The 134,858-nt window shown below is 45.7% G+C and overlaps 2 protein-coding genes, 1 long non-coding RNA gene and 1 pseudogene across 5 annotated transcripts; 1 reads left to right on the plus strand and 3 right to left on the minus strand.

The window, feature by feature from the left end:
• Positions 1 to 13,620: 13,620 nt before the first annotated feature.
• On the minus strand, positions 13,621 to 39,604 carry TKT (transketolase). Of its 3 annotated transcripts, XM_060631291.3 has the most exons (15): positions 31,219 to 31,621; positions 30,642 to 30,687; positions 29,164 to 29,281; positions 28,191 to 28,304; positions 27,337 to 27,434; positions 23,330 to 23,521; positions 21,226 to 21,344; positions 19,573 to 19,766; positions 18,627 to 18,791; positions 17,383 to 17,539; positions 17,122 to 17,252; positions 16,144 to 16,227; positions 15,943 to 16,036; positions 14,617 to 14,739; positions 13,621 to 13,897 (listed from the first exon to the last, which is right to left on the minus strand). In XM_060631291.3, the coding sequence occupies exons 1-15, from the start codon at positions 31,298 to 31,300 to the stop codon at positions 13,722 to 13,724; spliced, it is 1,893 nt and encodes a 630-aa protein (XP_060487274.1). In that variant the 5' UTR covers positions 31,301 to 31,621; the 3' UTR covers positions 13,621 to 13,721. The 3 variants fall into 3 exon arrangements, with proteins under 3 accessions (XP_060487274.1, XP_060487272.1, XP_078299077.1); XM_060631289.3 differs by lacking the exons at positions 30,642 to 30,687; positions 31,219 to 31,621 and adding an exon at positions 39,384 to 39,604; XM_078442951.2 differs by lacking the exon at positions 31,219 to 31,621 and having other exon boundaries at positions 30,642 to 30,664.
• A 20,262-nt stretch (positions 39,605 to 59,866) lies between these two features.
• On the plus strand, positions 59,867 to 78,823 carry LOC132678654 (uncharacterized). The gene is made up of 2 exons (XR_009609697.1): positions 59,867 to 60,134; positions 78,695 to 78,823. It is a non-coding gene; the product is annotated as an uncharacterized LOC132678654 (long non-coding RNA).
• On the minus strand, positions 61,369 to 117,888 carry DCP1A (decapping mRNA 1A). Its single transcript, XM_060631309.3, has 10 exons — positions 117,669 to 117,888; positions 115,596 to 115,636; positions 113,255 to 113,382; positions 89,341 to 89,407; positions 83,844 to 83,982; positions 78,678 to 78,791; positions 69,268 to 70,017; positions 67,266 to 67,331; positions 65,650 to 65,868; positions 61,369 to 65,339 (listed from the first exon to the last, which is right to left on the minus strand). Exons 1-10 carry the CDS (start codon positions 117,861 to 117,863, stop codon positions 65,259 to 65,261), a joined length of 1,800 nt encoding a protein of 599 aa, XP_060487292.2. The 5' UTR covers positions 117,864 to 117,888; the 3' UTR covers positions 61,369 to 65,258.
• On the minus strand, positions 89,416 to 91,535 carry LOC132673503 (large ribosomal subunit protein uL16-like; annotated as a pseudogene).
• Positions 117,889 to 134,858: the final 16,970 nt, after the last annotated feature.

Below are 134,858 nucleotides of genomic sequence, written 5' to 3' on the forward strand. Positions count from 1 at the left end.
GCCTAATGTGTGCCAGAAGGTGGCAGTGCTTATGGCCAACCCATAGGATGCAGGTGTGGAGCCAGATAGAGGTCTACACCTGCCTGACCCATCCCCAGCTGTTACTCGGCCTCTCTGAGCCTCAGTTTCCTCACCTGTAGCTTGTTGATAACAGCACCTTCTTTTTTTTCTTTTTTAAAATGTTTTTATTTATTTTTGAGACAGAGAGCATGAGCAGTGGAGGAGCAGAGAGAGGCGGAGACACAGAATCCGAAGCAGGCTCCAGGCTCTGAGCTGTCAGCACAGAGCCCGACACGGGGCTCGAAGCCACAGACCGTGAGATCATGACCTGGGCTGAAGTCGGACGCTTAACCGACGGAGCCACGCAGGCACCCCGACAGCACCTTCTTTATAAGGTTGTGAAGCTACTGCATGGAAGCCTTCTTGCAGCTTGGCACCCGGTAAGCACTCAGGGAATCTGAGACTATTGTTCTTATGAACTCCGTGAATGTTTTACTTCATGCATGCTTGCCTCATAACAAGGCTGTCAGTACAAGCCCAGACTAGTAGCATCCGGGAAACCTGTAGAAAGGGAAAGGACGTAGTTTCCCTGGGTCGGGAGTGAAGAGCAGTGGATTGTGAGTCGGGAGCGGATTCCAGACCTGGCAGCAACGTCCTTCACTGCTGCCCTCGCTGGGGGCTCGGGACATGAGCCAGCACGACAGCAGGAAAATGAGGGACTAAGGCTGATATGAACGGTGAGTGGGTCTCATGTGGATTTAAGTTATGAAAAAGAAAAATTGAATGTCAAATACCCCCACTCTTGGCACAAATTAAAACCAAGTGATATGAAAGGCAGTAATTACCACTGTCATGAAATTCTATTGAAAGTTATGGCTGCGGCAGAAAGAACCCCTGCCCCCTCCTGTGTGGGTCTTACACCCCACGCTGAAATCTCTCCTCAAGCCTCATGAGCCTCCCCAGCATGTTGCAGAGGCAGAGCTGGAGAACCCCCCTGCCCCCCACACCGAGGCCCCGAAATGCATCTCCTGCTGGTAGCATCTGGGCTGCGGGGATAGGCAGGTTGCACTGATGTTTCTTGAGTAGCTATGAAGGTCAGATCCTGCACGGGTGGCTTTTCTAGTACATTTCTGGTCATGACTCCCAGATGAAAGCCGATTCATTCTGTGAGCATTTAGTATGCACTGACTGTTTGTCAGGGCCTCTGCAGGATGGGAGGAAACCGGTGCAAACAAGGAACAGGCCTCATGGTCTCCTGGGGGAGGCAGGTGTGTGAGCAGACAATTGCAGGAGGATGGGGTGAGGTGCCTGGTGGACTGTGGGTACGGAGAGGGTGTGCTGGCTTTTCCTGGGAGAGCAGCGGGGACTGAGAAAAGCCTTCTGGAAGAGGAGACATCTAATCTGGAGATCTAAAGCATGAGTAGGTCCTTGCAACCCCTACCATCTGCTAATTGCTGACGTTCGAAGCAGTGGGTCCCTGTTAGCAAGGGTGGGCTGTAAATTGGCCCCCTTCTCCTGGAAGGCAATTGGTACTCTTTGGGGAGGCTGAGGACCCAGAGTTTGCACTGCTGGAGAAAGTCTTGGTGGGGACATTGAGAGCCACAGGTGCAGGAATGTTTGTTGCCTCGTTGTTTGTAAAATACAAAGTTGGAAACAACTGAATGTCCTCAACAGGAGACTAGATCCAGAACTGCAGGTGGATTCCTGCGGCAGAATCCTGGTTCCTCTGCTTTCTCTGTGGGAGAAAGCTGCCGGCTTCAGGGCTTCGACGCTGATAAAATCTCAAATCCACAGTTGAGGGCAGATCACATTGCGGAAGGGTAAGTGCAAAGTGATGAAATAGTACTGCGTGGAGCTCAGACTGCAGTTCAGTGTGAAGTTCAAATTCACAGATCAGGGGTGGGAATGTGGGGCCAGGACACTGGCCACCTCTTGGGGGTGAGGGAGATGCATGGGGTCTGGAGGGTACCTGAAGGGCTCAACCTCCATCTGTAATGTTTTGCCTCTTAAGACAGATCTGAAGCATGTAAGGAAAACCTTTAGAGGCTCATGGAACTCCATGGAGGGTCTGTAGCTGCTGTTTTAATCTCTGTGCCTATCTTTACGTTCAGAATGTATGGTGAGTTTTAAAGGTGTTTTTTAAAGAACTGCCAGGCATTCTGTCTCTTGACCTGACTGCTGGTTACACAGGTATCTCTTTTTTTAACGACTTGTTACACTGTGTATCTGTTCTATGTGCTTTTCTTTATGGAGGTGACATTTCAGTTTTTAAAAGTTAGGGGCGCCTGGGTGACTCAGTCGGTTGGGCGGCCGACTACAGCTTAGGTCATGATCTCACAGTCTGTGAATTCGAGCCCCGCGTCAGGCTCTGTCCTGAGAGCTCAGAGCCTGGAGCCTGCTTCGGATTCTGTGTCTCCCTCTCTCTCTGCCCCTTCCCTGCTTGCTCTCAGTCTGTCTGTCTCTCTCTCTCTCTCTCAAAAGTAATAAACAATAAAAAAAAATTTTTTTTTAAGTTAAAAAGAATGAGCAGGAGCGCCTGGGTGGCTCAGTCGGTTGAGCGTCCGACTTCGGCTCAGGTCACGATCTCGCGGTCCGTGAGTTCGAGCCCCGCGTTGGGCTCTGTGCTGACAGCTCAGAGCCTGGAGCCTGTTTCGGATTCTGTGTCTCCCTCTCTCTGACCCTCCCCCGTTCGTGCTCTGTCTCTCTCTGTCTCAAAAATAAATAAACGTTAAAAAAAAATTTTTTTTAAAGAATGAGCAGGTGAGAGGCTGGGGGCAGAGAAGCAGCCTCAGGCAGGGGTGAGTGCAGAGGCCTGGGAGCTGGGCAGAGCCCTTTATATACAGGTCCCCCAGGGATAAGTGGTCCCCTGAGTGGCAGTCCTGCTCCCAGCCCTGCCTATCTGTGGTTGGGCCCCCCTCTCCCCACCTGGCACCTAAGGGCTAGGCCTGATTCAGCCCCGAGCCTGCATGAGGCTGGCTAGAAATGGAGCTCTCAGGGAGGGACACCAGCTGGAGGTGAGAGGAGGGCTTCAGTGAAGTCTTTCAACCAGTACCTGCTGGGCATGCGGCCTGAAGGTGGGGGTTACTAGGAGCTTGGCATTTCTTGGAGGCGGTGGGGGGTGGTGGCAGGAGAGGGCAGAGCCCTGGGGGGAGGTACAGAGGAGCACCTCACGTGGTTCCACTGGCAGCTGTCTTTAGGAGCTGGGAGGCTTTTTCCTGGGCTTTCAGAAGGTTGGGAAACACACGGCATGTGCAAGGGTGATGGCAAAGCTGCATTACTCTGGGGGAGAGACAATAAGCTTCAAGTAGAAAAGGTTGGGTTCTTAAACTCTCTGGTGCTCTCTCTGCACCTGCATGAGATGGGAAGTCAGACCCAGGCAAGGGGCTTGGACTACACGAGGAAGCAGGGTGCCTGACTTGGGTGGGAGTGCAGAGTGATTGGTCCTACAAGTGATCCTATTAAGAAAACTCTCAGGGGTGCTCAATTGGTTGAACTTCCAACTCCGACTTCGGCTCAGGTCATGATCTCATGGTTCGTGGGTTTGAGCTGTGTCGGGCTCTGGGCTGACAGCTCAGAGCCTGGAGCCTGCTTCAAATTCTGTGTCCCTCTCTCTCTGTCCCTCCCCTGCTTGTACTCGGTCTCTCTGTCTCTGTCTCTCAAAAATAAACATTATTATTATTATTTTTTTTTTTTCAACGTTTTTTATTTATTTTTGGGACAGAGAGAGACAGAGCATGAACGGGGGAGGGGCAGAGAGAGAGGGAGACACAGAATCGGAAACAGGCTCCAGGCTCCGAGCCATCGGCCCAGAGCCTGACGCGGGGCTCGAACTCACGGACCGCGAGATCGTGACCTGGCTGAAGTTGGACGCTTAACCGACTGCGCCACCCAGGCGCCCCTATTATTATTTTTTTTAAAACTCTAAGGCATATAGGAAAGGATAGAGAAGGATTTTGCCCCAGACTAAGAAATAAAACATTGGAGGTAAAACTGCCCCCTTTGTACCTCCCTCCCCAGCACACACCCCTGTCATTTTCTCTATTCTTCCAGAGGGGCCAGAAGCCACTTTTAGTATGTGGAGCATTTCTCTGCACCACAGGCCTATAGGCGTCCCTGAACATAGTCTAGGGAGTTGTTTTGCCTGTGTTTAAGCTTCATACAAACAGTATCTGTGTCCTGAGGACCCTGCTGCCCCTGGATATCCCCCGGGCATGCTTTCAAAATTGATTTTTGCTAAGTGTTGCAGCTCACGTGACATTCTTTTCTGTTTGTGAGAACTTTGAAATTCTCATGCCATACAATTCACCCATTTAAAGCACAAAGTTCAGTGGCTTTCAGTGTGTTCGTGGAGTTGTGGAACTATGGCCACCATCAATGTGAGGACAGCTTCATCACCTAGAAAGGAACCCCACACCCTTTAGCCGCCACCCCCCAGTTCTCCCCTATCCAACCCTAGACAACCACTAATTGACTTTCTGACTATAGACTTGCCTTTCAGGACATTTCATATAAATAGAATCATGCAATATGTAGTCTTCTGTGACTGGTTAAAGCATTGCTTTCCATGCATGGATATTCCATCACACAATTTATTTATCTAAATAAAGCATGTAGAATCCTGCTTTCAGCCAAGATGGAGTAAAAGGGACTGTATTTACCTTCCTGACTCAAAAAAAACTAAAAAAAAAAAAAAAATCAATGAAACAACAGTTCTCAAGATGCTGGACATCAGGCAATGAAGGGCAGTGCTTCTTGAGAGATGGGGACAAAGGAGGTGAGCCCTCCGATTGCCTTGGCTTTACTGCCTGGAGACGGTCTCCAGGCCGAGGACAGGGAGGGAAACACAGGTGGTGCCCAGTGGGCTCCTCAAGTCGAGGAGAAGCAGCTAGAAGTTCAGGGAAGCCAAGGTGGCTAGAATTCAGTGTAGCCTACTGGAGATGAGAGAGAGAGAAAGCAGGCTGGAGAGATGCCCAGGATCCTCTCTGAGCACTCAGCTGAGTGCCCATTGGTACGAATGTGCAAGGAAAAGACCCAAGGCTGGGGAAAGAGCCCTCTGTGTGGATCAGAGGGAACAATCCTCAGAACCCACATAGGGGTGGGAACAGGATCTGTTCCCAGAAGCCAGACTGCAGAAGCTCATGATTTAGGGGTTACTGTATAAAATACCAAGAAAGTACATCCTAGAAAAAAGCCTGATAATTTTTATGAGAATTCAGAAAATATCCAGTTCTCAGTAAGGTAAAATTCACAATGTCTGATACCCAATCAGAAATAACCAGACATGAAAAGAAATAGTAGAAATATCAATCAATTAAAACTGACCCAAAGCCGGGGTGCCTCAGTGGCTTAGTTAAGCGTCTGACTCCTGATTTCAGCTCAGGTCATGATCTCACAGTTTGTGAGTTCGAGCCCCATGTCAGGCTTTGCACTGATGATGTGGACCTTATTTATGATTCTTTTTCTCCCTCTCTCTGCACCCCATCCCTGCTTGCACGATCTCTCTCAAAGTAAGTAAATAAACTTAAAGGACCCAGGGGCGCCTGGGCGGGTCAGTTGGTCAAGCGTCTGACTTCAGCTCAGGTCATGATCTCACAATTTGTGGGTTTGAGCCCCACATTGGGCTCTGTACTGACAGCTCAGAGCCTAGAGCCTGCTTCGGATTTCTGTGTCTGCCTCTCTCCCTGTTCCCCACTCACACTCTATCTCTCAAAAATAAACATTAAAAAAAAAAAACTGACCCAGAACCAACACAATGTTAGAATAATCAGACAAAGACATTAAAGTTATTATAACTGTATTCCATGTATTTAAAAAGTTATGTAGAGGATGACTAGGCAGGAGCACATAGGGTTTTTAGGACAGTGATATTATTCTGTGTGTTACTATCACGGTGGACACATGCCATTATATGTTTGTGCAAAACCCACAGAAAATATAACCTGAAGAGTGAACCCTAATGTAAACTGTGGATTTGGGGTGATAATGATGTGTCAGTGTAAGTTCATCAACTGTATCAAATGCACCACTCTGGTGGGGATGTTGATAGGGAGGGAGGCTGCGCATATGTGGAGATGGGGGGGGGGTATATGGGAAATCTCTGCACCTCCCACTCAGGTTTGCTAGAAGATTATAGCCCATTAAACAAAAACAAAAATAAAAAAACCCTCAGAGATATGGAGGATAGAAAAACCCAAATCCTACTTCTAGAGACGAAAAACCTGCTGGTTGGGATTAACAGCAGATTAGACATTGCAGATAAAGCAGTTAGTAAACTTGAAGACACAGGACTAGAAAGTATCCAAAAATGAAGCCCAGAGGAAAAAAATAATTAAAAAAAAAAAAAAAACAGAGCACCACTGAGTTGTGGTACAATTTTAAGCAATCTAATCTACACATAAGGGAAATCTCAGGAGGAGGAGGGGATAATGGTGCAAAAGAAAAAAATACTGGAAGAAATGATGGCAGAAAATTTCCAAATTTGATGAAAACTATAAACCCACAGAGCCAAGAAGTTCAATGGACCCCAAACACACTAGGCAGAAGGAAAACTACACCAAAACACGTCACAATGAATTACATAAATAATTGATAAAAACCAAAAACCAGTGGTAAAAAGATCTTTGAAGTAGCCAGAGAAAAACATCATGTTACAGAGGAACCAAAAAACACAAGGATTCTCTTTGGAAACCATGTGAGTGAGGTGACAATGAGGACAAATCTTTAAAATATCAAAGGCGGGGGGGAAACCGTGTCAACCTGAAATTCTATGGCCTGCAAGGGTGTCATAAAGAGTCTTCAGGGGTACCTGGTCGGCTCACTCAGAGCATGTGACTCTTGATCCGGGGGTTGTGAGTTCAAGCCCCACATTGGGGAGCAGAGTTTACTTAAAAAAAAAAAAAGTTTTTCAGATAGCCAAAGCCAAAGTAATTAATCTCCAACATGTATAGAAAATGTTAAAGGAAGACTTTCAAGCAGAAGAAAAAGTATTCCAGATGGAAATATAGATCCACACTGAGGAACAAAGAACACCAGCGACAGTGACTGTGTGGGTGGCTGGCATAGTAATGAAGCTTCGGCGAACTGTCATCTGGAGGTGCAAAGGCAGGCAAAGCCATCCCAGAGGTCACATGATTTAACATTCCTTTATAAAAGTAAAAGTCATTCCCGCTATAGGAGTGGACGCGCTCCTGTGTTTCTATGGTGACGAAATGCAGGAAAACTTCGGCAATGTGTCTGCACATGGAACTCTTCCAACCACCATCACAAAGTTTTCTCAGGCTGATGCACTATTTTGCTACTCTTAATTACCCACTTTGTTGGACAGCCATTCATGTGACATCTGTCCTGTGCAAAAGCAGTGTCCCTGGCTATGTAGAGAAAATAAAGATGAACCAAGAAATTACCCAGGTTTTAAGGATTTCACAACTCAGAACACATTGCCTTGATAGAAGGTAATAAATCGAATTCCCTTATGAAAGGAAGAAATACAGAGAAGAGAGGAAGAGATTTCTCCTAGCCAGAGATCTCAGGAAGGCCATTTTCTAGGTTACCCTCTAAAGCATGAGAATTTAGAAATATTTAGTTCAGAAAGCCTGCAACTTATTATTTGTCATTGGTTGACAACTTATTAAAATATTAAATTTCTGGGGCACCTGCGTGGCTCAGTCGGTTAAACATTTGACTTCAGCTCAGGTCATGATCTCACGGTTTGTGAGTTCAAGCCCCGCGTTGGGCTCTGTGCTGGCAGCTCAGAGCCTGGAGCCTGCTTTGGATTCTGTGTGTCTCTCTCTCTGCCCCTCTCCCCTGTTTCTCTCTCTCTGTCTCAAAAATAAATATTAAAAAAAAAAAAAACAAGAAAGAAAGTGGATTCTGACTGTACTTAAGAGTCCAGACATGGAAACCAAGTTGACAATAATTTCATATTAAAAAAAAAAAGGAAGAAAATACAGACCTTGCTAAAGCCAAAAACAAAACAAAACAAAACCAAAACAGAGTCCAGGCAAATCAAGGGTACTTGGTGGCTCAGTTGGTTAAGCATCTGACTTTTGGTTTGGCTCAGGTCATGATCTAATGGTTCGTGAGTTTGAGACCCATGTTGAGCTGTCAGCACAGAGCCTGGAGCCTGCTTCAGGTTCTGTGTCTCCCTCTTTCTCTGCCCCTCCTCTGTTCACACTCAGGCTCTCTGTCAGTCTCAAAAATAAATATTAAAAAAAATTTTTAAATATTAAATTTTGGGTTAAAATATTAAAGTTTCTCCTTCTGCTTCATCCTGCCCTCCCCCACCTTCTGTTATCCTACTGTGTTTGAGTTGGGAGGAGAGAGAGAGGACGGACGTGAGCACAGACAGTGAGGCAGTGGAGTGGGGAAGATAGTTTTTGCCCCCACGATGTCTAGATTAACTATCTCCAGAGGCTGGTGAGAGGGTGAGTGGCCTTGGAGATCACCACCGCACTTCCGGCTTGTGCACAGACTTCCCAAGCGTGTGGGCGATATGAACAGAGAGTCCGATGATATTTTGGTTTGGGAAGTTTAGGAACCTCTGGAAAGTCTGACTAGTTTGAATTTGATTTAATTTCAGACTTCAAGTACTCTCTGCGTTTATTTTCTCTTGGTTTAGCAAACCCCTTTTTGAGCCTTGTAGTCTGCATTCTTTGCTAAGGAAAGCCACAGGAAGGCATTGCCTGGGGCCTAGGACCTGGTACTTGCGGAAGGAAATCTCCTATCTCTTCATTAACCAGCTTTGGGAAGTCACAGGCCTGGAGGCCGTGGACTGGGGCTGGCTCACCTTTGGATTCCTCTTTGCACAGAACCTGGGCAATGGAAAGCATTCAGTAAAACACTGGAGAAGGAAAGAAAGAAGTTCCTCTTCCTGCAAAAGTAAAATCAGAAGTATTCAAGGCCATATCATTCCACCCCTTCCGCGAGGCCTCCAGTCAAGCTAGATGTTTGCTGTTGCCCAGATAGCCCGTGCCTTCCTCCTGGAAGGCCCTCGCCCACCCCCGATGCACACACAGCCCACTCTGTCAGAATCCAGTCTGTTTCCTGGATGCCACCTCCTCCCAGAAGCCTCTTCTGATTGTACCCTCCACCCCCACCAATCTCTCGCTTCTTCCTGTTTGGTCCCTGTTCTCTTCCTGGGCCAGACTGACTTGTGTTTTCCCCAGCCCTAAGTGTTTAGGCACCAGCCCAGACTGGGGAGGGGTAGGAGGCAGAAGAGGAAGTGGGAGAGAACCGAGAGAAGCTGGAACTGGGCCTGCACTGGGGCCTGGACAGTGAGGGGGAGACAGTTTGAGGGGAAGCCGAGTGGGGGCAGAAGGCCACTCAGGGCCTCGGCCAGTGTCTGGGCTTCATCTGGTGGGAGTCATGGGAAGGGGGCTGTTGAACAGGAGAGTATTTGTACCAGGTTCTAGAAGGTTCCTTGGGCTGCCACACTGAGAATGAGCTGAGGGGATGGAAAGAGGTCAAGAGGTGGCTGGAGGCCATTGATTGTCACCTGAGCAGGGAGAGGTGATGGAGGTCTGGACTAGGATGAATGGGGCAGGAAGTGGCACACTGGGGGTCGTGTAGGCAGTAAAATCAATAGGACCTGGGGCGTTAGTGGGGAAGAGCCCTGTGCAGTCTCGTGGGAGCTGCCTGAAAGCTTCCTCTTTGTGCCAGCATGAATCTTGCAGTTTCGGTGCTGTTTGACTGCCAGGAGGCACTGCGGCAGCCCGGGGTCTCTGGTCCATGAGTCCGTTCCTCATGGTGGCGGTCCAGTCTCCTCTTTCCAGGATATGCAACCCTGGCCTCTGCTGACGGCCAGACTGGCTAGCGGCTGAAACTGTGTCCCTGAGATCAGCTAACGTGCGATTCCCCCCCACTTCTACCCTGGTGGACCCCAGCTTGGCTCCAAATACTCTCTTGTAGAGAGAAAGCTTCTCATCCGGTTCTGAATTGGGTAGTGGTTCCTTGTCTTTTGAGCATGGAGGAGGAGAGGTGGAAACCCCCTGAATTCAGGGTGTGGCACATGGACAGGAAGTTTCTGTTAAAACCCTGGTCAGCTGCCCTCTACCCACCCCTCCGAGAACATATGTGACAAGCGTTATTTACTGAATGCTCAGATCTGAAGTCACCAACAGGAGCATCAAGACGGGCCGTGTGTAAGTTGTGTACCAGTAAACTCCCCTTTGGTGAGTGATGGAGACTCAGGCAGAAGCAGGAGGCAAGCTGTGAACTTGGTGGATTTGGAGGCTCTTACATACTGAACTATGTCCCCCCTAACTTCATAGGTTGAAGCCCTAACCCCAATGTGACTGCATCTGGGGATGGAGCCTCTAAGGAGGCACCTAAAGGTTAAATGAGGTCATGAGCAGGGGGGCCCTGACCCAGTGGGACTGGTGCCCTTATGAGAAGAGACCCCAGATCGCACGCTGTGTCCACACGTCTGTGGAGGGCAGGCCACGTCTACCAGCCAGGACATGGGCTCTCACCAGAAGCTGGCTGGTACCTCAATCTGGGACCTCCCAGCCTCCAGAACAGTGACAACTTAGTTTCTGTTGTTGAAGCCACCTCGCCTGTGGGATTTTATTATGGTGGCTTGAGCCGACTAACATAGAGGCTTCCGCAGCTCCTGGGCCCCTCCCTGCCCCTCACATTGTCCTTCCCAGTTCCCAAAGGGGCTGGGAGCAGGATAGTCCCAGTGTCAGGCCCAGGTCATAGGGGCAGCAGCAGGACCCCCAACCCTGAGGACAGCCCTGGAAAGTTCCCAGCCTTTTCCCGCCTTGCCAGCTGGACCAAAGGCTCGTTCTTCCCACAGGTGTACCTGGCCTCAAGTACGTCAGCACCAAACAGGCAGAACACAGACCCTGTGTTCCCAACCTGGGCCTCTTTGTGGCATCCACTTCAGGGGAAACTTTCTTCCTCTTGCACTAGGGGCCATGTCTGGGTGACCCCCTTTCTCTGGAGTGGACAGTGGGAGCAGTATCCCTGCTGGGGGGGCCCCACTGAGCTGCCACTTGGGGCAGGGGAAGGAGCCCTATGGTTGTCCCCTCCTCTTCCCACTTTCTGCACTTACGTACTGTCTGTGATCCATACTTCAAATCCACATATCCCTAACACCCAGATCCCTGAGGGTCAGTGATTTCTGGAACCCTGCCCAGGGCATTTGCCTGGTGTCCCCTTGATGTCTTGTTACCTCTTCCCCTTCCCAGAGGGGGACAGAGAGAGCATAGGGAAGGCCCAGGTGGGCCATATTCGGGGGGGGGGGGGGGCGGTGACTGGAACGTGCCTCCAAAATGCTTTAGTTGTAAAAGTAATATCCTCCCAAGCCCCGGATCCTGGAGCCCGGGAAGCAGGGATAGACTGTTTGAGGTGGTGGCTTTCCTTGTGAGGGGGACCCAGGTCCCTACCTCCAACACACCATCTGGGAGGAAATCTTTGATGGGATTGGGCAGCACAGTTATGACCCCAGCTCTGCAGCAAGAGGCATCTGTGTGGCTCTCAGCCCCTCGGAAGCAGAGGAACTTCACTGAGGGAAGGATCATTTGGCCCCCCCACCCCCTAACTGCAGGTGACGTATCTCACAGTCCTGCCTCCCCATCCTCCTCACAGAAAAAAAAAAAAAGGGGAAAACCCTTAGGTCCTATGAATGAGAAAGACATGAACACTGGTAAAATCTGAGTAAGTCTGTGGTCACTTGAGACATTGTGAAAGTGTCCATTATCTGGTTTGGTAATGTGCTAATACGTAAGATGCCATCATTGGGAGGAAGCTGGGCGACGGGTCAAGAGACCGCTATGCTTTTCTTTGTAACTTCTTGTGAATCTATAATTCAAAAGAAAAAGGATTTTTAAAATGACAGACCCACAGAATAGGGTAAAATATTTGCAGATCATAAATCTAATAAGGGACTTGTATCCTGAATATATACAGACAACTCAAGTATCCATTAACTGATGAGTGGATACATAAAATATGGTATATCCATACAGTGCCACGAAAAACTAACAGGTGTTGGAAACCAGCCTGGGCTGCAGCAGGTGGAACGCTGTGTGTCCTGAATACGCGTCTGTGGTCACACACAACCCAGTGCCCACTCTACCGGTAGAGCTGATGCCCTTGCCTGGGACTCGCTCTGAATTGCAGCTGTCTTCAGCTCCCTGGCACAGCTAATGGTACTCCTGCATCCCTTACTGCGTCCTCACAGCAGCCTTATTAGGAGGTGCTGCCGTTATTCCCATTTCACAGATGAGGAAACTGAGGCTTGGGGAGATGATCCCCCAGTGGCAGAGTGGAGAGTGGCGCAGGTGGGAACAGAATGCAGGTCTCTTACACCAGAGGGTTTTGGTCTGCGGAGATTTCTGAGGCTGCCGCCTCCCTGCCTGCCCCTTTGTCAGGCTCGCAAGTTGCAGCCTCCTTTGAGCAGCTTGGGGACTGTAAATGACCCCATACACCCCCCGTAGCCATGTCACGTGCATGACTGTGTGGTGTGAAGAAATGTGATCTCCAGCTTCCCCTCTTTGCCAGCTGGGCCGGGAGGGCCTTTCATTGGTACCAGGCAGGAGTCTGTCCTGGCATGGCCAGGTAGTACCAGGCATGGCCACGAGATGGCACACCCACCTCCAGCTCTGTCTGGATTTCCTCGTGCTTCTAAGGCATCGCGGTACCAGGCATGGCCACCAGGTGGCACACCTACCGCACCTCTCAGTCTCGGGGCTGCTGCCTGCAGACCTTGGTTTTTGTTCTATGGTTTTGCTGTTTTTATCTTGGATTATACAAAAAGGGGCAATCACACTTGTGTCAGGACCCAGTGCTGTGGCTGACAGTTATCCTCCCCCCACCTCCCTTTCCCATGCAGTAAGAGAGGTCTAGACTGCTTCCCAGGGCCCCCACATGTGGGCCTTCTGTAGTGCCTGCTCCCTCCTCGCCCCCCAGCTGAGCTCAGGCTGGTAGGGGGAGAATTAATCCTCTGGTCACAGGATGAGAGAACCAGCAGTGGGGCAGGCCTGGCACACAGGTCTGCGGAGCCCATTAAGCGTGAAAACAGAAGCTCCTGGACCCGCTGTCACATGGAATCCCAGGCTCCAGAGGCAAGGCCTGGGAACCTGCATCTTCATAAACTCTGCACACGGGATTGAGAACTTCTGGTCTGTGGTGCCGGGTCGCAGCTGGGCCTCCTCGTTTGCCTCACCACCTGCTGCTCTGATGCCAACCTGAGGGGGTCACCTTCCCCAGGAGAGGGGCTGCCCTGTTTCTCTCTGCTTCTCTGAGGCTACTCGTTAAGAGGACCTGAGGAGCTGGGACAATAAACAAATGCGCCTCCCTACCCAGGGAGACCTCTGACCACAGGGCTGTGAGGAAGGTGAGGCGGCCCTGAGGGGCCCTCCAGACTAGGAGGAGGCTCCCTCACCTCCACGGGGCCCGCTGGCTGAGGGTGAGGTGAGATTGCGTTGTGGCCTCTGGGCTGGAAGGCAGGCTGCAGTTTAATATTGTCTGGCAGTGTCTGGGGGCAGGAGCAGTTCTGGCGGTTGAGGGCAGATGCTGGGCCCAGGGGAGGTGACTGACCAAGACCCAGATGCCTTCCCTCGCCCTCTACCAGCACTGGCTGCATTCACGTCAAATAAACACTTCAGGGATAATTCATTTTTTCTCAAAACATAAATTTATTATCCTCTCACTACATCTTTGAGCACCTTTGCCAGAATCTCGGGAATGTGTAGAACCCTTTGCACACTTTACCCTTACTAGGCCTTGGCGACAAGGTCCCTCACAGCTTGTGCAATGGCATCCCTGTCGATGCCAAACATCTTCAGCAGCTCAGCTGGCTTCCCACTTCTTGGTACCTCGCCAACGGCGAGGCGGGAGACAGTGATGCCAGGCTCACCCACTAAGGCGGAGGACACTGCCTCACCTATGCCACCTGGGTAAAGGAAAGGAGGTGAGTCAGGTGATGTGGGCCTCAGGGTGAGCAGTGGGCACCTCCTCCCCGGCCCTCTGCTAATCTGAGTTTATTCCTTTACCCAAGGATGACAGAGACCGCACACATACACCTTCCTCCGGGCCTGCGGCCAGAGCAGACATCACCAATCACTCACGATACTTATGTTTTGTCATAGGCCCAAATGCAGCCTCTGTATCGTTTTTAACACCATCCTCTGGGCAGCGGTTATAAACGAATGAGCATCTGGACTTGACCCCAGAGACTAGGCCCATCTCTTCCCCTGGCGTGAAGCCTGTCCTGGAGGACACATGGAGTGTGCTAGTGAGGGGCTGCTGTGCACAGGACCGTACAAGACAGAGATTCTGTGTTGCTTTCCCAGTGCGATCCTGTACAACAGCCTTAACGCCCAACTATGTCAGGGACACAGGCCACCTTTTCTACTCTTAGAGGCAAGGTCAAGATCCTCACGGGCTCCCTGGGAGGCAGGGGCTCCAAGGAGCCACACCAGCAGCTGCGTTTGCTGGGTCCCTGGCCAAGCCTGGGGCCCGTTAAGAGGTCAAGTACTAGCTGCTCCGCAGGACGGCTCTGGGTTTCCTGGGGCGGGGGATGGAGAGACGTCCAGCCCTCTGACTGTGGTCCTGTGGCCCTGGCCCTCCCCTGACTCGTCTGCCCCTGCCTCTCTAGCTCGGGCTCGTCACCTTCGTAGTAATGGTCCTCCACGGTGAGGATCCTCCCCTTGGTAGCTCGGGCGCTGCTGAGAATGAGATTCCTGTCCAGGGGCTTGATGGTGAAGGGGTCCAACACACGAATGTTGATCTTCTCTGTGAGGGGAGAAAACACAAGGGCGCGGTTTGAGCAAATGTGCTGGATGCTGTGGGTGTGTCCTCTGATAGGTGGGGGCAGGCGGAGGTGTCTGAAGAGTCGCTGCACAGTTACAGGCCTGCATCCTCCGTCCCTCTGTTCCCTCCACCTGGCTAGTGTTTGCCAACCCTCAGTGGCTTGCCCTCTATCTCTGCTGATCTGTGATGCCCACATCCTCTGGCATCCCGCACTCCCTGGTTTAGGAGCATCTGGTCTCGGGGAACAGAAGCGCCCCTCTCTTCCCTCGTATCCTGGGTCAGGAGATCTCAGCCTTTGCACCACCAAAGAGTGTGGAGTGGCACAGCAGGGACCTGCACAGTTTTGCTTCATCCTCCCAGGTGCCTTTGAAGATACAGGGAAAGCCAGAGGACAGCTCCAGGTGTCTGACGCGAGACAGGGCCAGGGCTCACGGGGTGCAGTGGCTGCAGGCCCAGGTGCCAGGTCAGGCGGGGACCCAGCAGAATGGCCTCAGAAGGACAAGTCTGACTGTCCCGTGCCTGCTTCAAGTCTTCCCCCTGGGTCTCCATCCCTGACAGGGCTGGGCTGCCCCTGGCTTCTCTCCAGCAACTTGGAGCTCTGTACACACTGTTCCTTCTGCCTGGGCCTCTCTGCTTATCAGTTCCTACCCACATCTGAGGTCATTTTCCTAAGGACACCCATGTCTGCCTTCTCCTTCCTGCTCAGCACAGCTACGACGAGGCGTCTGTTGCGATTCTGCGGTGTGGGTGGGGGCTAATTCCCCTACTGTATCAGTAGCTAACATCTGTGAGCCTGCAGTGATAACAATGCTAGGTCACATTTATTAAATCCTCAGGATAGCCCCACCGGGAAGGAAACAGTATCTCTATTTTATGGGTGGGGAAACTGAGGCATGGTGATGCTTAATAACCAGTGCCCCCACTAAGTGGCAATTCAGGCCTATTGGCAGGCTCTAGACCTCTGCTCTGACCACCGTGCTGAGGCACCTCAAGTCCTGCCCCGTGGCCCTGGGCCTATGGCCACTGCAGCCCCAGCGTTTATCATCATGCTGGCCACATAGTCACAAGTGCTCAAAAGGTGGCTTTTATCACTACCATTTAATTCGAGGAGACTCATTCTCACCCCCAAGACCTAGTACACCATCAGCACCTGATCTGGGACCTGCTGGGTCCCTCCCTGCTCACCTTTCTTCAGTAGGTCGGCAGCAGCCAAGGCCTCGTGCAGGGTCACCCCGGCCCCAATCACAGTCACCTGGTCATCCTTGCTCTTCAGGACCACCTGGGGAGGACATGGATGCCAATGAGGCTCAGGGATTGGTGGCCTGGGATGAGCCCTGGCTTCGGGCATGCTTTGGGGATCTCACCAGGGCCATGTATGGCACTGACCTTGGCTTGTTTGATTTGGAAATCCTCATTGCTGTTATAGATGATGGCATTTTCTGGGCGACTGGTCCGGATGAAGCAGATACCCTGGAACAGAGCAGAATGACAAAGGATTATAGGATGCGGCGCGGCCAACCTCAGGGAGTGGATTCCTTCTAGAAAGGCCAGCCTTCCTCATTTGCAAATCTCCACCATGCTGTCCCCCCATGGGTGTGTGACAAGCCACCTCATGCTGGCTGCCCCTCCAGTAGGAAAAGGGACTGTCATTCCTCAACAGGGTGGACCTCTCCAGACACTCCTCCTGAGCGAGAGCAGCCCAGCAGCTTGGCCAGCCCCAGGCCCCAGACAGAAAATGGCTGTTCTTTCAGGTAGGCTGGTCTCTAAGTCGGGCTTTCCCCCAGAAGGCATCTGGCAGAGGAAGGGGACCCATGGGGGCACCCCAGTCTACGGCACTGTGGCTCTTGGTCCAAACCATATTACTCAGCCCATTCTTTCGGTGTTGGAGAGCCCAGCTTGGCGGAGCAGACAGGCGTCAACGGCCCGATGGTGCAGGAGCTGCAGATTCTCAGTGGGGAGAGTATAGGGATGGGTTAGCAATGTCTGCTATGCGGCAGGAAGGGGCATGTGTATTGTGTTTTTCCTGATCTAACCTCTACAAACTACAAACACCAGTGGCAAGCTCAGGAGACACCACTGTGGGGCAGTCAATGACCAGACCAGCTCTTGGCTGGCATGCTGACACCAACCCGCCCATACTGGTCAAGAATAGCCACGTGACCGACCAGGCCCTGTGGGTGGCTCAGTCGGTTAAGTGTCTGACTTTGGCTCAGGTCGTGATCTCGTGGTTCGGTTTGTGGGTTTAAGCCCTGCATCAGGCTCTCTGCTGTCAGCATGGAGCCCGCTTCAGATCCTCTGTCCCACTTGCTCTCAAAAATAAACAAACATTTAAAAAAAAAAAAAAAGAATAGCCATGTGACCAACCTTTGTATTGGCTGCTAATTCCACTGCCTTTTCCGTAGACACACCATCACTTGGGTAAAAGACGGTTGCAGTGGGGATTGACCGAAACATGGCCAGATCTTCCAGAGCCATCTGAGAGGGCCCGTCTTCCCCTGGGGTGTGGGAAAGGATACAACTGAAATAAGCCCCCCACCCATGGAATGGAATCCTGTATCCCCAACCTCCTGATCTGAAAGTCTGGGGAAGTTACAGGTGCAAGCGTCCTGGCCCCGTTCAACTCACCGATGGACACACCACAGTGGGAGCCACAGAAATTGATGTTGCTCTCCGAGATGGCCGCCATGCGAATCTGGTCGAAGGCCCGTGTGAAGAAGGCCCCGAAAGCGCTGCAGAAGGGCACTGTCCGGTTGCGTGTGGCACAGCCCACGGCGACACTCACCTGGGAAGCAGGTAGGGGGGTGGTCAGTGTCGGCCCCAAAGAGGGGGGAGAGGGTGGCCGGAGAGCCCAGAACGTCTCACCCCTCTTGAGGGTCGGAGGATTCAGTCATCCTAGTAAGTGAATTCCCTTCTCCCCATGCAAGAGATCCCTGGGTACCCACGGATTCCACAGTCTGTCTCTGAACATCAAACTCCTTTGACTTGGAATAGCCATGTCAAAAATTCTCTTAAAATTACTTTCCTGGGGATTTTTTTTCTAGCAAATAAGCAAGACCTTGCAGAGGGTAGGCTAATAAACTTAGACACAGATGTTCTTTCCTGGGGTTCTGCAAAACCCCAGGCCCCATCTTCCTGGCCAACCCCCAGCCCTCTACAGACACCAGTCCTCCCCAACCCTCTTTATGCCTGAGGAAGTTCCAGACCCAAATCCCTGCTTAGAAGCACCGAATGCAGGCAGTGGTTCCAAACTGGCTGCCTCCTGATGTGAGTCCTCCTTCCCCAGCCCCTGGGCCCACGCCAGCCCACACACCCTGCCAGTTTAGTCTGGACCCTCCAGCTGCCCAGACTAGAAGCCTCAGAGACAGAACTTCAGCGGGAGAAAGAATTTTGGATAGGGTAGGGACAGACGGCCTTCAGACAGAGGAAGCTCCCAGTCGCTGGGGGCTTGTAGGCCAGGCTGGGCAGTTTGGCCAGAGGACCAGGGCTGTTGGACCCATTATGTTCCAGCCTGTGACTGTGCCTGTCCTACCACCTGGAAGGCCCTTTACCCCAAGAGACAGGCCTCGCACACCTTTCACCAGCACGCGTGGCCTCAACACCGCATTTCCTGCGCGCGATCTCAGCCTCACTCAGCTCCTGTCTGTACCCTCATCCGGGATATGTGCACCCGACGATCACGGGCACATCCCTCTCCCTTGCCACTATAGTACTCGAGGTCAATGCCGGGTCCTGGCGGTTCCTGTGGTCTCCCTGGGATGGCCTCCAGCAGGCACCTAACACTGCCAACATAGCTGCCCCAGGGGAACAGGAGGACCTCAGCCCCAAGGCTGTGGCTGGCCCTGTGCCCGCCTGCCTACCCCAGCACCCACCATGTTCTGCTCAGCAATGTAGCACTCAATGAATCGGTCTGGGTGCTCCTTTTTGAAGATCTCTGAGAAGGTGGAATTCTTGGTATCCCCATCCAGGGCGATGATGCGGTCGTTGACGCGGCCCAGCTTCGCCAGGGCCTGTCCATAGGCCTTGCGGGTAGCTATCTGTGGGGGATAGAGCATGAGGGCTCTGAGCACCGGGATGGCCTGAAGCCTGGCTTGGCCTCAGCGGAGGGGCTGCAGCTTTTAGGGAGGAAAAGGAGAACAATAGGGGCAGAAAAAGGAGGCCCGGCAACACCCAGTCCCATGGAAATTTAAGTTCTGTAAGGTTGCCAATGAGAACTTCTACAGGTCTTGGAAGTGCCTGCAGCCTCTTGTCCTGAGCCCAGCTGTGAGCCCTCCAAGCTGCAGATGTTCTAACAGATCCCCCCACTCCTGTGACAGAGGTCCATGAATCTACCCCACTCCACACAGGAATACACAGAGGGCCTGGGAGTCATAAAGCCTGGTAATGGTTCACACAGGGGAGGGCCCTGGAGCAGGATAGGCCTGCTGAGGCTCTGCTAGGCCACACACCAGAGGGTGGGGGGTGGGGGTGGGGGGGGGGGGAAGAGTCCTGAGCTCAGACCTAGGGACTCAGGGTGAAGGGCCAGGGATGGAGAGACACTCAGGTGCTGTGGGCTTTGATCCCAGCACTGCCAGTAGGTTGCTGTGTGACTGGGCAAGTCTCTTGTCCTCTCTGAGCCTGTGCAGGTAAATAGTTCCAGAGCTGGCAGTCCCCACGGAGGAGATGGCAGGACCAACACCTCAGGGTTCCTCCTCACCAGCAAATCCCTCTTCTCTCCCTTTCTGAGCCTCCCAGAGACACATCTCAGCCCCAGGCTCTGGAAACCAGAGAACAACGACCACGCCAGCCAGGCCAGAAAAGCAAGGCCCAACTCTGTACCTTGTCGCCAACTTTGTAGCTGGGTGGGCTGGGCATGCGGATGTTGGTGATGTCCACTAAGGGGGCATCCTCTTGTGGGGGAGTCACAAGGATCTTCTTCGTGCTCTGGATCTGGCTGCAGATTTCCTGGACAATCTGATCGGCCATGTTTTTGGGGAGGGGCTTCCCGTGCCAAGCCTCCTTGTCCTCTATGCCTGTGGGTGCAACAGAGGAGGGCAGAGGGCCCAGTAAGACAGTAGTTCCCGTGGGCCAGGAAACTGCTCCACCAGTTGAGGGCAGGCCAGAAGGCCTCCCTGGAGGGGAAAATACAGGGCAGGAAGGATGCTGCCCCAGTGAGGCAGAGCCCTGTACTGGGAGCTACGGGGGTCAGGAAAAGAGGGTCGTGGTGACCAGGAGTCCACATGCCTGGTGCCCACCAAGTAGCCGGCAGTTCTCCAGGAGCCCACAGCCAATGGGGGAGGGGAGCATGCATGGGCTGCTGTACTGCCTCCCTACCTGCAGGGAGGGATCTGTTGTAGAAACCTACTCAGTTTGTTGAATGGGTTGGTCAGGAGGAATGCTGCCCATGAGAGAGGCAAAGCTGAGGCCCAGAGCAGAGGGAGCACGGTCAAGGTCACCCAACACACTGGTGTGCAGCAGAATGGCACCCAGGCGCGTTCCTCACCATGCTGCCTTGCTGTGTGAGGACCAGCAAGGCTTAAGAGCCCCCTCCTCTGAGGTCACTGCGGCCCAGGCAGAGCCAAGGACTGACCCTCCCACATAGCATGCAGCACCCCCACAGACCACCGCTGCCCCAGAAGCTTTGCGGTTTCCAGATCCCACTTGATGGTAACACCTGAGGCATCAGTGCCAGGCAGCAGGACTGGGGTGGGGAGGATACCCAGGGGTCTTCTCCTTGATGTCCACCCTCTACCAGAAGGCTCCAGACCCACGCACCTTCTCCCACACAGCAGTACTTGTCCTCATTTCCTGAGTCCACGTGGGCAGGTGGGCTGCCACAGTGCGTGGCACAGGGAAGCTGGCCCGAGGTCTACAGTTAGGCCCCATGTCCCTGGGCAAGTTCCCTGACCACTTCTAGCCATGTTTTCCCATGTCTACCATGGGCCAGGGCTGCCTCAGCCTGAGGGGTCTGGAGCCCCAGGAGCCTGAGTGCTGGGGAGGAGGCTTACACCTGCATCATGCTCTCAGGCCCAGCCAGGAACATCTTCCAGACCCTTCTAGGCCCTCTGCTCATACAGGACTCTGGACGCACTTTACCCGGTCTTCCCAGGTTCTCTGGGCCCTCTGTGCCAGCCCTTCCACTCAGGGCAGACGGCGAGAGCTGCCAAGGATGCCGTGCAAATGACAACCAGGAAAGGTGTGGGGGACTGTGTCACTCGTGAGTCCTCCTGCAGGCCCTCCTCTCCTCCTGCCCAACCTGGGCTTCAATCCTGGCTCAGCCACGCTGACCACTGAGTCACTTCTCAGAGCACAGCATCGCCTGCCTCCCCTTCCCCAGACAGGTGCATGCGGTGTAAGGTGGCAAAGGGTCAGTACTACCCCAGACACAGGACCTCAGAGACCACCCCCACCTGTGGAAAGCCCTACTGCCTCCGCTGGCCACAGGGCCTGGTCCCAGGGGTGGGGTGAGCGAGGCAGGGTGTGCAGACAGACCTGAGATCCCCCGGCCCTTGAAGGTCTTAGCGATGATGGCCGTCGGCTGGTGCTTGGCCTGGCCAAAGGCCTTGCACAGCTCCTCCACGCTGTGTCCATCCACGATGACGGTGTGCCAGCTGGGGACAGAGGAAGGAGAGTGAGCAGTGAGGGACGGGGCCCACCCCCCGAGGGGCTGCCCTCACTCTGCTGCACAGCCATAGGCTGGGAAACACTGAAGAGTGTCAGGGGCGCCTGGGTGGCTCAGTCGATTGGGTATCCAACCCTTGATTTCAGCTCAGGTCATGACCTCGTGGTTAGGGAGTTCGAGCTCCACATCAGGCTCTGCACCAACCTCCAGGGGCCTGCTACCGATTGTCTCCTTTTCTCTCTCTGCCCCTCCTCCACTTGCTCTTTCTCAAAAATAAACATTAAAAAAAGAAAAAAAAAAGACTTTGGACTTTCTTTCCCACTTTTGGTTTCATTTTCTCTTTTTCTTTCTCCTTTGTACACATTCTTTTACTTCCTCTTATTTGCCTCTGAATAGATTTTCTTTCTCTTTCCTAAGTATTGCAAAGCTTGGTCCATTTATTTTCTCTTTTATTTCTGATCTACTGGTTTCCCTGAAATCTACTCATTTCCTGAAAGCTGCATTGGGGACAATGCACTGGGTCTGGAATGTGTCTGCTGTTGGCCTTTTATTCAGGGAACACATCTCATCACTCCATAAATGCTGGATGTGGTGCTGGAAACACAAAGTGAGCCAGGCTGACAAAGATAGAAGGGAAGGAGCCTGGACAGGCCGAACTTTCTCTCTTAGGCCCTCCTTTCTGGGACTCCAGTAGCAATCAACAGCAATAAAATTAGTAGCAATAAGATAGCAGCTAACGTGTCCTGAGTGTGCACTCTGTGGGCACTCACCGAGCACCGCACATATGAACCCCCTGCAGCCTCACCACAATCCCGTGGGCTGGGTACTGTTGTTTCCCCCATTTTTTTTTTTTAATGTAAAGATGTTTTTTTTTAGTGTTTATTATTTCTGAGAGATGGGGCAGGGGGGAGGCAGAGAGAGGTGGGGACACAGAATCTGAAACCGCTCCAGGCTCTGAGCTGTCAGCACAGAGCCCGACGCACGGCTCCAACTCACAGATCACGAGATCATGACCTGAGCTGAAGTCAGACACTTAACCGACTGAGCCACCCAGGTACTCTGTTTCCTCCATTTTATAGACACATGAACTGAGGCACCGAGGATGGAACAAGCCTGCCTGCCCAAGTTCACAATGCAAGTTGTTGACACAACCAGGACTTGTGGACACAGGTTATGGACACAGACCCAGGGACACTGCCAGGGTTATGCTGCAAGTCCCCAGCCAACACAGCCTGGGGAGGCTCTAGAGACACCGGTGGCCCAGTGTCCTCCTCTGTCAGGTCAGTCACCAGAGAGAACAACCTGTGGCTGCTATGTAACCACAGACTGCAATCCCACCTTTGACCTCTGCCAGGTAGACTCCTCTACAAGAGCGGCCCTGAAGGCCCTTGGCCCCTGGAACCGTGCACAGCCCCAGCCCAGGGCCTCCTCAGCAGAGGATGAGTGCGGGGGCCTGGGTTCCCTAGAGCCTCAACCAAGCACAGCTTTTATTTGGGTCAGGGGAGGGACACTGAGGTGAGAGCCCCCCCTTGGCTAACACCCACCCAGATGATCTCCCTGCTTGGGAGTACGTGACCCCAAATTCCCAACCATTCATGGCCCCTTGAGGAAATCTGAAAACCCCGTGTTTCCCACTTCACCAGGAGAGGGGGCCTGCTTCTGCCCTTCAGGCTGGCTAGGGCCACGCACAGGTAGTAGCCACCGGACGGATGCTCAAACCCCTCGAGAACTATCATGTCCCACAGCCTCGCCAATAAAGGAACTCACTCACACTGGGCCTCAGCCCACAACTCCAGCTGGAGGCCTGGGTTGCTAGTTTAAGTCTGAAATTTTGAGTCGAACGCTGAAAAACAGACACCTTCTTTAGATGGGGCTTGGCTCGCAGCTGACTCAGCCCCTGAACCTGAAAAGCTTCCAGCTGGGATGGCTCCTTTGCCGTGAGCGTGCTCAGGCCACAGCCCTCCCTGTACTTACCCAAAGGCCTCGCAACGCTTCTGGTAGACGTCCACCTGGTGCTGCAGCGGGGTGGGGTCGCTCTGGCCCAGGCGGTTGATGTCAAGAATGGCAATCAGGTTGTCCAGCTTGTAGATGCTGGCGAAGGCCATGGCCTCCCACACAGAGCCCTCCGACAGCTCCCCGTCTCCCATCATGCAATAGACGCGGTAGCTGCAGAAAGGAAGTGGGTCAGAGGCTAACCCCTCATCCGGGGCCCCGTGCTCCCAGCCCATCCCTCCTGGAGAGCTGTCCCCAGAGAAGGGCACAGCAGCCGCACAAGACATCCGACAGTGCCATCCGTCAGGTCCCTGCTGCCCAGCTGGGGCCACACCCAGGGCTCTGCTGAGTAAATGAACAGTTGGTGGGGTTACTCTCACTGGGGACACGGGACTTGAGACACCTGCATGGGGTGGGTCTACTTCTCTCCACCTGCCCAGGAACTAGTAATGTTGGGGAGCCCTGGGGACTCGATCCCAGGGGCAGGATGGGGAGGCCGAGACATGGCACCAGGAGCATCCCAGGGCAATTTGTCAGGTGAGAGAAGGGTCACTAACAGGGGCATCTGAGGACCGGGATCACGGTGGGAACAGTGCTCCTAGGATGGGCTCTCCCTGAGGCTCCAAGGCTGCTTCTCACCCCAAGACTCACGCTAGGCCCAGCCCTTTCTCTGTCCTGGGGGCCTTGTCCTGAGTCCACAAGGCAACCATGATGGCTTCAAAGGCAGTGCTACCTGATAAAAAGAGCACTGAACTTGGGGGCAAGTTACCTAGTGAACAGAGCCTTCCTTAGATCCCAGGGAGGGTGGAGCCAAGGGGATGAGGCTAGAGGAAGGGACACCAGTTCAGAGACTCTGAGATGTGGGGGGATGGAGGTGGCTGAGGGACAGCGGCCACAGGCGTTAGATCCAATGACCTCATCATCCACGGGCCTGTGTGTGGCACCTAGAGGTTCCCTGTACTGAGTAGCCCTGTCCTTGAGGTAAGCGTACTTGCTGTTCCCAAATCACACGGACAAGAAAACAGGCTCAAAAATCGAGGGTCTTGTCTAAAGATCACGCAGCTGGGGACCTTAGCCCACACTTCATTCCTTGCTGTCTAGGAACACACACAGAGGAAGCAGTGACAGGACATGGAGATCCTTCCCTTTCCTGGCCTGGGGTCCAGCTGTGTGGCCCCAGGGAGTGAGGCTCAGAGGGGACACAGCTGCCTGCTGCTGCAGCAGGCAAGCCCTGGAGTGGGCCGCAGTTGAACTGTTCTAGCTTCAGGGCCTCCGACTTCCAGGCCAAGGCAGGGGAGCTGGAAAAGAGGCGGGGACAGCCGGGGTGTGCTGTCAGCATGACTCAGCACTTCTGCAGGCCGCCAGGTCAGGGAGGGCTCCAGCATCCTCCCTCTGCCTGTGCCTTCCCTTCTGTGGCCTCCAGCAGGCCAGGCCGCTGGGTCCTGGGCCAAGAGCAGGAGTTTCAGGGCCCACACTCGAAGAGGCCTGTCTGAAGCTGTGTTCTGTCCCCACGCTGGTCTCCTGTCCCCTCTGCAGGCTGCAAGGGGGCCCAGAGATGCTGCAGGGGTTGCATCTGGTACAGAAGCTCCAGAAAGTGAGGAGCCTGATGGAGACTGGTAGGGAACCTGACTTCCCCAGGAGACTGCACGGAAGCACACTGGCTGCCTTCCCAAGGCCAAGCCCACTTCTAGGGAAGTCACACTGGGGCCAAGGGTGGAGCGTAGCCTCAGGCTCAGATCAGGAGGGCGTGCTAAGGTCCTGAGGAGACACTTGGCAGCCCATGAGCAGGAAAGGGGCCCCACAGAAGCTGGGGCTAACCCTGAGGCTCTGTACTGAAGTTGTTAGATTTGGAGAGGGGGCTGCAAATGCCCACGGTCATGAACTACCCTGAAGAGAAGGAACCCTAAAGAGAGGCCTACCTTTGCTGCAGAAGTTATCTGAAGAGCACCTCAAATGTCCAACAGGACTGCCTAACAGGTTTATATCCATAAAAGAGAACACTACGCAATCATTAAAACTAGCTCTCAGGGCGCCTGGGTGGTTCAGTTGTTGGTTAAGCATCCGACTTCGGCTCAGGTCATGATCTCATGGCTTGTGGGTTCGAGCCCCGCGTCAGGCTCTGCGCTGACAGCTCAGAGCCTGGAGCCCACTTTGGATTCTGTGTCTCCTTTCCCTCTGCCTCTTCCCCGCTTGTGTTCTGTCTCTCTGTCTCTCAAAAATAATATAAACATTAAAAAAAAAAGCAAAAAACTAGCTCTTGACAGTTAAGGGAGAAATATTCACGATGCTTAGATTTTTCTAAAAAGCAGAATGTAAAATTGTATACATACTAAGATTACAAATTTCTAAGTTTCTTCTCTCAATAACATGGAGGAAATATGGTACATTAAATGAGATTCAAATGGGAGGTAGCTGAGACTAGGAAAATGGTTCATTTCTTTTTAATGCTGTTCCATATTTTTCACATGAGCTGTAACTGTACTCGACAACTCAAACAAAATTATTTAAAAGAGAAATGAAAGTGAGCCAACTTGACGTATGTTTCTTGGTTGAATGACAGGAGAGACGTGACCCGAGGCCAGATCTATTCGATCAGGCCGCTACCTCCCGGAGCCGGGTAATTCCCTTGACATCCCCGCCCGCTCCCGACAAGGTACAGTCTAAGGGCCTGAGCCTTAGCCAGCCCTGGCTGCTGAGAACCCAGCTAAACCCCTTCTCCCTACACTGGCTTGTTCCATTATGTTAGGGTCAGGAAATGACCCTTCACAGGGAATTATTTCAAGCATCTGTAGGGAATAATTAACTCACATCTCTGGTTCTGGGCCAAATAAAATACTCTTAAACATACATCCCATTCTTTGTGCCTTTCACCTCATGGTGAATCACTTCTGGTGGAGCTGAGCTTGGCCCCAAGAGGGTCTGAAAGCCCCCAGCCTCAGCTCACCTCCTGGAGAGTGGTCTCAGGAGCCCCTTCCCCTGCACATAGTGTCACATCCTATGAGGCTCTCTGTAGCCCTTCTCTTCACTGGATCCACAGTGACCACCATACCCTCTTGACTGCCCTGGCTGTGGTCCTTGTCCTGCCAGTGGACTGCAGGGCACTGGGGAAGGGACTCCTCCAGGAATCCTACTCACGGGCTCCCAGAATCTGCTTCCCTCGGGCTCCTCAGAGCAGCCTGGGGCCTCTTAATACACTCTGGATGCTGGTCCTGGGTGCAAATCCTGCCGCCACCACTAGGAAAGTATTTTACCTCAGTTTTCCCATCTGTGAGAGGGGTAAGTGTAGTCATGTCACCACCCAGCCCACAGGGGGCTTATCAAGGTGAAACCCTAGAAAGCACTGCACAGGGTCCCAGTCAATAAAGGAATGAAGGAACCATCTGATGCAGCCAACACTTCTCCCCTCCTACCAATAAAGACACCGGTCTGCAGGCCCAATCTGGCCACACTACATAGCCTTGTGACTGAGATCTGGCGCAAGGGGGTTCTCCTCCACACGTCCCTGGGCTGAAGGGGCAAACCTCTCTGCCCACCCTCTGCAGGTCAATCTCCCCAGTGTTTGTTTCTTCTTTGGCTGACAGGTGGGGCTCAGGGATGCCCAGAACCCTGCAGAACACATAATCTCCTTCCCCACGATGAAGGCATGTGGCTCGAGCCTGGGCATGTGGCCAGACACCGGAGGGGTGGGGCCTTCTGAGACTTCAGGGTCCAGATGCTGGTCTTGGGGAATGCCACAGGAATTCACCAGCCCAATGACTCTCGGTGCACTCCTGGCCCTGCCGTCACTAGGAAGGGACACTGAGCATGTCTCTGCTCCTATGAGCCTATTTCCTCATCTAGAAATGGGGCCGGTCATGGTCCCACATGCATGGTTACTCAGCTTCTATTCCCCACCCCAAGAGGAGGTACCTGGGTGCAACGGTAAGGCGGGCCACTGAGGACCCCTCCCAAAACTACTGAGGGTAGCATTTGGGGAGTGCGAGTGTTACCTGGCTTTGTCGAAGTATTTGCCCGTGTAGGCCATCCCACAAGCGGCCCCAAGGCCCTGGCCCAGGGAGCCAGTGGCCACATCGGTGAAAGCTTGTTTCTGTCATAGCAGAGAGCCACAGTTACTCACAGGGGAAACAGCAGGCAATAGCATTTCCCAACTACCCTCCCAGAACCCGGTTTTGGGCCCGCCCTCCCCCACCGCTGATCCAGGTGCAGGGCAGGCAGCCTCCACCCAGGGTGTGACCTCTCACTCTCCTGTAACGGTAACTGTGCCAGCCCTGCCCACAAGGTTGCTGTGTGACCTCAGGCTCCCACATCACCCACCTTACTACACAGTGTCCGGGAGGAGTCTATGACAAGACTGATGAAACATTTGACCCTTGTGGGTGCCCGGCTCGGTGGGAGGGGCAGGGGTGAGTTTTCATGGTGACCCACGAATTCCGAACATTCGCAGGAGCCAGCACCTCAAGGAGTAAGCTGGGACCCTTCCCTGGGGTGTCACCAGCATCCTGCTGTGACACCCTCACTGACTTCCCGGTGGACCTGTCTGCACAGCCAGGGAAGCCCAGCGGGGCAAGGAGGCTGGATGTGTGGTGCCTGAGGAGAGGTCGTCTCTGCAGCTGATCCCTGGGCTGGGGCCTCAAAACGCCTTGCTTGTCTTTAAGGACCAGCTTGGGGTGAAGACTGTGCCCTGGAAACCCCCACTACATCCTTCCGTCTTCACCTCAACGCCCTCTTCCCCCTTTCCACACCATTGGTTTCTCGGTGAGCACCCTGCCCCCTTTTCCCACAGCCCTTGAAAAATAGGAAGTGGAGACAGAGGCCTGTGCTGCTCGAGGTGGGGGCTGCTTACCGGAACAGGGTGCCCGTCCAAGTCAGAGGTGATCTTCCTCAGGTTCAGCAGCTCCTCCTCAGGCAGGAAGCCGGCCTCAGCCCATACAGCATACAGGATGGGAGCCGCGTGGCCCTGCCAGGGGATCAACGGTGGAGGGGGCATCAGCTGGGGAGCTGAGACTTGGGGGCTGTTCCTGCCACACACTGAAAGCGGGGCCTGGCCGATCCCGCTGGCCCTTCCAGGGCAGTAGCAAGTGAAGGCCACATTCCCCCTTCATCCCACTCCAGCTCAAAGCTCCCACAGCCAAGGCCGAGTGGGCTCCGGGACAGGTGCAGGGGGAGCACAGCTGTGGGGCCGGTCGATGCCAAATCCCCAGCAGACAGCCGGCAGCCCTAATCCCTGGTTTCTGGCATGTGAGCAGACTTGGACAGCCTTCTAAGCTCTCATGCCTACCCTGGGAGCCCAGAGGCCACAGGGCCAGAGCTGGGTACAGGTGGATTTCAGGGGTCTGTGGAATAGTTTGTGGCTGTGATTCTCATGAGTGAGTGGCAGGACAGGGCGGCTCATCCCAAACCCTGCTGTGGTGCGCCACTCCTCAGGGAGCACACAGTGGCCCTGGAGTGCTGGCCCAGCACAGAAAGATGTGTGCACAAAGCCACAAAGCTGTACCCCAGACATAGACTTGAGTCCTACCTGTTGACACGAAACAGGGGAGAACACCTGGCAGATCATTCTCACGGTCCCCTATCAACAGCTGTTTATTTCTTAACATGGATTTAGTGTGCCAGCTGGGTCAGCACAGACAAAGACACCAAGAGACAGGCTGGGCCGAGCCGGTGGACAAGGAGCGTGGGTGGAGAGGGTGGGCCAGGGCCAGGCTTACACTAGGGGGTAGGTCCCCTTGGAGATCACTCGCTGCTGGCACCTTCTCACCATTCCAGGGCCCGTGAGACACCTGGCCCAGGAGAAGGCTGGCAGGCTGGGCTCCTACCTTGGAGAGTATAAAGCGGTCGTTGTGAGGGTTCCGGGGGTCCAGGGGCTTGTAGCGCATGGTGTGGAAAAAGAGGACAGCCATGATCTCCGCGGCACTGCAGCATGACGTGGGGTGGCTGTGGGCCAGGAGAGAGACAGACGCATGCATCATGGCCCTGGGCCTCTGACCTACAGCACTCACCTCAGGCCCACATATGGGGTCCTGGGGGGTGCATGTGCTAAGGAGTCACAGGCCTGGCTAATCAGAGCCACGTGCTCCTATTCCTGGGAGGGCTGCACGGGGTCTCAAGGATGCTGTATTGGTGGCACGGGGTCTCACCCTCCTGGGGCCCAAGAGTCCAGATCCCCAGAGACACAGCAACTGAATATTTCTGGGGCCAGACTAGAATAAGAAAGAAGGGGCCCTGGAGACTGGGCCCAGAATAGACCCGGTGCAAGGCAGTGTCGAGGCTGGAAACTAGAGCCTAGTTCTTACCTCACGGCTCCTAACAGCAGTTGGGAGAGCTCAGCAACCGGGAAGCAGTGACCCCTTTATGTCCGACCCGTGAGCTATATCCCGGAGGCACTGCTCAGGACGGTGCCCACTTGTGAGGGATACCCTGCCCTTCCAGGCTGCCAAGCGTGCTGGCTCTCTCAGGCCATGGGCAGGGGGGTGAGGTAGTAAGGCTCATAGAATGAATACAAATCTCCCAGCAGCCTCAGTCCATGGGGTCAGCAGTCGGAAAAGTGGGGCTTCGGGCTCTCCGAGACATCACTGGTTACCTGGAAGCTTTTCAACGGGCATTTTAAAAGCTGGTATAGCCATTAAAAGCCAAGCCTTTGTGCAGAATTTAAAAGCAAAACATATAATCTCATCTTCCACAAAGGCTAAGATCATGAAAAAATGAAAACCCTTTCTATGACAAGGGTTGCAGGGGGTGCTGACACAAGAGACTGCCCTTCCGGCCCTGGAGTGGTGGGGTCAAGGGGTCTCCCCTTTCTTTAGCCTCTTGCTCTATGAAATACAGTTACTTGAGAGAGCAAATAACAACCTGTGTTAACAACAGAAAGTGCAAAGGTTCTACCTTAGCTGAGAGTTGTTCAGGTCTCTTTGGGCCCCACACAATTAGCCCAGCACTGGGGCTAGAGACTGGGGGACATGCTGTAATTCCTGGCTGGTCCTGAAGAAGCCTCCCTTGTCCACAGTTTTGTCAATATGTTAGCCTCAGAGCCCAGTGCCTCCCAGCCACCCACTCCATGCAGCTTAGCATAGCCCTCTGATGCTGCTCGGAGGTCCACGTGGAAACATGCCCAATGCCAAACCCAAGGGGGCATGCAACATCTGGAGTTCACGCGCACCTCCCTCCTCCCCTGCCAGTCTGCTCCCCCCACTGGGTTAGGGGGTGAGTCACTCCCAGCGCAGACACATTAGTAGAGAAACCCAGAACTGCCCATGCTGGTTTAGTACCACATTCCCGGCACACAATCATCTTATACTTAGCCATCTCTATGAACTCCTGGTCATGGGGAAAAGACACTAGGCCTGAAAGAGGGAGGTGAGGAGATGTAAATAGGAAACCTTGCTCTGCCGGCAGGAACCCCGCTCCCTCATTCCTGTGCTGACCTTCAGCTGGAGGATATCCCCATCAACACCAGTTAGGCTGATGTCAGGCCTCCCGAGCCTCCCAGGGTGGCCCAGTCTCTGAGGACCCCATGTTTCGGAAGTTATGACCCCATGATGAGAAGTTGGGGAAGGAGGCGGGTGGAGAGTGGGCCAACCTCTCAGAGAAGAAGGAAGGAAGGCAGGTGCAACAGCTCAACCCGCCCCGCCCACCATGTGAACCCAGGTGACATTCCCCACAGGGGCTTCATGCCCAGGCCTGGGCAGAGGAGACGCGGAGGGAGGCAGAAGGTCAGCTGTGAAGACACACCAGAAGCTGAAGAGTGTTGATTTTAACCCTTCCTTGCTAGGTCCATGGTGAGTGAGCCTACAGTGTTATTCCCTCCAAAGCCTGCATCCAAGCCTCACTGCTGGCCTGGTACCCACAGAGTAAAGAAAGAACAAGTGCTTCACCTCCCCAAGGCTCAGGTCCTTCACTTGTGAATGGGGATGCTGTGGTGGGAGGCGGGGTGGGTGCCGGGAGGCCTGGTAACATAATGCATCTGTCACCACTGGCCACACCATCTGCTGGAGGACCTGATGCCAAACCTCTCAGTGCTACTCCAACTCTTCACGTGCTGGCTGGGACCATGACGCCTTGCTGACCATGCGGCAGGCAGGAGGAAAGAAACAAGCCAAAGATTGAGATGTGGCTGTAAACTGTAGAGTGCTGAGCACACAGGAGATGGTTACTTGTAAGCTCAACCTACTACAGGGACTTCAGGGACCAAAGTGTATGGAGTCTGTGGCTTCAGAGCCTGAGTTTTCCCAGCAACCCCCGCCTGCCTGGGGGCAGACTTCTGGGGGTGGAGGCCCCACCCCTGGTGTTGTGACACACGCATGGATACAAACTGGCTAGAGACGGGTGGGGGGCGGGACTGGCTAGAGACGGGTGGGGGGCTGTAGGGTACTCTACATCCTACTCCCTGTGACGCATGGGGACTACAAGTTTGTCCAAAGTAAACGGTCCACTCTCAGTCTCGATTTGTTCAACCTATGAAGGGGGCACTGGCTGCTTAGAGTAAGGCTTGATAAGTGTCTCAATGGTCCCACTTAGCAGAAGACACATTCTTCCAGGTGTTCCCCCTCTTCCCTTTAGCATGCACTCCATATCTTCACCAGTTTCTCTGCAGGAAAAGTGCAGAGAAGGTCCCTCACCCCTCTGACTAGGCTACTCTCCATTATCAATATGGCTTCGAGTCTCCATAAAAATGACGCTTCTCCACCCATACTCAAGCTGGGCCAAATCACAAGGAGTCACAAGGCTTCTCAGCAAAAGAACAAACCAGGGATGCCAAACAGCCTCACCAAGGGAGACCCCAACGTGTAAAAGTACAAAGGAAGTCATCTACTGTGAGGAGGAAGTAAGTACCCAATGAAGAAAGTAAAAATCACAAGTGTTGAAAACCCATAGTCAAGAAACAACTTAGAAGGTTAGAAAAATGGAGTGAGCTCAGACAGTAGAAAGATAATAAAAAATAGAAATTCATGAAACAGGAAGCAAATATACAATAAGAAAAAAAAAAAATCAAAGCCAAGAGATAGCTCTTAACAAAAGAGTACAAATTTAGAAAACTTCTTATAAGGCAAGATCCAGAAAAAGAGAAGGCCAGTGTCAGAAGCGGAAGGACAGGCATACCAGATGATACAATACTCTAAACAACATGATGCAAATAAGTTTCAAAACAGGAAAATGTTTAAGAAAAAAATAACTTATCAAAACTGACTCAAGAAGAAATAGAAAACCCAAGTAATCTTTGAATTGTTACAAAGAAACCAATTAGCAGCTGCAGATGCACATTCACTAAGGCCCAGCAACTCCACTAGTAGGAACGTTCCCCCAGCAAAATGTGTCCTCTAGGAAACACAGGAGTTGTCCCTGCATCGTTTACAATGGCCACTCCTGGAGGCCACCCATGTGTGCATCAACAAAATAGACTCATCATATTATGCTCAGGTAAGGGAATACATTGCAGCACAGGGACAATGAGCAAATGACACAGACCCAACACCCACATGTGAGCAAAGTGCACTACAGAAGGATCTGCAGACCAGAGAAGACCATCCTACTTACAGAGATATACAAATATTTTAAAACAATAAGGAAAATAATGGGCTGAAAATGCAAAATTCAGGGTGTAGCTCTTTCTGGAGGAGGAGGGACACCCAGGAATGTTAAAGCACTGTAATGTCCTAGGTTCTTAAGCCTGGTGGTAGGCGCATACAGTGTATTATTTATAACATGTGCATTATTTATATATCTTTAAAAAAAAGTTTATTTATTTGGGGGAGGGGAGGAGCAGAGAGAGAGGAGATAGAATCCCAATGTGGGGTTCCAGGTCATGAACTTTGAGATCATGACCTGAGCTGAAATCAAGAGTCAGACACCCAACTGACTGAGCCACCCAAGTGCCCCAGCATTATTTATATTCTTGTTTAGGCATATATTTATTTAAACAAAAATACTCAGGAGGGAATCCCAGGGTGCAAGGTGGAAGTGAACCTTGAAAGCAGTCCTAACCTCTTTCTGTTCCCAGACGGTCCTAGGTGGCTCCTGCCTGGAAAGACTGCCTCCAGACTTTCCCAGCTTTATCCCATGCCACCTCCTCTGAGAAGCCCTACCTGACCACATTATCTAAAAATACCTCTTCTGGCCGGCTGAGTGGCTCAGTCTGTTAAGCGTCCAACTCTTGATTTTCGGCTCATGATCTCATGGTCAAGAGATCAAGCCCTGTGTTGGGCTCCGTGCTGAGCATGGAGCCTGCTTAAGATTCTTTCTTTCTCTCTCTTTCTCTCTAAATAAATAAATAAACAAATAAATAAATTAAATAAAAAGACCTCTTCTTCCCCGCATTGACACTTGCCACCACCTGACATCACATGCCTATTTTCTGCCTGTCTATCCTACTGCAACACAAGCTCCGGGCAGGCAGGGACTTTGAGCCTTTTCACTGTCGTATCCTCAGGCCTGAACAGCTACTGGCATACAATGCACAAATGAATAAATGATGTATCCTGGCCCTCAGCCTCTAAGGATGTGACCTCTCTGAGCCTCGGTAAACATGGAGATAGTAACAGAACCTCACGGAATGAGGTAGTGTATGTGTAAAGAGCTGGGCACAGTGCACAGAAAAATGGCAGTTGTTCGATATTTGCACTTAACATATCAGAGATGAAGTTAACCTCTTCCTCATTTTGAGTATGGAACCACTAAGGCTCACAGAAGGGAAGTGCCTTGCCCAAGGTCACAGAGTCTACCAACAGAAGAGCTAGGACAAAAGCAAATGCTATGAGAAAATCAGGGCGCCTGGGTGGCTCAGCTGGTTAAACATCCGATGTCAGCTCAGGTCGTAATTTTGTGGTTTGTGGGTTCAAGCCCCGTATCAGGCTCTGCGCCGACAGCTCAGAGCCTGGAGCCTGCTTCGGATTCTGTGTCTCCCTCTCTCTCTGCTCCTCCCTGACTCATGCTCTGTCTCTCTCTCAATAATAAATAAATGTTAAAAAAAAAAATTAAATACTAAGAGAAACTGCTAAACAGATAAAATGTGGTATATCCCTGCACAATGGAACATTCAGCAACAAAAATAACTAAGTGCTGCAGCCACATGCTACAATATGCAGGACCTTCCAGACATTATGCTAAGTGAAAAAAACCAGACCCTAAAGATCTCATTATGTATGATTCCACGGATATGAAATGCCCAGAAGAATTAAATTTACAGAAACTAGATTAGTGGTCGCCTGGGAGCTGGGAGTGTGTGCAAATGAGCAAGAGGGGCATTTTAGGAATGATGAAGTGTCCTAAAACTTATGATCAATCACGGTTAATTTACTAAGTTTACTAAAAGCCACGACCTGTACACTTAAAATGTTATGATTTGCATATAATACCCAATAGAGCTGTTGCAGATTGTTTTTAAGTTTATTTATTTATTTTGAGAGAGACAGTGAACAGGGGAGGGGCAGAGAGGCGGTGGGGGTGGGGGCAGAGAGAGTACCAAGCAGGCTCCTCACTGTCAGCGCAGAGCCTGCTGTGGGGCTCGAACTCACCAACCGTGAGACCGTGACCAGAATGGAAGTCGGACACTTAACCAACTGAGCCACCCAGGTGCCCCCAGATTTGTTTTTCAAAGGAGGAAAAGGGGTGGGGAGCCCGCAGTGGAGGAAGTTCTCGAATGTCCGCGTTTTCCTGTCCCGTCGTACAGCCCTCAGAGATCCATTCAGGCCACAAGTGCAACTTCTGAACAAGAAGCCCAAACCGTGCAGGCCCAGCCAGCCGGGCCCACCTGCCGCTGGAGTCATTCACCTAGACCCCCACAAACAGCCTGAGCAGACTCTGCCTTACTGGTCAGTGCAAGAGCACAGAGACCTCCGGGCAGGCCCCCACCCTCAGGGCACTCCAGGCATCCGGGGCAAACAGCTGTGGAAGTTCCAGATGCTGTGACCCAGGCTCTAGTGACCACAGAGCTGCCTAAGGAAGTAAAGCCCAGGGACCAGGGCTGTGACAGGGGCCACAATGCGTTCAGAGCTGACGGGAAACCATGGAACATCTCAGTCAGACCTTAAGCTGGTTCTTGGTTTCAAGAAACACTGACCACCAGCACTGCTGAGTTCCAAGGTCACTTAGGCGAAGAACTGAGTCACTCTAGGCTGGTGTTTTCACACTGTGTTGGGAAATGCTGCTGCTGGGGAAATCTCAACGGGCTGTGTGTGCTCTTGCCTCAGTCAGCATCAGGATAGGGTGGAAATCAGCCCCAAGGAAAAGGAGGCCCAGGCAGCAGCTTTCTGCCCAGAGAGACAGGGCATACATGGGGCCAGAGACTCAAAAGGGCCTAGGCCATGAAGGGGCCCTCTGAGCACTCAGCCAAAGCATCCTCGAATGCCAAAGCTGGGTATGTCCTTCCTGTCACTTCAAAGTTACAGGGACTACCAGAAAGTGGAGCTCATAACAGCAGATGGCAGGACCCCAGAGCTTGCTCAGTCCGTTCCCCCAGGCTACTCGTGAGGGATCCAGTTTGAAAACCACCTAAGGACTTCTCCTTTCAAGATGGGGAAACTTCCCTGGGATGGGAAGGGCCTTTCTTTCTTTTTTTTCTTTTTTTTTACATTTTTATTTATTTTTGAGAGACAGAGAGAGACGGAGCACAAGTGGCAGAGGGGCAGAGAGAGACTGAAACACAGAATCTGAAGCAGGCTCCAGGCTCTGAGCCGGACATGGGACTCGAACTCACAAACTGGGAGATCATGACCTGAGCTGAAGTCGGACGCTGCAGATGCTCAGAACAGGGCCTGGGTTAGGTTCCTGTCATCTTCTGCTCACCAGCCAGGTCTGGCCAGACATTATATTCCCAGGTATCCCTTCCAACACTGTGGGTCAGAACCCAAGGGACTCGCTACAGGCACAAATCATGCCCCCTCTCCCCCCACCCCACACTTCAGGCCTAATTCTAAAGGTGTCCTCCAACAGCACTCAGCACTATTTGGATAATGCCACAGCCCAGAGCCCCGGTCAATGAGAGCTACAAAATCTTCATCACCAGCCTCAGCAGCCAGGCCACTTCTGACAAGGCCACCGGGTTTCACTTTTTTAAGGCCTAGATGAGCTGGCTCCCTGCCACAGTTCCCTCAGCATGTGCAGGGATAGGACCCCGGAGAAGCCTGGCCATTGTTGAAGCTGCCTCCACAAAGAGCCCTCTGTGAGGCTCTGTCCCTCAGCGCCTCTGACACAGAGGCCAGTGTCCTTACTCCCTGGGGCCTGGGGAGCTGACATGGGGTCAGCGATGGCAGAGGAATGGGAAAGCTCCTGAGAATCCAGAACCCTCCTGAACCCAGAACGTGTGAGCGCAGCCCCTGTGGGGGGCCATGAAAAGACCTGGCCCAAGCACTGTTTCTCCCCCAGGGCGTAAGCTCCCCAGAAAAGGGGTGTCCCGAAGGGATGGTCACTTTGGCTGTGGCTGCTGCCCAGACTGGGCCAGGGCCTCACTCCCTGTGGGGAGTGGGTAGGGCCTCAAGGTGAACATCCAGAGTCCTCTGTTGCCATCTTTTGTGCACACACAGAGCTCAGCACACACCCTCGAACACCCCTCGTGACAGGGGTTGTGTAGCAGTGTTACTTCCTTCTGAAAAAGAAGTTTTCTCTAAGTCTCTCCTGCGTCTTTACACACTCACAAACAACACAGGAATCATGTCTTCTATGCTCTTTTTTTCCTTTTGGCAACTGGACACTTTTTGAGATCAGTGAGTTTCTCCAAAAGGCATTACAATGTAAACTTGAGTGTCTCTCAGGGCCACACACTGTATCTTCTTCCTGTAGGTTTTTAACCACGTAACAGAGACCCAGGAGAGCCACTGATCCCACCCCCAACAGCTGTAATGTTATCTTATTTCTCTCAAAATGCTTTCAGACTGAGTGACATCTGCCATCACTGCACCCGGTCTTCCCTTTTCCAAGTTCCCCCTGGGAGGCCCCTTCCATTATAATGTTACTTCATTTCTCCAAGTGCCTTCAGACTGACTTGACTGATACCTGCCATTACTGCATCTGGCCTTCTCCTTTCCCCAACTTCCGTTCTCTAGCCTGGCACTCCCTGCCAGCCCCGTGAGTCTTCCTATCAACCCTAGCCCCTCACTGGGAGCACAGAATAGCTAGCCACCAATGAGCAGCTTGGGCAGCTCACTTAACACCCTAAACTCAGTTTCCTCATCTGTAAAGTGTGCAGGTAACAGCATCTATCTCATACGGTTATTCTCAAAACGCATGAGACAACATTAGCAATAAAGGATGCTTTGTGTCATGCCAGGGATACCCATTTGGGGGCAGGACCCTGCAATTGTCTGCAGGTCATATCTAGCCTTGCAAGATGCTCAGATATGTAACACCACTTAGTCGGGTAACTGCTGTCTCTGCAGCTAGATCCCCAAGAGCCTGGCTAGACAGGTCCTAGCACACAGTAGGGATCAATAAGGCCCTGCAGGGTGAATGACCCCACTGAAATGGTCAAGGGAAGGAGATCTAGTAGTACCCAGCAAGCAACACAAGGTGTGCAGACCTACTGTGTGTCAGGCAGGGGAGGGGCACTGCAAGGTGTCTGGCAGGGGAGAGGCACTGCGAGTAAGGCAAATCCTTGCCTAGGCAAGGGACGTCACACAGAATGGGCAAGTCTGACATAAACCCGATAGAAATAACAGTTCTAAAGCATGCATGGGGGGGGGGGGGGGCAGGAGAAGCTGCCCGCCAGGGGAGGTCTAATCCCTTCTGAGAACTGGAGGTCTTGAAGGCATAAAAAGTGAGTGAGTACCCATCCTGAAAGTCAGAAGAGATTTACTTATTAATGTACCCTGTATGACACTGGCCAGAAGCCAGAATTTTGGGGTTGTTCTAAACACACAGCTTGACTGGAGAGATTCCTGGAAAATCACCCCTACCCAACCCTCAAGATCACTTCATCAATCCAGCACAGGGCAGTCTCTGCAGCCTCATGCCAGGCCCCAAGAGAGGTGCTGGAATCCCTGAAACCACCCAGTTTCAGTGGGAGCTACCACTGTTCCCATTTTACAGAGTGAGAAAGCCTGTGGAGTAACTAACTCACTGGCCCACCCTCTCAACGGACCTCACCGACTGCCTCCAGCAGCACAGCGCCCTGTCATTATGTCCCTGCTACCTTCGGAGGTGGCTCCCTGGGATCAGCAGCAGCTTTCAGCACCTTCTCAGCCAGAAAGCCTGGCGGGAAAGGATGTTGGGGGATGGGCCTCCCGCCCCTGCCCCTGGCGGCTGGCCATGCCCTGGGACCTTGTCCTCTATCCTCGGTTCTCTCAGCCTTCCAAATCCCCGCTCCCATTCCTCCCGCCTCCGGCCCGCAGGTCACGTCTTAGACCTCCCTTGCACGCCGCGTGCCGAGGTTCTGCATCCACACGGCCACTTCCTCCCCACTCTGCATCTCAGCAGACCCCTGCTCCAGAATCAGACCCAAAAGCAAGGGTGGCAGGAACGTGAAGAGGCGAAGGGGAGAGGTCGTGAGGCAGAGAGAGGGCCCAGCCCCACTCAACCTGCAAAATGAAGGGTTAAAACAGACGCTCTCGCGTAGGGCAGCTTGCATTTCAATTGCAGCCCTCGCCGTGTGTCACCTTGAGCAACTGACTCAAACTCGGAGCCTCGGTTTCCCCATCCGCAAGGTGGAACGTTGGCGGTGGCGCCCACAGAGGGCCGCGCGTGCAGAGCGCATGGCACAGGGCCGGGCTCTCGGCCACAGTGCAACAATAGTGGCCCTCTCGGCTCCGGATTCCCAAGCGCAGTCCGCGCGCCGCGGAGCAGCAAGGGAGCCGGCGCCCGGCGAGGGGCAGGGCGGGCCCGAGACGCAGCGGGAGCCGCGGCCCACCGGATGGAAGCAGGCCAGAGAGCGCGCGCCGCGGCGGGAGGCGCCTCCGGCCCGGGCCCTGCAAGGCGCGCGCCTCTGCTACCTGACCGCGACCCGGCCGCCTCCCTCGAGGAGGCTTAGTGCAGAGCGACACGGAGCTGGCGCGCCCCCAGTTACCGTGGCCTTCGGAACGGCGCCCTCCCCCGCCACGCGTCTGGCACTCACCCCGAGCCGGCCGCCGTGGTGGCCTGGATGGAGCTTATGCGCAGACGGTTGGCCGTGTCCTTCAGGGCCTGCAGCTTCTGCTGATCAGGTTTATGGTAGCCCTCCATGGCGCGGCCGGGCGGGCAAGCGGATGGGGAGGACGAGGACGCGGTCGCGGAGACGCACGGGTTGCACTACCGCTCCGGCGATGACTGGCAGGGCCTAGGCCTGGCGCCGCGAGGGGCGAGTTAAGACTCCCCGGACCCGCCCACGAGGGCGGGGCGCCGGCATCACCCCAGGCCGCTGCGCCGCGGAGCCCTCCTCGTCCCGCCCCCGCCCCGCCCCCTGGCCGCAAGAGCGGCCAGTGGCCTAGCCTTCCCGCGCGGTTCCGGGAAACCTAGGACCATGTCGTCCTGGGCGCCTAGGGACCCAGCCCCAGTCTATCCACCTGCCTAACCTCCCTCTCCCCCTGTTCGGACCCAGACATTTGCTGGGCAGCTTGGGGCTGCCAGGCTCCTGAAACAGAACTGCCCTGCCAGAATTAACTATACAGACAAGTAACAATAACTCCAGGTTCTAGGCTTAGCTCAGTTTGCCTGACTCACATCTTCACTGCAGAATGTTCTGTCTCCTTCCTCCACACAGCTCTGGGTGGAATTGAGAGGGGAGGTTTCATTGGTAACCTGACTTTAACTGAGAAATTACAAGTGGCAGGCCTTTCACAAATTATTAGGGCCTAAGGGCTGCAAGATCAAAGGGAGGTATCACCAGGGTATATCATGGTCAGAGGCCTGGCAGGGTCTGAATAAAGAGGACATGACTTTTGGGGTGCCTGGGTGGCTGAGTCAGTTAAGCATCTGACTTTGGCTCAGGTCATTGTCTCGAGTTTCATGAGTTGGAGCCCCGGGTCAGGCTCTGTGCTGACAGCTTAGAGCCTAGAACCTGCTTTGGATTCTCTGTCTCTGTCTCTGTCTTTCTCTGCCCCTCCCCCCACTTGCACTATGTTTCAAAATATATCAATAAACATTAACCATTTTTTTAAAAAGAGGACATGGCTTTGAAACCATTTGAGAGCTCTGTGTCTTCCAACTCTATTTCCTTTAGAGCAGTGGTTTCCTATTCCAAACCTCAATTTCCCCATCTGCCCGGTGGGACTAATCCTTGCCACTCTGCACCCACCCTGGTCTCTGATGATGGCAGGAGACTCAACCAGGCTCTGGAGACCCAGTAGTGATGGAGCCCCCCTCCCCACCATGGGGCTCTAGGGTCCCCTGGGGGCAGCTTCTCATCCTGGGTCCAGGTGAATGAGATCTGTTTCATCCTGGCTTCAATCGTATTTCAGGGGCTCCTGGCTTTCTTTCCCCAGGGTCCACTTCGGGACCAGAATCCTGAGTTGACTGGAGGTGTTTGTCCAAGTGGATACTCCTGTCCCCAGGTCCTGAGTCATTATTCAGCCACATGCACCTCATAAATCACATGGCAATCGGGAGGGAGACGTTGGGTCCTGCTGGTCATGGCTTTATGCCTGGTGTCAAGCTGCCATTTTGCTCCTCTACTCCCTTCCCATCACCCCCATCCTCTTTCAGCCTCCTGGTTATGCTCCCTGGGGCTGCTAGAGAGAACTTCTGCTGCCTCCCAGCTAAGCTTCCCTTGCTCTCCCTCCACCCGTAGAACACATTTCCTTGTGGTGTGCATGCTCTGCTACTCCCACCTCTCTCCCTTGTCCTCTGATGGTGCCCCACACCCACACCATTCCAGCCACACTACCCTTTTTGCTTTCCTTAAAAAACACTAAGCCCACTCCACCTAGAGGTTTTTGCATGTGTTATTCCCCAAGTCAGTAATGCCATTCCTGAACGCTTCGCGTGGCCTGGATCCAGAGCAGCCCTCCTTCCCATCTGTGGTGTCCCCTGCCACCTCCTGGAGAGCTTTATCCCAGGGACTACGACTGTGTCTCATATACAGTAGGTGCTCAGTAAATGCCTTGGGAATGAAAGTATAACGTTGCATGATTTGTCCAAGGTCACACAGCCAGCAACTGCTAGAGCTGCACCCAGGGACAGAGTGTCCCTGGGAGACATCAGGGCGGGCAGGGAATCTGGCTTTTTAGGAGTTGGGACACAAAGGGACACTGCTGGAGGATAGGAGGTGGCACAGCTGTCCTGCTGCCAGCATCAGGTGTCAGCAAAAGGCCACAACGACCTGAAAGCAGAGTCATGCATAGGAGGCTGAGCCATCCCCAGGACCCACACAGCACTTGGGGAGAAGGGCACACTTAGGGCAACCTGGGCAATGCAAGTCCCCATGTAAGTTTCCACAGCCGGCTTCCCAGGGACCTCCAGGATCACTGGAAGGGGCTTGAGAGGGAAACTGGGGTGCTGAGGGGTAACATACAGCCTAACACTGTTATTGGGGGTAGATTTTGGTCACCACGACAGTGCTGATGGATTGTAATGGCTGCCTGGAGCTGAATGTTGACCACAGAATTCTGAGCTACATTTCAGAAGGAAATGCCAGGACCCATCAGCAATGCTGAGCAGAGGCGACTGGTATGGGAGACTGGGAGTGGGAGGCATGCTTTTCCCACTTCTGCTGGGTACTGCGGGGAGCCGGGCCGGGCGAGCGGGAGCAGAGATGGCTGGAACCATGGGACTGCCACATGGTCACACACACACACACATTCACACACACACACGTACACTCACTCATGCCATTTCCCTCTCTTGTCTGCCCTGGAGAGTGCAGGCGGCATCACCACAGCACCTTCGTAGCCCCCTGTAAAGCCTGTGTGCTTTAACTAAGGCACAGGGCAGAGCCAAGGCCCAGCTTCTTCTGCTGCTTGGCCCATGGCATCCAGCCAGCCCTTCCAGCACAAAGGCTCCCACAATGCTCACGCCCTTAGACAGCAAGCTCCGTACCTGGGAGATGATCCTGAGGGAAACCCCGGCTGCAAACAGGTCTGGGCAGCAGAGGACAGGGACTGGCAGAGGCCTGAGTGGTCATTTTACCAGATCAGCATGAAGACCAAACTTCAGAAATGGGTTTACTCATTTACTCAGAGTTTATTGACTTGGGGACCACAATCAGGAGGGCCTGTGGGGGAAATGCAGCTCTTTAATGGCCCCTACGACCAGACTTGGCAGTCCTTTCAGTGGCTAGATCATTAGAATTGCCTGAAGCAGTTACTCAGCATGCGGCTCCCTGGGCACCACATCTAACCTTCTGAATCAAGAGTCTCTGAGGTGGGGCCTGCGCTTCTAAGAAGATTCTCAGGCAATTCTGTTTGGGGGTTCTAAGAGCTCTGCAGAGAAAAACATCGAGAAGACTATTAGGACTTGTGTTCTGGAGCTGAACAGACCTGGGGTCAATACTTTGCTGGGTGCCCTCTAGGGCTGAATATGATACAGCCGGTTAGGCATTGAAATTTCAGCATCTGGTGGGAAGATGTCGTGATATGTTGGTAACAGGGTGAAAGCAAGATGTATAACAGCAGGTTGAGTGTGATTCTACTTCTGTCAAAGATAAAAAAAAAAAAACACAAAACGGGGTGCCTGGGTAGCTCAGTAGGTTGAACATCTGACTTCGGCTCAGGTCATGCTGTCTCAGAGCCCGTTTCGGATCCTCTGTTCCCCCTCTGCCCTCCCCTGCTTGCACTCTTTCTCTCAAAAAAAAAAAAAAAAAAAAAAAAAAGCTAAAAGCATGTGTGTGCATGCTGCCCCTGTATGTGCGTGTTTGTAAGTTTGTGTGGACGAGGAGAGCTGGCAGAGATAGGCAGGTGGACTCTCAGATTTCTCTTTTGTTGGAATTTAGTACAGTGAACACGGATGACTTTTCTAGTCCAAAAAAAGCAAAACAAAATTCTGTCTTGAAAAAATGTTGTTGAGGTCAGGAGATGCCTTTTTATGAAGACACTTTTTCTCCTGATTTTCCATGATTATGTAAAGCTGCCCCTGTGTTTCATAAGCCAGGCTGCGGCCCTGGCTGTTTTGGGGTTGGGAGCACACCCCCAGGCGGTGGGTGCTCGGGGCAGAGCTGCCCTGATGTGCTCCTGCACATCCACTGAGTAGGCACTGATGAGGCGTGAACAGTCCCAAGCAGCTGCATTCCTGAGTGACAGTGCTGGGCATCGCTTTGGCAGCTCTAGGCCCATGTGTATGCTCCTGCGGCACGCCTGGGCTGGGCACTGGCATTGGGCTTGCATCGGAGCCAGCATCCGAGTCCGGGGCCTCCAGACACTTTCCTGGACTCCTATCCAGGGCTGCGGCCTGCAGGGAACTGGAATAATTCCTATGTGAGTGTGTGTCTAGCCTCATGGCCACCGAGGTCGAGTAGAGGGCCCACCGCGGGCATTCTCTATAGGCTTGTACATTGATTACGTTTTCATAAACCCATCTTTCCTCTCAATGCCCCAAATTTCATTCTGGAGGCATGTTTGGGAAAATGCCTTTTTTGATAATGTTGCCCCCAGGAAGGTGAGATCACATAAGCTTCAACTCATGAAAACTCTGTTTTTTGTTTTTTGGTTTTTTTTAGTTGACTTTTGTTTTTGCTTTTGTTTTTATTTTTAAAAACAGGTTTTTGGGTGCCTGGGTGACTCAGTCGGTTAAGAGTCTGACTTCCACTCAGGTCATGATCTTGCGGTTCATGAGTTCAAGCCCCACGTCAGGCTCTGTGCTGACAGCTCAAAGCCTGGAGCCTGCTTCAGATTCTGTGTCTCCCTCTCTCTCTGCCCCTCCCCTGCTCATGCTCTGTCTGTCTCTCTCTCTCTCAAAAATAAATAAACACTAAACATTTTTTTTAAATAAATAAAAATAAAAGTAAAACATGCTTTGGGCAAAAACCTAGAAGGTATAGGGGCATATGGTTGGCTCAGTTGGTACAGTATGTGACTCTCAGTCTTAAAGTTGTGAGTTCAAGCCCCATCTTGGGCATGGAGTCTACTTAAAATAAATACATAAAATAAATTAATTAGTTTAAAAAAACACCTAGAAGGTACAGAAAAATTTTAAAGTAAAATAAAATCATGCATAATTCCATCCAAAGAAGGTTAAAAGTCGTTTGTTCATTTGACGAATATTGATTCATTAGGATTGTTATAAAGAAAATAAAGCAGGGTCAAAGGTCAAGGTCTTGGAGAAGGGCTGGAGAGGGGGAGCAGGACACATCTGGACCCCAGGTATCAGGTGCGGCTGAAAACTAGAGTCATTGCTCAATATGTGCTTGCTATTACGGGTTCTTTTTAAAAATTATTATTTTTAACACATTGTCAGGATCATATACAATTTGCCATTTTTCTCCTACATTTTCTCATCAGCATTCTAAAATTTTTCCGAGACTTCATTTTTACTAGCTGTGTATCGTCCTGTCATAGAGTGATGTCCTCATTTACTAGCCGCCCCTTAGTGATGGATATTTGGAGTGTGTCCATTTTTCACCATTCTATATTACCCTGCAGTGAACATTTTGGTGCCTATAACCTTTGTCCTCCTGGCAGGTTATCTCCAGAACCCAGAGTTCTAAATAGGAAAGTACTGGGTCAGAGGGTGGCAACCCTTCTAGAGCTCTTGATACATATTTGGCAAAGAACTCTCTAGAAAGTGGTTCTGTGACTCAGTCACCTTTGTCTCTCACTGGAGATGTCCCAGCATGCACTCAGGGTAGAAAGTGGAAGAGGGAATCTGAAACCTGCATGGCCTTGGGTGGATCCCTGCCCTTCTGAACGGGACCTCAATTTCTTCATATCTAGGAAATGGGTTCATGTTTGCAACACAGAGGCTGAGTTTCCCCTTTGTGCCAGGCCCAGAGTGCTGGCTCAGAGCCTTCCTGGGCTACTCTCTGCCTGCAGGAAGCCAGTTCAAGTGAGTTTAGCAGGGCTGCAAGGCTGCTGTCTTTTTCACAGGCTTGGGAGCTATTCTTGGCGGTGTTATGCTGGCAGTAAGAGGGGTTGGACTCCAGTGGCCAGCACACCAAGGGAAGATCAATGAGAAGAGAGAATCCTCTTTGATTGAATAGAATTTTGTACATGGCTTTCTCCTGGACATCTGCAGACCCTGGGGCCCTAGGCACATGGGGAGGAGGTGCGGATGGGAAAGGGAACCTGGAGACAGGAGATGACGCACCAGCTCCTTGACTTCCTGGGACCCAGACACACGTGGCTCCTTCCTTTCTCATGTAATGCTTCTTTTTAAAAACTATGGCTTCACTGAGATATAATTAACACATCACAAAATTCACCCTTTTAAAGTGTACAATTCTGTGATTTTTGGAATTGTGCAATCATAGAATTCTAGAATTGTACGATCGTTACCATGATCCAATTTTAGGACATTTTCATCACCCCAAAAAGAAACTCACACCTATTACTGGTTGCTCCTTATTTACCCCTCCCTGCCAGGCCAGGGCTACCTCAAAGCTACTTTCTGTATCCATGAATTTGCCTATTCTAGACGTGTCAGATAAATGGAATCCTACAATACATGTTTTGGGGGACGGACTCCTTTCACTTCATATGTTCAGGGCTCATCCATGTTGTATGTAGCATGAATCAGTGCATTATTCCTTTTTTTTAAATTGAGGAATCATTTTCCATTGTATGGACAGACCACATTTTGTTCATGCATTTATGGGTTGATGGACATTTGGGTTGCTTCCATTTTTTTGCTGTTATGAATAATGCTGCTTTAAATGGTGATGTAAAACTGTGTGGATAGATATTTTCTTTTTTTAAGTTTACTTATTTATTTTTTGGAGAGAGAGAAAGAGAGAGGGGAGGGGCAGAGAGAGAGGGAGGGAGACAGAGAATCCCAAGCAGGCTCCACGCTGCCAGGGCAGAGCCCAATGCTGGACTTGAACTCACAAACCTGTGAGATCATGACTTGAGCTGAAACCAAGAGTCAGATGCTTAACCTACTGAGCCACCCAGGCACCCTTGGACATAGGTTTTCAATTCTCTTGGGCATACACCTAGGCGTGGATTATACAGCAATTCTGTGCTTACTTGTGTTACACAAGTAAACTTGAAGAACTAATTGGCTTTATTTGACAAATCACAAATTGGGCAGCATCCCACCTAGCAAGCAGAAAGGAACAGAAAAGGCTTTTACAGGCAGAAGGGGGAAGAGACAGGAAGTCATAAACAAAACAAAGGCTTATTTTAGGCAAGGTCATCCTTCTTGGTGGAAGAGAGTGAAGGGGTCTTTTACACACATCACCTCACTAATGCTTGTCAGGAGTTTCCAGACTGATCTGGTTTAAAATTCCACTCCTGATGGGGCGCCTGGGTGGTTCAGTCGGTTAGGCATCCGACTTCAGCTCAGGTCATGACCTCGCGGTCCGTGAGTTCAAGATCCGTGTTGGGCTCTGTGCTGACAGCTCAGAGCCTGGAGCCTGTTTCAGATTCTGTGTCTCCCTCTCTCTCTGACCCTCCCCTGTTCATGATCTGTCTCTCTCTGTCTCAAAAATAAATAAACATTAAAAAGTAAATAAATAAATAAAATTCCACTCCTGAGAGATGCTGAATCTGCAATTAAGTTAGGTTTGCTTATGTGGGCGTTAGCACATATGACTCCTTTTTGGGTCTATTGTGTCTTTTTTATCTTTTTTTTTTTTTTAATAACTGTTTATTAAGTTTTGAGAGAGAGAGCATGAGTGGGGGAGGGACAGAGAGGGGCGGTGCAGAGAATCCAAAGTTGGCTCTGTGCTGACAGCAACGAGCCCAATGTGGGGCTTGAACTCACAAACTCCCATGAGATCATGACCTGAGCTGAAGTTGGATGCTCAACTCACTGAGCCATCCAGGCACCCCTATTGTGTCTTTTTAAATTTTATTTTATTATTATTTTTTTTAATGCTTACTTATTTTTGACAGAGAGAGAGAGCATGAGTGGGGGGAGAGGCAGAGAGAGAGGGAGACACAGAATCCGAAGCAGGTTCCAGGCACTGAGCTGTCAGCACAGAGCCTGACGTGGGGCTCAGACTCACAGACTGCGAGATCATGACCTGAGCTGAAGTCGGATGCTCAACCAACTGAGACACCCAGGTGCCCCATATTGTGTCTTTTTTTAAACAACTGTTTGAAGAACCACCAAAGGTTTTCCAAAACGGTTACATAATTTTTACAATTTTACCAGCAGTGGATGAAGGTTCCAATTTCCTCATATCCTTGTCAACGTTTGTTATCATAGGTCTTTTTTATTTTATTAAAAAAAATTGTTTTTAATGTTTACTTATTTTTGAGAGAGTTCTAGCAGGGGAGGGGCAGAGAGAGGGGGAGACACAGAATCTGAAGCAGGCTGCAGGCTGCAGGCTCCAGGCTCTGAGCTGTCAACACAGAGCCTGAAACAGGGCTCAAACCTATGAACTGTGAGATCATGACCTGAGCGGGAAGTTGGATACCCAACCGACTGAGCCACCCAGGTGCCCCACCCCAGGTCTTTTTTATTTTAACCATCTTGTAGATGCAAAATGGTATCTCATGGTAGTCATTCATTGCTTTAAAAAAACCCACATTATATAAGTAACACATGTTCCTTGTAGAAAATTAGGAAATTTAACAAAAATACTGTGATGGTCTATTTTTAGGTGTCATTTTGGCTAGGTTATAGTCTCCCAGTTGTTCAAACAATAACTAGATATTGCTAGAAAAGTATTTTTAGGTGTGATTGAAGTCTGTGATCAATTGACTTTCAGTAAAGGAGACTGTTCTAGATGTAATCTGGGTCGATCTGATTCATTCAGTTGAAAGGCTAAAGAAAAAAAGTGGGGCACCTGGCTGGCTTAGTTGGTAGAGCATGAGACTCTTGATTTCGGGTTTGTGAGTTCAAGCACCATGCTGGGTGTAGAGATTACTCAAAAACAAAATCTTAAGGGGAAACTGGTACTCAATTGGTTGAGCGTCCAACTCTTGATTTCAGCTCAGGTCATGACCTAACGGTTTCGTGAGTTCGAGCTCCCCATCGGGCTCTGCACTGACAGAGCAGAGCCTGCTTAGGATTCTCTCTCCCTCTCTCTCTGCCCCTCCCCCATGTGCCCTGTCTTTGTCTCTCTCAAAATAATAAATAAACCTTAAAAAAAGAAAAAAAGAGAAAATCTTATTTAAAAAAAGTTACTGTCCTTGAAGCAGCAGTGCCTAAAAGCCCAGCTGCCCTTCCTTAGGCCTGCCCTGCATGTCCACGATTTGCCTGGCCAGTGCCCACGATGGATAAGTCAATCCCTTTCAACAAAGCTCTTAATATAGACCTCCTTTGAGTTCTGTTTCTCTGAACCTCGACTGATACACACACAGAAGGATCCCTTAATCCCCCAAAATCACACCATCCAGAGATCATCACGGTCAACATTTTGTGTATTTCCTTCCAGTCTCCCCCCCCCCACCCCCTTTTTCTACCCAGGTTGCAGGGCGTCTGGCAGTCTCAGTCAGTAGAACATTTGACCATTGATTTTGGGGTCATGACGTCAGGCCCCATGTTGGGCACAGAAATTACTGAATAAAAACAATTTCTTTTTTAATTAAATAAGAGGGTGTCTGGGTGGCTCAGTCAGTTAAGCATCCGACTCTTGATCTCAGCTCAGGTCTTGATCTCAGTATTATGAGTTCAAGCCCCGCATTAGGATCTGCACTAGGCGTGGAGCCTGCTTGGAAAAAATAAAAATAAAAAAATTAAAATTAAAATGAAGAGGCGCTTGGGTGGCTCAGTTGGTTGAGCATCCAACTTCGGCTCGGGTCGTGATCTCATGGTTCATGAGTTTGAGCCCTGCGTCAGGCTCAGTCCTGACAGCTCAGAGCCTGGAATCTGCTTCAGATTCTGTGTCTCCCTCTTTCTCTGCCTCTCCCCGGATTGTCGCCAGCTCAGAGGAAGTCAGCTATTGTCCCCTTTGGGTGGATGCTTGCATTGCTCCTGGGTTCACACTATAACAGGAATACTTGTGCTCTCACTCTAGCCAGCACTGTGCTTCTGGAAGAAGGTTTTTTTTTCTGGCTGCTCCTGCAGACCAGGGCTAACCCGGGGGGTTGACCCTTGGAGTCGCCCCGGAAGGCCTGGGGCTGTAGAGACCTGGCACTGATGGAAGGCGAGCACCAGTGTGGAGCCCAGCCAAGCGCCACCAGGACCGCGTTCCTTGTGCACAAAGGAAAGGTGCCTCGTCATTGTAGTGTGAACAGTGCAGCCTGGGCGCCTCCCTGGGTGGGGAGCAGGGAGCTGCCTCAACAGTCTCCGTCAGCTCCTTCCCAGGGGCGCCGTGCCAGGCCCGGCTAGGGCAGCACTGTTGACACTCAGGGCACGTTTAGGGCAGCTGGGCCCTGCCTTGCGTGGTCTGCAGGACTGAGTGGGGAGAACCTCAGTTTCGTCCTTCTCTCCGCTAGCTCCTGAGTAAGCCAGGCTGGTGGAGGTGGCTAGACTGTTCCCGTGGATATTGAAGATGAATGTGTTTGTTTAAGTGTGGAGAGATTAAGTGGATTTTGTCCCGGGTAGGGGGGGTTGTTGAGGAATAGCTGAAGTGAATGGTTACTTAGGGCAGGACTAAAGCTCTCCGGAGAAAGGCACGGAGAGGGATTGTTTCCTGTTTTGAGCCACAGCTCCTCCTGGGAAACATGAAGCCGTTAGCGGGGCCTCCCTCAGAGGGCGGAGTGGGAGGATTAGTGAGGAGATAAAGTCCCAAGCCCTCCAAACACAGGGCCTTCTACTATCTCTCCCCACAATTAGCAACGGCACCCAGGCACCCAGTCTGCTGTCCTGTTCTGGTGACTTAGGTGAGGCCTCCGGAAAGCATCTGCTCTGTGCTTCTGTGCAAAACAGAAGCACAGCTGCAGCCAGTCACCCAGTCAGGACAGAGAAGAGCTGCTGCCATCACTGGCCTGTGATTCATTCACCATTCATTCCATGTCTGACTCCGTGTCTACTCATTCATTCCACGTACCGAGGCCTGTGTGCCGGTGCTGTGCTAGATGCTCGGGGAAGGAAGGTGATCCTGTCTCTGTACTTGGCTCTGAGGATGTCACAGGTTAGCAGGGGCCATGTGTGCATCTGTCTTGTGATCTGGACAAAGAATTGCCTGCTGAGGCTGCAGATCAAGGAAGGCTCCAAGGAAGAGGTGACCATGGACAGCATGTTTTGAAAGAATAGTATTCCCTGCAAAAAAAAAAAAAAAAAAAAAAAAAAAATTGTACCTGTGCCAAGCTGGTATGGGTGAGGGCAATTGAGACAATTGTTAACAAACAAAGTTCAACTAAGTAAATTTGGAGATCTAATTGGCTTTATTCAAGGAGTCAGGAATCAGACAGCGTCCTATCTAGCAAGTAGAAAGGAGCTCAGAAGAGCTGTACAAAGTGGAAGGCTTTTGCAGGCAGAAGGGGGCAGGGACAAGGAAGTCCCAAACAAAAGAAAGGATTATTTCAGGAAAGGTACTTTCCTTTGCGGGAACCAGAAGGCCAGGGGTCTATCATGAAGGTGACCTCACCAGTGCTGGTCAGGAAATTCCAGGCTGCTTTAAAATTCCACTCCCAGAAAAGGCTGAGTTGAGCAATCAGGTTAGGTACTAAGTTTTGGTTTGCTGACGTGAAGCTTAGTACAAATTACTCCATTTGGGGCCATTTTTTTTTTTTTTAATAACTCCCCCATTTTGATCAGAATCTCAGCCTGAGGGAGATGGGATCCACACTTACGGCATCAGAGCCAGCTACTCTTAGCTACTGCTCTGCCAATTCTTACAGCTTTTCCTGACCCTCTGGGAGACATTCGCAGGTCAGGCAGGGTTTGTTTGTTTTTGCTGAATCTTTGTAGTATTCATAGGCCACAATTCAGGCTCACAATTTTTTAGTCGGTTATTTTGTTTAGTCCTTTCTTGACATTCCAGTTTTAGGGAGGTCATTGCCTTGGTGGTTAGCAGCTGTAAACGTGCATTTAAAGCTTTGGCAAGAATACAATGCGCCAGGGAGATAACTATGACTATTATAAATAGATAAGTCCCAACGTCTAGAGTGTACTTAGGAGCTGAGACTCAAAGCAATCGAAGTAACGTAAGTCAACCCCCCTTGAAGGGTCACTTTTTTTGTTTTTAATGCTTATTTCTTTATTTTGTGAGGGTGGGAGAGAGAGAGAGAGCATGCGCGTGTACACACACACACACACACACACACACAGACACACACACAGAGGAGCACACGCACGTGAGGGAGGGGGCAGGGAGAGGGGGAGGCAGAGAATCCCAAGCAGGCTCCGTGCTGCCAGAGCCCAATGTGGGGCTGAGATCATGACCTGAGCTGAAATCAAGGGTAGGATGCTTGACCAACGGAGCCACCCAGGCTCCTTCCAGGAGTCACCTTTTTAAACTGAGCGGTTTGCTAAGTGATCCTATGTAATTGAGTTTCAACTTCCCCAAAAGTGTTAATCCACGTGCCACAGGTGGTGTCGGCCCCAGCGTGGACACCTCCTTGCTCAACTAAAAGATAATCAAGGGCTATCATGTAATCAAGAACAACTTTGGCCAGACAGTCTAAGCATTTCTGTTGGCCAGCAGATTCTGCAGTATTTTCAAGAATGAAGGAGAGGTTCCTGGGGCTCCTGGGTGGCTCAGTCAGTTGGGTGCCTGACTTTGGCTCAGGTCATGATCTCATGGGAATAAATAAACAAACAAACAAAAAAGGAGATGTTCCTGATTTACATTTGAGATGTTCCTCATTTACATTTACTCCTAAGTAGGGAAGCAGGGCCCCTGCCAAAGGAAGCCAAAGCTGAATCATGAATGCCTCCTGGTAATTCCATTTGACTTTCTGGGTCAGGACTGGAAAGGTAACTGCCACGGAGACGTGTGTAATTTTAAGGGTTGGTAGACAACACAGGCAGTTTTGGTTACCCTTCCTTGTGTCTTTTTTTTTTTTTTTTTTTTTTTTTTATTTATTTTTGAGAGAGAGAGAGAGAGACAGAGCACGAGCGGGGGAGGGGTAGAGAGAGCCGGAGATCCAGAATTCAAAGCAGACTCCAGGCTCTGAGCTGTCAGCACAGACCCTGACATGAGGCTCAAACCCACCAGCCATGAAATCATGATCTGAGCAGAAGTCTGACGCTCAACCTACTGAGCCACCGAGGAGCTCCCCTTGTGTCCTTATTTTGCGTAGAGCTTGGACACAATGCTCCCCAAGTTTAGGGCTGTTAACCAGACATAGGGAAACAGACCAGGGGGTCTCTAGCATCATGGACAGATCAGAGTTTTTGATGACAAATCCAGCAGTCTGAAAGGTTACCTGCCCTTAGCAACAACCTGGAAAGATACAGGTCTGTATAGGACCAGGTGTCTGGTGGGGCCTCCTTCAGCTGTAAGAAGTGTACCCAGGTGAGGGGCACCTGGCTGGCTCAGTTGGTGGTGTGCAACTCTTGATCTCGAGGTTGTGAGTTCCAGCCCCATGTTGTGTGTAGAGATTACTTAAAAAAAAAAAAAAAAAACCTTAAAAAAAAAATGGAAGTGTACCAAGACTCAAGTCCCTGAAGTTTGGCAGCCATCTGGGTGGTGAGGAGGACCTGATGTAATTCCTTCTAAGGAGATCTAAGGGCAGTCTTTGTTTTTAGTGATTCCAAATTGGAAGGATGGGAGAAAATTGGAAATATTAGGTTGCTGAGTTGGAGCCAGATAGAGGAAACTAGAAGAATTCAGGACTCCGTCCAGTTACAGGCATGTCCTAACAACTGTAATCATGCTCTTCGGTTCTCGTGTTATTAACTCTTGTTCTCCTTGGATCCAGGTTGTCTATCCCTTCTGGAAATTCTTACCAGTTCAGTTTTATGATCTTCAAGTTACCAGGAACCTGTACCCTAGAGCATGCTTCATGAGTCTCCCAGAAGATGGGGCACTTTTACAGGCACAAGCATCAGAGTAAAATACCAGCTCTTTGCAAATGACAAAGACTTAGAAATGTCCATCGTTAAAGATCTGATGAGAATTCATTATCATGGAGTTGAAAAGGAAATTTGGTCATTTCTGTGAAACACAATATTTTTAAATAACTGAAATTATGATGATAACATTAATGCCAGTACATATCAGACTTTAGGAATTGCATACAATTTTTGGAACACTGACAACATACACCTACACAAATATGACATTTGACCAGTTAGGAAACCTGGGTAGAAAAAAAGTATTATATTTAGCGCTGATAACTCTAGAAACTTGCCTGTTTCAGGGGTGCCTGGGTGGCTCACTGGGTTGAGCGTCCGACTTTGGCTCAGGTCATGATCTCACTGTTTGTAAGTAAGTTTGAGGCCCGTATCAGGCTCTGAGCTAATAGCTCAGAGCCTGGAGCCTGCTTAGGATTTTGTGTCTTCTTCTCTCTCTACCCCTCCCCTGCTTTTGCTCTGTCTCTCTCAAAAATAAATACACATTAAAGAATAATTTTAAAAAAATAGACATGCTTGTTTTAATTAAACCAACGAACTTAAACTAGCTTTAATACCAAATAGTTTCCCAGATCATGTGAACCAGAAATTCATTTGGATTAAGTTTCTTATATTTCTCAGAGTTTAACTTATTTCAGCACTTAATTTTCTTTAAGCCAATTAAACTAGAGCTCGTTTACAAATTAATTTTGTCAATACCACCTGGAGGTGTAAAATTCCACACATCTCCCACACATTTATGTGGGACACACATGAACGTGCATGGAGAAGACTACGTGGGACATTTACATCTCAAAGGCACAAGGACTAGGCTTTTGAGATAAATAGGGGAGGTTTGGGATTGGTAAAAAGGATTGGTGGTGGACTCTGAACTGTTTCTGGGGCCACACCTCTGGTCTTGTAACCCTGACTAGATTGGAAACACAAGAGCTGCTGTTTTTATCTCCTCAACGAATTGTGTTACTGTCTAAATGGTATCAAAGGACTGACACACCCACCCACCTGTGTTGGGATGTCTTTATTCCCCCCGGGGGTACATTTAGCTTAGGGGAAAAGATCTAACTAAAAAAGTTCTTATCGGACTCTGAATATCAGCCCCCAACCTGGATAACCTCTGACCACAGAGCTACTTACACATTTCTTCACATATCTTGTCAGTGTTTAGCTGGGACAAACTGTCACAGGGAGAAACTTAACATGTCTGACTCCATGTTGCTTCCATTTCCCTTGCTGCTGTGACACAGAGCTTGGAAACTTCTGCTTAGCCCTGCACATAGGCATGTTAGTCATCAAAGAAATTTTGTTTATAGCTGAGATTTGCAAAAAAGTGTTTTCCCCGAAATCAGCCTCATTCAAGGAGATAAGGGAGTACAGAAATGACTATGCAATGTTTAATATCTACAGGAGTGACATGATCGGATTCCTACACACAAAGATCAAACGAACAGGTGCAAAGAAATTACAGGACTTTCCTTGGATGTCTACAGATGCCAGTCACCTTTGACTCCAGCACCTTCCTTCTCCCTCCTTTTGCTAACTTAAAAAGAAGCTCAAAATTCATGCCCAGAGGAAATGGTTCTTTGGGACAGTAGTCTGCCATCTCCTGGTTTTGCTGGCTTTCCCTACCCCAACTGGCTTGTTGTTCATCGAGCGTAACCAGGTTGGACTCAGTTACAAAATGTCAAGTATTTCTGACAGTATTAAACAACCCCATGGACCTGAGAGGCATCCTTAAAGAGGGTGCAGAAGATATCATCTTCATAAGATCTAGAGTCACCCCCAAAGATCAATAACCAGTGGCCTAGATTTGGAAATGAAGGGACAACATGACCATGGCCCTTAGATTGGCCTTTGACTGAGGAGTGAAAGATGCCTGAGAGGCTCACCTGTAGTGGTTGGTGGTATTATTTCAAAAGATAAATAAACGTTTAATAGTCTCTGGAGTGGAAAGACCATTTGGATGGAGGATTACTAGACTGAGCACTGAGAGGAGGATAGAGGGAAGCAGTAGGAGTTATGTCACCTTGAACCAGCAGCTCCAAACTGTGGGCTAGGGGCTGTGCATGGATGGAGAACTGTGCGTGACGTGAACAGTTCCTATGCGGATCTTTGGACAGAACTAAGGGTTGAGGGTCTTCCATCAGAAACCTGGGAGTTTGGTCTGAAAGGCTAGGGGCTTGGCTCCAGGTGGAACTGTCTGCCAGCTCAAGCTGACCAGCCCTGTATTGGAAAGCCAGTTAGATCAGGTCCTCAATGCAAAGAGGGCAGAGCTCAGGACCAAGAAGAACTTACCCATGGCCCTCGGAAATGGCAAGAAAGAGGATCAAAATGGGGTTCCCATGGGTACCACACCTGTGTTTCTGATCCCCAAATGCTGGTGGAAGTTCACGCCAGAATCCACTGGTGCCACCAACTCTGCTAAAAAACAAAATTCGATGGAGTGCATTTGAGATCTAATGGATTATGACTGGGGCAGCATCTCCTGTAGCATGGAGAAGGAGCAAGGAGGAGCTTACAAAGTAGAAGGCTTTTGTAGGCAGAAGTGGGCAGGGACAAGGAAGTCACAAACAAAACAAAGGATTATTTCAGGCAAGGTTACCTTCCTCTGGGGGAAGGGCCAAAGTCTATCATAATTACTTTACTAGTGTTGATTAGGAAATTCTAGACTGATTGGTTTGAAATTCCACTCCAGGCAAAACCCATCAGTCCTGAAACCAATATTACGCTGTATGCTAACTAACTAGAATTTATTTATTTATTTATTTATTTATTTATTTATTAATATAATTTATTGTCAAATTGGCTTCCATACAACACCCAGTGCTCATCCCAACAAGTGCCCTCCTCAATGCCCATCACCCATTTCCCCCTCTATCCCACCTTCCACCAACCCTCAGTTTGTTCTCAGTATTTAAGAATCTCTTATGGTTTGCTTCCCTCTCTGTAACTATTTTTCTTTTCCCCTACCCTTCCCCCATGGCCTTCTGTTAAGTTTCTCAAGATCCACATATGAGTGAAAACATATCTGTCTTCCTCTGACTGACTTACTTTACTTAGCGTAATACCCTCCAGTTCCATCCACATTGCTGAAAATGACCTGATTTTATTCTTTCTCATTGCCACGTAGTATTCCATTGAATATATAAACCACATCTTCTTTATCCATTCATCAGTTGATGAATGGACATTCAGTCTCTTTCCATAATTTGGCTATTACTAACTAGAATTTAAACAAAAATTTGAAACAACAACAACAACAACAACAACAACAACAACAAAATATAATTCCACTCCCAGGGAGTGGTTGAATCTGCAAGTAGGTTAGGAATTAATTTGCTGACTTGGGGCTTAGCACAAGTAGCTCCATTTTGTGCCCTTTTTTTTTTTTTTTAAACAGTAAACCCATGGGGCACCTGGGTGGCTCAGTCGGTTAAGCGGGGCCGACTTCGGCTCAGGTCATGATCTCGCGGTCCGTGAGTTCGAGCCCCGCATCGGGCTCTGTGCTGACAGCTCAGAGCCTGGAGCCTGCTTCAGATTCTGTGTCTCCCTCTCTCTGACCCTCCCCCGTTCATGCTCTGTCTCTCTCTGTCTCAAAAATAAATAAATGTTAAAAAAAATTAAAAAACAAAACAAAACAGTAAACCCATTTCAAATTCTAAAACACTGAATTGGAAAGCAGCAATGGCTGTGGAGGGGCAAAGCAGGCTGGGTCTACACCTGCCTCCTGCCCTGGGCCTCAGTTACCCTGCTTAGGCAGTGTCTCGACAGGATGCCTCTGGGCCTGCCCTGTCCCCTTCAGGCCTAGGGCTGAGGAAGACCTATGATAGCCACATGTGTGGAGGTGACTGGGAGTAATCACAACAGGTGAGGCAGTCCTTTAACGGATAAGTGGCCCCTGTCAGGGGGAGCAACACCACTGCCATTTCAAAATGCTCTTTGCAATTGTCTAGGAACCTCCATGGCTTTCTCCACAAACCACAAACCCAGAGGGAGGTGGCATGCCCAGCTGGGTTCAACTCTGGCCTCTGCTGCCCTCTATCTGGGTGAACTTGGGCTGATTCTCTTTGGCAAATGACTCAATCACCAGTTCCCTCATCAGACAAATGAAGTAACGACCTGTGTCTCCCAGGTGGTCCTGAGGGTGAAATTCACTCGATTCCACCAATTGTAACACGCATCCCTACCGTGGGCCGTGGTGTGGGTGCAGAGGGGCTCCAGCAGTCGGGTTCGCAGGGAGTCACGGTGTAACGGGAGCGGCACACGCATGCGTGGGTGTGGGTGCCTCTGCTCGAGCATGCACACCTGGTGTCAAGCACAGTGTCTGGGGCTGAAGGGCCGACGCCCCCACCCGCGAGGGGCAGATGAGGACTAACAAGTAGTGTCTGGCGTGTCGCCTCCTCCCGCCTTTCCCACGGCCTTCCTCTGCCCTCTCCCTGAGACACAGCCTGGGGAGGTGGTGGTTGGTCGAGAGAGCAGCAGCCATGGCACCGGTCCATCATTTCAGGACCCCAGGGCCCTCCAGGAGTCCTAATTAATGACCTCGCTCTCTCCAAGGTCTGAAGAACCGAAAGGGCTCCTCAGTTTCCTTTCTGGGAGAGGCACAGCGAGTCTGGGCGCAGAGAGCAGAGAGCCAGGCTGCGGTGACGGAGGGGTGGAGGAGGCTGGCTCCCAGGTGTGCGGGGCCCTGGCCAGGCCCTTTGTGGTTGTGGGAGAGGGGCCATCATTTTTTTTTTTTTAAATTTTTTAAAAATGTTGATCGTTTGATTTGATTTTTTAAATATTTATTTATTTTTGGGAGAACACAAGCAGGGGAGGGGCAGAGAGAGGGAGACAGAAAATCTGAAGTGGGCTCCATGCTGACAGGCTGACAGCAGTGAGTCCGATGTGGGACTCGAACCCATGAACCGTGAGATCGTGACCTGAACCGAATTCGGATACTCAACCGACTGAGCCATCCAGGTGCCCCAATGCTCATTTACTTTTGAGAGAGAGAGAGAGAGAGAGAGAGAGCAAGCGAGACTGCATGAGTGCTGGAGGGGCAGAGAGAGGAGGAGACACAGAATCTGAGGCAGGCTTCAGGCTCTGAGCTGTCAGCACAGAGCCTGATGTGGGGCTCAAACTCATGAACTGCAAGATCATGACCTGAGCCAAAGTTGGAGGCTTAACCCATTGAGCTACCGAGGTGCCCAGAGAGCAGCCATCTTTTGAGTGGGCTGGGGACAAGTGTCAGAGTGAAGCAGGGCTTCTCTACAAATTTGGGGAATGTGTGTCGTTGTGCTCAAACATTTACATACTTAATATGGAGCATTTCATTATAATACTTAAAAATTTCTCCTTTAAATTAAAAAAAATTTTAAATGTTTATTTTTGAGAGTGAGAGCGTGCATGTGTGTAAGCAGGGTAGGGGAAGACAGAGAGGGAGAGGGAGAGAAAATCTGCCCAGTCAACACAGAGCCTGAGGTATGGCTTGAACCTGCAAACCATGAGATCATGATCTGGGCCAAGATCAAGAGCTGGACACTTAACCGACTGAGCCACCCAGGCACCCCTAAAATTTCTCCTTTATATCACAATTAGGATATTATTTTATTAAAAAAATATTTATTTATTTTTGAGAGAGAGAGAGCGCATAAGCAGGGGAAGGGCAGAGAGAGGGACAGGCAATCCAAAGCAGGCTCTACACTGACAGCAGAGTCCAACGTGGGGCTCGAAATCATGAAAGTGTGAGATCAGGACCTGAGCCAAAGTCAGATGCTCAACTGACGGAGCCACCCAGGTGCCCCAGGATATTATTTTAAAATTGTGTGTGCAGGCATAGGTTTATTCTATGTGAATTCCAGGTCAGGATAATAAAGGAGGAATCACAAAATATTTGTTTAAAAAGGGGGCGAGGTGCCTGCTGGGGTAGAGCCCCTGGACGTTCATGTTCAACGGGGGCGACAGCCCACACACCATTACTAGACTCCCCTTCCCCACCCAGAGAGCCTGGTGGAGGGTGGGGGTCCGACCTCAGTCGGGAAAGCTTCTCAGTGCCAGTGGGACAAAGAGGGTGTCCAGCTCTGTTCGGGCAGAGACCCCTGCCCGTGAGAGGCCTGGCAAGGACAATCTCTGGGAGCGGGGACATGTCAGGGAAAGAACAAAGTGGGGCTTGGGTAGCAATGTGTGCAGGGGTTCAGGTTTGCACCTGTTTCAGAAACCAGGGCACCGCTGCCAAATCTTCGAGAGACTTCACAGAAAATGGGGGGCGGGGGTTTGGCTAAGGGAGCCACCCAGGCCTTGCCAGGGCTGAGGCAGCACCAGACTCGTTTTTCTGGAGTGACAGGGACCTGGTAAGAAAACAGTTCCTGTGGACTGTGGCTGTCTTCTGGGCTCCACATTCTGGGGCCCTTTTCAGACTGATGGACTGACATCAGTCTAAGCACAACCAGTGCCTCTGGCCAAAAACCCCCCCCAAAAACCAAACACACAAACACGTCATTAGAGACAACTAAGAAACCTAAAACCCATCTGCTACAGCTCTTATTCAGAACCCACTGACCTTAGTTTTTCAAGAAATTCCAATGAGCCTAGTTACCTGGTTTCCTAGGCGCTGACAGATACAAACCAGCAGGTGAGCAGACCACTCTAGCTTTTAACAAACACTGGTAGAGGTGGTAACGAGACCTAAGAAACTACAAAAAGCAATCCAGGATGATTGATCATGGAGACAGCAGAGTCAAGAAAGGAATTCTAGACCAGCTCTCCGGCCTGCTTGGCTTCAGGTCTGTGACCTCATTCTGGCTTAATAAGCGACCTTTGGCACATAACCCCAGCCGCTCTCAGGTTCGACTTCCTCTCCCTAAAATGGTTCACCGTGAAGATCCAAGAAAATAAGGAACAGCAATCCGTAAGTATTGAAGGAGCATGCGGCTGTACATGACTGGGCTGTGTGTGTGTGTGTGTGTGTGCGCGCGTGTGTATAAACAGCCATAAAGCACAGGCTAGCTTATCCTCTGCCTTAAGAAAGTAGGCACGAATAACAAACATTTTATGGAGAATTTTGCTTGGAAACTAAATTGTTGACAATTTAAACTAAATTTCGTTTGGATTTTACTAAAATGTTAACAGTTGTTAGGGAGATGGGTGATTAACCAGTTTTTTCCTCTTTAAACTTTTCTCTATTTCCTATAATGATTATATTCTAGTTTCCTCCCTCTTTCTTCCCTTACCATCCTGGATGCCGGGCACATTATAGCTCGATACTCATGAATGGAGTGAATGTGAGAACTGACCCCAGATTGTAGAGTCTCCCACAGAACAGTGTTTTTGTCTGTGATTAGAAGCGTAACCTAGATGAACCTGGGTGGCTCAATTGAGTGGTCGACTCCTGATTTCAGCTCAGGTCCTGATCCCAGGGTCATGGGATAGAGCCCTGAGTTGGGATCCATGCAGAGCGTGTAGCCTGCTTAAGATCCTCTCTCAGTGCGCCTGGGTGGCTCAGTAGGTTAAGTGTTTTAACTCTTGATTTAGGCTCACATCATAATCTCACAGTTCATGAGATCGAGCCCCATGTTGGGCTCTGTACTGATGGCATGGACCTTCCTTGGGATTCTCTCTCTCCCTCTCTCCCTCTCCCTCTGCCCCTCTCCCTGGATTGTGCTTGTTCTCTCTAAAAAAAAAAAAAAAAAAAAAAGCATACCCTCTATCATGATGAGCACTAGTTGTTGTCATTGAATTCTCCTGAAACCAATATTGCACAGTATGTTAACTAACTAGAGTTTAAATAAAATTTTGAAAAAAGAAAAAGAAAAAGCATACTCTGTATCTGGGGAAACCACAGCAGAGTAAATGAAGTTCTTTAGCTGTCTACTCACAGAAGTTACACACTTAATGTTTAGCTACCAGGGAAGGAGGCCCTCATCCACAGACACCAGGACTCAGGGTCTTCAGGCCCAGGAGCCCGTGTGGCCTGTGGCCCAGCTGGCCGGGCCCAGGATGGAAACACACAGCCAAAGGCTTTCTCTGGCAGCTTTGCTCTCTCACCTTAACCCATCTCACCAGTGCGAGGCTCTGGCAAACAGTAGCAACTCATTTAGAAGTTCCATTTCTATAAATTAAATAAAAACACAATTAAAATGTAGTAGGTGCTAAAACTTGGTTTTGAACTTTTATTAAAAAAATATATTTGCAAACATATAAAATTTAGGATGAAAAATGCTCATTTGAAAACATGTAATAACTTAATATTTGCAAACATACACAGATGGTATAAAATCCATACCATTAAAAATGTTAATGATGCAGTATTGCGCTCATGGAACAAAATCTTGCTGTAATTCCAGAGCTTCTCACCCCCGCGTCTCAGGGAGCGGAGAATCTGGTACACGGAAAGTCATGAGAGCCACATGGCCAAAGCAGTAATACAGAATAAAAAACCATTTAGAACACATATTTTAAAAACACATTTCTTAAGGATCACACAGGTAAAAGGGAAACACGCTTCTGCATTTTCCCCAAAGTGAACGATATTGCATCTTAGCATTTTAAATGATGTCAAATACAAAACCGAGTGAAACATTGCACACATCTCTCCTGCTGAATTTGCTGGAAAACAGGCTCCTTGAGGCCCCGGCCCACTCAGGGAAATGTTGTCAGGCACAGCTTTTAAAAAGCCCGTGCAAGGTGCTTTACTTGGTTTAGATCTTAACATTTTATACACCTGAAAACACAGGGCACTCTTGGTTCCAGAAGGTACTCTGAACACAACCGAAGAAAACCAAAGCTAGGTAAGAAAGAAACGTGTGCTCAGCAGCAAATATGCAGCAAGAATGCGGGACACCCGTCCCCGTGAATCCTTGTCCTCACTCACGTGGACCAGACGCCCCGTGCCTGTGCCCCCTCTCATTCCTGTTTCTACCTTTTGCCCAGTTACTGTGTGATGGCTGATTTTGTTTTTTAAGCAGTTAGGCACCTTCAATTTCATGTTGCATTATTAGTAATACAATGGCAGTTATGGCCTCTTCTACCCAAATGAGAAAACTTCAAGCTACATTCTTGGGGGGGTGGGGGGGAAGAATAAAGCTGCATGGTTTAAACATATTTACCTAGTACAGGATTTGATAGGGTTTATAGTTCTTACAAGGAAACACAGGCAGGAAAAGAACAGATGCTTGACATGCAAAATTGGGCCGGACACATTCTAAACAAGGTGTGTGCAGCCTTCAGCAGAGAAGGACCCAAGTCAACTTGGGCTCTTTGCAAGACACCACTCTGTGAAGCCTGCTGAAAAGCCTTGGAAGGTGAGCTGTGGACACTCCCATGTAGACAGTATGAGAGGCGTCTCCTGACACTGACAGTCACTTGGAAACTTAGGATTCAAAGTCCCACCTTAGGAACTCTGGAGAGACGCACGACGAGGAGGGGTTTCTGCCTTAAAGGAACAAGGCTGTCTGGGAGGTGCAGGAGTCCATTCAGGACACCACGTGACTACAACACAAGAGCAGGGCCACCCACTGGCCTGGGGCGGGGGGGGGGGGGGGTGGCGCACAGATGGACATGGTGGCATAAATGCAGAACTAGCAAGAAGCATCTGTGTTTTGATGTCCATTCTGATTGAACTAAGGTTTGAAGTGAAGGTTCCAGTGAAGTCACCGCAGCAACGTAAACATGCAACCTAAGCCAGCATGAGGTTCTGGATAGTAAGTGTGACCGAGGAGTAAGGCAACTGAGCTGTGACTTCCGGGCCAGGGTCATACAACTGCAACTGTTCAGGCTTGGCCTGACTTTTCTGGGGACTCATTCTGGCCTAAACTTCCTGGTAATCGTGACAGTGAACTTCTGGCTTCTGAATTTTAAGTTAATCATACATGAATCTTAGAGTTGAAACAGGCTTACCCTTTTCAGGTCTCCATGACTTGGGCACTTAAAAGTTTATCTTCCCACTAAAGAAACCTTATCATAGATTCTCTTTTCTGTCTAACATATTCCTTGCTTGGAATTAAAGGGTGAACGTTAACAGATCTGACTGCAGACCCTCTTTAAGATAGTCGCTCTTAACTCCCACATAATATTATACATACTCAAGGCATTTCAAGTCAAATGCCTATCACAACAAGAATCCCTTGATTCTTCCACGTGCCAAAGCCCACTGAAGCTACACTGGGGGTGTAGTCAAACCTCTTCTCTGAGAAAACCTGTTTCTGGAGTCACATGGGCTCCCCCAACACCATCTCCTGCTGTAACACTCTGTATCTTACTTCGATGTTCTCCTTCCTGGGTGACGTACGAGCAATTCATTTTTGGTTGCTGAATTTACACACTACTTTTGAAAACAAACTATTCCCAATGGAGTATGAGAATGTATGAGCTTCCCTGACTTTTGAACAATTCACAAATAACCAGGTAGACAGGAAGAGAAGACACTAAGTTGACAAGCAGAAAAGTTGCCCAGGAAGCATGTTTAGACCAACAAAAGCCAATTAAAGTATTCTTTATGCTAAAAAAGAACTAAGACCAAACTAAAACAAGTATGTCATTCACAAGTAGTTTTCTAAAATCTCAGCTAGGAAAAAAAAAAAAAAAATCTATGGATTTATGATTGAGTTACCATTAAAGCTTAAATGATTGTTCCGAGGAACCATCACATCCATCAGCATTATTCATAGCTAATCCTTATGCTAGCTGGTTGAGCCAATTGGGTTTTTACCCCATCATTAAATAGTGCTCAGAAAAGTAAGCAGTGCATCTTAATTGGTTAAATACTACAAAATGATCTGTATCATAGAAACGAAGACACTTTCATTCAAAGAGTATCTTAAAATTACTATTGCTGAAATAAATCAAAATCTACATTAAAATATTACTAATCACCATTACATGCCATAAAAGAATAAATATAAATCATGGCAGGTCAATAGCAGCATAACAAAGCATCTTTACACATCTTCACACTCTGGGCTGCACAAGTACTCACAGCCTAGGAATACATTGGTAAAGTTCTGAATTTCACACTTTGTTTTTACCTCCATATTCTACAATAAAGTAAGGGCAGTGTGAATAAAAGCTCCCTTTTCTGCATAGCTTTAAAACTACTCTCAGTAGACTCGAGGAATGGAACCAGAATGGCTTTGTCAGATTGGTCCACTGGTCCTTTTGTCAAAGTGTTAAGGAAAACAATCAACAATGATTTCTGCGTTTAGACAGAAAAGGAAAATAAGGCTACACTTCACACAAAACTTAACACTGTCCAAACCACTCAAGAGTTTAACGTAAAGTGAAGGTTTCTGATCGCGTTCGGTCTTTACCAGCCCCAGCCTTTGCTTCCAAGGTGTGACATGCTACTCCCATATTGTCACAGGGCCTGGCGGGGCCCTCTTCTCATGGTATCACTGCCCTGGGAGCCGCTGCATGGCAGCACGGGGGACACTTAGAAACAAAGCACAACTGAGAAATTTCAGAACTTTTGAGGCCCAGACGGGGCATTCATATAAAATATACTTCACTTGGAACAAATCAGTCTTAATTCGCCAACTTAAACTCTGATCCTTAAAACTCAAAGCTACTTTGCACAGAGCAGACTTCTGCTCTTTTCAGAACTTGACTATGAGCCTCAGACTCGAGTTTCTAGGGTGGGGAGGAGCAGGGGAAGGGGCGCGGCTGGGCTGAATTCTGCTGCAAGGCTGGTGACCCCTCCTAAGACCTTGAAAGTGAAAGCAAGCTGAAAATCAGACTCCTAATTTCACATCCTTTCTTAGAGCTGATGAAAACACCCACACAACTTTAACACAATGGTCTTTTTTTGTTTTTGTTTTTTTTTTTTTTGTCAAAACAAAGGTCTGCTGGTGATGCTTCACAGTGAAACCTCCATTATCACTGAGAACGTCACTTGGAAAACATTCTTAAGGAATGAGTCTCTTTCTCATAGGCTCAATTTCAGGATTCTCACAACTTAAAGTTCTGTTTAGAAGTTTCCATGATGAGGCCTATTTGTTTCTGAGGTCGACATTCTACCTTCGGATTTCTTCTGCTCCAGTCATAAGTTGTGGTTGTCTTTGTTCTTGGTCAGAACCTGCAAGTAGACTTCGTGAAGTGTACTGAGGAAGCTGGAATCATTCTGGAAGAGATGGTAATGTTTCATTTACCTCAGTAGAACTTACTTCCTTGACAAAAGTTTAGGAAAAAACCTGTATAATGCTTTGTAGAACTAATCACCCAAAGAATCTCACCACCCAGAGACAAGTGCAAACCATACTTCAGAATTCACTCAGTCACTTTTCCACTAGGAGTGTATGTTCAGAAAGAGAGAAACGTTACTCCTGGCTAGGCTTGAATTTACTTTATGAACTGATTTTCTAAGAAGAACTTACATTTTTTTTTTTAATTAAAGAATGAAAGTTTAAAGACTCCATTGATGTCCTACATACCTTTATTAGATGTATTAATGTATCCTGGAGCTGAGACTTGCTGAGAATAATGGAAGGCTTTCTCTGATTTTCTGATGTTCCAACAGTCAGGGGAGAGGGGGCGCCTGTTTTCCTCTCAAGGTCTGCGGACCTTGTAACTGTCTGCTGGAAAACACTTGGGGACAGCAGGACTGAGGACACTGCCATGGTTGTTGCAGTGACCAGCGTGGGGCCTGCGACCTGCAGGGGAGCAATGGTCATGAACAAAGCTTGTTAAAGGACGAAGGGCCTGTTTATTGGGATGCCAAGTCTGATCATCATAGAAAGGAAATAGGACCACAGCCAGATATGAACAGTAAGAACAATCCTATGGTAATTAAAAATGTAAAGTTTTATATGGGGAGCACAGGAATGATTGGAAGAGGGCAAGAGGGAACTTCCTGGGGTGATGGAAATGTTACATGTCTTGACTGGGTGGTTACCCAAGGAATACATGTGTGTTAAAACTCATAAAACATCTGCACTTTATCTGTATTTTACTTCAAAAAAAAATGGGGGGGAATAAAAAAATCCAGTTATATGAAGCATTAGTTTCTTCTGTAGTGTTTAATACATTTATTATACCACTACAGGTATCAAAGATACAACCTGTTGGGGCACTTGGGTGGCTCAGCTGGTTAAGCATCCAACTTCAGCTCAGGTCATGATCTCACAGTTCGTGGATTTGAGCCCCGCGTCGGGCTCTGTGCTGACAGCTCAGAGCCTGGATCCTGTTTCAGATTCTGTGTCTCCCTCTCTCTCTGCCCCTCCCCTGCTCACAGTCTGTCTTGCTCTCTCTCTCTACACTAAGCCAGTAATAATCAGCATTTTTAATAATTCCCACATTTGATACAATCAGCAGACATCTACATTCCTTTCTTCTGTCACCCCTCCCATTCATAAACTGCCACAGTTTGGTGCCACGCCAGGCTGAGCGCCCCTGCTGATCCCCACGCAGCAGGATGAGATATAGGGAAGACCAGTTCATACCACCAGTCAGGAGCTGGCTGCAGTTGAAGTTCTAAGACTTGAGGAGGGTGCAAAGGCTCAAAGGCAAATGGGAATATAGAAGTTTAGGAACTGAAAAAAATAAGTGTGCACTTTGAGGTTGGTAGGTAATGGAGGGTGGGGAAAACATTTAAAAAGTGAAGCAGGAGAGAACAAGCAGAGGACAGAGTGCACAGGCCCGGGAGGCGCTGTCGTTATGGCTGCGGGAAGCAATGAGCGCCCAGAGCACAACAGCGACTCGTAACCAGGGCATCACAGCTCTTCCGGGGCAAAGAGCACCTCCTCCTCACGGAAACCAGGCTGACGTGCACTCAGCTGACACACACAGAGCGCCCAGCCCAGCCGGTGGCTGATCCTGCCCCGCGTACGGTCAGGGAAGACATCAGTACAGAGATGGTGACTGGAGGCCCAGGGTGACTGGGTGACTGGAAGCCCACAGGGGCCGTGGCAATGAACTCGGCTGGGGTGGCAGGGGAGCCTGGCCTAGGAGGGGCATCTAAGAGGGCTCTAGGCTTGAAAGGTACAACGTTCTATGGCACACACAGAAGAACTTAAATATAATGTGTTCTTCAGAGAAAGGGGGTCCTTACCGGGATGGTACTGGGTAACACCTTAGGCTGGACAAAGACTTCAGGATCCTGGTTTTGCTGCATAGACTGCAATGTTTAAAAAGAAAAGATGAACAGACCTAACAAGTTTCCATGAAGATTTCCCAGCGACCGGGGATAAACCCACATTAGCAATAAGGAATAGTTCAGACATTAACTAGCTCCTAGATTCCTGAGGGAAGAGGCTGACGGCAACATTTAACAACGTAACCAATGTGTCATCTGTGAGGCCAGGGCTCTGGGACAGCCTCCCAACCGCTCGGGTTCCCTAAGAGAGGGGCTGTGTGCAGAGCTGTCAAGAGGTCTCTAAGGAAAGCAGAAACCTATATCTAAGAGCTGGGGACAGCCCAAGCACATTTTTGCTGTTGAGTCTGTAGAGACGCCATGTTCTGGCAGCATGCGACCTTGCTAAGGCCGTGTGGACTCTGCACAGGGCGGCACTAAACAGTCCTCATGCAGAGTCACCTTCCTTCCATGTGCTTGCTACATTTTGTCCTCCTTCGCTGGGAGACAAAGAACTTCTTGCTGTAGAGCAAATGCATTAGAATTCAGTGAAGCCCCAGGCCTTAAATGAAATGGAAATGGAAATATACACGTATGTAAGTGTCCCCTGTGAGGAGGCTCACTGGAGAGCTGGGAGCTGTCCCCAAGGCCAAAACATGGAGGGGGCAGAACAGTGGTGGCACGGGTGTGTCAGGGGGTGACACCCATCTGCTATAACATTCTCTCTGCTTATACTACAGAGAACCTCAACAGAAATGGCCCAAAATGAAAACTGAACAATATAACCAAGATACTGAACTCCCTTTCTTTCTGTGCAAGATTTTAAAGGACTGGAACAGAACAGTCCACTAAGAAATCACACACGATTATTATGATGGGCTCATCTGTATAATACTATTCGGTATGATGTTAAGACTGTGGATTCTTATCAAAGGGCACAGGACTGAAGTTTTGGGAGGCAAGCAACACTGCTCTCAAGCAGAAGACTCTGCCCCTCTTGAGAAGCTGTGTGATCTCGTACGCATCACCGCAGTTGGAGCTGACTCTCATCTGCACACTCACCAGCCTCATCCCTCTCTGAGTGGCAAGCCTCTTCTTCACACCCCACCCCCAATCGACCACCAGGCCCCACTGCCCACACCTGTTAACAAACCTGCTGGTCCACACTCTCGAAGTCAGGCCGTACCAGTTCAAGCCTGGGTAACTGTCTGGCCTCCTTCGGGTGGCCCTACTTCCAGCTTCTCCTTTCCCAGCTCACCACCTCCCCTTAAAGCCCTAGAAAGGCCCCCTGGGGCTGTGAGAACAAGCCTCGGACTGCTTCACGGAGTTTACAAAGTCCTGCTCCTCAGCCAGTACCTACGCCCCCAAGGTCCTCCCAGAGGAGGCCCGGCCACACTACAGGTCTTTAAGTTCAGCAAATGCCTCTCATCTCCAGGCCTCTGCACACACTATTTTCCTTACCTCAAACACTTTCTCTACGTCTAGGAAAGAGCTGACTAACTCCTACTGAGTCTTCAGATCTCAGCTGAATATGAGCTTCATTGGGAAGTTTTACTTGATCCCGTATCTCCAAATCTGGGATGTGATTATGGCCCGAGGTGGGCACTCAGTGAGTACCAAGGGAGTTGGGGATGGGACAATGCTGGGGATAATCTGGATCTATGGTCCTGAGTCAAATGCAGACTCCTGGAATTGTCACGCAGAAACAAACAAAACCCCCTACAACGCATGCCCTGACAGGAAAATACCGATATTGTTTTTTAAGCTTGTATCAGTTGAGATATCTGGGGAAGTGGAACTGAGTCACAACACCGTGTACCAACGGTCTAGCTGTTCATTACTGGGCTTTCCACCTCCTGTCTTCCGGCCCTGGATGTACGGAACAGTCGTCTCTTTGAAGCGACTGTCTCACGGGCGTCAACATCAAGGCCTCTGCAGCCCCATCCTACCCAGTTAGAGCCCCCCACCCTCCTGCCGGTACCTGAAGGGGAGCAAGCACCATGTTGCTGAGGGATGCTGAGGCTCGCGCGGCTGCAGTCTTAGGGGGAGGCTCTATGAAGCTCTCAGGTGTGGCCAGCTGGCCGGCTGCTGAACAAAAGCCGGATGTCATGGCACTTTTCCCAAGTGACTGCGTCTGTATTTGGTCATGCTGTGGGGTCAACCTGAGTTTCTGGAGAAGATCAACACTTGGGAGCGAGGTACCAGCTGTGTTTGTCACACTCAGTGGGGCCCTGAAGGGGCTCTGGGTGGCAGTCAGATTGGCGTGGCTCAGCTCAGGGACTGGCTGGCTCAGGAGTGGAGACCTCTGTCTTGGCGTGGTCTTCACTGCCTGTATCATGGTGGCGTTTCGGGGTAAGCTGGGGGGAACCTGTGCCGTAGGAGCTTCTGCTGGTAGAGTCGGACTGAGCACAGGGCGCAACGGGACGGCATAGACGGGGGCCTGTTTTTCACTGGACTGTGTGATGGAGGCGGGAGTGATCAGCACCGGGGTGGGGACTTCAGGTTGGACTGAGTGGTGGGCGGCAGGATGGACACCCAGGTTGTCCGACTGAGGGGCTCCTCCTGACTGCTCAAAGGGAAATGGTAAGAATGAGCTGGGCTCTTTCTGGGAGGCATCTCCTGGCAGCTTCTCCACTTCTTCTGAATCCAGACCCACACTTGGCTGTTCTTTTGGCAAAGAGGTTCCAAATAATTCTTCCACTGTCAGATGTTTGTGTCCAGATGGAGCAGACTGAAAAACAAATCAAACTGCCCAATGAAAGAAATCTCTTGCAAACCAGTGTAACCAGACTTCTTTCCCATTAACCAAAACATTTTGCAGAAGCAACGATAGATGGAGTCTGAAAATAAGGAAATGGAACAAACTGAAGATGTGCTAGGGACTAAGGCCAAAATGCATCTTGTCTCCCCAAGCTGGTGGGCAGAAATCTGCATTCGTACTAAGATCCAAGTTTTAGGGACTCCCAGGATAGTGTTAGAATTCACCTTGTTTTCTTGGCAAAGTGATATAACGTAAAGGAGAAATATTACAAAGTTAATAGTGCTTGGTTGCCCTGTATCAGTAACACAAGCAAGGAAATAATACTCAAGAGGACAGAGGGACCAAACGCTGAGTAAGTAATCCTATCTTTATTTTCATAGTTCTTGATAAAAAGCTAGGCACTGCACCTTGAGGACTAGGTCTTAAGTACCAGAAAATAAACTGAACTGTTTTTTAAAATAGCAGGCCGTTCCCCCTTTCTACTACAAGATCACAGATTCCTTCAGAAGAAGCAGACATGTGAACATCTGAGAATGTTCACTTTGCATCTGCTGTAGTGGTCTGGCTTACTGATACCACTGCAATGATGTGGAGGGGGAATATTTACGCTTTCCACTCCTGAGCTTTCCTACACCTTCCCTTCATGTGCTATGGTCATATTCGTTTGCCCTTTATTTTCAGAGTGCCTGCAGGGTGCCAGGACCTGCGCTGACCTGTGCCCCCAGGACACAGTAGGGAGTAACAAACAAAGTCTGACCCTGACAGGGCTTGTGTTCCAGTGGGGAACTAACCTAAGTACTTTGAAAACACATACAGCCTCGACATATGATTTTATTCCATAAGCGTGTACACTACTTAGCTGCTCAGATATATATTCACGTGGAAAAAGACGGTTCACTGAAACACACGGTTTTTGGTTCCTCAGAAGGCCGATAAAGGCCCGACACCACACGGCCCCTGAAGCAGAAGGATGAGTGCACTATGGTGTGACCACATTTCTACAGGAAAAAAGCACTGGTTTTCCCAAGCAAGTGTTCGCTGCATCCGTGTGACAAGTAGTTACAGGTTTCCCTGCTCTCTGAAGGGGGAGGTAAAAAAAAAAAAAAAAAAAATGCAAAAGATTGTATACAGTTTAATTTCCTTATGTTTTTACTTCTGAAAAAGTTGCAGAGTTTAGGATCTGAAATCAAAGACACCCAGATTTAATTCCCAGCTTAGCTGGGAAAATTATAGTCTATTTAGTTACCTCATCTGAAAAATGGGGGCAATAATGGCAATTACTTCTCGCAGAGCTGATGTGAAAGTTAATTTCTCAATATGATACCTGGTGCCCAACAAGCATTCGATAAATGGAACTTGGCTATTATCATTATATGAACACCAGACAGTCTTACTAGCAATCATAATAAACCTGTTTTTGTATATGTTTTAAGAAACATCAAATACTATGTTAGAATATTAAAAATTCATCAAATCCTTCTGGAATATCATACCCCGTGATGCAAAATAACACTACCACCTGATGGGCTATCAAGGCTGTAGTATTATAAATCTGTCATGCCCTGATGCAATGACTCATTAGAGACACAGTTGTTGGGGCTCCTGGGTGGCTCAGTCAGTTAAGCGTCTGACTTCGGCTCAGGTCATGATCTCACAGTTCATGAGTTCAAGCCCTGCAATCAGGCTCTGTGCTAACAGCTCAGAGCCTGGAGCCTGTTTAGGATTCTGTGTCTCCTTCTCTCTCTGCCCCTCCCTGCTTGTGCTCTGTCTCTGTCTCTGTCTCTCTCTCTCTCTCAAAAATAAACGTTAAATATAAAAAAAGACATAGTTGTTTATTTAAAACTCACTGGTATCATTTCAAATCCATTCAAGGTAATTCAAAAACAGACAGCAAATGCCCATTTGGGACACACTTCTCGTCCTCTCTGTCCAGGCCACATAACTAGTAGTAGGGGTGCATAGGTTCCATTTCCCCAGATGGGCACTAGGATTTATTCACTTTTAGATCTCTGGCATCATAAATGTCCACTGATGAGCACAGACATAATTCCACTCCTCCCCACCGATTTCTGACAGTGATGGCAAAATATACATAACCAAAGTTACCATTTTAGCCATATTTAAGTGTAAAACTCAGCAGCATTCAGTACATTCACAATGCTGTATAACTACCACCATTATCTACTTCCTCACTCACAGCCCCTGATAATCTCTATTCTACTTTCTGTTCCTATGAATTTGCCTACTCTACGTACCTCGTAGAGGTACGTAGCCTTTTGTGACTGGCTGACTTCGCTCTTGGCACAGTGTCCCCAAAATTCATCTATGCTGTACCATGTGTCAGAATTTCCTTCCTTTTAAAAACACTGACAAATACTCTATTTGTATGCATATACCACATCTTGTCTACCCATTCATCTGAGCATTGACACTTGGGCTGTTTTCACCTTTTGGCTATTGTGAATAATGCTGCTACAAACACTGGTGTAAAGTATGTTTAATCCTTGTTTTCAATTCTTTTGGGTATACACCCAGGAATAGAATTGAGGACCTTCCAAACTGTTTTCCAAAGCTGTTGCACCATTTTAAATTTCTACCAATGATGCAAAATGGTTCTAACTTCTCCACGTTCTTGCCAACACATCGGCCACTTGTAGATTTGAAAAAATGACTATGTAAGTCATTTGCCCATTTTTGAGTTGGGTTAATTCTCTTTTTATACACATTACGTTTAGAACAAAATGGTCAAGACTGCTTGGCAAAAAGTACTGGAAAACTACACTAATTTTTATTCATTAATACAAATTATGTCAATCTTAACCACCACATCCTGTTTTATATGTATGTATATACACACAAAACAACGTGTGGATGTACATACTTTGAGAAATACAGACCACATTGGGGCTATTCTACTTTGCAAAAACTTGAGTCTTTCCCAGGTAAGAATACAAATATTTTACATTATAAGAAAAGGAGCAATCAAACAACACGACATAGAGATAACTCAACATGAAATACACCTTTGGCTTCAAAAATGGCATGATTCAGGTAGCAATTTTTACCTGTCTAGTGGAACATAAATGGACTTTTGAACAATTAAAATTACCTGCATGTACATATTGAATGTTTTTACACTTATGCTTAAAAAAAAAAGTATTTCTAATAGTTTAAAATTGACTTCACATTAAAAAATGAAACTGGGGCACCTGGGTGGCTCAGTTGGAGGAGTGTCCAACTTAGGCTCAGATCATGATCTTGCTGCTCATGAGTTCGAAACCTGTGTCGGGCTCTGTGCTGACAGCTCAGAGCCTGGGGCCTGCTCTCTCTCTGCTCTTCTCCCACTTGCACTCTCTCTTAAAAATAAATAAACATTAAAAAAAGAATTTTAAAAAGAAAAAGAAAAAAAAAAAAAGAAGAAACCATATTGGAGAGCCCTGAACCCTGACTGCAAAAGTAGCAGAAAGCTTCGAGATTTCTCCATGCAGCCTCCCTACAACTTCTGCCAGGTCAGAAACATTCTCAGACTGTCTCTGGAATAGGATGTGTGGTAATTCATTAGGGTTTCAGAGGAATCTCTGTAAGAAGAGATAAACGAAGTTACGACAGCAGGAAGACTGACCTCAGACAGGACATGTACTGTGTGTGTGTGTTGGGGGGGGTGGGGGGTCCCTGTGCTGCACACCTGACACGCATCACTCATCAGTGAGGGCAGTGCTAGTAGCACTGCCACTTTGTAGGTGACACCCAAGTACGACAGACCCAGACTCCAACCCAGTGCTAACAGTAAGTCCATGCTCTTGACCCTTATGCCCCTGCACTGAGATGTCAAATAAGTATAGTCTAGGACACCTACTCAACTGGATAACGATAAGGACTTCCGGAAAACAGAGATACACCTAAGAGATGGCTACAGGTCAAACCGTGCCCAACTTTTGGAAATATGTACCCGGCTGCTGAATCAGTCACAAGAGACACGCGAACGAAGCATGCTTCTCCACACAAAAGCTTTACGGTCTCTGCATTTGAGAGGACCCTTCTACCTTCTGCCCAGGACAAGAAAAACTGGCTGCACTGCTCTGGTACTTGGACTTACTTATTCATGGATTCATCTCGCCTCATCCACAGAAAAGGGGAATTTTCTTCTTGCCTCATGTCTGAATATGCTTCAAGTCTGGACTCCATGTTTTGCAATGCTTCCCTTACATCAAGGGTTAGTCTCACCATTTCACCCTGTGAAATGGGATTCTGGGAGGAAGAGTACGTGCACCGCCAAATTCCAATATACTGAATTAGGCTTTTCTATTCCTTCCTCACCCCACAGCTCTTGTCACTTAGGGAATTTCCTAGTTCTGTCTGGACCTATGGTGTCCATGTCAGATTTCCGACCTGGTCAGTGTACTGGGCACACCAGAAGCTATGTATTATTTAGGAACCAAAAAGCAATATAAAACATACCAGGGAAATAGTCCCAAGGGACTTGTGAATTGTGAAACTGAAATGGAACCGAATATTATCGGGACTTGACAGCATTTGCTCCTCATCACCAGGTGGCAGTGTTACTAAACACGTGTACAATCTGTGTGGAGGGTTGATTATGGATTTAAGCTAATTTTAGTCAATCACATGGCTTCTGACAATATCCAGATCACTTTGACCTATAAACTGGGATCTCAGAAGACTGTGAGAAGGAGGGAATAGCGGCAGCACTATTCTCACGGGAGGGTACAATTCTCTGTGTGCCCAGCGGAACCCTGTGCGCCCACAGATCCAACACCGGAGCTTTTGCTGACAGGCTGAGCAGCTACAGCTCGTCATACTCCCCTTCATCTTTCCTTTCTTTCTTTTTTAAGTTTATTTATTTTGAGAGAAAAAGAGAGTGTGTGAGTGTGTGTGAACAGGGAAGGGACAGAGAGAAAGAGAGGAAAAGGGGGTGGGGAAGAGAGAGAGAAAGAGAGAGAGAGAGAGAGAGAGAGAGAGAGAGAGAGAGAGAGAGACAGAGAACGAACAAGCCCCACGCAGGCTCTGAGCCATCAGGGCAGAGCCCGATGCCGGGTTTCAACTCATGAACCGTGAGATCATGACCTGAGCCGAAATCAAGAGTCGGATGCTTAACTGGTGGAGCCACCCAGGTGCCCCTCACACTCTTCCTTCATCTTTCAATGGACAGTGTTTTATGGTTCTTAAGGCATTCTTTGGGGTCCATTTCTCACTCCCCCTGTTATTAACTTGGTTTGAAAGTTTATTACAAAGAGTCTCTGTATAATACAATGGAAGCTATGCATAAAAATAAATGTCTTTAAACTTAATGATTAAGGGGCGCCTGGGTGACTCAGTCGGTTAAGCGTCCGATTTCGGCTCAGGTCATGATCTCGCGGTTCGTGAGTTCGAGCCCCGCGTTGGGCTCTGTGCTGACAGCTCAGAGCCTGGAGCCTGTTTCAGATTCTGTGCCTCCCGCTCTCTCTCTGACCCTCCCCCGTTCATGCTCTGTCTCTCTCTGTCTCAAAAATAAATAAACGTTAAAAAAAATAAAATAAACTTAATGATTAAGATTTTTTTCTCCTTTTCATTGCAGTTGCCCTATTTGCGGCAAATGAACTCATTTTTTATTGCTTTTAAGGTGATGGAAATTTTTATCTCTTGATCTTGGTGGTAGTTACAATGTTTAAGTTACATTTATAAAATGTTACAAGGTTGACACTTTAGATTTGAATATGTATACTATGTATTAATTATATCCCAGTAAGAAACTGCTCAAATCCTAGAGCAGCTAGAGTTTTACAAAATTAATGTGAGTCTCAGGGTGTCTGGCTGGCTCAGTCAATAGGGCATGTGACTCTTGGTCTCGGGGTTGTGAGTTCACGTCCCACATTGGATGTGGAGCCTACTTAAAATAAAATTAAAAAAAAAAATTAGCCTGGGTCTCAGTATTCACACACATACAATACTGGTATTAATGCTACCTTCATCTCATGATTATATAATTTATGTTGCCATGTGAAGAGCTATTCTCTGTACAATAAAAATGCTGACACCAGGTGCTACTGGACTTAAGAAACAAAGCTTAAGAGCATTTTGATTGTTTGCAATTGCCTGGAAATCTCTTCGTAGTTCTCATTTCCTCCCCGCCCTTCTCCTGGCCATGGTAATACGTGCTGCTCCAACCCACTGCAAAATCTATCCAGCCAAGAAGAGTGTGGCCTGCCACCTGCTGTACTCTTGAGATGTGAGAGTACTCTGCTGCGGTGCTGAGGCCAGACTCTGGATATTGGGCAGGGCTCTGGGAAGCTTTGTTTACCTTTTCAGAAAGCAGGCACTGACTTCCTGAGCCTGGTTTGAATTATAATACTGATCAGTAATAGGAAACCTCTTTTATCCTAAGGTCTGTGCTCTAAATGGTTCTCTGGGTCCTGGGTCTGTTTCTTCATTTGGTTCTGACAAGAACTCTGGGAATTGGCAGTGCAAGAACCCTTAAGCCCATCATTCAGAAAGCAAAGGGGAAGTGACTGCCTCCACTGAACACCCAGGGCGGATAAGCCGGACCAGAAGGAACACAGGCAGGCTGTTCCTTCTCTCCCTCAACACATGTTTTGCAAAAATTGCATTTTATATAGCACAGTTTTTAATATATGTTTGACCTTCAGGACTCTAAATGCAAACACAGTAGAAATGAAGCATGGGAATATAGTATTAAAAAACTGGCTTAAATCATCATCTAAATATCTAAAAACATTACGGATATATTGCTGATGGGAATGTAAAATGGTACAGCCTTTCTGGAAAACACTATGGCAGTTTCTTAATAAACTAAAACATGAAATTACCAAATGACCCAACATCTGCACTCCTGAGCATTTATCCGAGACAAATGGAAATTTCTGCACAAAAACCTGTACAGAAATGTTCACAGAAGTTTTATTTGCAACAGCTAAAAACTGAAAACTACCCAGATGTCCTTCAACAGGCAAACTGCCAGAAATGGTTAAACACATTTTGGTACTTCTACTTGACTGGGTGGAAGAGTAAAAAGGAACAAACTACTGAAAAACCTAATAATTTCAATGAAATCATGCTAAATGAAGAAAGAAAATCCCAAAGGTTTCTATATCATTCCATTTACATAACATCCTTGAAATGACATTATAGAAATGGGGACAGCTTCGTGGCTACCAGGGTTAAGGATGGGAGGAGAGGGAAAGGAAGTATGACAGGGGAGTCAGTGTGAGAATACAAGCACAACACAAAGGATCCTTGTGTTGATGTAAGTCTTCGGTATCTTGACTGTGGTGTTGGATATACAAAGCTACGTATGACATAAAATTGCACAGAAATACAGATATGCACATAAACACAGAAGTGAATATGAATAAAACTGAGGAAATGTGAACCAGATGGGTAGATTTTACCGGTATCCTAGTTGTGATATTGTACTTTATTTTGCAAGCTGTCATCAGTGGGGGAATGGGTAAAGGGTAAATACAGAAATGGGATCTTTCTGTATTTATTTATTTTTTAAAGTTTATTTTGAGAGAGAGAGCGTACGTGTGCACATGCGTGCACGCAGGAGGGGTAGAGGCAGAGAGAGAGGGAAAGAGAACCCCAATCTGACAGTGCGGAGCCCCATGCAGGGCTCAAACTCATGAACCATGAGATCATGACCTGAGATGTCTTGATTTAGACTTGGACGCTTAGCTTACTGAGCCACCCAGGTGCCCCTCTGTATTATTTCTTGTAACTGCATGTGAATCTGTAATTATCTCAAAATAAGAAGTTTAATTAAAAAGCTATGGGTTTTACTTGGTATTTGGTCATTTATCAAGCCATTGGTTATAAAGAAAACTAATTTAGTCAAAAAATATTTACAATGCTAAGTGCGGGGGATATGGCAACAAACAAGGCAGACAGAAGTGCCTGCCCCCACGAGAGCTTACATTCAGATGGGGAGGAGACATAGTGCACACAGTAAGAAAACAGCAAACCAGGTTAGCTGGTGAAGCCTTAGGGAGAAAATAAGGCATGGGAGGACAGGGGTAAGGGTTCTTTAAAACAGGGTGACCAGAGAAGGCCTCACCTGTATGGAGAATGCTTGAGATTTGAAGGAAGAAAGGGAGCAAGCCCTATATGGGAGGAAAGTACTCCAGGCGAAGGCAACAAGTGCAAAGGCCTGTCCTGAGGCAGGAGCAAGCGTGGCACATTTGTGGAAAGGCAGAAGGGCCAATGAGACCAGGGCCAAGCAAGCAAGGCAGGAAGTAAGAGATGAGGCAGGGGTCAGGAGGCCATGGACCAGTGACAAGGCCCTGGCTTTTAATGGAGGGCGATGGGACACTACTGGGCGGTTTTGAGCAGAGTGATGTCATGCTCTAACTTCTGGTTTATCAGGATTACTCTGGCTGCTGGGTGAAGAGCAGGGAAGGGAGTGGCAATGGCAAAAGCTCTATAACCAGAGTGGAGGCTCCTGCAAAATCCAGACGGAAACACAGGGCAAATGACAGGAGTTACCATGTTGTTGCCTGTATGTATCCACCTCGATAGGTAAACAACAAATATTTTTTGTACCTCACTGATATCCTTACAAAATATTACTCTGTGTTTTGTACCCTGGGCAAAGCTAGGGCTTTAATTGTACAAACCTTATCTTGTGACCCAGATGGCGTCTCTTCTAGAGTCTCGGTGCTTCCCAGATTGGAGAGCTGAGTGCTTGGCTGTAACCCAGGGCTGGAGATATTGGAGTCGCCCATCTGATTCTGAAATTAAAAGGAAAAGTATATCATGTGAACAGTTTGCTGACTACTATTTGGCTCATAAGACATCTGAGGTTATCAGCAATGCTATTTTAAAAACAAGCAAAAATTCCCCCAAATGTTTTGCTTTGGACCCTCAGGTAAGTAACTTAAAAAACAAAATTTCTAGACAGTTGAGCACTTGGTTTTAGATAATAGTGACAATTGTTTTTATATCCCTTGAAGTGCATATATTACTGCTAAGTAGTGTTGCACTGTATGATCACATTACTGTCTTGTGGAACACTCACCCATAGGAGGTCATTTGTGCTATTTCCAGTTTTTGGTAATTACGTATAGAGCTTTTATATTCATAAAACCTCATGCACGGGTTTTTGTGTGGACAAAAGCATCATTTCTCTAGAGTAAATACCTAGCGGTGGTATACCTAGGTCATATGGTAAAATGCATTTTTCTTCTAAATTTTTGTAGTTTTAAATTTAGATTTAGGATCCATTTTGAGTTGATTTTTGTATAGGGTGTTACATTTATGTTATGGATTTTTTTTTCTTTTTTTGTATGTGGATGGCCAATTGTTCCCAACACTATTGGTTGAAATCATTGTATACTCTTAAAACTTAAACTAAAAAGATCTCTAAGCATCACCATCAAGATGACAGTCATTAAATGTTTTAAAATTCCTGTTAACTTATATGTAACACCAAAAGTGAAAATACTTTTGGTCTTAAAGAGAATCCTAAAAACAGATCATTAGGTGGGCACAGAGAATCCTAAAAACAGATCATTAGGTGGGCACAGAATTATGAATTCTTAGGAACTGAAGTTATTATATTTGGGCTATGTGATCGATTACCCATGTCACAATGGACACCAGAAACAGTTTAGAACACTCAGGAGACCAGATTTAAAAACGAAGCCCCAAACTTCAGTCCAGGGACACATTAATTTTGATAGCAGAGAATAAGTACATGTACTTAGCACAGCGTTAGGTACTCCAATGTTAAATGAATGGCTAAAATGCATTTATTCTATTCAAATGACGTAATCCTCATAACACTTTTTATTCAGTGTTATCCATTTAGACAGAGGTGAAATAGCCTGGGACAGCCTATGAAATATCTTTTTAAAAACATCTATTACTGAAATACAGTTGACACACAATGTTATATTGGTTTCAGGTGCACAACATAGTGATTAGACAATTCTACCTATCACACAGGGTTCACCCAGGCAAGTGTGGTCACCATGCAAAGTTATTACAACATTACTGATTATATTCCCTGTGCTGTATTTTTCATCCCCATCACTCACTCATTTTATAACTGGAAGTCTGCACCTCTTAACCCCATTCAACTGCCTGTGAAATATCTTATTTTCTACCCCTTTGTGCAACACCACCATCAGTATGTACTAACACATTATGGAGAATGCTTGGAATTAAACTGCATCACAGAAAAGCTCAAAACAATGTTCATAACAAGTTCCTAAGAGCAGAGGGTATACAATGTTCAGAAACATTTTCAAAATTGGGAGTTTTCACATAAAAATCCCAGCTTGTTATTTTCGGAGAGAAGCTGGACACCTTTGCAACAACTGGCTGGAGCTGAGCTGCACATGACTCTCTGATGCAGGGCCAGGTTCTGTTTGCATCAGGGCTACCCTGGCCCACCCACTACATGTGCTTCCATGGCCCATGTGGTTTTTGGGGCAGTTTAGTCTCCTCTACTTAACTCAACATGAACTACAAGATGGGCTGTGCTTTAAAAGGTCTCAGACATTTTTTTTTATACACGTGCAGGGCTGTTCTCGGAAGGTTTAATCTGAGTTTGTAGAGGACACTTGCTATTTGTACAGATTTGGGGAAATGGACAATCAAACTTTCTGGAGGGTAATTTTATTATAATATTTAGTATAAACCTTAAAAATGACAAAATCCTTCGATCTACCAATTGTATTTCAAATAGTTTATCTTAAGAGAAAATGCTGAACACGAAGACTTAGCCACAGGATATATTTCTGAGTTCTTAAGAGAATCAGAAAAGAACAGCATATTGTTTACGTAAAGCACGGGAGAAAAACATGCAGCTATGAATACCACTCTTCTCTTTTTCAAAAAGTTTTCATTCTACCGAAAGAAATCTCACAGGGACTCCCCTGTGAGATGAATAAATAGCTACTGTCATCAAGGTATTGTTCTTTGAAAAAAAAACCTGGTTACAAAAGAGTTAATAAAAGCGACTTTTAAAACTAGTTAATAATAAAACTAGTGTAGAGAAGCATACCACACACTCTGGGACACATTTACACATATTTTTGGAAGGATACAAAGTATTATCAGTGATTATTTCTAGGAGGTGGGATTATGTTTTTTTCTTTTACTCTAATCTTTAAATATGAAATACAAACAACCTCTCAACCAAAATCCAGGATTATATCCTGTGGCTACAAGCAACTCAGTAAGGGGCCGCTGTAAAGGATTGTGGCTTTAGCTATCTTTCTTACCTTTATTATTATTACTTTTTAATGTTTTGTTTATTGTTTAGAGAGAGAGTATGACAGGGGAGGGGCAGAGAGAGAGGGGGACAGAGGATCTAAAGCGGGCTCCATGCTGATAGCAGTGAGCCTGACTCGGGGCTCAAACTCATGAACCGTGAGATCGTGACCTGAACCAAAGTTGGACGCTCAACCGACTCAGCCACCTGGGGGCCTGTTTCTTACCTTTAAAAAAGGTAAGTTGGTTAAAACAAACTATAGGACTTTAGGAGCAAATGTTTACTATAGAGTTGTAATTTCCCAACAGTCTTTACTATAAATCCTTCACCGCAAAGCGTGGAATTTCATTCACGGTGGGTGGGGGAGATTTAGGATTGGGGTTACATGCCATCACTGAGGCATGGCTTGCACCTCTGCCCTAGACTGTCAATCTAAGTCTCTACTACAGACAAACAAAGGGCCATCTGGAGCTGCGCGTCAGCTGAGAGCGCCCATGCAAACACTTGGCTATGAATTCACGGGTCACTGCGAATTCCAACTCCCATTTGGTTGGACAACAGGCAAGTGTAGACACGAAAAAAACCTGCTCTTTCAGGAAGCTCCACCTATTTACAGATAGTTTTCAAAACCAGAAAGAATGCATTATAAAAAGGAAGTACCAAAGATTTACAAAATTCCCAAAGGTTTATTAGTTTTAATCTAGCCATAGACATCACTTTACTTATTCCATAGCATGGGGGAATTTTCTTTACAACGGTAATTACCGTGCTCTCCATATTCTTACCTTTTGCAATGTGTCACATTTTCAGATTGCCTGCTTGACCTAGAGTTCCTTTATAGCTTTGTGGACAAAACCAAGGCTCTGTTCCTTCTTTCATTTTGTGGCTACTTGCTTCTTAGGCTGAGGAGTAAGCCAGGCCACCTCCCAGAGCACCAGCTCTGGTGCACAGCACCTACGCTTTCTGTCCCGTGTGGCACCGTGATCTAGTCATCACTAGGAATGCGTGACAGAGCCCTGGATTTATTAGCTACCTGTTCTCAGAACACAAAAAGGCCTCTATAAAAACAGAACAAGGCATCTATATAGATAGCCAGATCTCATTAAGGATATGAGAGGGAATTTGGGGGAATATAAGGTGACCTAAAAGAACAAGTATTCTCGGAATTTATTCTCATCCAGTTAGGATCCTAAGTGTTCATGCATCCACTACAGAGATGACTGCTTTTCCTATATTAATTTTCAGAGTTGCATAAATTCCTCTTAATTCTCTATGAGACACTGAGGAATGTGATGCAACTTGAACTTCTCAGGGGCTCTAATGTACACTTCTCCACCTCAGAAGTGAGATTTCCTTTGGTGTTTGAATAGGACTTTTCAACCTTCCAGAGCACTGTTAGAGGAAACTACCTTCCAGAGCACTGTTTCAAAGTCTGCTCCCTAAACTCTAGATTCTTGAGATGCTGAAGTGGAATATGAGAAAAATGGTCCCATAGTTCGATCAACCTGGGAATCGGTGCTGCTGTACTTATTGTAGGGCCCCTCAGAGTCTTGAGCATTGCAAAGCCCAAAGCCCCAGGAGGATGGGGAGGAGGAGCCATGTTAACAACATTTCCTTAACTCACTTGACCAACTGGAACCTTTCCTAAGGGTCACCTGTTAACTATGTAGAGTCTAGTGTTAGAGCAGAATTGTTTGGGAAACACACCATAGAGAGTGCTTTTCACACCTGTCCCTGGAACTTTTGGTGAGGTGAGGATTACACAAAAAACAAAAGAAAAGTACTTAATCACATATGAGTAAAGAGTAAGGTGACAATTACAATTCCACTGAAACAAAGCGCAGCAGTGGAAACCTTCAGTCTGCCTCCTATGAAGTGTGAAGCTCTCAGGGGCCCATGTCAAGTGAAAAGTCAGGGCAGTTCCAAAGCCATGCAGTTTGAAGACCACTAATGAAATGCCCACTGCGTGACGCATAGTGGACGGTTCGTAAGTGTGTAGTGAATAAGTTAACAAATGCACTACAACTTCCATTTTATTCAATTTCAGGGAGAAAACGCCATCCTTTCACTTTTAAACTAATATACAGAAAAGAAAAAAAATCTAGAAAAGCTTCACACGTGGGTAGAATTCCAAATAATGCTTAATGAAGGCTGTGAACCTACCACCAACTGCAGACCATAAATATACCCTTTGTATTAGCAGGTGCAAATGATCAGGCTACACATATTCCTAAGCCCTAGCAGAGGCCGCAGGGGTGAAGAACAGGCAAGAAGCTTTTGAAGAACTACCTGCTGCAGGCTAACTTTTGCACCCTGAAACCATTTTTCAGTAATTTTATGGGAATAGAAAAAGAGCATTCTAAACTTTCACACCAAGTCAAGGGCTTGGACGTAAGCAAATTTCTTTCCCTTTTAGGCTAAAAACTGTAAGACATGTATTCTTTCTGGACTAATTATCTCTGCTGGCCTAGGGGTGACTTCCCCAGCACATGCCCCCACGCCCCCTCCCCCTACTCCCCACCTGCCTCCTTCTCCCCTCTTGGTCCTCCCAGATCCGTCTCACCCTCTCATATTCATCCTTGGCTCTGCTTAGCATCTCCAGAATGTCGATGGGCCTGTGGTCACTGCAGCCGTTAGCCTGGCTGGGACTCTGTTTGTCCCGAGCAGCTTGCTGGGACCGCCGTGTCTCCTCTTCTACCACACTAGAGGAGGAGAACCAGATTTTAGAAAGACTTCTTTAGGCACAATCTGACCCACGAACTCTCCTGGTGTTTGTCTTCTGAGGATGCGGGAAGAATTTCATAGGGTACGCTTCCTCCGAATACAATTGCAGGGCCTCGGTCTGTATTGGGAGTACATAACTAACTGCTTTACCAGCTCATGTGCAACAATGCCAACTGATGTGTCTCACTGTTAGAAGGGCAGAGTACAGAATTCTTTTCTAGAGATGGAAGGAGCAGATATGTTAAAAATGACCAAATTATTTCTCTTTTTTGAAGTCTCAAATTCAAACTACCAGGTGAAGTACATTTTCAAAAGCATGTAGTCAGCAAGACACGGGCAGGGTGCATAGCTGAGCAACCACTGTGGCAAGTCTGTACTGACACTGGACTGGGGGAGGTGGGGAGAAGGAGAGAGAAGGAGAGAGAGAGAGGGAGGGAGAGGGAGGGAGAGGAGCTTCTTAAAAAAAAAAAAAAAGATTTCAGCAAATCTTCAAAGGTTTCCCTTATTCTCTCCTTAGAAATCACCAAGTGGGTGGTGAGGTCAGGGTGATCATGGCAGTGCTATTCATTCTGATTGGTGCTCAGGCTAATTCTGCACTTGAAAATAAAGCAAGAAAAGTTGAGGGTTAAGAATGCCAGAGAGGGCTGGGGTCTTTTTCTTTTTAAGATTCATTTAGGTTTTAATCCCAGCTCTAATGAACAGGATTACCTGCCACAGGATATTATGGGCACAGCATAACTTGATTATTGTATAAGCTGAAAACTTTCTGGATGGTGATAAGGACGGGCAATAAAACAATTCAGTAGCAGAAGATCTGTTTCTTGGTTGGTTTTTTTTTTTTTTTTTTTTTTAATTTTTTTAACGTTTATTTATTTTTGAGACAGAGAGAGACAGAGTGTGAACGGGGGAGGGTCAGAGAGAGGGAGACACAGAATCTGAAACAGGCTCCAGGCTCTGAGCTATCAGCACAGAGCCCGATGCGGGGCTCCAACTCATGGACCACGAGATCATGACCTGAGCCAAAGTCAGCCGCTTAACCGACTGAGCCACCCAGGTGCCCCCTTGGGTTTTTTTGAACAACAGGAATAGGACAAGAATAGGCCACTTTAGTGTCAGTTCACTGCTTTAAAACAACCTGCCTAGGAGCTCCCATTCATGTGCGTGGGATGGTTCTTTTATTTGAAAACACTGGGTTAAACAGTATTAAGCACTTTTTTTTTTTTCAACAGCAGACTCATTCTGAGTTTTTAACGTACTAAAGTATATTTGATTCTCCAAGAAGGGTGGGCTTATACATTTCCCCAAATTTACTTGACCAGAATCTTCTCCTAAGGCAAGATTTCTGTTTAGAAGATCTTGCTTTGCAGTAATGGTGTTATTTCTCTATCTAGATGCTTATAGCTCTGAATAGGATGATTATTTCTGAAATAAATGTACAGTCACAGACTTTACAGTAGAATGAAAGAAGACTGGTATGTGATATGAAGATCAGACCAATTAGCATCCATATTGTCTCATTTATATCCATACCAGTCAAGAAAGACTATATGGCCCCAACTGTGAGGCCTGTTGCAAAGGAGAAAAAGACTGGAGAGATATACGTTGGTTATTTCTTGATGGTAGATCACAAGCAATTTCCCGTTCCTTTTTTGTCCGTTTCTTCATTTTCCATAATTAACAGGCACTCCTTTAATAACGAGGGGGAAAAAAAGAGTGCTATTTCAAGAGACTTGTATTTGTACTCAGTTACAAGCTGCACCAGCTTGAATTCACCTTCATTGAAGACTCCGGTCACACAGCCTGTTTCTCCTCCCTCTTGACAGGCTGCCTGGTTTGTCCATCCTGGTATTCCCCTCATCCCTGCTCCAGACTGTATCTGGATCTGTAATTTTGGTTCAGTTTTTTTTTTTTTTTTTTAAATAAAGTAAGCTTTATGCCCAACATGGGGTTTGCAATTCAAGACTCTGAGATCAAGAACTGCATGCTTCACTGATTGAGCCAGCCAGGCACCCCCCAAAAGAACATTTCTTTCTTTCTTTTTTTTAATTTTAAAAAAATGTTTGATTTTTGAGAGAGACAGAGTACAAGCGGGGGAGGGGCAGAGAGAGAGGGAGAGACTCAGAATCCAAAGCAGGCTCCAGGCTCTGAGCTGTCAGCACAGAACCCGATGCGGGGCTTGAACTCGTGAACTGTGAGATCATGACCTGAGCTGAAGTTGGACGCTCAACCCACTGAGCCACTCATGTGCCCCAAAAACATTTCTAATAGTCACCACTATTAGACCAGTGGAACAGGCCTCTTTACAATGTTCACTTCTGCTTTCAACAGCATGTCCAGGTGGCAAGAAGGGACAGGAAAGATGCCAGGACTCTATCAGGCCTCTTCCAATCCAAACTCTCTGAGGAGCACCCTCTTCTCAAATATGCCCTCAAGACTACCCATAAATCAGGAATAAGGCTCACTTCCATGAGTTCTCCAAATTTCAGTCTTCGTAGGCAACCGTTCAAACAAGTATTTATTGTTAGGAAGAGTTTCTGGCAGGGTGGATTTCCTCTTTAGGAGAGTCAGCATTTCCCAAGTTTAGTGGATTTTCAACCCTGCCACTGACCAGAGAGGATTTCTAAATTCGGATACAGTACAGGTTTAGAGGTGTGCATGCTCTACCGCAGAGCTTCTCAGTTTTTATAAACATCTTTTGGAATAAGTCAACTTCTTTACTTGGAGAATTTTTATTATATTGCAGCTGTTGAAACAGTGATTTAACAGAATGGGCACCGACAGGCACATTTATTGAGACACAAACACAATATGCCAATACACACCTGTATTTCTGGTGGGCAGAGATAATATTATGAATTATGTAGCAAACAGAGGCTGTACACAGGCAAAGTCAGAGCAAAGAAAGATAAAGCAGTCTTTTCTTTATCTTTGGTGACCACGACACCATTTATCACAAAGTTCATGTTAACATATAAGGTGTTCTCTTCGGCCATAAATAGGCCAGGCACTTGAAAACTCATTACTAACAGTTTCATGAGGGCACTCTCTAATCACTTTCAATAACTCCCCTGCTTCTAGTAAAACCAGCTGGAAGCGTAAGCAAATGTGCTTCTTTTGGGCATTTCTTGTGAAAGAAACTCAAATGCTCCTTTTCCCTTTTGCTTTCTGTTTCTACTTCCTCATCCTACTTTTGGTTTCAGTACAATATTTTCAGATAGGCCTTCAGTCTTCTGCCTCATTTACCACCTGAAGTCTTGTATGAGGGGTACCACTGGCCCTGACAGTTTAGACAAAAGCTCAAAATGGTTTCCTGTGAGTAGCTATTAAAGCTAAAAGAAACATATTTCTTACTTGGGGTCCAAAAGTTCTCAACCTGCAGGAGAAAGTCTATATACTAACATATTCCAAAGTTTAGATATTTCAGAAAAATATTCTGGATTTCAGGATAACCAAGAATCAATACATCTGTGTCTTCTAAGTAATTTGAAGTAAACTGCCTTTGCTGTCACTTTCAAAAATACAAAAAGTAGTCATCAAATAAGTAAATGGCTTTGTAAAAAAAGTAGTTTTAATTCATTTCCAGGGAAAGGTGTTGTAAAAATAAAGTGTGCTCAGTTGCTATGTGTCCAACTTCGCAAAGCTCAGATGATGACCTTGAGGTTAGTGAGTTGGAGCCTCACGTCAGGCTCTCTGCTGTCAGTGCAGAGCCAGAGAGCCCGCTTCGGATCCTCTGTCCCCCTCTCTCTCTGCCCCTCCCCCTGCTCTCTCTCTCTCTCTCTCTTTCAAAAATAAGTAAAACATTAAAAGAAAGGGAGGAAGGGGGCGCCTGGGTGGCTCAGTCGGTTGAGCGTCTGACTTTGGCTCAGGTCATGATCTCGTGGTCTGTGAGTTCGAGCCCTGCGTCAGGCTCTGTGCTGACAGCTCAGAGCCTGGAGCCTGCTTCTGCTTCTGTGTCTCCCCCTCTCTCTGCGCCTCCCCTGCTCATGCTCTGTCTCTCTTTGTCTTAAAAATAAATAAACACATTAAAAAAATAAATAAATTAAAAAAAAAAAAGAAAGGAAGGAAGGAAAGGAAAGGAAGGAAGGAAGTGTGTTTCTAGAGAGGCAACATGTTTTCCAACATGACTGATGCAAGTTCATTTGGAACAATGTCTTCAGGGGTGTATGCCCACAGTAATAAACACAGCCTATCCTGTGAGCTCACGGCCAGAGCCATCAAAGCAGAAGGCGGACAGACATCCAATCAGGACATGACAGTGGTCTTCGATTAAAACTTTGCTTTAGCCATATGGGCTTCTTTTAAAATGCAAATATGCCTGGAATTGAGGTTTGGGGCTTATCTATTTACACTTTTATAGAAATTAGTGTGAAATTGGACTGTTTCTTAAAAAATTAAGACAGTTTTCTTCCAAAGATGTAGATAAAAATCTTGCAGGAGAACGAAAGGAATTCCGATGATGGGGTGGGGGTTCACACCTCTGGGGAGATTTAGGCAAAAACCGAAAAGGAAACACAGGTGAGCCAGAATACACTGGTGGCCGCAGCACCGCAGGCCTCTCCAGCGCCACGGTGTCTCGGGCTCCCAGAACCCAGACCAGCAGCACCAGCAGCACAGAGAAGCCAGATGAGGGGTGGCTCCTGCGGGCTAGCTTGAGAAAAGACAGTAAGCCACCCTTTAGAACTCTCATTCAATGAAATTGCTTTCCAATTCCAAGATTCTGACATACAAAGCATCTCCTGGAACACAGCCCATCAGTGAACTGGGGGACCACTACACCTAGCGTCGGCGCCACAGCGGAGTTCACGTCAAGGAGGCGTGGGCAGGAGTTCTCTACTGGCTGCGGAGCGCCGCACCACTCCTCTCGCCAGAGCCTAGCGCCACCTGCCTGTGCCCTGGGCGTGATAGCGTCCTTTGGGGTCAGCCCTAAGCACATGCTTAACAATAAGGGTTTGGTTAAATTAAGATTTGTCTTCAGGACTGGATAAAATTACAAATGCCACAGAGGACTCTTTAGCGTAAACTGGAAAAAGGCTGTTGAACTGAAAAGTAGGAGGTACAGGGTGATCTGTTTTTGTAAAAAAACCACCACACACACCGACCTAATGTACAAATAAAGACGGGAAGGAAACAGACTAAAACACTAACAATGGGAGTAGTAGGGTTACAGATAATTCTAGTTTTAAGCTTTTCTGCCTCTTCCAATTTTTGGACAATAAGCAGGAAATCAGGGGAGAAACAAATTAGTAGACTCAGTAGCAAACAGAAGCGAGGGGGAAAGTGATTTTTCATCTCTCATATATCATTAATTAGATCTATGTTGTAAAAGAAATACTTACTCGGCCATGAGTTTGGCTATGCGGTGACAGTCATTCTTATCGTAAAACCAGATGCTGTATATTGACACTTGAAAAACAAAGGAGAAAAAAAGATAATGGGAAATGCGGTTTCAACATTTGAGTATATGTAAATACTATATTATTACCACGGAATGTCAGAGAATTTACCACCAACAGAATTTACCATCAAACCCTCAAATTGTTAAGAGTTCCTCTAAAGAAAAAAAAAGCCTCTCCCTTAAACTGCTTAATAAAATTATTAATAAAATTAAGATAGGTAAAATATTCAGATGAAAATTGCGAAAGAAAGTTTTCAGACATGATTTCCAGATCTCATTGAGCCTAAGGTGCCACTAAGTGTAAGAGGTACCATTATTTTCTGTGTTACCAAGAAAGGAAAGTGCTGTTAAACTAAGAGTCAACATTGCGAGATGCATTTCAAATTGACAGTGAAATGTGAAAAAAAGTGTCTTAATTATCGAAAACCAAGTTCACCCACCAGCAGAACCAAACAACAGAACCTCCATCAATCTTTCGAAGCCTGAAATATGGAATCAGTAATTACAATAAAAACAAACACCAGCTCCAGATCCAGCCTATGATCAACATCGTTCACGCAGGAAATGGAAATGCTGGGGCTGAGCTCAGCCTATCACACTTCTTTTCCTTTTTCATTCCCAGCACGTGTGGTGTGATCAACACTAAGAAAACCTTCAAAAACTATTTGGTGAATAGACAAATGAACTTTATAATTAAAGGTTAACAATACATAAAAACCACTGTAAACACTTTTTGGATAAGGTGGGACAGAAATACTGAATTATAAGTCAAAACAAACATATGAATAGCTATGGCTCATTGCTACCACGTGCGCCCACCATGATACTCACAACTTGGCCCAGGCTGCACCTTCCTTCATACTTAAAATGACTGGTACAGGCAGTGCAGATATCATTATGTCTTTTTTTAAAAATTAAACTTTTTTTTTTTTTTAAGACAGGAAGTAGAATTTATTGGTGGGCATGAATAAGGAGGGAGCAGTGCTGAGGTTCTCATGAGTGCAGAGCCTGTCATTTGTCTAAGAGGCCATGAGTAGGGATGTATTTGACCCCACAGCCATCTGGGATGAGCTGCTTTTCAGCCATCATGTCTCCAAATTTGTCCACATTAAACTTAGCCCTATTTCTTGGAAATGAAGATCTTCTGGTGGCCAGAGGACCTGAACTTGGCTCTGCGTAGGGCCTCAATCACACGCTTCTGGAAGGACATGATGACATGGCCACTGTGGACCCTAACCATGTGCCCTGGGGTTTTCCAAAGGCACTCCACATACCTGTCTGGAGCCCGTCAACCCCAGCACAGGACAACATCTTGTTGATACAGATGATGGGGATGGGGTGGAGTTGCACTTGGATATGAAAACCATCTTTGCCATAGCTTTTCACCATGTACTTGCTGGCAAAAATACAGGCAGTCTCCAGGGCTTCAGAGGAGAGCTGCTCATATTCATCTGACGTCATGTGCCACATAGTGGGAACCCATTCACTTTTGCCTTCTTCTGCCCCAGGTCAAAGATGTGGATATTGGCATCAGGGACACTTCTGCCGAAGTGAGACTTTGGGTATGTTTTGTTCTTACAATACTGGTAACACCATGGCGACACCAGGATTTTCAGTGGCGCTCCAAAGGAAAAGGGCTAAATTAAACTTTTAATTTTGAAATAATTGTAGCTTCACACACACTTGGAAAAAATAAACAGAGACTGTATGTGCCCTTTGTTTCTTCCATTGGTAACGTTTGGTAAAACTATAGTATGATTTCACAGCCAGGCTTCTGACATTGATACAGTCAAGTTACAGAACATTGCTGTGGCCACAAAGATCCCTGGTGGACTTTTATAGCCACACCCTCTTCCCTTGGTCCCTCTCCCCCATCTCTGACTCCTGGCAGACACACTAATCTGTTCTCTGTTTCTTTAATGTTGTCATTTCAAGAATGTTACAGAATATAAAGGGAATCATATAACATGCAGCTTTTTGAGATTGAGTTTTCTAACCCAACATAATTCTCTGGATATTCATCCAAGTTGTTGCTTGCACCAATTGTTCATCCCCACCCCCACTCTCTTTTTCGGCTGTGTAGTATTTCATGGTGTGGCCATACCTGTTCAAATGTTCATCCACTGATGGACACATGGTGTGTTTCCAGTTTTGAGTTAACAAATAAGCAGCTATGAATGTCCATGCACAGGTTTTCGTGTGAATGTAAGTCTTCATCTCTGGGTTAAATGCCCCAAAGCACAGTTACTGAGTCACAGAAGTTGCATGTCCAGTTTAAAGAAGAAACTCTGTTCTCTAGAGTGTTGGTACTATTTTATATTCCTACCAGCAACATATGAGCAATCCAGTTTCTCTGCATCCTTGCCAGCATCTGTTCTTCTATTTTTAACTTCATCCATTCTGACAGGTATATAGTGGCATCTCACTGTGGTTTTAGTTTACATCTCCCTAGAAGCTAATAATGATGCTGAACATCTTTTCATGTGCTTCTCTGTCATCCATATTTTCTGTTTAGTCAAATGTCTGTTCATGTCTTTTGCCCCTTCTAATTGGACGTTTTTTACTGTTGAATTTTATGAGTTCTTTAGATATTCAAGATACTAGGCCTTTGTTGGATATGTGGTTTGAAGATATTTTCTATCTGGAGCTTGTTTTTCATTCTTAGTAAGGTCCTTCCAGAGCAAAGATTTTTAATTTTGACAAGGCCCAACTTACCAATTTTTCCTTTTATGGATCATGCTTTTGGTGTCAAGGATTCTTTCCTGATGGACCCGCAGTAACAAAATTTTCTATGATTTTTCCTAAAAGGTTTATAGTTTTACATTTCAGTAGGTAATCACTTTTTTAAAATGTTTTATTTATTCTTGAGAAAGATTTGGGGGGGGGGGGGGAGGGTCAGGAGCAGAGAGAAAGAGAGACACAGAATCTGAAGCAGGTTCCAGGCTCTAAGCTGTCAGCACAGAGCCTGATGCAGGCTTGTACCCAAGAACCATGACATCATGGCCTGAGCCGAAGTCAGACGCTTAACCAACTAAGCCACCCAGGTGCTCCATCAGTTGGTAATTGATTTTGAGTTAATTTTTGCATAAACCTTAGGTTAAGGTTTTCTTTTGGTCTAAATGTTCTATCCAGCATTATTTGTTGAAAATGCTCTCCTCTCTTTATTGAGGAGTATTTTGTACCTTTGTCAAATATCAGTTGGGTATATTTGTGTGGGTCTATTTCCAGATTTATTTTATCCTATTTATGTGTTTATTCCTCCACCAGTACCACACTGTCTTGATTCTTGTGCTATATAGTAGGCCTTAATAATTCCCCCCACTTTATGCTTTTCCAAATTGTTTTATCTTCTACGGCCTATGCTTTTCCATAGAAGTTTTAGAATAAGTTTGTTTATGCCTACAAAAAACATTGTTGGGATTTTGATAGAAGAAAGTGCTTTAAACCTACAGAGCAATTTGGGAATAGGTGAATTTGTACTATGTGGAGTACTTCAATGCACAAGTACAGTCTATCTCTCCATTTATTTAGATCTTCTTTGATTTCTTTCATCAGTAATTTTCAGCACACAGATCCTATACTTGTTTTGTTAAATTTATGCCCAAGTATTTAACTTTCTTTGTAAGGGCTATAAATGGTGGCTTGTTTTTAAGGTTATCTTTTTAAGTAATCTCTACACCCACTGTGGGACTCTAACTCATGACCCCGAGATCAAGAGTCACATGCTCTGCCGACCGAGCCAGCCAGCGCCCCTAAATGGTAGTTTTTAATTGTGACTGAGTTTTGAATGTTGATCTTGTATTCTCATATCTTACCAAGCTCACTAATTAGTTCTAGGAATTTGTACTTAGTCTGTTATCTGCGAATAACATTTTTATTATTTTTCTCCCCTTTCTCTTCCAATATGTAGGCCTATTTTTCTTTCTTGCCTTATTGCAGTGGTTAGAACTTTCAGTGCTATGTTGCACAGCAGTGTTGACAGTGGACATCCTTGCCTTGTTCTCAATCTTAAAGGGAAAACATTCAGCCTTTCACTGTAAGTATAATGCTGGCTGTAAGTCTGTTGCAGATGCTCTTTATCAAGATCACATAATTTACTTCTATTCCCAACTTAAGAGTTTTTATCATGCATGGACATGGGTTTTTTCCCTGCATCAAAAACACTAAATATGATCATGTGATATTTCTATTTCATCTTTAGTCTTTTGATATGGTGGATTAAACAGATGTTCAATGTATTTTTTTAAAATGTTTATTTTTGAGAGAGTGTGTGTGTGTGTGTGTGTGCACAAGTGGGGAAGGGGCAGAGAAAGAGAGAGAGAGAGAATCCCAAGCAGACTCTACACTTGGTGCGGAGCCTGACAGGAGGCTCGATCTCATGACTGTGAGATCATGACCTGGGCTGAGACCCAGAGTCAGGTGCTAAACTGATGGAGCCACCCAGGTGCCCCTTATTTTCAATACTGAACCAGCTTTGCAGATCTGGAATAAAACCTTTTTCTCTATATTGTTGAGTTTGCTAATATTTGGCTGAGGATTTTTTTAAACTTACTTCTCTAAAAATTTTTTTGTTTTTTAATATTTATTTTTGAGAGAGACACAGAGTGCAAGCAGGGAAGGGGCAGAGGGAGAGGGAAACACAGAATCTGAAGCAGGCTCCAGGCTCTGAGCTGTCGACACAGAGCCCAACGCAGGGCTTGAACTCACAAACTGTGAGATCATGACCTGAGCCAAAGTTACATGCTCAACGAACTGAGCCACCCAGGTGCCCCCTTTTTAACCTACTTCTTGAGAGATACTGGTTTGTGGTTTTCTTTTATTGTACTGTCTGCCTAGTTTGGGTATCAGAGTAATACTGGCTTTATAAAATCAGTTGAAAATTGTTCCCTCCTTGTCTGTTTTCTGGAAGAAACTATGTAAAATTAGTGTTAACTCCTCTTTGAATTCTCCAGTAAAACCATCTAGGCCTGGACATTTTTTTCTTTTGAATTATGAATTCAATTTCTTCAATGGCTATAGGACTATTCATGTTATCTATTTTGTCTTGGTTGAATTTTGTAGTTTGGGTTTTCAAGGAACTGGTCCATTTCTTCCAAGTTATCAAGTTTATGACTATAAAACTGTTCACAGGGGGTGTCTGGGTGGCTCAGTCGGTTGAGCGTCTGACTTTGGCTCAGGTCATGATCTCACAGTTTGTGAGTTCAAGCCCCGTGTCGGGCTCTGTGCTGACAGCTTGGAGCCTGGAGCCTGCTTTGGATTCTGTCTCTGTCTCTCTCTGCCCCTCCCCCACTTGTGCTGTCTATCAAAAATAAATTTTAAAAAATGTAAAAAAAAACATTAAAGAAAAATAAAGTACTTAAATGTTCACAGCATTAGCTTATTACCCTTTTAATGTCTGGAGAATCTATAGTGATACCTACTATTCCATTCCTGATACTGGTACATTGTGTTTTATTTTTCTTAGTATTGCTAAAAAGGTTTGTGAATTTTATTGACCTTTTTTTAATTTGTGGTGCCTGGGTGGCTCAGTCAGTTAAACGTCCAACTCTTGGTTTCAGCTCAAGTCATGATCTTATTGCTTCGTGGGTTTGAGCCCCACACGGAGCTCTGTAATGACAGTGAGGAGCCTGCTTGAGATTTTCTCTCTCCCTCCCTCTCTTTGCCCCTCCCCCACTTGTGTTGTCTCTGTTTCTCTCAAAATAAACTTAAAAGTTTTCTAAAAACCCAGCTTATTGTTTCACTAATTTTTCTCTTTTCATATTTTCAATGTCATTGATTTCTTCTGCTCTTATCTTCATTCTTTCCTTACTTCTGTATGTTTTGAGCTTAATTTGCTCTTCTTTTTATAATTTCTTGAAGTAAGAATTTAGTCGGCTCTCAGCCAAGTATCTTGAAGGTGTGGGAGGAGTTCCCCATGGCTAGGCCACCTGGTGTGCCTGTCCTGGAAGGGAGCCTCTGACTTTCACAGATGAAGACTGCTTCCCAGACTCGGCCAGTGATGTGACTCCTCCTCCACCCTTCCCTCCCCTTCGTGGGAGGGAGGGAAAGCACTCCCCCTGGTGGCCACTCATTGTCAGCAGGGCTCCTCTAATCCTTTCTGCCAGTTTTTCTGGGCTCACCTGATATTGTTGGCAGGACTACCACTTGATCCAGGAGGGGAATGAGCCTACCTGACCTGTCCTGTGTTGCTAGGTTGGAGGTCAGCAAATACCAGGCCTGGGTTCCCACCTTCTGTAAGGGTTACACCTTCTGTAACCCTGTTACAACAGGGTTGTAAGACCCTGTTGCTGTGCTGTTTTGCCAGTTCTGAGTCTTCCCCTTTCCACCTTTCAGAGTTCTACTGATTGTCTCTTGTGTTATTTCTGGGTTTTATAGTTGTACTTAACAGGGAGAAGCAAGGAGAGACAAGTAAGTCTAGGCCATCTTGTTTGGATCAGAAGTCTCACTGTGCACTTTTATGGATGGAAACTGAGGTTCATGGAAAGGCTAAATAGCTTATTACAAATCAGAAGAAAACAGTCTTGGCACTGTGGCTAGAACTCAGGTACTCTCACTCTTAGGCCAGTGGTCTTGACACCACACAGCCATTGCCTCATTACATGAAAGAACACATTTTTTTTATAAAACAAAAACTTAATGAGCTTTAATTATGCTTATAGACTAAACTAACACATAAAATAGAGTATAAATAAGTTAAAAAACATACAATAAAAGGATGACAGAATATAGAATTATAGTCACCATGCTGTATATTACATCCCCATAACTTACTCATTTCATAACTGGAAATTTGTACCTTTTGATCTCCCCTCCCCCCACCTCAGGCAACCATCGATCTGTTCTTTATATCCATGAGCTTTTAAGTTTATTTATTTTGAAAGAGAGAGAGAGACAGAGTGAGCACAGACAGGCAGAGAGATAGAGGGAGAGGAAGAATCCCAAGCAGCCTCTGCGCTATCAGCACAGAACCTGATGAGGGGCTCGAACTCACAAACTGTGAGATCATTACCTGAGCCGAAATTAAGAGTTGGACACTTAACCATCTAAGCCACCCAGGCATCCTGTTTTTTTTTTTTTCTTCCTTAAAGATTCCACACATTAGTGAGATCATATAATATTTATCTTTTTCTATCTGATCTACTTCATTTTAGCATGATGTCCTCAAGGTCCATCTATATTGTTGCAAAACGTAAGGTTTCAATTTTTTAATGGCTGAATAATATTCCATTGTGTATATATACATTTTCTTCTTCCATTCATCCATTGATGGACTCCTAGGTTATATCCACATTCTGGCTATTGTAAATAACGCTACAATAAACACAGAAGTGCATATATCTTTTCAAATTAGTGTTTACATTTTTTTTGGATAAATACTCAGAAGTGGAATTGCCAGATCATATGGTAGTTTCATTTTTAATTTTTTGAGAAATCTCTATACTGTTTTCCGTAGTAGATGCACCAATTTACAGTCCTAGCAACAGTGCATGAAGGTTTGCTTTTCTCCACATCCTCTCCAACACCTGTTGTTTCTTATATATTTTTTTAAAGTTTTATTTATTTATTTTGAGAGAGAGAGAGTTTGAGCATGGAAGGGGCAGAGACAGAAGACAGAGAATCCCAAGCAGGGTCTGTGCTGTCAGTGCACAGCCAGATGCCGGGCTTGATATCACAAACCATGATATCATGATCTGAGCTGAAATCAAGAGTCAGATGCTCAACTGACTGAGCCACCCAGGTGTCCCTGTTATTTCTTGTATTTTTGACAAGAGCCATTCTAACATGTGTGGAGTAACCTCATTGTGGTTTTAATTTGCATTTCCCTGATATCAGTGATGTGGCGCATCTTTTCATGTACCTGTTGGCCATCTGTATGTCTTCTTTGGAAAAATGTCTGTTCAAATCTTCTGCCCACTTTTTAATCAGATTGTTCTTTTGCTATTGAGATGCATGAGTCCTTTATATAATTTGGATATTAGCCCCATATCAGATATATGACTTGCAAACATTTTTCTCTTGTTTGGTAGGATGCCTTTTTATTTTGTTGAAGGTTTCCTCTGCTCTGCAAAAGCTTTTAGTTTGATATAGTCTCACTTGTTTATTTTTGCTTTTTCTGCCTTTGCTTTTGGTGTCAAATCCAAAAAATCATTGCCAAAACTGATGTCTAGGAGCTTACCACCTATGTTTTCCTCTAGGGGTTTCACAGTATCAGGTCTTACATTCAAGTCTTTAATCTATTTCGAATTTATTTTTTGTGTATGGTGTAAGATAAGATAGTAGCAGGTAGCTGTCCACTTTCCCCAACACCATTTACTGAACAGACTGTCTTTTCCCCATGGTATATTCTTGGTTCCCTTGTTGGAAATTAGCTCGACCATATATGTGTGGGTTTACTGCTGGGTACTCTCTTCTGTTTCACTGATCTATGTGTCTATTTTTGTGCTAGTACCATACTGTTTTGCATACAACAGCTCTGTAGTTTATCTTGAAATCTGGGTCTGTGATACCTCTGGATTTTTTCTTCATCCTCAAGTTTGGCTATCTGAGGTCTTTTGTGGTTCCATACAAATTTTAGGATCGTTTATTCTATTTCTGTGAAAAACGTCATGGCAATTTTGATACGAAATACACTCAATCTGTAGATTGCTTAAGGCAGTATAGACATTTTAACAATATTACTCCTTCTAATCCAGGAGCATGAAATATTTTCCCAATTCTTTGTGTTTTCTTCGACTTCCTTCATTAATGTCTTATAGTTTTCAGTGTACAAAAGCTTTTTAATGGCAAATTTTTATTCATGCTGAATTAACGTCATTATATTCTACAAAAACATTCATGGCCAATCACAACTTTAAAGTTCCTTTTTTGACAGAAATAAAAGTTTAATTGGATTTTTTTCAGTTGTCCTTGCAAAGGGAGTGAAAACATTGATACAGTGAGTGAATGGCTTCATTTTATGAATGAAATCATCAACGTCAATTTTTTTCCTAACCTGTTCTCTGGTAGAGAAACCCTTCAATTTCACTAAAACCGTCCTTGACTGTTGGGCTCCATGTCTGGCTATGTGTCCTGCAGGTGACTGTGCACACTAACTACCACACTACCAGGTTGGCTTTTGTTTTCTGAGCCTTCATGCAGCCTGATGTGAAGAGTTTTCCATGTTTGGAATCCAGGTTCACAGCCCCTCTTCTGTTCACAGAACTATAAAACACCACCAACGCTTCAAGCAGAATCAATGTCTAATGAATAACAAGTAATCTTGGAATATTTTACATGTAAGTAAACAGATTAAATTTAGCTTTGACATCCCTTTGACAAGGAACACAGAGGAAGCTCTGTTATAGACAAGATATAAGCAGTATCTTCCGCAGTATCTTTGGTTATGTTCCTATTCCTCGCGGCTAAGGATTGCTCCTACATAGAGTAATCAGACGGGGCTTTGAAAAGACTCCATATATGGCAAGCACATGCAACCATCTTTCTTTAAATATGCCTCTTCCAACCTTGGCTAAAGAACACACGAAACACAAGAGTCCAAATACAAGATTCCAGTTTCCCTCTGATGGACACACCCATGTAACTTAGACTGATCAGAAAGTTTGTGATATGCAATACATTAGGCTCAGAACATTCTTTGGGCTGAACAGGGGCATTTAATAATGTTTTCATAGGGGGCTGAAAGCCCAACTCTTAAGAAAGAATTCCATATGGATAATCAAAATAAACCCAGCAGAACTATCAACTTACGTTGACAAAACTTTACTTATATCCTCTCTTCTTCCCTTGAAGAAATACTCTAGAATTTAGAAATAAGACATACGCCTTCCACTCTTGTACATTATCAAGTAAACTGCCAAAAGAGACCCAAACACTTTCAAAGGCATGTTTGCAGAAGAAATAAAGATAAGGAAGCCATAACGATAGCTTAATGGGTACGGGATAAGAGTCACACTCGATTCTGCCAAAAGTGGACCTGTAGAGGTTCAGACACGCATCCAAGAATCAGCTCTGTCTGCCAACATATCAAATGCACAGTGCATGCAACTGGCAAGAAAGCCCTGAGAGCTGCCCCTGAGCCTGTCACTGTCACCGGTGAGGAAAGACAGACAAGTTACCAGATAGCTCAGATCACGGAGGACCTGTCTCCAAGCCAAAGCCAAGTATTCTTCCCTCAAGAGAACTTCCACTCCAAGGCCCAACACATACCATGAACAATTCATTTGCTGAAACATTCCGACATAATTTTCCTTGATTAACTACAGCAATTTAAGGATTTGACAATATAGTATTATTTTGCTGTGGCAAATAATGATGGCATCCTGATTTATAAGTGCCTTTTCTCAAGACAAAAGCAAACTATCTACCTATTGGACCCCCCACCATATTTGCAGCTGTTAACGGCTGTCCCAAGTAAGTCATGCAGTACAGGCAAGTCACCAAAGAGTTAGGGAGTGTGGTAGGATATTTAATTACTTTTAAGTTGTACTTCCATGAAAAACATCAAAATGCAGAAAAGAATATCGAAAATTAAGTGTTTCCTTTGCTTTTTAAATGACAGCATCTTTCTTTTAAAATCGTGAAAAACAAGACTGACAAAAGATTAAAGCCATTAGATTAGTTAATACTGAGAAATTTTAAAGATTTTTTTAATGTTTATTTTTGAGAGACAGAGAGCGAGTGAGTGGGGGCGGGGCAGAGAGAGAGGAAGACACAGAATCCAAAGCAGGCTCCAGGCTCTGAGCTGTCAGCACAGAGCCCGACGCGGGGCTCGAACTCACGAACCGCGGGATCATGACCTGAGCTGAAGTCAGATGCTTAATTGATTGAACCACCAGGTGCCCCAATATTGAGAAATCTGAAAAAGCTGAGGAGCAAGAGTTTTCCATTTTCCCAGAGAGCGCAGTTTGCAGATCCAGCAGCCCGTTATGATTTGATGTTACATCTCATTCTGCTTCTCATCTGGAATGGTATACGGCATGTACAAGATCAAGAGAATCCAAATTAATTTGGAGGCTTTGTAAAATCCCTTGAGACTTCTTGAGATGCTGTGAAATGTCACAAGAACAGAGCTGGGAATCACTCTCGTGCACATGCTGTCTTTTTGATTCATTTATTATTTAGATCTGACCTACTTTCTAAAAGGATCTGAGGAGGTTGGAGATTTTCTCAGTATGGTGCCAAACACAAAAGGGGTTTGATAAAAGCTTTTTGGCAATGGTGTTAAGAGTTATAAAATTTCTAAAGATGATACTGACAAAGATCCTCTACACAGGAAGGAAGAACAAGAAAATGTGTTTTGAATATGGCCAAAAACATTTACTCTAAACATAAGGAAGATCCTTCAGATTATAAAAGTAATGTAAGAATGGAATAGATTATGTAAACAGTGGCCTGCCCCAGCTAGTGAAACAGCAAATGCCCCTGCCTTGAAAGATCATTTCCTTTAGGACAATAAGCCTAGCCTGGTGGCTCCACATCGACATTAAAGGAAAGAGAGAAGAGAAAGGCTCCGAGGTGGAAAGTAGAACACAGGAAAAAGGGTGTGGGGCCGCAGCCTGGCTGGCCTAGGATTTTGACAGGAACTGTGGTAGGTGGCAAACAGGCAGGCAGGAAAATGCTATGAATCCATACATGCAGCTGGTAAATGGGATTCAGCAGCTTACCTGTTATGGCCAAAGAACACACATCTTAAAACACCAATGAACACAAACATAGAAGAGAGAGTGTACTTTCTAAAATTTAAATTGCAGGGGCGCCTAGGTGGCTCGGTTGAGCGTCGGACTTTGGCTCAGGTGGGATCTTGTGGTTCGTGAGTTTGAGCCCCATGTGGGCTCTGTGCTGACAGCTCAGAGCCTGGAGCCTGCTTCGGATTCTGTGTCTTTGGATTCCGTGTCTTCCTCTCTCTCTCTGCCCCTCCTCTGTCCGTGTGCGCTCGCTCTCTCTCTCTCTCTCTCAGAATAAATGAATACACTTTTAAAAAATTAAAAAAAAAATTTAAATTGCAGTGTCTAGGGGCACCTAGGTGGCTCAGTTGGTTAAGTGTCTTGACTTCGGCTCAGGTCATAATCTCGTGGTCCGGGAGTTCGAGCCCCACGTCGGGCTCTGTGCTGACAGCTCAGAGCCTGGAGCCTGCTTCAGATCTGTGTCTCCCCCTCTCTCTCTGCTCCTCCCCTGCTCACGCTCTGTCTCTATCTCTCAAAAATAAATAAATGATAAAAAAAAATTGCAGTGTCTATTTAGTGAACACTGATTAAAGACATAGGTCAGGAAATTTTAAAATGTTATTCTGCAACGCTCTTTGGTTTAGTATTTTCACATTTAGTGCCCCTCTCTAAAGTAAATCAAGCCTGAAACCATTTACTGGCAATATCACTTACATAGTCCCTTTAAACACTGTATTCTTAGTATGGGATTCAGATACATGAAATGACCACTAACTTTTTTGGGAAATTAAGAAAATAAACCCAAAGAATATTACAACTGATCGTTTCCAGTTACAGACTTCCTATTCCTAAATAATGGCAGCTCTAAGTAAATAAAACAAAATGGGGAGTCACACCAGGGCTTGACGCCTGCTGTTAGAGTTTCCTGCCACACAGTACTTGCTGCTCCCAAGGCAGAAATTCCCCTGGGGGTGGGGGTGGGTCGCTGCAAGTGATTATGGGTATGCCAAATGTTGGACCTGTCCGACCCCTAGTGGTCTATTCACCCCAGTGTCCCACACAGAAATGATCACTTTTATGTATCAGAAGGGACAACAAAGCTTGGGAAGCATGGTCCCTGGCCTCCAAGGAGCTGAGTTCCTGTTTTCTGTGCTCCCAAAAATCCACATTTAGGGCTTTGGGAAACAGTTCAAATAGTAGGTGAGAAAAGAGGGAACTTCTTTTCTCTCCTTTTCCTAACTTCTCTGCTATATATGTATTTTTCTGCCGATTTACTAACAGATCATCCAAACCAGGGTTGTAAGGCAAATGCCCATGATAGTCTAAGAGACACAGGGTGTGGTGGGATCCGTGAGGCTGTGGTGGGATCAGTGAGGCTGTGGGGGGCATGCCCTACCCAGAGTTCCTGACTATCAGTGCTTACAGGGATGCAGGTGCTGTATGGCCATACAGCCACTTTGTCATAAGAAGGAAAGGTAGAAATCCAGGTGTCTGTGTAAAGTGTCATTTTTAAATGGTAGCAAATGCTTATTCCATGCCTTTCTGTTTAAAAAAAAAGATGCCGAGCATCCCTGGAAGTAGTGACTTTGTAAGTAGCTCAGATCTGCCTGGACCCTCCAGGGGACTGAACCTCAGTCTTGAGGTTTATTCTGCCTACTCCAGAGTGGCTTCAAATCTTCTAGTGGTTACTCTGCTTCAAATTTTTTGTTTTTAACTTTTGAGAGAGAGAGAGAGAGAGAGAGGGAGAGAGAGGGAGAGAGAGAGAGAGAGAGAGAGAGAGAGAGAGAGAGAGAGAGAAAGACAGCACGACCAGGGGAGGGGCAGAGAGCAAGGGAGCCACAGAATTCAAAGCAAGCTCCAGGTTCTGAGCTGTCAGCAGAGAGCCCAACGCAGGGCTAGAACTCACGAGCTGTGAGATCATGACCCGACCCGACCTGAAGTCAGACGCCCAACCGACTGAGCCACCCAGGCACCCCTGTTTCAATTTTTACCTCCACAATGAACTTCACTTTGTAAACAAGAGGTGAAAACCTGTATACATACATATAAAGAACACATTTCTGCCACTTAGCTATAAGTAACTGTTGCTTTTCTTTGCGAGTTTTCAGAAGAGAAACTATTAATTATCTAAAAGAGATAAATGGTGCATGCATGGTTACCTTTTAAAATATTTATAATTATGGTAATACCACAATAAAAAACAAAGATAAAATTGCATTTTACCTGACAACTCTACTTTAGGGGGGGAAAAGCCAGTACTTAGTGAGATACACTAAATGAATCTGCTTTGGAAATTCTGAAATGTTCACGGACTTACAAAGTTAACCAGAAGGTACTTGGCCGAGGCCCTACTAGAGACTCCACTGGAACACTACAGGCTCTATTAGAACACCAAACAGTGGCTGCAACAGAGAGAGCAACAGAGACGTTTGAAATGTCTGACCTGACAGCGTCACCAGGTCAGCCTTGGGGTCTCAGTTACACTCTATGTTTTCATGGTGTTTCTACCTCCTCGATCTACTAACGTGGCAACAGCAAGGCTCTTTCCTTATCTTTGTCCAGAAGGCCAGATTAATGCACTTGCCACAGGTCCTTTCTCCTCCACTGATTACGGAATCACACCAACCACAGCACTGCTGCTGCAGATGGTGAATACCGCCTGCCTTTCTTCAGGCTGCTCGAGAAGCACTGTGCTGCATTCAAAGATCACAGGGAATGGACTGTGGAGCTTTTGGAATTGTTTATAAATTCCTCTTTCAGTCTGGAGGTAGAAGTCACATTTTTTGACCTGACAAATTGTAAACTTCTCTTGCAAGGACATTTCCTGCACTGTGCTTGGAGTCTGAAGATCTGTGCAAATGCCAGGAGCCACCTACCATCTCTACTGTTCTGAGTCTTGCCCTTGAACTGAGAAAGGGCAAGCAGAGACAAAAAAAAAAAAAAAAGTACACATTACAGTGTTTCTTCTACTAAAACTTTCCATTTGGCAGCTGTATTTTCAACACTATGGAAATGAATCTCCCTGCCTTTTCTAGTGATCTAATTTTAATTAAAAATGCTCTCTATCAAGAGACTGATGCCCGATATAAAGGAAAAGTTGTAAGTGAAGCGGAAACAAAGAGGTACTTCTCACAGGCTTTTGGAGGTAAGTTCTTAAAAATATTAAATAGCAATAACGTTTTTATTTTCACTTGCTTGTTACAGTGATTTGTTGTCGTTACGCAGGTTACAGGGCAACATACTTTGCTCATTTTTCCAAAAGTGCTTTTGGATTATAGAAAACATTTAAAAAAATGAAAAGTGTCATTCAGTGGGAGATCCATGCCCTGAGGTGTTGGATGCAGGAAACGTGAATAATTGTCCTTGTTTATCTTTCAGTAAAAAAAAAAAAAATGCAAAGTCTAACATACACATAAAGTAAAATAATCTTTTTTTTTTTTTTTTTTTTTTTGGCTAAAACCACCATCATACATTGGTCTAAGGAAGGAATAAAGTTAGGTCTGAGAAGACAAAATCTAGACTGTGTATTTCTTCTAATTAATGGATCAGTGTTGCTGCTAAAAATGACCAGGAAAAAACCCTAAACATGTAAATTCCTCCACAGTCTCTGATGGATCAGATTTTCACTAGTACTAGCCTAATCATTAAAGTTTATAGCTGATATTTCTAATCACAGATTTTAAATCATTAATTTTTACCATTAATTAACAGAGCTGTTTTAGGAGTAATAGTCATAGCACTGGGATTGATATAGTAACATATTTCATTAAGAATCCTGACCCTTTCAGAAAGGTAGAGTTCTAACACAATTTAATGACTTCTTGCTTATAATTTTTCTAAGAAAATGCAACAGAACCTAAGGATTAAAAAAAATAACTAAAATTCTTTAAAAGTACCTTATAGTTTTAATCGAAATGGTATATATAGCACTTGGTAAAGTGCTTGGTAAATGACAGATGTTCATTAAGTATCGCTGTATTAAGGTGTACATCTGAGTTAAATAATCAGCTTGTTTGTTTAAAAACAGAGTAAAAGACAATACCGAAATAGTTTTTGCAAAAGGAAATCACTGAATGCCAGAATTGACTTTATAGAGCTTATTGGGACCACAAACCTTTACTTTAATGTTTTCAATGAACCAGGTTACGATGGAGACTGTCTTGCTGTAACAAAGAGAAAAACCAATTTTGCTTACTTTTACTTTTTTGTTGATTCATATAATACCAAATTTTGGATTAAAAAAAAATTGCTCAGAACCCTGTTTACAGAAAATAGTCTTGGGGCATTCCAAAATTAAATTTCCACGGAAGTGGAAATCAAAGGACTCCTGACACTGGTCTTAGGGAAAGCGTTTTCTAGAAGAAACAGAGTAGTAAGCTAAGTTGCGTGTAGCAGGGGCTTGCCAAATGCTTGCTGAAGGAATAGTGGGTAATAGAATCATGATCTCCTCACTGTAGAAGAGTGGACTGTCGAGATAAGTGTCCTGTGAGAAGATCAGAAATGTACAGATCCTATATCTGCTTTTTCAGAGGCCAGTCTCTAAATGGAGAGTAACTGTCCTCGTACCACTTACTGAATACGACATTCTTCTTAGCATTTTATTTAGATGTGATGGGAAAGATTTTAAACTACTGACCCAACATTTTATTGTTTCTGAGTGTATTCAGATCTCTTTATTCCTGAATAAGTTTTGTTATGCTATGCTTCTTTTAAGAAACCATACAATCTAAGTCTTAAACATATAGGCAGAAAGTTTTTCATAGCGATTTCTTGTTTTTAAAAAAAAGTGTTCCCTACATTTAGTTGCAATATGTAAAAAATATATTGATTATTCCTAATATTGCCCGATCTGTCCCCATCCCCACTCTTTTTGTTGTTGTTGGATCAATCAGGTTATGGGGGAGAGTTTTTGCTGTTGATTTCGTTCTATCCTTCTAGTAAAATTTCTTTGTTCTGCAGTTAATTGCTACTCATCTGTATTTTCCTCCAACTTAACCCAGATTTCTCTTTTTTCTTAACTTCTTGGGCTGGGAGGCCTACATATGGTTATTTTTATAAACTTCTAATATGTATTTGAAAAAAATGCAAATTCTCGAATTGCTGGATGCAGGCAGGGTTCTTTATATGCCCGGTAGATCAAGTTTAACTGTACTGTTTCAGTAACTCACAACCATCTGCTTTATCTGTCAATTACTGAGGTGGCCTGTTAAAATCTCCCCCTATGATTATGGATTTTTAACATTTGATATGTATTTCTGGCATATACTAGGTATACGTATGGGATATGGGATATCCCATATGGGGTGGTTTTATCTTCTAGGTAATTCATTCCTCTTCTCATTATGTGGCAACTTTAGCCCCTAATGTTTTTCACCTGAAGTCTATCAGGTATGATTAGCACAGCTGCAGCAGCTCTGTTCGGTTAACAGTTGCCTGATAGATTGCATTCCATCCCCTTACTTTCAATCTTTCTAGGTTTTGAGTTTTAAGTTTTTTGAAAACAGCCTTACTCACAAATTCTGTATCTTCATCCTGTCCTACAATCTTTTTGAACTGGCAAGTTTAGTTCACTTAACATTTTGTTCTAGTTACTGATTTATTTATGTCATTTTATGTTGGGCTATTTCCCGTGGTGTTCATTCACTTTTTCCCCATCCTGGTTTGCACTGGTTTAAAAGACATCCTGTTTGTTTTGCAGTGGTTACCCTGAATCATTTGAACACAAACAGCTTGATTTAAGTCTATGGTTAATCAATTTATCTAATCTTACTTGAGTCGTGGGATGCTTTAGGTTTGAAGAGCTTTTACCTTAAGCTATTAGTGTCTAGTATTTTTGCTTCACCTTTTTAAAAAATATTTATTTATTTTGAGAGAGAGAGAGAGAGAGAGAGAGAGAGAGAAAACATGCAAGCAGGGTAGGGGCAGAATGAGACAGAGGAGAGAATCCCAAGTAGGCTTCCTGCTGTCTGCACAGAGCCCAAGGTGGGCTTGATCTCATGACTGCAAGATCATGACCTGAGCCAAAAATGAAGAGTCGGGTGATTAACCAACTGAGCCTCCCCAGCATCCTGCTTCACCTGTTTAGCACCTCTGCTCACATCAGTCATTTCACTGTTTTATACAGTCCATGCTTACTTTGACTCACCTCCTTTTCTTTGCTCATTATAGTTTGTAAACTTCATTTCTTACTTCTGTACTCAATTTTATTTCTGAACCAAATTAAATACAATTCAGAATTCAGTTGCACTAGGAGCATTTCAAACGCTCAACAGCCATGTGCGGCTAGTGGCTACTGTACCAGGCAGCACTGCTTTAGAAGCACCTTCAGAAAGGGACTGCTGGAGGCAAAAGTTCCGTTTTTGTTGAAAAATGTCTTTATTTTGTTCTCCTGAACTACTGAAGTGTGGGCTGTTTTTTCCTCAGTACTCTGAAAACATTATTCCTTTGTCTTCCGAACTCAGGAGCTGCAACTAAATATGCTGTCAGTCTAATTGGTGCTCTTTGTAAGTAATTAGTCTCAAGTAGCCTTTGGTTGCTTCTTTTTGTGTATTTCTACTTACTATGCTTGGTGCCTTATTTTACTGCCTGAATCTGAGGTTCATGTCTTTCAAGGATTCTAGAAAATTCTTAGTTGTAATCTCTTCAGATACTGTCTCTCTTAAACCTATTTTATATTCTGAAATTCTTCTCTGTTACATGCTAGACTTCCCAAGCCTATGCTCTTTGTCCCATTTTCCATTTCTTTTCATTTTTTGGATGAATTCTGGAGAATTCCCTCAGATGTCCTTTTCTATTCTTCAATTCTCTTTTCTGTTGTTACAAATTAACTGCTGAGTCCAGGCAGAGTTTATTTCAATAATTAAAATTTTAAGTTCTAGGAATTCGACTTGGTTATTTTTCAAAGCTACCTGTCACTTTATTTTATACATGTGACATTTACATCCATTAACGTCTCTGATCATTTCATTAACTAAAGTTCCTGGGAAGGTTTGGCTAATCCTGTTTGTTGTGTTCTACCTTTCACTGATTGTGAATTATCTCCCTGTAGATAATTCACACTCCTTGTGAATTATCTCCTTGTAGATAATTACTCCTTGTTAGTAATTTTAGACCATGAGGCTTATCAATGAGGTCCCCGGGCAATCTGGTTGTCCCTCTAGAAGAATTTTGCATTTGCTTTTACCAGGTGTCCTAGGGTACTCACCAGCTGAGGATCAATTTTTATGTTAGTTTTTGGCCTGGGTAAGAAATTATACCAAATGAATGGTATAACCTGAACCCCAAATCCTGTATGAGAGAAGGCTCATGGCCACAATTTTCAGGGGGAGACATTTTCCCTCTAACCACAGCCCATACTGAGATAGATAAACTTGCCTTGTCCTCCTCTTTGGTTGGTGGGCTATCTTTCTGATTCATTAATATGTAGCGCATTAGGGGACCTAGCTGTATGTATATAAAGGTGTCTCAGCTCCACCTCTCCACCTGTAAGAGTTCATGGCCTTGTCTCCTGGCCCTGTGTCACCGTAATGGGGTCCTTACTGAAGGAGAGCTCCATACATAAGAAGCTCTAACAGCTGGCAGCCAGTGTCAGTTTATAAGCTCCTCACTTCAGCCCTCAGCTCTCACTCTGATGCTGGCCACTGAAATGTCCCCTATTCTCTTTTTGCCTAAGCTATGCATTTAATATTTTATACAGCAGTTCTAAATGTTTGTAGGAGGAAGGTTTTCTGTCATGATACTGCTGGACAGGAGTTGAAGGAGATTTACTTTGATGTGCCTCTGCCATGGAACTCCTGGAAGTTCAGAGTCTCCAAAGAATGGTTTTATAATACAGTTGGTAACATGGATTCTCTTTACAAATGAGAACAGAAGATCAGCAGATCAGTAGTAACGCATATTTACACAGCAAAAAAACTATGTTTCTTCAACCAATCAAAAAAAAAAATTAAAACTATCATCAATGTTTTGGGGGCATCTGGGTGGCTCAGTCGGTTAAGCGTCTGACTTCGGTTCAGGTCATGATCTCACACTTTGTGAGTTCAAGCCCTGCGTTGGGCTCTGTGCTGACAGCTCAGAGCCTGGAGCCTGCTTTGGATTCTGTGTCTCCCTCTCTTTGTCCCTCCCCTGCTCACGCTCTGTCATTCTCTTTCTCAAAAATATATAAACATTAAAAAAAACTAAAAAAAAAAAAACTATCATTAGTGTTTTTTAGGAAGAGGTGTCCACAAATAAAACACCTACCTCAATCCCAAGTTTTAGACAGGAGGGTGCTTTGCGTTCCAGTATACTGATCAAAATGAACACTGTGACCCACTGACCAGAACTGCTTCTGTTGAGAGCTTTAAAAAATTTGTACGTTCTAATATTTCTCATTTTTAACATGTATAGATTTTCAACTTATCATACCTCAGGCTGTCTGGTAATGGTCCCTATAACATCCGAAAATAATATCTGTAAAGACAAACAGAGTCTCCAGCTTGTCCTGGTGCTGGTTAAAGGGATGTGAAGAAGGACACTACGGGCCTGCGTTATAAGAGAACCTGGATAATATTAAAATCCCTACAACTCTTCCACTTTTTAAAAAGATCACTTGGCTTGGGTCCAAGATGGAGACACAGTCTATAATATTTTATATTTATAAGTGCCTGACAAAATACCTTCATGTATATGATGCTCTTTTAAGATAAGCAGGCCAGATCAGTGGTTTACATGATTTATTCAAGGTTACAGCCCGAAAATGGCAAAGCCTAGAATAGAATTCTTTTCCGAAAATTAAATTTCATGCCAAAAGAGTGTTACCATGGCAAAGCCACCCTCAGGGATATCTTCTGCAGCCTTTGTATCTAGGAATCACTTATATAAATTTTAAAAAAGAATGACTAGGGGCGCCTGGGTGGCTCAGTCGGTTAAGCGGCCGACTTCGGCTCAGGTCATGATCTCACGGTCCGTGAGTTCGAGCCCCGCGTCGGGCTCTGTGCTGACAGCTCAGAGCCTGGAGCCTGTTTCAGATTCTGTGTCTCCCTTTCTCTCTGACCCTCCCCTGCTCATGCTCTGTCTCTCTCTGTCTCAAAAATAAATAAACGTTAAAAAAATAAAAAAAAAAAAAAAAGAATGACTAAATGAGAGGCATAAAAATCGAATCTAAATTCAGATATGGCACAACAAAAGGGTGTGTTTGGAGCATGGGTTCATGCTTTACATCTCTTCTGTCCATTATGGTAGCCGCTAGCCACATATGATTACTTACATGCAAATTGGTTAAATTAAATAAACTAAAAAGGAAAAGAAAATGTCTTGGTAGCACCAGCCACACTTTGAATGCTCAATAGTAGTCACAGGTAGCTGGTGGCTGCTCTATGGGATAGGGCCAATACAGAGCATTTCCATTATTCCCATTATTAGAGTTCTAGTTGACAGCCTTGCTCTAGAACATGGATTGATGAAGTTAAGTAATTTTATTGTTGCAGCCATCCAGAAAGAACACGGGCTTTGATGATCTGAATTCTGCCTATGTCACTTACAAACTTGCGACTCTTGAGCAAGTTTCTTAACTTCTCTGAGACTCTTGTGTCCTCACTATAAGTCAGAAATAAGGTGTTAGGAACGACACCTTTGCTTAATCAATTATAGAATCTGCAGTCTTCCCAACCCTCGCCACAGCCTCACAGGGGTCTCATGACTGCCAAAAGGCCCTTTGATGAGTATAGAATATACTACTTCCAGAATATTCAACAGAATCACCAACCTAAGCCCTTGGCTAGTGTAGGCATTTTCTCTGCAAGATTTTGCCTTTTCCTTGTGGGGGTGGGGGTGGGGTGTTGTATAAATCAAGACTAAAAAATAAAATAAAACAAAACAATTTATTTAGAACTGGGAAAAATGAGAGCTCAGTTTTCTAGTAACTCCAAAAACTGACATGAGTGAAAGAAGCTGGATCTGAAGGTATAACGAGTGAAACGGGTCAGTGTTTTAGTGATTATTTCCCACAAGACAATGCCAGAAGAGCAGCCACAGAATCAGGTATAATTACCTGTATACACAATCAGACACTAATTAACTTTTTGTTTAAAGAACAAATCCCTTAACAACTCAATAGCTTGCAGCCTTGACAAGACTATTTTCCACATTTGAGACTAGGTAGACAAAACATAGACCCAAGAGAGGCCATCACACTCCCAGAATCACTTCACCCTGCCTTGTCACTTCTCCCTGATACAGCCGTTCCTTTAAATACCTTCCCCGAGCTCCTCTTGTAGACTGTTTCTAATACACCCACAGTGTTGTACTTGACCTTTTCAGGCCTTTGTCTAGTCTGAAAACAAGCTGATGTGCTCTTGCATTTCTAATTAGCAATACCAGAAACCATACAGCCCTTAGAAAATAATTCAGTGCCTCAACTAACTGGGGAGTTGGACAACTTTGGTTAAGTGAGTTTTCTGTTCAACTAAGGAAACCTTTGTTTCAACTTCTTGTTGAAAATCTTTCTAGAATAAAATGCATTAGTGTACCTTTCTGCTTGAGAATATTCTAATTAACGTAATAAACACTCCTGATGATTTAAATTCTTACCATCACAACAAATTAATCTAGGATACTATAGTGGGGTTAAAGTTACAGCACATGGTAACATGGTTATGGTGACGTCAGGTTGTACTCCAGGTATCTGCTAGATGTGCACAAAAAAAGTCTGATCTACCTTTCCAGATAACCGAGGCTCTGATTAGTGAAATTCTGGTTAATCGTGATTTAATTCTATTTGTGCTATGTTGCACTTTCAACTCCACAGGAACCTTTGCTTGTGAAAGAAATACTATGATTCACATTAGGCTTATGCTAAATAGTTATGAAATCCATGGGTCTCTGATAATTTTCCAGACTACTTTCAAACTTTTGTTAGAAGCAATAGCTAGATTAAGTTTCCAGGTAGTAAGGAGCAGAATTAAGCCAATTTCCCTTAAAAAAAAAACAACAACTGGATCTGTGTTTCGCTGCAGAATCTCCCTTTAATAGAAAGTTCAGCACAAAGAAAGCTGCCATCTGAAGTAATTCTGCTGTTAACATTAGTTCCAGCATGTCCCCAGAAATTAAATCTCAGAGAGGAACTTTCTGGACAAATAGTTCACTGAAAAATCAAGAGACTCTATTTCACTCAGATACATAAAGTGAGCTGTGGAGAAGAGTTTGGGGCTTCTGTCTCTGAAACAACATCCTTTCTCACTCAGGGAATTAAAAGCTGCCTAATTTCCAGAGCTACTTCTATTTTACACTGAAGACATTCCTTCAATACTAGTTACCTCCCAGTCAAGTGAAATCCAAAGAGTAACTTGTCCTTTTTAAGTGAGAAGTAACATCTCTCTGGCAATCTCCTTGGATGATAGTGACAGTCGCTCTGCTACCACAACCAGGTCTGATCTGCCTACACTCAGTGCCAAACAAACTGCCTTTCTTCTGCCCTCAAACACTCATATCTTCAACACCCATACTGAAATACAGGAATTGAGGTTACTTTTTAGTATCTTACTTCTTGAAAGAGCTTTGTGGACTGTATGCAACCATTCTGAGGAGTCTGTAAAATGCCTGAAAGGTCTCTAGAAGTCGCTCTACAACTGAGTAGCTGCCACTTGCATCTGAGTCACAGCTGACTTAACTGCTTTCCTGCCGTACGTAGGTTACTGTATCATTAACAGTGAGTACAACAGCTTGTGGCCCAGAATTTGGACCCAGCAGACACTCAATAAACAGACTGAAAAATAGCACTCCCAGGGCAAAAGATAGTACTTGCTTCAGGGATAGAAATATCAGTATCAGTCCCCACCCTGTATCTCTCAAACTAAGTTCTATTTCTGTTGTTCAGGGGCATGGACAGCCAATAATTGAATGTCACAACCAAAACAAAGGGTGAAACTTACTTTCATAAAACAAACAATAGGAATATAATGTAATGCTATTATATGGAATAGTTTATTTAACTAAAACAATATAAATGTTACTGTATACAAAAGTGTATACTGTTTCAATTTTAGAAGCTCAATTTAAAAGGCTTGATCTTACTAAGAGACTCATTTATAACCATAAGAGCATAGATTATGTTTTTTATTATTAACTTGCAAATCCAAAAATAGTGTGATAGAAACTAAAGTCACTCAATTTTAATTGTAAACATATGAACCATAATAAGACAGATATACTTACAGCTTGCATTTCTATACAGAAGAAATGGTTCATGGAGCTGAAATTCCAAATCTTTATTCACTGGTTCAACCAGATTGTGCATATTCAGTCGATTCACAATGGTAAAACCATGGTAAGGTGAGGCTGACCTTAGATTTGACAAAAAACAAAACAAAACAAAACAAAACAACAAAAAAAAACCAAACAACCCTGTAGTCACTGTTTAATTCACAGAAATGTTATCTACTTCTTTATTTCCATTTCAAAGAATAACTACATTATTGCATTACACAATATTGTTAGCACTTAAAATTGTAAACAAAAAATTTAAGACAGATCATATCCCTCCTCTTCTCAGAAGTTTCCAAGGGCTTAGTCCCTCAGACTGAAGGCCGGTGGCCTTGCTAAGACCACCAGGGCCTTGGCTGGTATGTGTCCTCCTCGCCTTCCTCTCCTCTGCCTCTTGTTCTCTTGCTCCAGCCACACCGAGCTCTTCACTTTCCCTACAGGAGAGCACTTCTACCTAAAGACCCTTGCCTGGAACACTCGTCCCGAATCTAGTTATCTCACCCCCTGCAAGCTTCTCCTCAAATATCACTTTCTCAGTGACACTTACCTAAGAACTACTCTTTCTCAGGTTCCCAGCCTGCTCTCAAGTTCAATACCTCCAGCCCACCTCTTTTTTCCCATACCACTTATTATTTTTTATATTTACTGTCTTTCTCCACTAGAATGTAAACTCCACACAAATAGGGTTCTTGTCTTGTTTTTTTGCAGTTGTATCCCAAGATAGATAGCCAGTAGATGTTGAATAAACATTTGCTCAACAAAAATATCACTTATTTTAAATACGGTACAGACTTGGTTTTATTATAGAGTATAGTATTTAGTATTTAGTATTTAGTATAGTATATAGTATTTAGTATAGTCTACTTTAGGTAGACTTGTCAACCATAACAATCATGATTGTTTCTTACACCAAACAGGTCTTTCCACAGTTCTCCTGAGTTAGACAGAAAATGCCTCGAATCCTATAATAACAAATGTCCTTGGTTCTCCTATCAGGGTGAGTCAGTACATGACCCTTTAGACACTCCTCACATGTATACAACATTTCACAGTTTCTCATTCATTTCTCTGTGTACATGGGAGAGATTTTAGAATACTACTCTACAGATTAGGAAATAAACTCAGAATGATTAAGGCTTTTGTCCAAAGTCACACAAATAATGTGACTAGAATTCAGCTTTAGGTTTTCTGACCCCAAATCCAGGCTTCTTCTAGACTAAGGTCTCTGCAAAGTGATATTCTGACACTGTGGCATACCTTAATCCAAGGCACATAAAATATTCTCACATTTCCCAAATAGTTTCATTGGTTTCCTTTTGTTAGGATCAACACTGTAAGCCTCTATGAATATTATTAAACCAAATCATTTATTATACTAAACTTCATATTTTCTACAAACAGTGGATCTGTACTATTCTGTAACAGTAAGGCCAGGAAAGTACTTTCCAAATATCATAGATACTGAGGCTCTAACTACAAATGAGTTTCTAGAGATTTACATAGGTAATAAAGAATAATGAAGTAGGTGAAGGATAAAGGCCTTTTTTTTTTTTTTTTTTTTTTTTTTTTTTTTTTTTTTAAAGGAGAAAGATGAAGGGCAGGGAACAAAGTGGCAAAGAATAAAGAGCTGCTATAGTTAATATGTAATATCAAAGCACTTACATACAAAGGAAAAAAAAAAAGATCAGTGTATTTGGACAAGATCTCAAAGCCATACACCAGAATTTAGAGAATATTTGACAAATTCTTGTTAATTACCATCAATGGAGAAAGGCAATCCTTAAAAGATAACTCCTAATACAAAAAGGTGGGGAGGACCAGATGTCAGTAATAATTCCTGCTGAATCCCTCTGCTTTAGAAACCATGGGAAGGAACCTGCCCCAGTCAGAACAAGACCTAAGGGAGATCCAGAAAAATAAGGACTCATGACTATCCTTTCCTGTCAGTTACAGTTAGGACACAAAAGTTGCCTAATAAAACAAAAGCTGTAGTTTGTAAACCAATCCTATTTTACATAATGACCTCTCAGAAAAGTTGAAAATATAAAATGTGCAATTGAGTAATCCAGGCTTTCTAAATGACTCTCAAGCTAAAATTACACATTACTAGCTCTGAATCATAGGAAGGCTCAAAGAAGGGACATAACTTGGTTAGAATCTCACAGCTACAAATGGATGAATAGGGACAAGCAGGAAGGTTCCAAAGACAAATGTACAACAACGCTGAACTTTATAGGACACTATTCACCATTAGATTAAAAATAGACATGTATCATTTTTTTAAAAAGCTTACCTTCGATATACAAATAAGGTCCCTTCTATATCAGTCTTCTCCTATAATAGACAATGAGTCAATTAGTTTTTTCCCCCATACTTCAACCCCAAATGGTCCTAATGGAGAAGAAATAAGTCATGTTTAAAATGAGCTTATTTATTTTAAAATTACTCACTTTGGAACAGGTCAAGTAACTCTTTTACTCCACAAACTACTGTTACCAGTTTCTTTCTTATCCTTTCTATGCTATTAATGCATACTAATGTATACACAATGTTCAATACAGCAACATGTCTATTATCTGCAACATTTTTCTTTTTAAAATTAAAAAAAAATTTTTAATGTTTATTTATTTTTGAGAGAGAGAGAGAGAGCGAGCAAGCAAATGGGGGAGAAGCAGAGAGAGAGGGAGACACAGAATCAGAAGCAGGCTCCAGGCTCTGAGCTGTCAGCACAGAGCCTGACTCGGGGCTCAAACTCATAGACCATGAGATCATGACCTGAACTGAAGCCACTGGACGCTTAACAGGTGCCCCAAAACATTGATGATAGTTTTAATTTTATCTTTGGTTCATTGAAGCAACATAGTTTGTGAGAAGTTACAACTCATTGTAAAATAACAAAGAAAAAGTTTTGCTTATGTTCTATGTGCCATTATCCAAATGAATGAATAACGGCAGCTTATTTTTCAATTCAGATTATGGCTTGCATTTCATATGTAAAGCAGGACTCCACAATTAAAATTCCACAACACTGAAAATCCGTGAAAAACTAGAAATAAAAGCTTGTTAGTCATAAGTTCCTGCCCCCAAGTCTTCACCATTTGTCTGCAATTCACAGCTCACAAATTTATATGCAGACCAAATAAAGTAAAATGATTCAGAACAATTCAAACTAAGGCAATGTCTAAAACAGCTACACTTAAAAAAAAATTCTGTAATTTTGTTCTTTTTGACTTTCCATATCTCCTTCTCTTCCAGGAGGTAAAGGAAAGAAGATAAAGTAAAGCAAGAGGATTCTGAACACTTTCTTCATCTGAATTAAGTGTTTATAAATGTCAAATCATTCTTACAAAATTATTGATTAAATATAACCTATGTTTCTGTTTTATACCTTAAAGAATATATTACGATAATATTTCAGAGCTTTGTTAGTATAAGCATTTCATTTCTTACTGAAATGTGAACATTAGTCATTTATGAACTCAATCCAACAAATATTTACAGATTATTTGACAAATGTAAAGCCTAAAGCTGAATGAGCAAATTACTGAGGGTCAATTACTAGAAAACTGGAAATTATATTACTTTTAAACAGGGGTTCACAAGTCAGAGAACAGATTGAATGTAACTTTTCAGACCCCCTCCCGTGCAAAAAAAGCCAAAAAGTACTTAGTCTGAAGGGAGCATTCAGAGGTGACATCACCAGCAGCACAGCTGGAACAAAACACATTTACAGGGTCTCTTTTCCAAAGGTTTCAAGGGAATCCAATTAACATGGAAGCCCTTTTCCTAAGTGCCTTGAAATCTTTTCCAAAACTCTGGAAACAGAGTGCAGTTAGATAAAAGCCGGATTCATCCCCACCACCTCCCTTCCAAGAATTGAAACTAATTGGATTTCAAGCTTTAAATCCAAATGACCTCTATGAAGGGGGCTCTTATTTACGTGCTTGTTGGGGGAGAGCACGGGTGTTTATAGATTATGTATATGTACTTTACCTAATAACCCTCACAGCTTCAAACGCAATCTTTCAGGTATCTTTCTGACCCCACCGTTCTCATTCTCCAACACATCTGCAAAGAAGGCAGATCGCCCATGTCCCCGGACCCGACCCCATGGGACTGATCCTCCTGCAATCCTCCCCTCTATCGGCTTTTCCCTCGGGACGTCTTGGGCCTACTTCTCTCGCTCCTCTCTCCCAATCCTCGAAGCCCCTGACACCTTTCAGGGACCGGCCTGTCTCTTCTCCAGTCCCTGGCCTCTCCTCTGCCGCCCTGGCCTCCGGAATCGTCCCCAACCCAGGACAGTCCGCGCGGTCCCTTTAAGAGGCGGTGGCCGGGCGGGCGACCTCAGCGGCCTGGCCGCACTCACCCACTGGTTGGCCTTGGGGCAGAAGGTGTACAGAGCGACCTGGCCCGTGAGGTCTGCGATGCTGGTGATGTAGGGGTCGTGCTGCTTCAGGGCCGCAAGGCTCATCTCCTGCCCAGCTCGGCTCAGAGACTCCATCTTGAATTCCGGAGCCGAGCCCCTCCAGCGGGGGCGGAGTCGCGGGCAGGATGGTGCCATCCAGGCAAGGTTCCCCCAGCTGCGTCAGCACCCTCAGCTTCCGCCTCTCCTCCGGGCCTCGCGGCGGGGCGGTACAACAGCTATTATGCTCCGCTGCGTCCACGGCCCGGGCGCCGGGTTCCGGGACCGTCGGGCTCCTAGGGTCCGGCGTGGCTTTGGCGGCCGAGCTTGCCGGCGGGGGCGCAGGCGTATCCTGTACTCGGGTTAAAATGTCCTGTCGGCGGGATCGAGGCTGCGCTCGAGCTTTCTTCGGGCTCCTGCCGGACGAGGCAGCAGGCCGACGCGGGGGCAGCCTGCGCTTGAGGAGGCGCAGGCCGGGCCGCGGAACGAAAAGCCGGCTGTGCCTGTGCGGCACTCCACAGGTCGTGGGGGGAAAGCACCGAGAAGCTGGGAGCAGGGAGGGCGGTACCCTGAAAGTCGCCCCAGGTCTCGGATCTCACTGGATCACTATCGCCAGCAATTTGGTGTTTTTCTGTAGGAAAATTTTGAGAAAAGCCAAACTAAGCCTCCTGTAACTACACAGGAATGTCTTGTGCAGTTCACTTTTGCTCATTTTCCTCGTCTTGGTCTCATGTAACTCCTTCCATCCGGTCTTGGGAGGAGAGCACGAAGGCCTGGGTTTGTCCTATATCGATTAAAGCTTTAAAAAGATAAAGATAATACATTATTTTAGCAAATATCTGTTGGGCATTTTAACACATTTTGAAGAGCCAGGTACTAGCTAAAGAGTAAAACATAACGGAGAGTATACGGAGCTCTGTTCACACCACTCAACTTGTTTAAAAAAATTTTTTTTCTTACATTGAACAGATACCCCAATGGAATTGAATTTTTGAAAGGAAAAAAAACCCAAAAAAACAAAAAAACCCCGGGGTGCATGGGTGGCTCAGTTAAGCCTCGACTCTTGATTTCAGCTCAGGTCATGATCTCATGTTTCCTGAAACGGCGGTGGGGCCCTGGGCTGACAGCATGGAGCCTGCTTGGGACTCACGCTCGCTCTCTCTCTCTCTCTCTCTCTCCCTCCCTCCTCTCTCTCTCTTCCCCCCTTACCCCACTCACACTCGTACTCAAAATAAATAAACTTAAAAATAAAAAGCCCTGTAATATTTGTATTGTTTATGATTTTACATTTGTGAATGGGAAGAGACTTCATGTCTTACATTCTTTGCAGTATCACGTGAGAAGCGTGTACAAAGGCAGACAGGAAGCGTGTCAGTCATTCACTGTTCCTTAAGCAAGTATCTGGAACTTTTAGGTGTGAGCTGGTGTCACAGGAGGGTCAGAGAGAGGCTGGTCTTTGTCTCACGGAGTCGAATGAATCTCGTGGAAACAGCGAAGCGATAGCTTGAGGGGAAGTATAACGCTCTAAAGAGTTAGATGTGTCCCGGCTGGGTAGCTGCTGAAGAATTTTGTTCCTGACTTCTTATTGGGACATTATCAGAAAGTTTGTGAGACTGCATGCATGGCACCTAGCCCAGGTAGGTCTGGAATACCTTCATCCTTTTTTTTTTTTTTTTTTTTTCTTCCAAACCTGGCCTTTTCTTCAGCCTCCCACTTGTAGCTGCAGTCTGCCTCCCTGAAGGTCCTTTATCTCTCTCTGCCTAATGTTAACCCTTTCCCTTTTCACTGGTAGCCCCTCGGGAGCTTTAAAGACTGTTTAAGACAACTTCCTGGCTCCGGGAGAAACAAGTAGGACAATGTAAGGAAACTGGGACCAGGCTAGAGATGTTGCTCTTGAAACCCAGAGGATTTCACTCCATCTGGTCAGGAAAGTCTAGGAAGGCTTCATGGAGGAGATGATGTTTGCATTAGTGCTCCAGGGTGAGTAGGAGTTCACCAGAGAAGAAAGGCAAGGGCTCCCTTTCATTTTACAGTCTAATGGTGAGCTAGGGAAGGTGTGATCATCCTCATTTGACGGGTGATTTAATTGAAGCTGGATGGAGAAATCACTGGCTCAGTTCCACACTAGTCTGGGGGCATCTGGTATTAGAATCCAGAGACTCCTGCCTTCCCCCAGGGCTCCCTTCCTATACACCATGGCTACCTTTCTTCATCATTGAGAATGAGTCTTACTCCCACCTACTTTCAATAAAATAATTAAAAATCTGTGCCCTAATTTAAAAAATATATGTATTTTTTGAATAGATAATGCAAGCCCTTGGAATAAAATTCAAAGACACACCTGAAACTTAAGTGATTTTTTCCTCTTAAAAAATTATTACTTTATTGAGGTATAGTTGACACATAGCATTGTATTAGTTTCAAGTGTATGGTATGCTAATTTGATATTTGTATACAGTGCAAAATGATTACCACAATAGTCCAGCTAACATCTGTCACCATAACTAGTTACAAATTTTTTTTTCTTGTGGTAAGAACTTTCAAGATCCCCTCTCCTAGCTACTTTCAAATATGTAACATAGTATTATTAACTATAGTCATCATGCTGTACATTACATCCCCATGACTTATTCATTAATTTTTTTCTTACATAGATTTACCAATATTCAGATGGAAAATTGCTTCAAAAATGCATGTTTGCATGGCCCAAAACGTGTTAATGTTGACTGTAATGCTCTGTACAGTTCTCAAGATATATTAAGGGCAATGTGAATACTTAGGAATTGAAACTCTTCCCCCTTTGCTTTGATGCATGGTTTTGCCTTGTGTTTGTGAGCCAAACCTTAAGATCTTTCTTGTGTCTTAGACTACAGGCTAAGGGCAGCGAGTGCATCTTTGTTGGGTCTCTAGTATTTAGTATTTATGCCCCTGGCATAGAGTAGATTCTCCATAAATATTCATGAGTGAATGCCATCTTCAAACCCAACGCCTATAAGGCCATGGAGGAGACTACTTGGAGAAGGGAGAGGTGGCTGGGCAGGTCAGAGATGGGAAAGTGTCTTTCTCTTCCCTGGAAGACCTGTCACTTTTGTGCTCCATGCATGTCAATTATTTTTTTTTATTTTTTTGGTAATTTTTATAATTTACATCCAAATTAGTTAGCATATAGTGCAACAATGATTTCAGGAGTGGATTCCTTAGTGCACCTTACCAATTTAGCCCATCCCCTCCCCCCCCACAACCCATCCAGCAACCCTCAGTTTGTTCTCCATATTTATGAGTCTCTTCTGTTTTGTCCCCCTCCCTGTTTTCATATTATTTTTGTTTCCCTTCCCTTATGTTCATCTGTTTTGTCTCTTAAAGTCCTCATATGAGTGAAGTCATATGATTTTTGTCTTTCTCTAATTTCACTTAGCATAATGCCCTCCAGTTCCATCCACGTAGTTGCAAATGGCAAGATTTCATTCTTTTTGATTGCCGAGTAATACTCCATTGTGTATACATACCACATCTTCTTTATCCATTCATCCATTGAGGGACATTTGGTCTCTTTCCATACTTTGGCTATTGTTGATAGGGCTGCTATAAACATGGGGGTGCACGTGTCCCTTCGAAACAGCACACCTATGTCCCGTGGATAAATGCCTAGTAGTGCCACTGCTGGGTCATAGGGTGGTTCTATTTTTAGTTTTTTGAGGAAACTCCATACTGTTTTCCAGAGTGGCTGCACCAGCTTGCATTCCCAAGTATTGACATTTGAACAATATTTGTTCTTCCTACCCAGGTGCATGGAATATTTTTCCATTTTTTGTGTCTTCTTCAATTTCTTTCATAAGCTTTCTATAGTTTTCAGTGTATAGATTTTTCACCTGTTTGGTTAGATTTAATCCTAGGTATTTTATGGTTTTTGCTATAATTGTAAATGGGATCGATTCCTTGATTTCTTTTTCTGTTGCTTCATTGTTGGCATATAGGAATGCAGCCGATTTCTCTGAATCTCTGATTCTCTTTTGCTGAATTCATGAATCAGTTCTAGCAGTTTTTTGGTGGAATCTTTTGGGTTTCCCATAGCTTTATGAAAGTATCCTAAAAGGTACTAGATGCTTTCTAGAATTGCATTTCTGATATGTGAACTAGTTTAGTCTGTCAGTTCTGGAGCAGACATACTAATGATTTCAACCAGGGAGAAAGAAATCTCCATATGGGGTAATGTAACTGGAATAAAAGCACATGGGATTAGCATACCATTTAGTTAATCTGTTTATTGTGTTTAACATGGTGTTCCTGATAATGTTCTTTGGGAGAAAGTTCTACATCCTTTGCCGTTACTTAACCCAATGGAACGTTTCAAATTAACCATAGCATAGCAGTGGTATAAACACTAGCAGTATATTCAAAACTGATACATACTGCTTCTCCATGGAACAGCAAAGTGCTTCATAGGTATACTCACTCACAAATTCTCAAGATTGGTATATGGATGTAGATAATTGTTACGCATTTGTAAATGAAGGCATCCAAAGGTACAAGATGAGCTGATTTCCCTGAGGCAGAGATTGTACACTCTTCACCAGCAGTCATTTTTATCCTTTTCCGTTGCCTTCCCCACACAGATAGGTTTCATTTCCCAAACTCTTTTAGCTTAGGTACAGCTCTCTGATCCAATTCTGGCCAGTGGAATGTTGGCAGAAGTGATGTGTGGCTTCTCCAGGCCACAGGTTTAAGGAGCATGTTCCCCCTTGACTTGCTTTTCCCCTTTCTGTTGTCTGGGTGCAGGCAACTGTGGGGCCATGAAGAATGGCAGAGACCTAAGATGAAAGGGGTTGGGACCCTGAATCACCACAAAGAGGAGAGCTGCTTGCTGTCCAGGGTATCCTTCTCAGACTGTTAGATGATTGAGTAGACTGTGTTGGGTTTGGGAGATTATGTACTTTGGGAGATTATGTACTTTTTTGTTACCTCGGTCCAGCCTATCCCAACTAATTGTACTGCTCCAGATTGTTCAGAAAGTCAGCAATAAAACTTCAGGCTTCTGAAGTGGAATTAAAATTAAGCATATGATTTACCAGAAGATTGCTTAGTGCTTTGACAATAAGTCAAGACTTTAAGAGAACTCCAGCCAGAGCTCTGCATTAGCAATCAGTTATAAGCACAAATTTGCAGAGTCACAAAGTGGCTAAAGACCAAAAATATTCTTGCCTATACCATTAGGCAATTGATTTTGCAATTGCATCATGAAATAACCTACTAAAGCCAAATTGGGAGGCTGGCGTTTAAAATGTACTTCTGCATGACAGTTGCCACAGATGCTCTCAGACTTCTTTTAATTCTGTCTTTCTTTCTCCCTTGGGCGTATTAAAATGCAAGTACCGTTGACACTTGAATAACATGAGTTTGAACTGTGTGGGTCCGCATATGGGAAGGTTTTTTTTTTTTTGATAAATATAGTAACAGTACTATAAATATATTTTCTTGGGGCACCTGGGTAGCTTGGTAAGTTGAGCATCTGACTTTGGCTCAGGTCATGATATCCTGATTCATGAATTCGAGCCCCGTGTTGGGCTCTATTCTGACAGCTCAGAGACTGGATCCTGCTCCACATTCTGTGTCTCCCTCTCTCTGTCCCTCCCCCACTCACACTCTGTCTTTCTTTCTCTCTCTCTCTCAAAAATAAACAAACGTGAAAAAATTGAAAAAGTATGTCTTCTCTTCCTTATGATTTTCTTAATGACATTTTTTTTCTAGCGTATTTTACTGTAAGAATATAGCATATAATACATATAACATACAAAAACTGTTCATGTTACTGGTAAAGCTTTGTCAACAGTAGCAGTTAAGTTTTTGGGGAGTCGAAAGTTTTACCTGGGTTTTCAACTGTGTGGGGGTTTGCCGCTCCAACCTATGTGTTGTTCAAGAATCAACTGTATTTCTTTTTCCCCCCACTTCTAAAGCACCTTTATCTTCTTGTATTATTATTTTCTTACTGAAGTGTAGTTGACACCCAGTGTTACATTTGTTTCAGCATACAACATAGTGACTTGACAAGTGTATCCGCTATGCCGTGCTCCCCATTGCGTAGCTGCCATCTGTCACCACACAACACTGTTACTATGCTGTATTCTCTATGCTGTACCTTTTACTCCTGTGATTTATTCATTCCATAGCTGGAAGCCTGTATCTCCCACTCCCCTTCACCCATTTTGCCCATCCTTTCACTCCCTTCCCTCTGGCAACCATCCGTCTTCTTCTCTGTAGTTAAGGGTCTGTTTCTGCTTTTTGTTGATTTATTCATTTGTGTTATTTTTTTAGGTTTCACATATAAGTGAAATCATATAGTATTTGTCTTTCTCTCTCTCTGACTTCTTTCACTTAGCAAAATACTCTCTTGGTCCATCCATGTTGTTGCAAATGGCGATCTCTCATTCTTTTTTTATGGCTGAATCTATATATATATGATTCATATATATATTCAATCAGTTATATTGAATATATTGAATATGAATATATATTCATATATATGATATGTGTGATATGTGATATATATCTATATCTATCTCACATCTTCTTTTATTTGTTCATCTAAAGGATCAACTGTATTTCTTAAGCCAACACAGTAAGAAAGAGTTTAAAGGCATCAATCTGCTGTGTTAACTCTGTAACCTGAAATCTTCCTTGTTGACTCTACAGATTAATACGAAATGTACTAAGTACGGACAACAGAACTTAGAGGCTTTTTTTGTTCACGAGTTCTTTTCTATCTTTCCAGTTTTAGTTCTGGTTTGCTTCTAGTCTTATATAACCATTATTCATTTACTAATATTTATTTATCTGGTGAAATTGCCATCATAATCACTTTTACATATGCATTTAATTCATTTAATGAGTCTTAGCTCCCTTCAACACAAAATTTGTTCAGTGGCTAAAGCATATTAATAAATTGTTGAACTCTTATGGATTGAATGTGCACAGAGATACACTTAAGAATGAATATGTATTGGGGTGCCTGGGTGGCTCAGTCAATTAAGTGCCCAAATTCATCTCAGGTCATGGTCTCGAGGTTTGTGACTTTGAGCCCCATCTCGGGCTCTGTGCTGACAGCTCGGAGCTTGGAGCTTAGAGCCTGCTTCGGATTCTGTGTCTCCCTCTCTCTGCCCCCCCCCCCCCCCAATAAATAAACATTAAAAAAACCCACAATGAATATGTATCTTCACTGTACCCTCCCACTTTGAGGTAAAATCACAGCGTTACATTTTTTTTTTAATGTTTATTTATTTTTGAGAGAGAGAGAGACTGAGACAGAGCACTAGTGGGGGAAAGGCAGAGAGAGAGAGAGAGAGAGTGAGAGAGAGAGAGAGAGAGAGAGAATCCGAAGCAGGCTTCAGGCTCTGAGCTGTCAGCATAGAGCCTGATGAGGGGCTCGAACCCACTGACTGACCCACCCAGGAACCCCACACAGTATTACATTCTTAAAGGGTTCAATGCTTTGTTTTTTCTGCTTACATATTGTCTTAATTTGGGTATCCAATATGTGATCCAACATGTGAGCTTGAGGCAAAACTGACACAAGATTCGTGGGAGGCTTTCTTGTGTAAATCAATTATTACATGATTTGTGGAATAACAAATATGGTTCAGATATAGTTTATGTTATTTTGGTAAACTTGATTACATTTATCCTGAAGGCACAAATATTAGTTAATCCTATCTTTCCCCACTCAATTGCACTCATAACATAAAATAATGTTAAACATAAAATAATGTACACTAAAAAGCACTCTGAATTATGGAAATGCTGTAATTTAATGGAGATTAGCTGTCACAATATGAAAAACCATTCACTCATCTGTATGTTGCCTGCAGCCTTGAATTTAAGGACTATTCCCTGTTCTGGACCTTGAAGGAGATATCAATATTCATTATCTGAGGAGAAGAGCATAAATTAGCCTTAGCTATCCAATAAACATTAACCCAAAAGATAATAGAAAAACCCATTTCTCTTGTGCAATAAAATTGTTGCCATTACTGTGATAAAGGAGGTTGAACTAGGTCAGGAGCAGTCCTTTTTACATTGCTCAAGAACACTAGAAGGATTAAAAATTTATGGATTACCTCCTAGAAACAATGATCTGGTACAGAAATGTAATAAAACACCCACTCTCCTGTGTCTTCCTAAGCTGCTCCGTGCCGTTTCACTTTCTGATTGTATTAGCATGACAACTTTCCAAAGCTCTAGAAACTGTCTTTTGGCAAAGATGAAGATTTTCAAACTAAAAGAATTTTTATTGAAAATCCCGAGGCAGATGGTGTAAAAAGGTAATGTTAAAATGTGAACCAAATAGAATCATTTTGTGTATATTCGGTATATTTGTAATTTTGTTTTACTTAGGTCGCTGATAAATACAAGCAAAAGAACAAAAGTGAAGTAAAAGGATATGGCATTAAAATATTATACTATATTAATGGTCCTTTGGATAAAATTGTGTGAAAAACACGATATAGTTATTTTTATGTGAAATCTTCCTGTACCAAAAGCTGGCAAAATTATTTCTTTAAAGAGCTATAGTTTTGAAAAATTATTCATTAATGTTTCTTTAATCTTTCAGACTCCTCTAAGTCTTTGTACTTTTTAAGAGCATTTTTAGAGCACACATATTTGTATATTTAATGCTGGAAAATAATCTAGGTGGGACTATTTGGATATAAATGTACTTAGTTTTAAGGGATTTGGGGAGATGGGGCTTTTTATTTGTAAATGTCTAAAAGTCATGCATTTCCTAAGTATTGATGGATGCTTTCATATAGGAGGGTTTTTGTTTTCTTTTCCAGTGACTCCTTTCCTATCTTTGCTTTCCACTGATGGCCTTTTATTCTTCAATAATGAAACATAGGAAAACATACACAGTTCCAAACTTTCCATTTATATGTTTTTGAGCTAAATTGCCTTGAGGTTAAGTAAAGGTAATGGAAATATGATTACTCAGGTGAAACATTACCATATGGGCATTTTCTGCTCTTTACAGATGCCTACATTTAAAGTAATCTACTAGAAACTGAGGCTTGGGAGGGAAAAATTCCCACCCATAGCTTATACTAATAGCATATATGCGAATAAAACTCTCGAACTCGTTAGTCCACGAATCCCTGAGGATTGGAGTACATCATCTGTAGGGAAGCAGCCAAGAGATCTGTTGAAAGGCACATCATACCAAAGAAATGAACCGTGTAACTTGCAATTGCTAGAAATACATCAGCTGAACCAAACTGACAGGTAATCTTAATGTCATATTTTGGTGCGTCTTCTCAGAATAAGCCAGGAGTTTTTCTTGGCCCTACAAAGAATTTGACTGATCTTTGAAGTTTTAATAGCATAGATCTTTCTGATCTGAGCTAGAAAGTTCTTTTTAAAAAGTAACAGGGGCTAGGGGCTCCTGGGTGGCTCAGTTGGTTAAGCATACGACTTCGGCTCAGGTCATGATCTCTTGGTTTGTGAGTTAGAGCCCCATGTCGGGCTCTGTGCTGACAGCTCAGAGCCTAGAGCCTGCTTCAGATTCTGTGTCTCCCTCTCTCTCTGCCCCTCCCCTGCTAATGGTCTGTCTCTCTCTGTCTATCAATAATAAATAATAAATGTTAAAAAAAAGTAACAGGGGCTATAAAAAAGGAGCAGTCTTTGGATTTTGTCCTTCAAACTAGAGACTGGTAGTGCAAAATAGGTTTCAGAGGCAAAGTCAATGAGTTTATGTCATTCTTATTCAGTCTGGCAGAGGGTAAATGCTTTAACATTGTGAAACAAAAAAGAACTGACCTTTTATGAAAATGTAGGTTAGGCCCACATCCACCAGACCCACGCATTTCATAGAACTGAGCTGAGCAAAATGAGCTGCTGATTGCACAATCTCATAGTGTGGCTGTGCCTTAGGGTCACCTGTCCTCCAAGATGCAGATGGGGAGAAAAGGGCATTTTAAAAGCTGAGAGAAAAACACAGACATGGCTTTCTTTTGATCTTCTACCCAGCTTTTGAATCTACTTTTATTTAAAACCATCATCATCACTTATATGTATATTAAATACTTTATTTTTTTAAGTTTGTTTTTGAGAGAGAGAGAGAGAGAGAGAGCACCAGCCCATGTGCATGCGTGTGGGGGAGGGGCAGAGAGAGAGGGGGACAGAGGATCCAAAGCAGGCTCTATGCTGACAGCAGCGAGCCCAATGCGGGGCTCAAACTCAAGAACCATGAGATCGTGACCTGAGCCGGACACACTCAGGCACCCCAAAACGCTTTACTTTTAACTCTAAACCAAAATCATAGCAACAACCTTTGAGGATTCAGTAACATCTTTTTCAATAAATATTAGGCAGTTCAATTTTGCATAGAATTAATTGACCAAACAATCTTTTTTTATTTTTTTTAAATTTTTTTTTTCAACGTTTTTTATTTATTTTTGGGACAGAGAGAGACAGAGCATGAACGGGGGAGGGGCAGAGAGAGAGGGAGACACAGAATCGGAAACAGGCTCCAGGCTCCGAGCCATCAGCCCAGAGCCCGACGCGGGGCTCGAACTCACAGACCGCGAGATCGTGACCTGGCTGAAGTCGGACGCTTAACCGACTGCGCCACCCAGGCGCCCCAATTGACCAAACAATCTTGAGCTAACAGTTCCAGGATAAGAAAATTGGTCAATTACATCTGAACTCTGCCATGATGACAAAGCAGCACTCTTCCGGTACTTTGATCTTTTAATACGTTCCCTGCTGTAGGGGAGGAAAAGCTTTCCTCAACCATATTAGGGTCCTTAATAGGCTGAGTCTGAAGTTCAAACTGACAAAGATAGCAGGAGAGGAACATACACATTGATTTAATTCAAGTTTTACGTGACCCAAGACTTCCTTCATCATGAGGAAATGAAAATCCAAAGAAATGGTCAAGCTTGAGTGTTTTTTTTTTTTAAGTTTATTTATTTATTTTGAAAGCTACAGAGACAGAGCAAGTGGGGGAGGGGTAGAGAGAGAGAAGGAGAGAGAGAATCCCAAGCAGGCTCTGCACTGCCAGCACAGAGCCCTATGCGGGGCTTGAACTCATGAACCGTGGGATCATGACTTGAGCCGAAACCAAGAGTTGGACACCCAATTGACTAAGCCACCAGGGCACCCCAAGCCTCAGTGTTTTTATGCTGGGTTTGATAAGAACGGGAAGTTGCAGAAAGACATGATAGGGCAAAGAGTATGAGCTAAGTGTAAACTGAGGGGAATTCAGCAAGGTCTGTTTGTTTAAATTCCATTCTGTGTCCCTGTGTCTTCTGAAATAAGAAAGCTTCTTTCCTCTGGGTCTAAGGAGGGCGTCTCTCATGTGAGGGTGTTATGACCTGTTTCAGGAGAAGGTCAGAGAGTCCTTACTTCTTTCTCAAGTTCCTGGAGCCTGAAATATTCAATGTGCCAAGATGCCATATTTTGGGGTAATGTGTCCTGAACCCCATCACTGCTGTGGAAATATTCATCTCTTTCATTGAACGTGCATACCTATTACCTCTTTTAATCCTCAACACAAGACAGGGCAAGGATGTTTATCCTTGTGTTATTTTGGGGAGAATGGGTGTTCCGGTAAACTAAGTGACGGAGCCAGTACCCACAACCACGGGGCCCATCCCACAAGGTTGCTCTGCCTCGCTGTCCATGGACTCATCTGGGTTCTCGGCTCCTTGGCATCCAAGAAAATCAGGTAGCAAAACTGATAAACAAATGCTGATGTACCAACGGCGGTCCAGTGGACCACTGCCAGGTAATGTGCATTTCGCCTGAGCTATCCTGCTAGAGCTTTTCTGGTGGCTGTTTCAGAAAGTATTAAAGATGGTTTTATGCTAGAAGGATAATGGAACTGGGCTGTGAAACAAGACAGGAGAAACACATAAAAATTCTAGCGTCCATAAAATCTTGTTAGATAGCATAAAAACTTTGGGAACTATTTTTGGAAGGCGCTCATGGTGGACTTGACTCTTAATTTTTCTGTCTTGAAGCAGGGCACAGGCTTGCTTCCTTGTCTGTTGCTCCTTCATTGCTGAACAGCTCAGTACATTCACTCTGACAGGACGGGATGTTGGGGCATCTGTCCCTGGCTTCCCTTCCTTCTCTGCAGGTGGGATACCATGATGTTACGGTGCTCCTGCTGTAATAGAGTCAACTCTGGGTCTCAGGGGCTGATGATCTGATCTGTGGAATGTCCAGGGTATTCACTTTTTAAAACCTTTTTAAAAATTGAGATATAATTTGCATATAGCATCCTATTAGTTACAGATTACAGCATAAGGATTTGATATTTGTATGCATTGTGAAATGATTACCACCGTCACCACACAGTTATAAACATTTTTGTCTTGTGGTAAGAGCTCTTCAGATCACGGGCGCCTGGGTAGCTCAGTCGGCTGAGTGTCTGACATCAGCTTAGGCCATATCTTGTCGTTCTTGAGTTTGATTTCTGTGTCGGGCTCTGTGCTGACAGCTCAGAGCCTGGAGCCTGCTTTGGATTCTGTGTCTCCCTCTTTCTCTGCCCCTCCCCTGCTCATGCTCTGTCTCTGTCTCAAACATAAATAAAAACATTAAAAATTTAAAAAAAAAAATTAAAAAGAAATAAAAAAAAGACCTCTTCAGATCGACTCTCTTAGCAACTTTGAAACACCCAATACAGTATTATTAACTAGAGTTACCATGCGGTACTTTACATCCCCATGACTTAAGTATTTATTTATTTTTAAAAAATGTTTGTTTATTTTGAGAGAGAGAGAGCAAGCCAAAGCATGAGTTGGGGAGAAGAGAGAGAGAGAGAGAGAGAGAGAGAGAGAGAGAGAGAGAGAATCCCAGGCAGGTTCCATGCTGTCATCTTGGAGCCTGAAATGAGGCCCCGACTCACAATCCATGAGATCATGACCTGAGATGAAACCAGGGTCAGATGCTTAAGTGAATGAGCCACTCAGGTGCCCCTGACTTATTTATTTTATAATTGGAGATTTGTACCTTTTGACCACCTTCACTCATTTCACTCACCCTTTATCCCCTGCCTCAGGCAACCAGCAATCTGTTCTCTGTATCTGTGAGGCTTTTTGTTTTGTTTTTTAAGATTTTAAGATTTTGTTTTTAAGATTTTAAGATTTAAGAGGTCATAGAGTATTTCTCTTTCTCAGTCTGACTTCCCTCACTTAGCATAATGCCCTTAAGGTCTATCCACGTTGTCAGCAATGGCAGGATTTCCTTCTTTTTTTGTGTGGCTGATTAATATTCCATTGTATGTATATACCACATCTTCTTTGCCCATTCATCCATCAATAAATACTTAGGTTGCTTCCTTTTCTCTTTCTTAGCATTTCTCTGCTTATCAGAATTTCCATCAGGTAATTAGGAGCTGAGAAGGGAAGTTAGGGGAGGGAGGGAAATGAGCAACACAGAGCAGTATATGGTTAAGTGCCAAGAAAATAGTACTGACAGCCAGGGCTGAGTCCCAGATGAAGGACGTGCAGAGAAGCCATCATGGAGGACACAGAACTGGAATTGAACCTTGGTGATGGGTAAAATTAGGATAGGCTGAGAGGAGAGAAGACACCAACGTTCTCCCCCACCCTTTTGTTTTGTTACGGAGAAAACCATATGGATTCTCTTTGGGGTTACATTCTTGAGTAATATTTCTTGGAATATTCTTGGAAAGAATGTTCTCCATGTCTCCTATTTGCTGTGATGTGCTGAAGCAGTATCTCACCAATGGCTTTAAGACACCCGATGTCTGAGCGTTCTAAAGCAGAAAGTCAAAAAAGAACCCCAGTCTTGGCTCTGCCACCTGATGGCTGGCTCCTCAGGAGAAGTCATTTGACTTCTCTGGATCTGTTTTCTCATCTAAGAAAAAAAAGAGGGGGGGGCACCTGGGTGGCTCGGTCAGTTGAACATCAGACTTCGGCTGAGGTCATGACCTCACAGCCTGTGAGTTTGAGCCCCTCGTGGGGCTCTGTGCTGACAGATCAGAGCCTGGAGCCTACTTTGGATTCTGTGTCTTTGGCTCTCTCTGCCCCTCCCCCGCTCACGCTCTGTCTGTTTCTCTCTCTCTCAAAAATAAAATAAACATTAAAAAAATTTTAAAAAATAGGGTTAATAATACCTACCTCCTAGGCTTGTAGAAATTTGCCTGTATTGAGAAAACGTGGGCAAATTAACTGACATGGTACTTTCCGCATGGTAAGGGCTCAATCAATCACAATGTTCTTTTCTTTTCTCACAGTCCATAAATTAGCTTTGTCATTTTATAAGTAGGGGACAATCAGCATAGCCCCTGGCAACATGTGAAGAATGTGGTACTTCTGCTGAAATGCGTGTCTCTGGAATGTGGGTCAACCTTCTTGGAAACCCAAGCCTGCCCTCTCACTGGTGGCCACCCAAAGACCCTCATCCCTGTCTGGGAAATGGATGGTGGCACCACGGTTCACACTTCCTGGTAGATTGCCATCCACAACTCTAGAGAGTCTTGGAACACACGCTAGCTGTCAAGAGGATTGAAGTACAGCAGAGTTTAGGACTGAAAAGTGCTGAGGCCAGGCATATATGTTAAAAAGTGAGGACATTCGTTAGCCAAGGACAAGTGCATACTGCTAGGTAATCAGGAGTTTCTCAGTGAGCTAGTCCAGCACAGAGCTACAGTAATTTTTCTTACATATATTTTCCTGGTGGCCGTCCAAAATCTTATAGTAGTATAATCAGATGGAGCAGACATACTGGTTAAACCTGCTCTTTATCAGCAGAAAGAGAGGGAGAAATAGCCTATGTGCTCTGTTTAATTGATTGAAACTTCTTACTGGAAAAGCAGCCACTGTGAGGGGGAGAACCTGGTTTTGGTGCCTCTTGTAAGACTAGGAATTAAAGAAAGGGGGAGGTTGCATTATCACAGCCCTCGGTTCTCCCGGCAAGCTGAATAATATCCCTTTAAAAGCCAAACATAATTTCAGAATGAATCAGGTACACACCTATGAGTCTTGTGTCCTGATGCTCCAAGGTTTCTGTTGAATTAACAATAGTAAAAGCAATAACACAAACGGCAAAGTTTTCCATTCAGAGAAATGGATCTAAGGCAAAAACTCCCCCGAGCCCCACAAAGTACAATCACCTGTTTTAACCTGTGCTACAGCCACAGGGAGGGCGGGGCTTCCGTGGCTCTGTGGGATTGCTTCTGCTGGGCACCCCGTCTGCAGCACAGCAAGGTCACCACCTTCTCGTCTGCAGGGGCTTCTGTTCCCTCTTACCTGCTCAGACACCCAGCAAGTCCGTAGAGGAGGGTTGGATTTGTCTTGAAGAAAGTGTTTTTTCTCTGGGAGATGAGGTGTTAGGAACAGGGCATCAGGAGAAGCTCTTAGAGGTAAGAAAATGTTATTTTTTTAAAAAAGATTTTTATTTTTTTAAAGTACTCTCTACATCCAACATGGGGCTCGAAATCACAACCCCAAGATGGAGCGTTCCATTCTCCACCGACTGAACCAGCCAGGTGCCTAGAAAATGATGATATTATTACTACCCTCTTTTCCTCGCCTTATCATTAAACAGTGAAAAAAGGGATCACTTTTAAAAATATTTGAAAATAGGCTTCTAATGTTTTAGGCAGATGACCAAACTCTTGTTCAGAATGGCTTTTGGACCAGAGAGTTGGATAGTCACCTGGTAGAAAAGAGAGATTAGAGGTAGTTTTAACAATGTGAAGAAAAAAATCAATACAATCTTTTATTGTTATTTAATGACAGTGGTATATGCAGACTCCATTTCGATGGGGACCACACTCAGTGGGGAGCCCAATGTGGGGCTCGATCCCACGACTCTGGCGATCATGAGCCAAAATCAAGAGTTGGATGCTCAACCGACTGAGCCACCCAGGTGCCCCTGAATAGAGGATTTGAAAGGTCATAGAAGAAAGAATTTTCTTTAGGGAGCGTTTTTGCCATTCAAAAGACAAATTTCTCTACTCCTGAGCTTCCTTATATTTCTGAAGTTAATAATTAATTGCTGTTATGAGGAATCGTCTATCCCATGTACCCCTCTGCTCCATATTCAAAGCCTAGAGTTTGATTTGGTTTGGTTTTGTCCTCAGTGTATTTAAAGACCGAACATCAACGCGCCACTGTGTAATCTGGACCAAATCTTAATTTGAATATCTTATTAGTTGAAAACCTTTTTCAGTGGTAATTGAAATTTAATTCTATCCTTTTTAAAACATTTGAAACAAAATATTTCAGGGTTTTAAGGTTGCCTGTGATAGTTGAGTTTGTACTGAGATATCCCTAAACAACCAGTCAGGCTGAGAAGATGTGCACATATGCTAAACATTAGAATGAATTAAAAGCACGTAGTGGCATTGATGAAAATGTTATAGATAGACCTGGGTGTAGCAAAACTGGGAGGTGGTTTTTATCCAGGGGCCTGTGGATGGCCCTTCGAAGTTCTGTGAATGTCCTGGGATTAAAAGCAAGATTTTGTGTGTGCTTTTGTCTCAGGAGAGGATTGATGGCTTTCCTGAAATTCTCCAAAAGTGCCATGTCCCCCAACCTCCCCAGAAGGTTAGGAACCACAAACATTTGAAAATGCTCAGTACATTGGACTCAATTTAAAGCACTGATAAAAAGGAATTTCTTTTTCTACTTGAAAGTCTTGGAATGTTAGGCATAGGATCCTACAACTTAACATTTTTTTAAGAATTTCAAACCCCAATGCCATGGTTATAGAAATTATTTCACCAAAAGAGAAACCGGATCTTAAAAAGGGACAGCTGTCTTCAGATGTGATACAGTCTTAACAATTCAAATGAAAAATTTCCTGAGAACTGGTGAATCCGTCAGGAGGCTGGAAGCCGGGTGCCCTGGGCGGAAAATGTCTCCTGAGCGCCACTGGGAGGCGCTGTGGCACAGGGAGAGAAAGGAACCCCGGCCTACTAGTCTTCAGCTTCCAACTCCCGTGAGACCTTGGAGAGGTCATTTAATTTCTCTCCGGGTCTGTTTTGTTATCTGAAGAATGCCATCTGGTCTCTATGTTTCAACGAGACTAAGGTATGACAGACAACAAAGCCCTTTTTAAAAAGTGCACTACAGCCATTAAAAGAAATACATTGGTAAAGGTTGCAAAGATATATTACTAAAAAGTTGAGAC

The sequence above is a fragment of the Panthera onca genome, chromosome A2 (assembly GCF_046562875.1).
Source record: "Panthera onca isolate mPanOnc1 chromosome A2, mPanOnc1 haplotype 2, whole genome shotgun sequence".
In the NCBI taxonomy this organism is placed as follows: Eukaryota; Metazoa; Chordata; class Mammalia; order Carnivora; family Felidae; genus Panthera; species Panthera onca.

Coding starts and splice junctions, on each gene's coding strand:
- TKT (XM_060631291.3), bottom strand. CDS start 31,300: ATGTTACCAGGCCTCCCGGCACCCACCCCGCCTCCCACCACAGCATCC. Junction 27,435..28,190: donor TGGACGGGCACCCTGTTCCG/GTAAGCAGCCCC, acceptor CTGCTATGACAG/AAACAAGCTTTCACCGATGT. Junction 18,792..19,572: donor GCTACAAAGTTGGCGACAAG/GTACAGAGTTGG, acceptor TATCCCCCACAG/ATAGCTACCCGCAAGGCCTA.
- DCP1A (XM_060631309.3), bottom strand. CDS start 117,863: ATGGCACCATCCTGCCCGCGACTCCGCCCCCGCTGGAGGGGCTCGGCT. Junction 83,983..89,340: donor ATAGCCAAACTCATGGCCGA/GTAAGTATTTCT, acceptor CTCCTCCTCTAG/TGTGGTAGAAGAGGAGACAC. Junction 70,018..78,677: donor CATCTGGGTCACAAGATAAG/GTTTGTACAATT, acceptor TTTGTTTTTCAG/TCTGCTCCATCTGGACACAA.